General features: G+C 50.4%; 2 protein-coding genes across 14 annotated transcripts; one reads left to right on the top strand and one right to left on the bottom strand.

The window, feature by feature from the left end:
- Positions 1-3,720: 3,720 nt before the first annotated feature.
- On the top strand, positions 3,721-50,961 carry ADCY7 (adenylate cyclase 7). 11 transcript variants are annotated; one of them, XM_032424371.1, is made up of 28 exons: positions 15,408-15,456; positions 18,978-19,663; positions 19,872-19,971; positions 26,101-26,535; positions 27,697-27,900; positions 28,958-29,119; positions 29,871-30,020; positions 30,351-30,499; positions 31,296-31,407; positions 33,447-33,574; positions 33,750-33,908; positions 34,142-34,274; positions 37,410-37,601; positions 37,738-37,772; positions 38,269-38,352; positions 38,640-38,712; positions 39,981-40,078; positions 40,844-40,928; positions 41,243-41,368; positions 42,210-42,296; positions 43,332-43,525; positions 44,294-44,384; positions 44,755-44,910; positions 45,385-45,531; positions 46,963-47,067; positions 47,252-47,366; positions 47,954-48,078; positions 48,284-50,961. In XM_032424371.1, exons 4-28 carry the CDS (start codon positions 26,365-26,367, stop codon positions 48,428-48,430), a joined length of 3,228 nt encoding a protein of 1,075 aa, XP_032280262.1. In that variant the 5' UTR covers positions 15,408-15,456; positions 18,978-19,663; positions 19,872-19,971; positions 26,101-26,364; the 3' UTR covers positions 48,431-50,961. The 11 variants fall into 11 exon arrangements, 10 of the variants coding, with proteins under 10 accessions (XP_032280264.1, XP_032280269.1, XP_032280267.1 ...); XM_032424372.1 differs by lacking the exon at positions 15,408-15,456 and having other exon boundaries at positions 17,908-19,157; positions 19,586-19,663; XM_032424374.1 differs by lacking the exon at positions 15,408-15,456 and having other exon boundaries at positions 17,908-19,157; positions 19,590-19,663.
- Positions 50,962-51,466: 505 nt separating this feature from the next.
- Positions 51,467-86,788, bottom strand: BRD7 (bromodomain containing 7). 3 transcript variants are annotated; one of them, XM_032424333.1, is made up of 17 exons: positions 86,610-86,788; positions 85,933-86,141; positions 74,808-74,937; positions 74,413-74,470; positions 71,715-71,859; positions 68,261-68,371; positions 63,310-63,494; positions 61,981-62,104; positions 61,280-61,355; positions 59,083-59,190; positions 58,582-58,717; positions 58,012-58,123; positions 55,965-56,021; positions 53,797-53,911; positions 53,146-53,289; positions 52,481-52,624; positions 51,467-52,156 (listed from the first exon to the last, which is right to left on the bottom strand). In XM_032424333.1, the coding sequence occupies exons 1-17, from the start codon at positions 86,656-86,658 to the stop codon at positions 52,101-52,103; spliced, it is 1,959 nt and encodes a 652-aa protein (XP_032280224.1). In that variant the 5' UTR covers positions 86,659-86,788; the 3' UTR covers positions 51,467-52,100. The 3 variants fall into 3 exon arrangements, with proteins under 3 accessions (XP_032280224.1, XP_032280225.1, XP_032280226.1); XM_032424334.1 differs by having other exon boundaries at positions 51,920-52,156; positions 53,797-53,908; positions 86,610-86,787; XM_032424335.1 differs by lacking the exon at positions 68,261-68,371 and having other exon boundaries at positions 51,927-52,156.
- Positions 86,789-140,791: the final 54,003 nt, after the last annotated feature.

Here is a 140,791-nt window from a genome sequence, read left to right on the forward strand (position 1 = left end):
TTTTCCTCTGTACCTGGGCACACAGGCACGGCCGATGGGGCAGAGGGGCTTATGCTAACTCTGTGACTGACTCCAGCAAGGGAGCCTTGAGTGGCCAGCCTCAGCAGGGGGCACAGAGACGAGGTAGACATGCTCCCTGCCCTCCTGAGCCCACTAGCCCACGGGGGAGACTAAGTGCACCTTGACCCCAAACACCTCTGTAGGGAGAGCCTCACACAGCAGGGCAGGCCCGTCCTGCACCCGGGACACTGGAGAAGGACGGACAGGGAGAGGTCTTCATTGGGACATCTTCGGGGGAGTCTGGTGATCGATCTTTTTCTTCTTCATTCATGCTTGTTGTATTTTCAAAATTGTCTCAAAGGAAGAAAAGCAAAACTCTGAAAAACTTTCAAGAGAACTTCTGCCTCTGAAACTCGGACCGGGGTTTGTGGGTCTGGTCTGGGGACAGATGTAAACTTCTGAATTTAATCGGGTGTCCAAGGAGAAGGTCCCAGGATTTTGAAATATTTCAGCACAGATTAGCCTTAAAGCCAACAGAACAGCCTGGAACTCAAGCAGAAGACAACATCCTAATTGGTCTGTTGCAGACCTTCCTGGTATCTGGTGTGAGTCCGAGGGGAGCTGTGACTCATGACCAGTCCAGCGGCTGGAGAGACTTGTCATGGGGGCTGGCTGGCAGGGGGATGGGGGCCGGGGGTGACGGTAGCCTCCAGGCCCTGAGCCACACCCGTTTAGGAACCAAAGAGAGTGGTTTCCTAAGCTGATGCTTGGCCTGGGTTAGAACTGGGGAGAGGGGCCCCCAGCCCAGAGAGCAGTTGATGACTCCACATCCCGGAGGGTCCTCACTGAGGAAGCCAAGTACGTGGGATCAGCCCACAGACTCCCTCTCCTCTCTGAGTAGCACAGGCTGCACGACCCCTCGAGTCCTGCGTCTTTTCTGCTCCCTGCACAGAGAACTCCATTCCTACCTCCCAGCCCTCGTGTTTGCTGTTCCTTCTTCCTGTAAACTCTTCCCTCCCATGCAACCCCATCAGGTGTCTTAGAAAGTGCTCTGCCCCCCTCTTGGACAGCTGACCTCAGGGGTCGCATTCGGTGCTGGTGGACTGTGGGTCAGGGACCTGGCCTGGGGGCCCTTTTGACCTCAGGCTTTGGTTCTGGGGCTTTGGACATGGACACTTCGTCTGCGTTTTGGACATGGACACTTGAGCCTGAATTGTCACTTTAAGAGGGGGGTAAAAGGCAGGCAGGAGCCGTGGTTCCCTCCCACCCTCAGCCCTCCACCGCCCTCTCTGTCTCCCAGCTTATTATAGAGGGGGCTAAATGGAGCCCTGCGGGCTGGGGTGGTGGGCATTGGGCCAGGGCCATTGCCAGGTGCACGGAGCTGGCAGCAGGAGGCCACTCCTTCAGCTAATGACCACCTGCTGAGTGAGGTGGCTGGGAGTAGTCTGGCTGTTTGCAGAGGGAGCCACGGTTTCCAGCTATTAACAACAAAGGCTATTATTTGCAAGGTCTTACGCCTGGCAGACAAGAACACAGCCTCTGGAGGGGGCCTCTTGGGCTTGAGTCTCAGCTCAACATTTCCTAGCTGTGTGACTTATGGCAAGTGCTTCAACCTCTCTGAGCTTGTTACTCATCTATGAAATGGAGGCAGTAAGAATACTTATCTCAAAGGCCGAGGAACGGTTCCAGATTAACGTTGACCAAGGGGACAGGACAAACCAAACTCAGTATGTGAACCCAGGCTGGAAAAAAAACATCGTGTACAGGACATTATTGGGCCAGTTGACGAGATTGAATATGCACTGTAGATAAAAGCATTGTATCAATGTTAAATGACCTGATAACTATTTGTAGGGGTCCTTGTCCTTAGGAAACATGCACTGAAGTATTTAGGGGTAGAGGGGCACAGTGTAAGCAATCTCCTTTCAAATATTGCAGAGAGACCCATATATAGACAGACCTTAAAGTGAGGCCAAACAGCACAAATAAGCAAATCTGCATAAAAAGTGTAGGGGAATTCTTTGTGTTTTTCTTGTAACTTTTCTAGAAGTTTGAAATTATTTCAAAATACAAAGTTAAAAAAAAATGCCTACTGGTCGGAATGAAAGGACGTTCATTCACGTTACTTAGAATGGTGCCTGGCATTCACTGTGTTCACTGTTGCTTTTTATTATCATTAGTCGGGGCAAAGTGTAGCTTATTGTCACAGTAACTTGTGTTATTTTTTCCACTTTATAGATGACACACTTGAAGTCCAGAGAGGTTGCTCCGGGTCACACAGCAGTAAGCCAGAGCACTGATAGGAGAACAGCTTACAGTTTCTTTTGGATTCATTGCCAGAATCTGAAACTATGAGATTCTACACGAAAACCCAGATTTCCAGCTATATGCCCTGTCATACCCCAGTCCTCCCTCAGTCCTGCCCGCAGCCCTAAGCAGTGCGCCTGGCTCTTCCAAAGGGATGCAGAATGGCTGACCGCCTCCCCCCACCCCTGGCCCCGTGACTAGAGTGTTGGAGTAGCTCACAGAAGGGTCCCCAGGTTGCAGTCTTCATCTGGCTTTGGTGTGTGCAGGGAGGTAGTCAGTTATCCCCTCTGAGCCTCTGGGTCTTCCTCTGTAAAATGGGGTTATACCCCCTTCCTGAAGGGCGATCAGAAGGACTCAAGGGCTCAGCATGTCAGCCTTGAGCAGGGTGGACTTCTGCCTGTGTGGCCATGAGGACTGTTCATCCCAGTGTCTGGCCTCGGGTACCCCTGGGTCCCCACCAGCCTGGGTGCGGGGTCAGGAGCTACCAGAGAGCAAAGGTCAGAAATGGGCCTGGTTGTCCACAGGGGCGTGGGGGAGGGCAAGGCTGGGCAGACACTGTTTCCATGGCTTTGTGGGTGTGCCTTACGGTCCCCATCTCACAGAGGAGGGAACAGGCTCCACGGGGATGGCGGGAGGAGTGCACTTGGGGGGTCTCCCCCACAGATGGGGAAACTGAGGCTCAGAGAAGCGATGTGAACTTTAGAGGCTGCTTCTGCTTCCTCGGCCAAGGCTCTCATTATGGTCCCAGGAGAAGGACAAAGGCAGCTCATAGCTTCCTTTTAAGTGGCTTGAATTTTTTATGTTAATTACAGAAAAAAAATCACATTTATTATTGAAAAATCAGAAAACTCAAGCAACAAAGTGAGGACAAAAATCAGAATCTGTACTCTTCGAAGTAACCCATTAATATACGGGTGTATATCCCTCCAGAGGGCTTTTTTTTTTTTTTTTTTTAAAGGATAAGAAAACAAATTGCTCACGACAAATGTTTTTCTTGTCCTCTAAGGGCAGTTCCCCCAGCCCAGCGTGTCCCCCACGCTTTGGGAGTGCGTCGTCGGGGATCTCAGACACACCAGGCTGGCCCGGCCTCCGGGGCGCGAGCAGCCCTGGCAGATTTCTTGGTCCCCTATTGCTGGACATGTAGGTTGTTGCTGGTATTTTTGCGGTTGGAGCGTTCCTCTGAGGAGCGGGCAGCAAAGAGTTTGCACACACTGGGGATTCTTTGTGTAGTGTAAATTAGGAGGGGGGTACCCCCCCACCCCACCCCTGCCAATGCAGGTTTGCGGTAGGCGTCTGGGGCCGCGGAGGGCGCTCCGCTCCCGGGGAAGGGGAAACTGCTTTGTGGTCAGTGGATGAGACAGGGAGGGGCTCCCACGAGGGCTTTGCAGGGAGAGGGGTTAATTGTCGCACCCTGGCTGGTCGTGGAAGCCTTGCAGCTCCTGTGCTGGCAGTGGGTGGAGGCCGAGGCCACGGAGGAGGAGTGCCTCTGCCCGGTGAGTGGGTGATGGGGGAGCCTGGGACCCTGCAGGTCCCCCGTGCTTCCTGCACAGGGGCCTGGGGTTCAGGTTGGGAGCTCATCCCGCGTGGTCTGGGGGCTAGGCCCGGAGCAGGATCGAGTCTGGTTTTGTGGTTTTGTCGTTAGGTTCTAGCTCTGGGACCCGGGGTGAGTGGCCTTCCCTCCCAGGGCGGCACATTTCCCATCGGTGGGCAGGGGCTTACCACGACCCCTTCACTGCTGAGACTTGAACAAGACGAGGTGCCAGAGTTCTTCCAGGGACCGGCTCTCAGCTTCACTAGGGAAGGATTACAGGGATACGGGGGAGGGCAGACGAACTTGACTGCAGCTGTGTACCCATCCCTTAGCGGCCACCCTGGAGTCCTCCCTCCTCCCGCACGCTTTCCCCTCCTGACTGATCGCTTCGTCTGGACAAATTGTAGTATATATTACTGCAAGATAAGGACTAACCCCCCCAGGATTATTACCACACCTGAACCCTAACCATGTTCTCTCTGATTGTAGCTGTCCATGCAGAGTTCAAATTTCCAATCGTTCCATACACATCAAATATGTATCTATTTTAGTTTTTTTTTAAAAATGTGGGTCCAAATAATGAGATTGCATGACAGGATTGATAGTCATCCACTCTCTCCCTGGTGCCATGGTTTTTTTGTTTTTAGAGATTTTATTTATTTGAAAGAGCGAGAGAGCACAAGTTGGGGGGATGGCAGAGGGAGAGGGAGAAGCAGGCTCCCTGCTGAGCAGGGAGCCTGATGTGGGACTCGATCCCAGGACCCTGGGATCATGACCTGAGCCCAAAGCAGACACTTGACTGGCTGAGCCCCCCAGGTGCCCCATTTTGGGGGTTTTTGGAAGCCAGATCCCTTTTCCTACAGTAGAGCCTGCTATCATGTGTAACACATTCCTTACCCCCGTGAACCGCCTATGAATCGGGAGGGGTATCTGGAGGCTTGATCTCATTCAGTTTCGTTTGCACGGGCGCATGCTGGAGACGGAGACAGGCTTGCGGGCTCCTACTGGGAGGTTCACGTTGTCTGCTCGCACCTCTTGTGTGATGCCTGAGGCCGCCGATGCTCAGTGGCTTTAATGTCGTAGCATTTTTAATTATACACGCTTCCATTTTCACCTGTACAAGTGGTGCTGAGTTTGGCACTGTGGGAGAACTTTGTCTCAGGACGTTGTTTTTTCTGATTCTTGTTTTTTTCTTCATGGTAGTTTTACCTGGTGTCTCTTAATAACACGGGTAGTTAATTTTTTTTAGAGAAAACTGGAAAATAGTCATAAATAAGAAGATAGGTATGAAAATAAAACCATTAAATTCTGCCAACTTGGTAACTCCTAAGATTTGGGTACATCCTTCTAGATTCTTTTTTTTTTTTTTTTTAAGATTTTTTATTTATTTGAGAGAGAGCACGAGCAGGGGAAGGGGCAGAAGGAGAGGGAGAAGCAGACTCTCTGCTTAGTGTGGAGCCCGTCCTGGGGCTCCATCCCAGGCCCCTGGGATCATGACCTGAGCCAGAAGCAGATGCTTAACCAACTGAGCCACTCAGGCGGCCCTAGATTTTCACACATCTGTGATATTGTTAAATGAAAGAGAGCTGGCTCTGCGCACACAGGTCTGTGGCTGCCATTTTCATGGCGTGGCATCATGGGGGTGACCCCCTTCCTCAGCTCTGTGGGGCGGAGCGTGGCCTTCCTCCCTGCCCCTCAGCCGTTCACACGGCAGCTGGGTGTGGGGAAGGACAGGCGGCTGCTGGTGCGGCCCAGCTGCCAAGTTTTTCAAAGGAAATGAGGACTTTTGGTTGGCAGGGCAGTAGCTTTCACATCTGTTCTTTTAGGATGCTCTGCTGTTACTCAACACCCTGTGACCCTGGCTGCCCCCTTCCTCCTCCAAAGTCCCGTCTCCTGGGCCTGGCAGAGGCCCGGGCCGTCCGGGTCATGGGAGCCAGCCCCCTGCCCTCCGGGGCGCCGGGGTACCACCCACATGATGCAGGGCTGGTCCTCTCCCCTTGTTCTGGCTTTGGACCTGCGACAGGCGGCAGATTTCTGCAGAGCTGGGGCCGTGCAGAGGAGCCGAGTTTAATAGCTAAGATGCTGTTTACTTAGCACATGTGTTTATTTGGAGTGGCTTTGAGGCTCGCCCCAAGCCGCCCCTTAGGACCACCACCGATCAGGAGTTAGGAGGCCCTCATTCCATCCTGTCACTTGTAACCCATTGCCTGACCTCAGCCAGCCCCTTCTCTGGAATCCCGTTTTCTGCCTGTGGAGTGAAGGAGGGAGCCAGAGCGTGTCCGTATGTCCCCAGGCTGGGAAAGCAGGGGATCCCGGCACACCCCCGAGCCCACAGCCAGGAGGAGATGGAGGCAGAGGGGCCGGAGGTGAGCTGGTGCGTTGGAATACACCCAACCCCCGCCCAGTGTGAAAAATCAGCCCAGGAGGAAGGTGAGTGACAGGGCCCCCTCCGCCGGGGTCTCGCTGCAGCCGTCCTGACCACGACGAGCCTGGAAGGGCTGGGACCAGCGGACCGGACGCCAGCGCTGAGGCGAGAGTCTGAGCGCAGGTCCGTGAGGCGGAAATGTCACCGAGGGCCCCTGGACGGCCTGGTGTGGGGGTGGGGGGGTCTCCCGAAGAGAAGAGGCGATCCTGGCTCCCTCTGGAGCAGGCCAGGGCCGCGGTGGCGAGAGGGAGTCCAGCTGCCAGGGACCGGGGCTGCGGGCGCTGCTCCCGGGGACGCCGGGGACACAGGGGACACAGGGCCCGCGGCTCCCTGGCACGGGGCTGCCTGAGTGTCCTCACAGCGTGCGGGCCAGGTGGAAGCCACGTGTCTCTCAGGTTATGCCACACAGTGTGCCTTCTGCCTATTTTTGGGTGGCCCAGGTGGCGTGGGAGGGGCATGAATACCCAGGGTGGCCGGAGGTCATTTGCAGGCTGACTCCCGCAGTGGTAAAGGTGGCGCTGGTCGCTTGTAGCTCACGTCCCACCAGGCTGTTGCCGACGTAGTTCCAACCAAAGTCCCGGAATTGGATCTCCCCGGACCACTTTGAGTCCCACGCCCACTCCTCAGTGGACCGCGGTCACAGGCGCACCCCTGGAGGGCTGGTTCCCCATAGGAACAGCGAGCCGTTGCCAGAGTGGAGATGGGCGCTGCAGAAGGAGGGTAGAGCACTGTAAACGCCCTGTGGAGAGGCCTGTGGCGCTCTGCGGCCCAGAGGCGGTAGTGATGGGACATCGGGGAAGGCTTCCTGGAGGAGCGGGCCTTTATACTTGTCTCGGCAGGATGGGCAGCGTTTTGACCATTCCTGGTGGCAGAAGGGTCTGAGTCAAGGTGTGGAAGAGTGAGGCATGGGATGTGGACTCAGGGATGGGCTGGGATCCCTTTCTTTCCCGGGCTGGGAATATATGGACATGCTTGGGCCCAGTCCTTCATTTAACAGGCAGGAAACTGGGTTTCCAGAGGGAGAAGGGACTGGTTGAGGTCATGCAGCTTGTTCTGAGTTATAGGATGGAACGAGGGCCTCTGACTCCTAATCAGGGAGGATGGAAACATGAGTGGTGGGGGTCAGGACTTGACTCAGCCACGGAGGGCCTTTGACCCGGGCAGTCATGCAGTAGAACCAGGATCTGGGGTTTGGAACTGAGAGAACCCACCCGGTCTGGCCTCCCTTGTCTTCTGCTTTCACTGAGCACTTACTCCATGCCTTACACACGTTTCTCACCTAAGCCTCCCCGCCTTCCAAGGACCTGGGTGACTTTATAGATGGGCTCCCGGGCTGGCAGGATCACACAGCTTGGCCAAAGGTTGCTCCGTGGGGTTCTGACTCTAGGGCTCATAAGCCTGTTCCTTCCTCATCCATGGGACGAGGGGCTGGGCTGGCAAATCACCAGCCTGATTGCTCAGACCCCTCTCAGGGCTCCTCTGGGGCTGCGGTGAGCCCCTTGACTTTAGGGGAAGGGAAAGATGAGGTGACTGAGGTACAAATGGTGTTTCCCTGCTCACACCCCCTCCGGGAAACCTGCCTGGGGTCCCAAAGGCGCTGTGCTGTGGGATTTCTTCCCGAGGGGAAAGGCTTGACATCTGTTGGCTCAGGGCTCGGCGTTATTTGTCCTTTGGTCGCCTGACAGCCCTGTCTGCCTTGTTTTCGCTGCGCTTCTATTCCTTCTTGCCCACTGTTTCAGGGCCTTGCCACTTTCTCAGCCTGTGGCTCCCAGGCGGGTGAGGTCTCTCTGCCTGGAGCTCTGGTCCACGTATCTCGTCTCCGTGGGTGACTCTCCCAGACCTTTGTGCAGACCTTGGTGGGCACATCTTAACCTGGGAGCTTGGCCAACGGGGGTTGTCGTCCAAGTCCCGTTTGTGTCCCTAGCACCAGAGAGGGGTCCTGGCCATGGGGAGGAGGGTATAGTGGGATTTGGAGTAGCCTGTCCTCAGGGAAGCCTTTCTTTGGTCCACGATGGTCATGGGGTGAGTGGTTGAGAGCACAGGCCGCAGAATCAGCTGGACCTGAGTTTGAATCCTGCCTGGCTCTGCCTTTTCTTAGCTGTGTGTGCTTGGGCAAGTGAGTGGCCTCTCTGAGCCTCAGCTTCCTGTTCTGCAGAAGCGGCAGGATAGCAGGACCTTCCTCATGGGGCCGATGGGCAGTTGTATGAGGCTGTGCACGATGCTAGCCCGGTGTCCGAATGCTGATCATAAGGCTCGTCAGCCTGTGTGCACAGGCCCTCCCTGCCAGGACCTTGAAGTCTGTGTGAGGGCTGGGGGGCCAGGTGCCCAGTGGCCAGGGCTGGGGGTGCAGCAGGTCAGGAGGGAAGAGCCTGGCCACGGCCTCCTCTGAGGACGGAGCTGAGACAGAGGCCTGGGAAAGGCAGGAGTGGCAGCTGGGAAAACTGGGCTCTGTTCTCCACTTTGCTACCAAACAGTAGGTTTTGCTGTCAGGGTAAGAGGTAGAAAGTGATCGCAGGACCCCAGGTCACATGTTGGAACAGGCTCCCTGAGGACCAGGAGTGCCTTGCCCCTCTATCTTGGGAGGCCTCCGCTCCCTGCTTCCAGGCCCTTCCTAGCCTGCTGCCTCACCACTGAGCACCACATGATCCCAATGGGGAAACTGAGGGCTGGCAAAGCAGAAGGGGCTTGCTTCCTGGCCTCCTAGGGCTCAGGGCTGCTGGGGTTCTCTGGGGGCGCGAGCTGCTTGGAATAGCAACTCCAGGCAGGGGCCTTGGCTTGGGGGCAGCTGCGAAATGGAGGGACAGCAGATGAGGCTGGAAGCCTTTGACCTCACAGAGCTGGCTGAAGCCCCCTGACCACGTGGGTGGGGAAACCGAGGCTCAGGGCCTGCCCGTCAGTGGGGGAGCCAGGATGGGGCCCGGTGCCGGGCTGCTCTCGCCTTCAGTGCTCATCAAAGACGCATTTACTCCTGGCCTCCAACCGTCTTCTTGGGGCTTCTAACGGAGGTTTGGGTGCTTGTTTTATTTTCACTTTTTGAAAGTCGTTCCAGCTTCAAGCTTCCAATTTCCATGAAGTCACTGGAGCCGGGAGCCTGGCCTGATGCCTCTCCCCACTTCTGTTGAGGGCCCCGCTGCAGCTGGGAGAGCCCCCCCACCCTCCCCCTCAAGCCCGGAGGCGCCTAGCTCAGGGCTCGGCCTTAGCTTTTGTGCAGCGGCCGCCGTGGAACAGGAAGCTGTGGGTCCCAGATGTGACTCGCTCTCGGTAGGTAGCCGGCGAGGGAGGCTTCCCATGCGTGCGCCCGGACGCCGGCCGAGGAGGGGCAGGCGTGGGCCGGGCTGCCCCCGAGGGGGCCTGGACGAGAGCCAGGTAAAGGGCCGGGGGTGGGGAGGGGGGGCCGGGGCACCCTGTGTCCCGGCAGCCTGGGCCGAGGCGGGGCACGGGCCGGGCCTCCCCCACCGGCCGGGGGTGGACAGGGTCTGGGCTGCGGGAGGCGGGGCGCCTCCCGGACAGAGGACCTGGACAGCTGGTCCCAGGCTTTGCCCAGCCTGACGAGGGGGTGCGGTCATTTCTGTGGCGGGGTGCTCACTGGGCGTGTTCCACCTGGAATTCCGTCAGCCCTGGACTCTTCAGATGTCCACTTTTCGTGGTTGTAATTTTACATTTACGAGTACATTCTTCTCGACGGTAACAATTAGCGAGGGAAGGGCAATCGAACTTTGTTTGTTACGTTAAAAAGAAAAATAAACCAAAAAACAAACTCTGAAAGTGACACATGCCCAAGAGACAGAACCGAGATGCCTCAGGAAAATGGAATCATCTTCCTTTCCCTCCAGCCCTCCCAACCCGAGGCCCCCAGGGACCAACGTGGACCAGTGGGAGTAGGTCCTTCTGGAACATTCTATGGACTCATCCAGACCCAGGCACACAGAGCGAAGCAGGTGCCTCATTTCTGTGTCACCACCCGGGGTTCAGGACAGCTGGCTCCAGGCGCTTCCTCTCTGGCCAGCCCTTGGGGGAGGGGAGCCGCAGGGGTGAGGAAAGCAGAGGGCTGGGCTGGGCCTTGGTGCAGCAGGGCCCCCGGCCCCCTGAGGCCCGGCCAGGCGGCCAGAGTCTGGGTGGCTGGAGTCCAGGCTGGCTCTGCTTGGATGGCTGTGTGGCCATGGGCTGTCAGCCGCATACGTGCGGGTGGACAACCCGAGGGTGGCCCACGTGAGAGGGACTAGGCCAGCCTTTCTCAGACGGGGCTCTGGGGGGGGGGGGTGTGTTTTAGCCCATATGTAGATGAGCATGTTTAAAATTTGCTAGGTGTTTATTTTAATGTATTTAAGAAAAACGAACCTGTAATTAGGACCTTGGGTCTGTGAGTTCATGATGTCTCCTTGCCTGGGACGGGGCGAACGAAGATAACTGAAACGAGAAGTGAGCAGACCTAAGAGGAAGTGTAGAGGGACCAGCTCGCCGGAAGTGCAGGCGTCTGTGGGGACCGAGTCGGGGACCGTCTGTTCTGGGAGGGTCTGTTTCTAACCAAGCTACGGGTCTCCCCACCTCCAGAGGAGGCCTTCTGGGGTTTTCCTGTGGCTTCTGATGTGAGGTGCAGAGGAAGGGAGGCTCTCAGATTGTTCCAGATTCGGGGCCCTCAGAAGGGAAGGTGTGAACTTTGTGGGGGCAGAGTCTCTTGTAGAGTTTGAGTGCAAAGCAGCGGCTGTTTACTGGCAGCCGGTTCTGGGGGTTGGTGCAGGGGTGGTCTCGAAGGGCCCCTTTGCCGGGAGTGGGTCTCGAGAGAAGGAGACTTCCTGCGAGTCCTCTAGGAATGGGCGTCGGTGCAGGGAGGGGTGAGGCCGTGAGTGGTGGGATGGGGCAGGAGGAGGGCCTCTAACCAGGCCAAAGGTGCTTTTTCAAGAGGAGATAAAGGTCAGACTTGTTGTTGTGGGGACAGGTACCCCCCTTTACAGTTTATAACTCATGGTTTAACCCATTTCCTGCTCCTCTCACCCCCACCCTGTGCGGTACGTACCCTCCCCGTCCCCCACCAGTTTGCAGAGGAGAAGACAGAGGCCCAGCAGGATACTTTCTCATCCTGGGTCACACAGCGAGTCAGCCCCCGGGGTGGTCCAGGTGCACACACTACCTGTCATGGAGAGCCGCCATGTCTGAGGCCCCAAGTGGGGTCAGGACGTGGTGCCTCCTTTTTGGAGAGGCTGGGTGGGGCAAAGCTGAGCCGGGGCTCTGGGTGGCTCTGAAGGGTGAGTAGGGGGTGATCCTTACCACGTGGAAGGAGGAATCGGGTTCCCCTGAGTGGGTCCCCCACCCCATGGGCCTGGCCTGACCCTTGTCTGCACGCACTGCAGGGGGCGCTGGGGCTGGGGCAGGGCTATCCTGTGGCTGTCCCGCGCTGGGACATGTGCTGGGGTCCTGCTTCAGCTGGGCCGTGGGTGATCTGACCCTCTGGATTTTCCCTGACTTGCCCTCCTATCCTCCTGGTGATCGTTGAGAGGTGGCCGGTGGCCCATCCCTCAGCGTCCCTCGCCTGTCTCCTGTCCTGGAGAAAGAGCGTGGGGGGCACATTCGCACTGAGCTGACGACCACTTTCCATCCTCCAGCGCCCAGACAGAGGCCAGAGCTTTCTCCAGCCGGGACCCTTCTGGGGCCGCCGAGGGAGCAGGCAGAGTGGGTCCCACGGGACGCCTGAGTCCGAGTGGCTGGTTCTAGCCTTCCATGGGGTCCGGTCTCAGCGATGGGAGGGAAGGGGGTGGTGGGCCCATCGGGCAGTTAGTGTGTTTGAACAGGCCTGCGTAGCTACAAACGGGGAGTTAGTTCGGCTCAGTGAATGAGACTGCCAGAGAGGCAGGGGTCTTCTGGAGGTCGTTGGGTCCTGCCCCCCAGCCCCACTCTGCCTGCTTCCAGCAGCATGAGAGGTGAGCTAGGTTATCTGAGCCAGTTTCTGGCATCTGTACAATGGGTCGCTCATGGCTAAGGCCTAAACAGGGTGACACGTTGTATCTGGTGCTGCAGAGCCACGACTCGAGGGGAGGGATGATTGCTGCCTGTCCTGCTTCAGGTGGGAGGGTGAACGTGGTGGGGGAGGGAACCAGGGAGGTCAGGATGGGCAGGGCCGGGGGACGGCTGACTGCTAGCTCACATCTGTGAAGTGGCCGTGCCCAGGCAGGTGGCCGGGAAAGCCACGTATGCCTGGAAAACTCCTCCCAGTTGTCTGAGACCAGCGCACCCAGGTCTTAAGTCTCCTCGGGGGTGGCTGGAGCCCCGCTCCCCTGCCAGGTGGCCCTCCAGCTCTGCCCCCGCCCCAGCTTGCAGAGTCTCCACCCACCCACTAGGGCTCCTCCCACCCCCAGCCCCCAGGGAGGGTGGCGGGGTGTCCACCTGACGGCCATGGGCATCTGGCTCGACCTGCCGCTGCCCCCCGATCTCACAGATAGCCACATCAGGCCTGGGGTGTTGCCCAATCCTGGGTGCTGACCTGGGCCGGAGCACCTTCCTTTCCCGAATTTCCCCTGTAAGCCCTCTAGGTGTTGGGGTGGGGACGAGTCTTGGGTCAGAGGTGGGCTCAGATCCTCTTTTGTGACATTTCTCCCATGGCACTGGATCGTCTCTTCTCCTGACACCTGCTGATCCCATCAGTGGGTCTATTTCTCAGGCGCCATCTGAGCACCAGCCAAGTGCTGGGCGGGGAGGAGGAACCCCGAGCCGACCCTGCTGTCCACATGGGGTGGGATGGCTGACTGGGGCCTTGGAGAAGGGGCCGGCGGGCTTCCTGGGCTCCTCTGGCACACAAGCTGGACCAGTTCTCCTGTCTGGTGTCACGTTTGAACCCCTTCTTCTGGCTTCTGGGGGCCTCTGGCCATGCCCCCCACCCAGTGCACTCGGCCAGCCCCCCGACTCTGTCAGCACCCTGCCTGCCTCGCTCCTGCCCTTTGCTCAAGCAGCCCCTCTGCTTGCTGCTTCCCTAGCTCACACCCCATCCTGGCTCGGGTCACCCATTTGAGGGCTCCTCCTCCAGGGGTCCTCAAGCTCGGGAGAAAAGGGGGCTCGAGTGGTCTGCTCCGGAGTCCGTCACTTGGCAGCCTCCCCCCCTCCCCAGGCTCTGTGGTGATCCCTTTCTGGGTGCTGGTGCCGGGGGACACCGGGGGCACCCTCCTTTCTCCTCCCCGCTATGCCCCTGTCTGTACCCCTCCCCACATTGACCACTGGAGGGAATGACCTGTGAGTGTCCCAAGGGAAAAGAAACAAATTGAGCTCTTTGCTGCGGGTACCCTGATTGGCAGACATGTACGTGGCCCCCAAGGCTTACCTCCTCCTGCTTCCTCCTGCGCCAGGATGGAGGTGATGGGGGCGGGAGAGCTCATGACCCAGGGAGGAGCTCGTGCCCGCCGGGGTCCGCAGCACAGCAGGCTTGGCTTTCAGGGAAGGCGAGGCTGTGCGCGTAGTGGGCGGTGCCACCCCCAGGACCCAGACTACGCTGGTGGGGACCTCTTTGTCTTCCGGGATCCAGGCCCTTGTAATGGCTCCTGGTGTCACTGGCCGGCTGAGCGGGGCGAGGCCTGGGAGCTCAGGGCACAGCCCCTCTCTGCACAGATGGGGAAACTGAGCCCCACAGGGCTCCACAGCTTTGGGACAGTGCACGTTTTCCTGCTTAGAGCTGTGTGGGAGGCACAGTCTCCCCTGGTCTCACTAAGTGGTGGGGATGTGGAGGAGGGGCCACCGCCGCCTCCGGGCCTCAGTCTCCCCACCTCTGCAATGGCCGGGCTGACTCCACTCCTGCACAGCTTCCCGGCCTCCCACACCTGTCTCCCTCGGCCCCCCACCTGGCCGGGGAAGAGGAGCCCTTTGAAGTCAGCTGGAGGTGCTGCTTTAATGGGGGACCCAGGCTGATGGGGAAGCGTCCAGACTCCCTGGAGCCGCTGCCCAGGCCCCCCGGGGACGGAGAGCCTGAGTGTCCGCGGTGCCTGGGCCAGCGACCAGCACTTCTGTACCCCCGGCTTTCTGGGCCGGGAGCGAGGGAGGGGCTGCCTTTGGGGGGCCGTCGGGAAGTCAGGCTGAGACCCCTGGCACTTAAAGGGTGTCCGCCAGTGCCCGTTGATATCCAGGTTTCTCCGGCTGCCCGCCCCTTGTGTGTGGAGCCAGCTGGGGTGACCCCCGTGATGGCACTCCCTGCGTCCTGGCCTCTGCGTGAAGCCGCTCGTACCTTCACCAGCCCATTGTTGGAGTGAGGAGACAGGCCCGGAGAGGTCACACGGCTCCTCCGACGTGTGGTCCCCGAGGCTTTCCTGCCTTCCGGACTCTCAGCCTGAGTGCTCCCTTGCCCACCTTTGCGTTTCTCTTCCTCATGGGGCTCACTTCTTGCATGTGTCTCCTCTCCCCCGCCAACATGAGCTCCCCAGGGGACCTCTCCGGGGGACCTTGCTAACTGTGGCCTCAGCCTGTCACCCGGTGCAGGGTGTGGGCAGGAGCCCAGTGAGCACAGGTAGGATGGAGAGCAGGGCCCCGAGGGGGAGCCTGCTCTCCTGTGGTTGAAACAACACAGCACGGTTGGCCCCCAAAACTGTGGGAAACTTCTGGATTTACAAGGAGGTTTTATAAGCCATGAGGTCACTTCACTGCTGGACTGGGCCAGAGGGCCGGGGACATTTTCATCCCCATTGCTCAGGTGACCTGTCAGAGCTCATGCAGGCGGGAGCAGGGACACCAGGGTTGTGCCCAGCCGCTGAATGCCCGTTCGGTGCCCGCTGTATTTGTCTCAGTCCATGGAGCTTCTTGGGTTTTAAGTGTCCCCTCTGCGGCAGCCAACGGTTGGATTTTGGAAGCTGGGCAGTGTGTAGCCAGACGTCAGCCTTGGGGGTGGGGTGGTGGTGTCGCGTAGCCCGGCAGTGACAGGCCGGGTGCCCTGCGTCTCGATGGGCCGTGTAGGCACTGGGGAGGCAGAGGCAGGCACCGAATCCCGATTAGGAGGGGACTGGGCAGGCCTCCTGGGGGAGGTGGCAGCTGAGCCTGGCTCTGAAGGGTTGGGCAGGAGTTTGCTAGGCAGAGGGGTTTCGGGGCTGGGGAGGTAGGCAGTGCTTTTCAGCGGCCAGAGCCTGGAGTCAAAAGGGTGGGGCTCGTTTGGGGAACCGAAATAAGTCCAATCATGCACTCACAAAGAAGCCTCTGGAAGCCCCGGAGGAGTTCTTTTGGCCAGGGGGTGAGCAGGACTGGGCTTGGTGTTCTTGGGGTCCCAGCCAGGTGCGAGAAGCCCTGGCAGGCTACCCCACGGGGAGGCTTGTGTTTGGGGGTGCATGACGCTCTATCACTGAGGCTTCCTGTGCCCCGCTGGAGCCTGGCTCTGGAAGGCAGGAGTTTGTGGAAGGAAGGAGGAAGTGACCAGGAGTAGGGGCCTTAGCTGTAGGGAGGGCCTCCTGAGCCCCTGTCTGGGTGCAGCTCCAGAGGCCGGGCTGTGGTTTGGGGGGGGTGGGGGGAGGTCGGCTAGAACTGCTTCCCCGGCAGAAGGGCTCTTCCGGGCTCTGGGCTGGGCTTCACCAGGCAGTCCCCCTGCCCATCCCGTGCCCTCTTGGCCTCACTCAGGTTCTCAGGAAGCCTTGAGGAAGTGGGCTCTCAGCACCTTGGATTAGGGCTGGGCACTCTGGTGGCTGGTCTGTGGGGGGTGGTCTGTGCACTAGGCGGTGACTTCAGGGGGCCAAAACCAGACAGTGAGGTTGTGCTGGGCTTCATGGATGGTCGGGGGCAGCCATGGCCCCTAGCATGGCCTGCTGAGATCTGGGCGGGGGTGTCTTCCCATCATGTTTTCCCACTGACCTCTCCGTGGCTGGCTCGTTTGCTCTTCTGAGCGCAAAGGGACCAGAGCGGGCGAGAGGCTGAGCTCGGACTATAGCTTGGGTCTCCTGACATTCAGCCCAGGCCTGTGTCCCCTGCATTGCTTTGTCTCTGGCAGGGGGGAAGTTGAGGCAGGTGGGCTACTTCCGTGAATTGCCCGAGAGAGGCTGGAAGTGCAACAGGAGGGTCTTTTCCTGGTTGGTATTTAGAGCCCTTTCTGCTTGCTTATCCCCAGGGCAGATCGCTTCCCCAACTGAAAACTGCCTGAGGGCAGCGGCTGTATTGTAACCCAGGCCTTCCCTCCCATCCTCACCTCATCCCTTCCCTCCCATCCTCACCTCATCCCTTCCCTGGAGGCTGAGCTTAGGGCTGCTCCCCTGGCCTGCAAACAGGTGCACTGGCTTGTCCTCCACTGTGCGTCCATCCAGCCCAACTCAGGGGCAGGTGGAGGTGGGAGAGTGGGCCCACCCGCCCCCACCCCTTTCCTCCGGTTGGGTTCAGAGTTTGCAGAACCTGTCCTGAGGGCAGGCGTTATGCTTTCTCCTCTCGGAACAGGCCTGCGGGGCTTGCAGTGAGGTCCTGACACTGTCTGGGATGCCAGATGGCAGTTCCCTCTGTGCCCAGCGTCTCCCCACCTCCCCCTGAGCCCAGGATGGGCGGACGGCCTCTCCTGCGAGGCCCAGCTGGGTATCCCATGGGGGTGTCAGCCCCTGGTGCTGCTCAGAGCCCCCGATAGCAGTTGTTAGGTGTGACTACTTTTAGGCCGGGCCACTCCCAGGGCAGAGTGGGGGGTCAGGGCTCACGACAGGGTCGGGGTGGCGGGGAAGGGGCGGGTTCCCTGCCTACTCCCTCCCAGACCTCTCGGCCCTTCCTGTCAGCTTGCTACTTGTCATCTCGGCTTGGGTGCGCTGTGCCAGGCGCAGCCTCGGCGCCCCACCTGCGTTACCCCCTAGAATCCTCTCAAAGCCCCGTGTGGTCAGGACGTTATTCTCCCTTTTTTCAAATGAGGGAACTGAGGCACAGAGAGGGTAAGTAACTTTCTCAGGGTTGTGCAGCTGAGACGGGATGGGCCTGAGATGTATGGTGTGTGTGTGTGTTTGTTTTTTTTTAAAAACAGGTTCTATTTTTTATGTATTTACATACATATATATATGTTCACACACACATACCCACCTCACTAAACATGCCAGGAACACGTCTTTCCATGTTATATGTCACCTTGACTATCAATTACCTTCTATTGCCCTTGAATTTTTCCAGTAGAGTCTTTATTTTTTAGTTCATTTTTTTTTAAAGTTTATGTCTTTTAGTAATCTCTACTCCCCAACATGGGGCTCAAACTCATGACCCCAAGATCAAGAGTCACAACTAAATAAACTAAAAACCCCAAGTTTTTAGATTATTTTAAAAAAGATTTATTTATTCACTTTATTTAAAAAAATTTTTTTTAAACATTTTATTTATTTATTTGACAGAGAGAGAGGGAACACAAGCAGGGGGAGTGGAAGAGAGAGAAGCAGGCTTCCTGCCAAGCTGGGAGCCCGATGTGGGGCTCGATCCCAGGACCCTGGGATCATGACCTGAGCCAAAGGCAGATGCTTAACGACTGAGCCAACCAGGCGCCCCTATTTATTCATTTTAAAGAGAGAGAGAGCATGCATGTGCAGCAGGGAGGGGCAGAGGGAGAAGGAGAGAGAAGCTCTAAGCTCAGCTCAGAGCCCAACACAGGGTTTGATCCCACGACCCTGAGTGTAGAGCCTGATGTGGAGCTCGATCCCACAATGCTGAGATCATGACCTGAGCCGAAATCAAGAGTCGGACGCTCAACCAACTGAGCCCCATTTAAGAACTTTTTAATTGTACCAGCTACATTATGGCAATAGAAACAAACTGAAGATTCATTCACTCCGTCAAAGCAGTTTTGGTTAGCCCGTGTCCTGGTTCAGGCATTACCTATTCCAGGCATTACTGTTGCCATGTGGATTTTTCACACAATACCCCGGAACAGCAGAGTTCAACCTGCCGCACCCTTTTTGACACCTGCATAGTATTCCATAGTAAGGATCTATTGTGATTTATTTCACCAGCTCTTAATGGGTAGATACATTCTCTTCTTTTGCTATTGTAAATAATGCTGCAATGAATAATCTTGTACATGTGTCATTTTACATATGTGAAAGTGTTTGTAAGAGAGATTACTTGAAGGAGATTTGCTACATCAAAGGTTTGTGCATGAGTGATTTTGTTACATCTGATTAAATTGCCCTCCCCAGAGGTTATGCTGAATCATACTCCCGCCAAGGCTAAGTGTGAATGCCTGTTTTGCCGCCGCCTATAAATGCTCTGTAAATACTTTGATCTTTGCCAATCGTAGAGGTAAAAATGATTTTCCGTAGTAGTTTTAATTTGCACTTCTCTTATTATAGGTGAGGTCAGCTTCCTTCTAAATGTTTAACAGCCATTTGTGTTGCCTTTATGTGCACTTTCTGTCCATACCTTCTCCCATTTTTCTATTGGGTTATTGGTCTTTTCCTTTTTGATCTGTGGAAGCTTTTTACATATGGGGGAGATTAGCTCCATATGATAAGAGTTGTAAATATTTCCCTCATTTCTTATTTTTTATCTTTTGATTTTGCTCTTAATAGCTTTTACGATGCAGTAGATTCTTTAAGATGTAATTGAGTTGATCAGTCTTTTCCCTGTGGCTTTTAGGTTTTGTGTTAGGTTAGCGAGGACTTAGCCGCTGCAGCATGATAGAAGAATGCTTTCATGGTTTCTTGCTCACTCATCTTGGTGTAAATGATGAATCCAGCTTGCTCTCTCTCCTCTGGGTTTTGCTGCTTCTTTGAACAGATTGCTAGCAGAGTAGTTACATCCTTCTTGCTCCTGCAGGTCAGTGGTTACTCTGGGTTATATCTGCCTGTGGGTGTGTGAAATAGATCTCTTCGCCCACCTCCCAACCCCATGCGTGCCTCCTCACCATTGGATCTACTGTCTGGCTGGGGCCCTGGGCAAAGCATGACGTCAGTGGGAAGACCAGTGTCCTGCCATCCTGGGTGGGACTAGCACCAGGTGAGGTCCCTGAAGGCTAGCTGGACTACCCCTTTCTGTCCTTCCTTACCAAGGGGAGAGAGATCAGAAATGTGTTGAGTGTGGGCATGAAAGTGTTTTCATTTTAAAGGGAGAATGTAGTGAGGGGAATACTTAAAGGAATGAATCACTAATGGTGGAATTTCAGGCAAGAGCCAGTTACTTAGCTAGTTAATAAGCACCATTGCCTGGACACCTACTGTGTGCAGACACCCAGCGGGGGGGTGGGGGCACAGAGACCTCTGCCCTCTGGGAACTTGCGCCTGGAGCGTAGTTTCTTCTTGGCATCTGGCCTGGTGCCTGGTACATAGAAGGTTCTGGTGCACAGCCGTTAAAGGAATGAAGGCATGGATCTCTCTCAAGATGAATGCGTGCGTGCATGAATGAATGAATGGACAAATTTTCCCCAGGCAGCCACTAACCATCATTGGAATTGGCACAGGAGATAGAGAAGTGGGCTTATTATCCCTGGCAGCTGAGCCCTGGAGGTAAGGGGTAAACGAGGTATTTGCATTTTAAAGGAGGGACGGACTAGGCTAAGGCTGAATCCCAAGAAGTGGAAGGGAGGGTGTCAGGTACAAAGAATAATCCGTACCCCACCCTTAGAATTAGCCCTCTGGGGCCAGGTGACAACACCCAGGCTGCCCCCTTCAGCTTGTTGTTCTTTTCATTTTATGATTCACACTCCACGCCCAGCCCAGCGCCGGCAGCCGAGGTCTGACAGAACCATTCCTTTGCGAGAAGGAAAACCCGAGGCCCAGATGGGGCAAAGGACTTGCCCAGGGTTATCGAGCAGGTTGGTGGCAGAGCCGGGATTGGAACATAGGTGCTGGACCCCAAGACTGATGGGGAGCCTCTGGTCCGGTGTAGCGTCAGCCGGGGGTCCTGGGAGAGCATGGCGGGAAGTGGGGCTGGCTGGGGAGCTCACGTCATTAGGGGACTTTGACCTTTGCCCCTGCCTAGTGGCCTTGAGGGCTGTCACCAGGAGGTGGTGAGATGAAATAGAGGGTTCTTGGGCGGGAGGGGGGTGGGGGGGGGTGTCCTGCCTGCTTCATGCTTCTGTCTCTCCCGTTTGGGCCCCATGGTTGGGCTTCCTGAGCTCTGGAAACCGCGCCTCCTTTCTGGGCTCATCTGCTATTTTGTCCCGCCAACAGCCTGTTGGCCGCCATGACCCGCACCTCACTCGTCCTGGGACGTGGGTAGCAGCACCCCTGTTTGCTGATGAGGAGGACTGAGGCCCAGAGTGTGAGTGCTGGGAGCAGAGCCGGGTTTTTTACCCGCACCTCCTCCGGCCCGGCAGGCTCCCCGGGGGAGGCGGTGCGCTGCCCCAGGGGCATCCTGTTCTTCGGAGGGAGACCCTTTCCCCACGTTGGCACCTCCTTCTGCCCTAGTGGCCTCTCCCTCCTTCCGGAGCCGCCCTGCTTGCTTTCCCCTGCCTCTTCTGCCTGGTTCGGGATTCCAGCTGGTTGGCTCATCTGTGTGTCCATCCGTCCATCCGTCTCTCCTTCCGTCTGTTCCACAAGCAATTGCCAGGGCTCAGCTACAGGACACAGACACAGATCCTTCCACAGCCGTTGGGTGCGGCAGGTGCTGGGATGTGTGACACACGGGACCAGGGACCAGGGTGTGGGCAGGCCTCCCCAGCTGGGGACGGACCGGCGTGGGGACGGAGGTCGGGCCCGAGGCTGCGGGGCTCTGGGGACCGGAGAGGCGGGTGTGAAGGGCAGTAAGACTGAAAGCCCTCGGTCCTGCCAGGTTTCTTGGGTGCTCGTCTGGGCCAGGACTGGGCTGAGCAGGGCAGCCTCGGGCTCTCCTTCGCAAAACTGCGGGTCTCCTCAGGGAGCGGGGAGGAGACCCCCTCAGCCGACAAAGGTCTGCTTGCGACCCAGCCCATGGAGGGAGCCAGCTGCGGGGCCAGCCCAGGCGGCCGAGACTAGTGGGTGCTGGGCTGCAGGAGCATGGTCCCCAGGCGGGCTTGGGGTGGGGCCTCTCCTCAGGCCTGCCTGCCCCTCCTGCACACCCCAAAGCCCCACTTCCTCTTTTTGAGGCCACTGGGGCCCCAGGCCCCGTGCAGCTCCGGAGCCTGCCGGGCTGGGCCGGAGGAAGCCAGGCTGGGATTCCTGCCAGTGCCGCTTGGGTGAGGAAGTGGGTGCTTCCTCCGTGTCTGGGAAAGCTGGGGGTGGTCTAGAGCTCCCCACGGGGGTGGGAGCGCTGGGGTGCTGCTGGATCAGCCACTTCTGCTGGGGAAGGGTTTCCTGAGCACCCCCAAGGGCCTGGTCCTGCCCTCATAATTTGAGGTCCCAGCTCCCTATTTCCAGCAGCTCTCTGGCTGAGGAACCCAGACCCCGCCAGTCAGTGTTTGGCAAGGAGACCACAGTCCTGAGTTGCAGGGAAGGGGGTGGGGTGTGTGTGTGTGTGTGTGTGTGTAGCTCAGAGGGCTGCCTGGAGGAGGTGGTGCTTCTGGATCTTGCTGGCTCAGAGCAGGCTTCCTGACGTGGCTGTCTGACCTTGCTTCTGGGAGGCAGAGGGAGGTACCTTGATGGAGTCCTCTTTGCTTCTCACCCTCTATCCTAGGCCTTGAGAGGGGAGGGCAGAGAGGGGTTGGCATTTGGAGATGTTATGGCCTCTGTGGATGTCAGCACCGTGAGGGTGTTGAGCAGGACGTGAGGGGGTGACCTGTGTTCACATCCTGGCTCTCTTTTGCTGGCTGTGTGACCTCAGGAAAATGACTGAACCTCTCAGTGTCCCCACATCCATAAAAGGGAAGCAGTGGTCTTACTCCCCTGCAGGGCCGGTGTGCGGAGTTAGAGCCCCATGGGCACGCGGTAAGCACCCACTAGATTCTGTTCACGGCATCGTCTGCCCCGGGCTGGCGCGGGACATGGGCTGCAGGAGTGCAGAGCCCACCAGGAGTGATTCCCTTGGCCTCCATTTCTACCTGAGCATGCCGCTGGGCTCCCTAATTCCTCCTGCAGGGGGGAATCTCTGGAGGCCACTGGAGAAGATGTGGGGAGTCCCCTTGCCCCCGCCTCCTGCTGCCCCAGGTCCTGTGCAGGATGGCTGGCCCTGGGCTGTGGAGTTTGGGACGAGGTGACAGAAGTATGAGCGAGGGGGGTTCCCCTCCTTGGCCCAGCCCCCTTCCAGGTGGCCTTAGCCAGGACCAGCCTTGTCTGCAGGGACGTACTCTCACCTCTGAGCTAAGTGGGACTCTGTCCTCTGCCCCTGGACCCTGACCCTGGACTCTGTCCCCTGACCCTCAATGAGGGCTTCCTGGATATGGTAAACTGGGGCGACGTGGACCTTGGCACTGTTGATTGCAAGTGACAGAAACTCACACTGGCTTCAGCCAAAAGAGGCATGATTGCTCGGTGCGATTGAATTATCTGGAGGTTGCTTGAACTTCAGGCAGAGCTGGATCCAGGCGTTCAGGGGGGTATTTTCGAGCCCGTGTCTCTCCAGTTTCCCGTGTTGGCTCATTCTCCGTGGGCTGTCTCTTACGGTGGCTTCAAGCAGCTGCCTGCCGCCATGGGTCAGCAGGAGAAGACAGTGCCACTTCGCTGTGGCTCAGCAGAAGTCCCAAAGAGGCTTCTCACTGAGAGGATTTTGGTCACACGACCGTCCCTAAACCAGTCACTGGGGCTTGAGAGGGACAGTGGTGATGAGCCAGCCTGGGTCACGCGGTTCCTGACCCAGGGGACCGACAGTGGGAGAGAAAGTCCCAGCAGAAGTAGAAGTAACGTCCCCCTCCCAGCTGGGCCCTTGGGGGTTCCCCTCCTCTGTAAAACGGGGCTGCTTGCCCTGCTCCCCCACCAGCGTGATCGTGAGGTGTGAATGACAGTGAGTGACCCCTGGGCTCCACTGCCTCCAGGTGAAGGGGCCTCGACTGTCCCAAGTGCATATCTCTGCTGTCGGTGTCTTGGGACTTCAGACTTCCGGTGGGGTGGGGGTGAGGGAGTGACAGGGAGGTAGGGCTTCGCTTGACCTGAGGTGGGACTTACAGCCAGGAGGAGTGCCCACTCACGGAGAAGACTGCCCTGAGAGGTGATGAGCTCCCCGTCACTGAAGTGGGCAAGCCGAGGCTGCGGGGTCATTTGTTGGACACGTGGTGAAGGAGTTCCTTCATCCGGGGCCTTCATCTATGGCCTCCCTGCTCTCTGCCACCTGCCCTGAGTCCCAGCCCTCCCAGTCGCCAGTGGTGTCAGCGGCCAGTCAAGGAACCGGTGATTGGACAGAGGGGCCTCGAAGCCTGCCCTGGCAGGGGGGGTCCGTGTCTGGTTTTGGGGGGGTTGCTGCTAGGGAGGCGCGGGCCTGTGGAGATGCCGCGGGGGGCTCGCAGACCATCTCTCCAGGAGCGACAAATGCATCTTTCCTCCCAGCCCCCAGCCCTGCCCTGCTGTCCCAGGAGCGGGACCACGTCCCCGCACGGGCCGAGGTCCCCGTGCCCAGGGCTGTCTATTGTCCACGTTCTCTCCCGCCTGCCGTTGCCCAGGAAGTGGCCTAATTAGATCCCCGAGAGCAGTGTTTACCAGTGTTTACAAGGTACCCACGGGCCCCCGGGAACCTTCCAACTGCTCCTTCTCTCTGCACGCCTGCCTCAGCCTGGCTGCGTGTGCCTGGAGGGGCAGGTCAGTTCTGGGGTGTCCTGGCCACCCCCAGCTCTGGTCTGGGGGCTTTGCCTGGGGTGGGGGAGAGAGCCCCTGGGGGGGTAGTTGTTGTCGTCCTGGGCCCTTGGTGTTTGAGGTTTCTGGGCCTGGCAGTCGGGTCCCGGCGCCCCGGAGTTTGGCAGCAGGCCGGAGGGCCAGGCCGTGCTGTGTGGACTTGTGGCAAGTGGTTCCGTCCCCGGGAGCTGCCCCTGCTAGCGGGAGCTCCCTGGGGAAGCCTCTCTCGGTTCAGCGAGAGCGCAAGGCCGGCCAGGAGCCCGGGTTTGGGAGCTGGCGGACCCGGGTGTGGAGCCCAGCACTGCCCCCAAGCAGCTCCGGCTGTGTGCTCTTCGGCGAGCCGCGCGGCCTCTCTGGGCTCAGCTCTGCACCTGTAAACTGGCTGTTCTGAAGATGAGAGCGGATACGTGTGTGTGGGCGCCTGGCGTGATGGCGTTGATGGTAAAGAGCTGGTTTTGGGGGTGCCCCTGCGCTGGGGGCTTCTCAGGGCAGGGAGCCGCTCTCGTTTTGTAAACCCTACAACCCAGGGCTAGGCGTATGTGGTTAGTAGTCAAAACGTGCCTCGTGTGGAATCGAGACTGGTTAGTTCAGAGTCAGAGGTCGCAGATGAGTGGCCGCACAACTCACGTTTTTGAATCGGCTGCCGGCATTGGTTAAGTTGGTGCTTCCTGTCGAAACCAGCTCTGCAGTTGTCCAGGCTTCGGGCACTTGGGTAGCCCTGGGCCCAGCCCCCGCAGAGCTGCCGGCCTTCCACAGGTGCCAAGGCTTGTGGACACCTGCCGGGCCCAGAGCCGCGGGGGCATCCAGGACCTCCGGCAAATGGCCTCTCCCCCCGAGCCCCCAGTATGGGGTTTTTCCAATTCGTTCCTGGAATTTGTGGCATAGGAGCTCCCGGAGGGATCCGTGCCCGAGGTGGCTTGTGGATCTAAGGTGGGCGCTCACTGGGGGGCCTCACTCGGACTCTGGGACTCTGGGTACCCTGCTCTTCTGCCTCTGGGCGCTCCGGACTGCCTTTCCTTCACAGCTTTTGCCGGTGGCCGTTCGTGCCCGTCGTGACCGCCCTGGGCCTTCCCACCTCTTACGGCCTCCCTGCCCTCTGCCACCTGCCCTGTCCCTGTTCCAGGCTCTGAGGCAGGCCTGGAGGATGTTGGGGGCCTGGGCTCCTGCCCCCAGACCTCAGTCACTGCACGTAGGGATTGTACATTTTCCAGTAACTTTCTCTTTGTGGGGACGGGAGCTCCATGTGGAGAGAGAGCTGGCCTGGTGCACAGGCACGATGACAGGCCTTTTGGAATAAATGAATGAGCAGATGGATGAACGGTGCTGGGGAAAGGGGGAGCGCGTGTGGGCTGAGCACTGCAAGCCTGGCCCCCGCGCCCAGCTTGTCACACGCGGTCCGCTCTGCTTCCCTCTCTGAGGTTCGGGGTCCATTTCTACGAGGTGGAGCTTGCAAACTTCTTATGTTCTGGTCAGTGGAAATTTTAAAAAACGCATTTCCAAAATGCAGTCTTACGAGGAAGCTTAACAGAACACGAATGCAAGGGCGATGCTCTGGGTGTCCTGGGCGTGAGGGTCTGAGGTACAAACCTCACCAGAGAGCCCCAGTCACTGAGAGAGTGTGACCTTTGCGCAAGGACCATCGGAACAGGAGAAAGCCTGCAAACAGACCCCATGCGCACGGTCACCTGACTTACCACAGAGGTGGCTTCACTGAACTTCTTGAGGAAGGAATGGTGGCTTTGCCGGAAGCCACTGGGGTAGTTAGAGACCCACGTGGAAGGCAGGCGCGAAGGCTGATCCCTGCCTCACGCCGTACACAGAGACTCCCTGGGATGGATCAGAGATCTCTTTGTGAAAGCAACACCATCTAACCTGCAGAGCAGTGCTATCCGGTAGAAGGTTCTGGATGATAGAAATGCTCTTAACTCTGCTGCCCGATACAAGAACCTGGAGCCGTGTGTGGCTTCTGAGCCCTTGACATGAATGGGACCAGTGTGACTGCTGGTCTGAATTTTAATTTTCACTTCTAATCCAGTTAAGTGTAACTTCCCACAGTCACGTGTGGCTACTGTCGGGGACAGCGCAGTTCTAGGAAACCCAGCGGACGAGCTTGGAGGGCAAGGCTTCAAATAGGACCTAAAAGTTTGGTTTGGGTTCGGGTTGGTAGATAAGACCCAGATAAGGCCTGCCCTGCTCTCCCCTGCCGCCCGTCCTTCCCTCACTCGGCCCGTCCAGGTCAAACCTGGACCTGCTTTGTGTCTCCGCAGAGCTGAGGACCCCACGCGTCTGGTCGGCCCAGCCTAGGTGCAGAGGAAGAGAGTGGCGGTGCCGTGAGCAGGCCTGGCCGTGGAGGAGCGGCGTGGGCCCCGCGCTGCCCATGGGGCTGCAGGCCCCCAGGGGCCCTCCCCAGGCCTGCCTGCCAGGCTCCCCGCGGCCAGAGGCCTAGGCCGGCTGGCTGTCGACAGACGGATGCGCCCCGGGCCGCGGGCTCTCCCGAGTGGGCTGCCAGGCCGGGGTGCCGTGGGGGGACAATGCCGGCCAAGGGGCGCTATTTCCTCAACGAGGGCACAGAGGGCCCGGACCAGACGGCGCTCTACGAGAAGTACCGCCTCACCAGCCAGCATGGGCCACTGCTGCTCACGCTCCTCCTGGTGGCCATCACCGCCTGCGTCACCCTCATCGTCATCACCTTCGTCTGCGGGGTGAGTGGGGTGGCCCGCGGGCGGCTGGGCGCTCGGCTCTGCTGCTCGGTGCTCGCAGGGCCGCTCTCTGCCCGCCGACCGCGCCTGTCGGGGCCTCTGGGGTGCGCTTAGGCCCCGGGAGGCAGGTTTCTCGAATTCATTTTCAAGTCTGGGGTGGTTTTAGAGATTACATTAATTTGGCCCAGGTAATGACCCTCCCTTTTCTCCAAAACAAACTCGGATTCTGCTGAAGACCGAGGGCAGGGGTGGCTCCCATTCCCGGTGCTCCTCCTCCCAGAGCCGGGCTGTGGCCCCGGGGGCCTTCTCAACCCTGCTCTCCAGGCGGGTGCCACCAACATCATCCGTGACCTCGGCCCACCACGGCCACTGCCTCGGTGTGGCTGCTGAGTGCCGGACACGTGGCGAGTATGACGGAGGAGCTGGATTTTTAAGTCACATAAGATTAATCTTGAATAGGCACACGTGGCTAGTAGCTACTCTGTGGGAGAGCAGAGTTCTAGAAGACCTCCGAGACGCCCGGGAATTAGCAGGGTGAGGTGTGTGGAGTGGCCGGCACCCAGTAGGGCCTCTGTCCGTGCTGCCTGGATCTGCGTGCCTGTAAAGCGCAGGACATTCGTTCCAGCAAATGGTTCCAGAGTGCCTACTGTGTGCTGGCCCCCAGATCAGCCTCTGTGCCCACGGAGCTTCGGGGTCCAGGGGGAGACCCCGCTGACCCAGCTGTGACTCGCCTGTCCTGGTCGCCACCTCCCAGTGTCACTCCTCTGTACCTTTGCTCCAGCTTGTCCCCTTGTGTGGGATGCCTTGGGTCAGCGTCTCCTCCTTTCCCCAGCCGAGCTCCTGTGCTGTCCCCCTCTGGGCACGCACAGAGCACCCTGCGAGCAGAGGAGGCCCAATGGGGAGGGCTCGGAGTGGTAGCATCTCAGGGCTGCGTGGTGACTGGGGGAAGGTGGCGGTGAAGGCCTTAGCCATGACAGCACACAGCCTGAAGGGAAGGCAGAGCACGGTGCTCAGAGGGAGCACAAACACCAGCCGCGCGGAGGAGAGCGCAGGTGACATTGCTCAGGGCAGGCTGGACAGGCGAGCCTGGCAGGCTTCCTGGAGGGGACGGCGCATCTCACTGGGGAAAGCTATGGCATTTCCGTGTATGTGTGCCCTGCCCAGGACCCCTCCAGACACCAGGCTGTCCTGGGGATGGCCTTCTTCACGCTTGCCGTGTTTGTGGCTCTCTACGTGCTGGTGTATGTTGAGTGCCTCGTCCGGCGGTGGCTCAGGGCCTTGGCACTGCTCATCTGGGTCTGCCTCATGATGCTGGGCTACACGCTGGTGTTCGACTCGTGGATGAAGGCGGCCCCTATCTGGGCACAGGTAAACCCTGGCGTCCCCGGGGGGGCTGGATGCCACCAGCCAGCTGTGCGCCCAGCAACTCCTGCCCTCGCTGGGCATCAGGTCCCTTCTGGAGACAGGGCCTGCATCTGGTGTGCTGGCCTGGGGCCTTCCTCCTCCTACGGGCTGTGGTTCTGCAACAGAAGGCGGGCCCTGGGCTGATTTTGTCCCCTCCGCTCCCTGAGCTGAGGAGCTGGATGAACTGGGAGGAGCGTCCCTGTGGATGTCTGGCTGGAGCATCGTAGGGGGAGCTCATTTGGTTGGAAATGACACAACTCCAACTCAGAGACAAAAAGGCACAAATTGGCCCATGTGCCAGGAGAGGCTGGGGGGCCAGTCCTGGGGCTCTGGCAGGACGGCCAGGTCCCGATTGCCCTCTGTTCTGTTTTCCTCTGTGTCATTTCATTCCCAGAAGGCCGTCCCAGGTCGGGCACGGATGCTGCCCAGGCTCCAGGCAGCCCCCCCACCAGCTTGTCCCGCCGCCCCTGCAGCTGAAAGAGAGACCCTTTTCTTAACCAGCTTGAGTCACACTGGCCTGGCTGGTCACTGTCGCCTCTGGTGGGCTGGGGTGGGCTGAGGCACAGGGAAGCCAGGCAGACTGGGGGCGGTGGGTGGGGCTGCGTGGCTGGAGGCGGCAGGTGAGTGGGCGGCCCCAGCCGTCCAGTAGAGGGAGAGCCTCAGCAGTGGGCGCCAGGCGGGCACGCCCTGGGTCCCGGGGGCCTGGAGTCTCACTCCTGGGGAGGCTTGGCCTTGGCCTCAGATCATAAATCAGCTCGTAGGAAATGATGGATAGTGTTGGCTGGGTCTGATCCAGACACTTTGGCTTTTTCTTGTTCCATTGTGTGTTTGTCACTGTCCCTCCCCACATGGGAAAGGAGGGGGCCGCCCTGGGGGCAGGGGGCTCAGGATTCAGGTTTCTGGGGCCATCCCCAGAAGACAAGCGGCTGTGGGGGCCCCCATGTCAGTTCTGTCTGGGGCTGTGTCCTGGGGTGGGGGCAGTGTGGCCAGTTCCCGAGCCTCCCCGACGCCCTGCCCCCAGGTGCCCTTCCTCCTGTTCATCGTCTTCGTGGTGTACACGCTGCTGCCCTTCAGCATGCAGGGGGCCATCGTGGCAGGGGTGATCTCCAGCATCTCCCACCTCCTGGTGCTTGGAACCCTGAAGGGGGCCTTCACGAAGCCCAGCATCCAGGTGGGACTGCAGGTGAGGTGCGCACAGGGGTCTGGGGGTGGGGCAGGCGAAGGCCCCTGGGCAGGGGCTGTGGTTTGGGCCTGAGGATGGCGGAGATGGGTGTAGGTGAGTTGGTCCTGAGGCCTCAGCACCTCCCAGTGGGTAGGGAAGCCGGCCCCCAGGGCGGGGCATGCCCTGCAGCCTTTCTCGGTTAGCGTGTGGTGCCCAGATGCTCCGGCCCTCCTCCCTGGGTCCAGCGCACCGCTGTGAGGGTGAGTCTGCCCTGCAGAACCCCGTCCCGACAGGGCTGGGAGTATCCCTGGGCACCCCGTCTTGTCTCTGCATTGAGTGAGTGAGACATGCACAATTCGTGGTGGTCCGCAGAGGGGGTTTCCTCCGACCTGGCCTTGCAGCGGTTCTGGAAAATAGAACCCAGAGCTCTGGGCACTCATCGGGGCACCATGCCTTCTGTGACTGTCCTCGAGGTCCCCCCCTTGGGCTCTGGGCTCTGTGATGTGATGCACTTCTGCTTCCCTGGTCTCTGGGGCCCTAGCTCTCTGGCTGCAGAGAAGGGCCTGAGACCTGGTCTTAGAGTCACAGTGACTCTAGGGGACCAGCGCCCATCTGGGCTCCCGTTTCCCTGCCTGCCTACGAAGGGTGCCGGCCCGAGCGGGCGGGAGGTCAGAGAATGGGGATGGGGTGCCACCACCAGCCCACCAAGGGCGCTGGTACCCCGGGGCGCAGGCCAGGCTGAATGCTGAGCCCACGCTTGCCTCGCCCCCAGCTGCTGGCCAATGCAGTCATCTTCCTGTGCGGGAACCTCACGGGCGCCTTCCACAAGCACCAGATGCAGGACGCCTCCCGAGAGCTCTTCACCTACACCGTGAAGTGCATCCAGATCCGGCGTAAGCTGCGCATCGAAAAGCGCCAGCAGGTGTGGACGCCGCTTCCCCCTGGAGCCCGAGCCTGGCCCTGCCCGGCCCTCCCGGGCCCCACGCCCTGCGTCCTTTCTCTTTGCACGTCAGATGCTCACTGAACAGCGTGTGCCTGGGGCGCAGGGTGGACGCCCGTGCCGGCCTCACTGCAGGGGCTGCTGGGGACACGGGAGGCCGGGGGCAGGGCTGGCTTGGGGGCAGGACGCAGGCCGGCGGGGGTGGAGGGGGCCGTGGGCAGAGCAGGCAAGGCCACAGGGCAAACGGAGGCCAGGTCGCCGAGCCTGGGGCCTGACGTCCCCCTGCCTGTCCCCCGCCTCCCCGGGGCCCAGGAGAACCTGCTGCTGTCCGTGCTGCCGGCCCACATCTCCATGGGCATGAAGCTCGCCATCATCGAGCGGCTCAAGGAGCGCGGGGACCGCCGCTACATGCCCGACAACAACTTTCACAGCCTGTACGTCAAGCGGCACCAGAACGTCAGGTGGGTGGCCGGCTGGGCCTGTGCGCGGGGTCCCCCGGGGGCTGGCCTCAGTCTCCCCATTTGTTTCCCCGGGGGGTGGGATCAGATCACATTGGTGTCGGGGGAGATCCGGTAGCCCCCTACAGTTGTACAACTCTGTGCCTAAGTAGCACTTCGGGGAAGAAAGGGGTCCTTTCAGGTGATTCTCAAGGGGGCACAGGCCCCCCAAAAGAGGTGACGTCTCCCAGTCTTTGGCGGATTCGAAGGGGCTACAGCATCTTACTCGAAGGCACCAGCCTCAGTGAACCAAAGGGGTGGGTGCCGTGAGCTGGTTGGTCCGGAGCTCACGGACTCTGGAGCTGGGAGATCTGGCGCACGCTGCCGCTCTGGTTTCCAGCAGGCCTCAGCCCGAGCCTCGGTTTGCTCATCTGTGGGATGGGAGTCCTCCTAGGGTAGTGTGCGTGTAGAGTGTCGGGCATGGAGCTCAGCCCTGGGGAGCGTGGGGCCACATCTCGCCACGGGGTTTAGTTCTGAAGGCGTGAGCAGGGAGAAGGACGTTCTGAGGTGCCCCAATGCTGCGGTCTGCGGTGATGGGGGGCCTGGGGGTGGCAGTTCTCAAGGGCCCTGCAACTCCGGGCTGCCGCCTTTTGCCTTTAATGCCAAGCCTCTGGAACGTTCATTCATCCTTACGGCCCTGGGCTTCTGTCCCATCCCTCTGGAGGCTGAGGAGTGGCCGGGGCGACTGGGATCAGGGCCGGCGGGTGCTCAGGGGCTACCAGGGGCCTGGCGCTGACCCCCCACCCCCCCGCCCCCCCAGCATCCTCTATGCTGACATCGTGGGCTTCACGCGGCTGGCCAGCGACTGCTCCCCCAAAGAGCTGGTGGTGGTGCTGAACGAACTCTTCGGCAAGTTTGACCAGATCGCCAAGGTGAGCCCGCAGGCCTTTGTGCTGGCCCCTTGCCCCCCGGGGGTGGCCTGTGCCCAGTGCTGTGCCGAGATGGGCATGCAGAGGCCCGGCTGAACTTCGGCACTCAGTCGGCAACCGCTTGTGAGCGTTCCACAGTGGCGGTGGGGTTGCGGGGTGGCCACGGCGGCCAGGACCCTGTCCCCAGAGAGTGAGGCCGGTGGGAGACCGCCAGTACGTGCGGGGACACGCACAGGGGCTCAGGGGGCGCTCAGGAAGGCTGCCTGGGGGAGGAGATGCCTCCATCTCAGTGCTGGGCCTCGCCCCCAGTCTGCCTCCTGACGAGATCTCTGGTGAACCATGCGCACACATTAAAGTTTGAGAAACCTAGAAAGAGACGCTGAAGAGGAAAAGGAGCAGTTCTGGGCAGAGGGAAGAGCGTGTGCAAAAGGCTGGAGGAGAAAGAAGCCTCTGGGGGCCCTTGGAATGGACGTGGCCCAGTGTGACTGGGTGGAGTATGAGGGGATCGAGGTGCCAGGGGCAGACGTGCAAGGATTTAGGGCTGAGGTGAGGAGGACTTGACCTGAGGACACTGGGGAACGTGGCAGGTGCTGAGCAGGGGAGGCTATGGGGTGAGGAGGGGCTCCCAGGTACAGCTGAGCAGGGAGAGGTCTGGAGATGGGCAGGGCAGGGCTGATCTCACTGTTGGTCTTCCTGGGTGGCATGGAGCCCGGGGGTGGGGGTGGGGGTCATGGGTGTGTGTGCGTACATGTGTGCATGCGTGCACTCATTCATTAACTCATCAAATGGTCCTTAGACCTGCCACGTGGCAGCCTTGAGCTCCTGTGGCCTTGGGCCTGCCCTCCGATTGCCCCCGGCCTGTATGCTCTGAGCTTTGAAGAGGGGGTGTAGGGGGCTGGGGGGCCTGGGGAGCACCTGGCCCAGCTTCCAGTGAAGACAGACTTAGCGGTGGCCACTAAGCAGAGACCCGAGTGTTAAGATTTAAGGCCGTGGCCATCTGCGCTGGCTGCACGTTCGAATCCCGTCGAGAGCGTCAGTAAAAGCCAGCCTGTGCCCACGCCTGGGCGAGTTCCGAAGCGTCCCCTGGGCGCCTCCACGGGCGGAGAATCAATGGTCTGGGCCTTGGTGGGAAGCAAGTTCGGGCCCCACACTAGGAACTCGTGGTCAGAGCTGCTCTGTTCTAGGAGCCTCACCAGGAGCGGCCTCCCTCTTAGGGGAAGACCACCGCAGGGCGGTGACCAAACTTCAGGCCAGGGGTGCCCCGGAGCACTGTCCCTCAGGGTATTGCGGACCGAGTGATTCGGAGGGCCTGTCTAGTCTGGAGCCTTCCTTCAGGAGCCTCCTTCCTTCATGACATCCCTTGAACAAGCAGGTGGGGGTTCCCAGTAGCTGGGCCATATGTGGGCTAGGGGCCTGGGCTTCTGGTCACACATGGCCCTTTCCCTGCCACACAGCCCAGGGACCTGCCCTTGTCCTCTTGGATGCAGCTCTCCCTCTGTGGCAGGTGCAGGAGGCAGGCCGTTTGTACAGATGGGGAGAGGGAGGCCTTCCAGCTGCCTGCTAAGGCCCCCGTGAGGGCTGCAGCTGGGCCCGGGGAGCTTGGGGAGTGGGCCTGGAGCCGGCATGTAGCCCCTTCTTCAGAGTCTCTAAATCCCCACCCCACCTTGGCCAAGAGCTGACAGAGGGCCTAGTGGTTGCAGTAGTACCTCAGATGGAATCTCAGACAGCCTGCTGGGCCCCCCATCTCCTCAGGGGCATTTTCCTATGTGGCCCCAGCCTCAGCATTCACTTCCATCTTTCTGTCCTCTCCCCACTCCCCGGACCCTGCTGGTTTGCATCCCTGGCCGCCTAGCCATCTCTCGGGTTACCTTGACACCTGCTGGCCCCTTGGCTTGTGGCACCTGCCACCTGTCTTCATGTCCTCTACTCCCTCCACCTCAGCCGCACGGGCTGCTTTGCTGGGTACTCAAACAGCTTTCCGCCTGCCGGGCCTTTGCACATGCTGCGTCTTTCATCTGCCTGGAATGCTCTCCTCCCTGCAGGCCAATGAGTGTATGCGGATCAAGATCCTGGGGGACTGCTACTACTGCGTGTCGGGTCTGCCCGTATCCCTGCCCACCCATGCCCGGAACTGCGTGAAGATGGGGCTGGACATGTGTGAGGCCATTAAGTAGGTACCCTGGGCAGGCCCGGGCACTGGGTCCTGTCCCCATCATGGACCCCTCCTGCTTCCCAGGGCATGGTAGGGAATGCACTGTACCCACTTTGCAGATGAGGAACCCGAGGCTTGCCTGGGTCCCTCCGCAGCCCTGGCTGGGATGGGGTGACGGGACTGCTCTGCCCAGGCAGGTGCGAGAGGCCACAGGCGTGGACATCAGCATGCGTGTGGGCATACACTCAGGGAACGTGCTGTGTGGGGTCATTGGGCTGCGCAAATGGCAATACGACGTGTGGTCCCACGATGTGTCCCTGGCCAACAGGATGGAGGCGGCTGGAGTCCCTGGGTGAGGTTCAGCAGGACCGTGGCTGGGTCAGAGGCCATGGGCCAGCTCTGGGCTGGGCGGGCGGAGGGGGTAGGGGGTTGGTCAGAGTGGGGTCAGAGATGGAAGCGATGACCTCGCGTTGGGGGAGCCAGGCTGGGCTCTGGCCTGCTTGGCCCTGCGTGCTGTGCAACCTCTGGGTGGGTGCCGGCCTTCTCTGGGCCCTGCAGCTCTGACTCGGGGCTGGTTTCCCCCAGCCGGGTGCACATCACAGAGGCGACGCTGAACCACCTGGACAAGGCGTATGAGGTGGAGGACGGGCACGGGCAGCAGCGGGACCCCTACCTGAAAGAGATGAACATCCGCACCTACCTGGTCATCGACCCCCGGGTACGAGGGCTCAGAAGCAGTGGGCAGGGTGGGCGGGGCTGGCTGAGGAGACCCTCTGGGCCGGGACTGTGCTGGCGAGTGGGGTCCACACCCTGGGGGAAGACCCCCGTGGAGGGAGAGTTTTTTTCCCTTCCAGGCCATGGAGAGGTGGGGAAGAGGCCCGCCCGGGGTGGGAGTGAGCTCCCTGTCACTGAGTGTGTTCTAGGCTCCACACAGCTTCTCTGGGCCTCAGTGAACTTGCAACAACTACAATGCCTACCTCAGGAGGAGAAAGAGCTCGTGTGAGCGAGCCGCTCACCACAAACTGGGCACCTCATAAACATTCTAGAAATGATAGTCACTGCTAGTTTATTTTCCAGGGGTTTGTCACTCATTTCCCGGATTTTGAGAGGACACATTTGTAAGACATGCTTTGGATAAGACTCAGGACAGCAAGGAATGGCCAGGGGGCCGCCGGGCAGGAGCCTCGGTGTGTCGTGGGTTCTGCCCCCGTGGGTGGCCGCCCCGCAGGCTGATGCTTCTACCTGCTTGGAGGCCCCGCTTTCGTCAGGACGCCGAGGCGGAGGCAGCTGCTGGGCCGCTCCGAGGCAGTGGGCCCTGGCCTGCCCCGCGCCCACACAGACCCTGCTTTCCTGCCACGGGAGGCCAGCTCGTCTGGCGGCCTCGCTGAATCATCCTTGGGGCTTGCTCAAGAATGTCGGCCACAGGACGGGCTCTTTCCAGCTCCCTCTGTCTCTGGCCCTGGCTGTCCTCAGAGCTGGCCCGACTGCCAGTCTCGCGGAGTGGGGGGGAAGCGGAGGGCCAGCCTGCGAGCCTCCTGGGCCCCGTGATGTTCCCCAGGGACGGGAACCGCTCAGCAACCTCCCCTCCCCGGCCGTGGGCCCTGGGTGCTGAGTTAGCATCTGGGGAAACCCTTCCTGGGCACCTCGGGGCTGCTTCCACCCCACAGTCATGGAATACAACCCAGTCCCTCACCCCGTACCCTGCAGCTCTGGGCCCTGCCCTCTTCTCTGACCGCCCCCCCTTTTCCCCCTGAGCGCCCTTCACCCCAGCCCCTGCCCTCCACTGCCAGGCTCTTTGTGCCGCAGGACGCTTGTCACTGCTGCTGTCTCTGCCCGCAGCTCTCTCGGCTTGCTTGCAAGTGCTCCTGTTGGTTTATCCTCTTTGCTTGTCTGCTGTCACTGTGAGCTCCACATGGGCAGGCTCAGGGCAGGGGGAGCGGCCTGTCCAGGCTGCCATCCCCGCGCCTAGAGCAGCGCCTGGCGATGGAGCCGGGGCTCAGAGAGCGTGTGCCCAGAAGCAGAGCCCCGTCCTGCAAGGTGGTGGCAGGGACAGCTCTAAGCCCTCCCCTCAGCAAGGCCGCTGCGGGACTCGCAGGCAAGCTTCAATTTCAGACAAACGACGAAGTTTTTAGCATGTGTCTGTTTTGTGCAGGATCTAACTGGGCATCCTACAGTTTTTCCAGCAACCCTACCTTCCCCATCTTTGTTGAATTTCATTTATTCACGTAGTTGAACATTCAAAAAGCACGAAGGGGGTGTTGCGGGCCGTTGTCCTCACACCCTTGCCTGCGGCCGGCGTCCCCGCTGAAGGGGACAGCGTGGCGAGTCTCCCTTCCACAGAGATGCCGATGCACACTAGGAGTCGAGGGACTGTCCCGCGCCCTTGCCAAGCCGAGGGTGGTGTGCCCCGCACCCGCTTGGTACCTTGCTTTCTTCACCTGATGACGGAGCTGGGAGACGTGCCCTTATGTGTGCGCACAGGCCGCCGCACGCTCAGGGGTGCCTCCTGCTATCGATGTGGCCGGCCTTCCCCAACTTTGGCCTCTGCAGGTTGTCCAGAGGTGGCAGGTGGCCGGTGGGGGTCACCTGCGGGCTGGTGACAGTTGCAGGTGCCCTCCCGGGGCCCGCTTCAGAACAGGTGCCTTTATACTCAGAGCTGATGGATCTTTAGTGCACATTTATTTCTCAGGAAGCCCCAGTGAGTGAGAAGTGCTAGCGACCCCAAACTTGAGCGGCTGGGGGCTGCGGGGGCAGAGTTGCCGACCTGTAAAGGGGAGACGGAGAATGGGACCTCCCCCGACTCCAGGGCAGGTGGCTCTCGGCGCGGCACAGCCGGATTCCAGCTGGTCCCACTGGCGAGGCAGACAGGCGCATCTCAGGGCTTAAAAATGTTTCTATCCCGAAAGGAGGCTAGAAGTTTCTAGGAAAGTTGCTGCCTGTGGCTTAGCGAGTGTCTGTGGCCGTAGATGCTGGTCCTTGTGGGTGTTTGCAGAGACCCAAGGGGACAGGGGGTAGGGGGACTTGGAGATGGTTCAAGCTTGTCTCTGGCGGCCTTGGCACTGTTTCTCTTCTCTCTCCCTTTTACAGTCCTGCCCGTCCTCCCCAGCAGGGGACGGTCCCCTGCTCTTAGGGGGGTGGGGGGCAGGGGGCCACGGAGGAGGCCGGCCGGGCTGACACCCTCTCCCTGACCCGGCCACAGCAGGCACATGGCACTTAACGCTCCCTGCCGTGGAGTGGGGGCCGTAGGAGTGGAAGGGCCTGGAACGCTGCCCAGGGGGTGGGGCTGGCCCCTCGGTGGGCCGTCTCTCCGGCTCTCTGGGTTCCTGGCCCGCACTCCTCTTCCTCCAGCTGCTCCCTCCTGGAAGGACATGTGCCGGCCACATGTGGGTGGGCTGGGTAGGATGCTTGTGGCTTTCCTGGGTACTGTCTCCCCGGGGTGTCCCCACGGGGAGAGGCCAGTGGGCTTTCAGGCCCCAAGGGAGACAGTGGTGCCACAGAGCGTCACGGGGCCGGCAGGGTCTTAGGGCTTAGGACTTCGGCCCGATCTTTCCCTGGGGAGGCAGAGAAGGGTCTGAGGGGCTGTGCACAGTTGTGTGTGATCCCCAATCTCCTGGCCGCCTGGGAAGGACAGGGCCCGAGCTGGGACCTCCTATGCAGCCCAGCCAAGGAGTGCACTGGGCCATAGCCGGTCCCCGAGGGGCTTGCAGACCCAGCAGCGTTTCTGCCATTCTCTTTTTCCCCAGCCTGGCCAGCACTCGGGGCAGTGTGGCATTTCAGGGGGAGTGGGTTGGGGGCAGGGACCCTTCCTGGGCTGAGGGGGTTGGGGACAGGCCGTGTCTGTGTCTGCCTACAGAGCCGGCAGCCGCCCCCGCCCAGCCAGCACCTCCCCAAGCCCAAGGGGGACGCGGCCCTAAAGATGCGGGCATCCGTGCGCATGACCCGCTACCTCGAGTCCTGGGGGGCCGCGCGGCCCTTTGCTCACCTCAACCACCGTGAGAGCGTGAGCAGCGGCGAGACCCCCGTCCCCAGCGGGCGGAGGCCCAAGGTAGGACGCTGCCTCCCAGACTGCTCGGCACCTGCCCCGTGTGTCCGAGGGTGCGGGAGATGAGAGACCCAGTCCAGGGACAGACTTCGGGGGCCCCTCAGTGCAGAATAACTGTCCCCTCTCCTTTCCTTTCCAGACCATTCCCCTGCGGCGCCACCGGACCCCTGACAGGTACGTGCACCATCCCCTCCTCTCCGTCAACTGTGGCCTGCCTTCCTGACCAAGTCCTGCCCCACCCCAGTCACCCCCCTAGTGTCCGCCCCCTCCAGGCAGCCTACCCTGACCATCCTCTGTCCAGGAGGGCAGCTCGGAGGGGCTGTGGCTTGGAATGAGAACTTGACAGTAATGGAGTGCCTGTGGTGTCCCCCCCCGGGGCCGGGTCAGTGGTTGGCGTGAGGGAAGCCTGCGGGTGGAGGGGAAGAGGCCTTAGAGGTCCTCTGCTGCCGCCTGGGCTGCTGGCCACCTGGGCCGGCTGCTGGATGCCGGGCCTCCACTTGCCCTCTCTGGGCCTCAGTGGGACCCTCCTGTTCCTCGGCCACCCCGCACGAGGCTCTGGGGCCTCCTGCAGGCGTCTGGGCGCCCAGACGGGGGGGCTGCCTCGTGCTCACTCCTGTCTCGGGGCGGGCGGGTGTGGTCCTGGGGTGATGCGCTTCGGTTCCTGTTGCAGGAGCGCGTCCCCCAAGGGGCGGTCGGAGGACGACTCGTACGACGAGGAGATGCTGTCAGCCATCGAGGGGCTGAGCTCCACGAGGTGGGACCCCGAGGCCTCTGTTTGCCCTGTCCCCCCCCCCGGATGGGGGTTCCCCATACAGCCAGGCCCACCTTGTGCCCGCATGCCTGGTGGCCCAGCTCCGGCTGCGTCTGTGGTGGTTCCTTTGCCTCCCTGGTGCTGCCTCCTGAGGGTGGACTTCTGCCCCCCATCTCCCTGCTCCCCAGAGTGGGGCCCCCTTCCACCCCCCTCCCCCATCTCCTCCCGAGGGCGGGCCCCCCTATTCCCCCAGGCCCTGTGTCTCACGGCCTGCGCCTGCCACCCCTCAGGCCCTGCTGCTCCAAGTCCGATGACTTCTACACCTTCGGGTCCATCTTCCTGGAGAAGGACTTCGAGCGAGAGGTGAGGAACGGGGGCTCCAGGCCTGGGGTGGGGCGGCCACCGCTCCGACGTCTGTTCAGGGAGGGTGGTGGGCAATCACCCCGGCGGGCCATGGGGGTGGGTGGGGGCCCAGTCCCGCCTTGCTTGGACTGTCTTCCTGTTGGCCTCACTCCTGTACCTGACTTGTGCCCTGTTAGGGATTCTCCCACTTGGGTTTGGGAGACCTTTGCTCCCCTCATATGCTAGGACCTCAGCGGGTAAGGGCCAGCGCACGCCTTAGCCTGGTTCTCCCTTCTGGCTGCTACAACTACGTGCTTTTATGCCGTTCTACAGCTGTTTACTTATTTATTGAGCGCCTACTGTGTTCTGGCCATGTCCCCGGCACACATGTATGTCCTTGAAACCTCACACGGCCGGACAAGGTGGCCGTTGTTACCCGTTGCACAGGCTTCTGGCTTCTGGTGTGGCCCGTGAGGGTGGCCCCAGGCCACGGGGCTCTGGTGCTGGGGCTTCTTTCCCCTCTCAGCCTCAAGATTGCTGGTGGTGGTGGGGTCTTTCTCTGGCTGGGGCTTCCTGAGTCGGGGCTCCCTCGGTGAGGAGCTTGGGGTCTGAGGGAAACCTGCCTGGCAGGCCTGCCAGCAGCTGTGTGACCCTGGGCAGGCTGCCGGACTCTCTGAGCCCCGGTTTGCTCACGTGCAGCAGGAGCCCCTGTGGCGAGATCATGAGATTGTGCCTGGTGTAGGGGTGCGAGCGGCACGGGGTCCCCCCGCCCACTAGCTAGGGGCTCAGGCCCGGCCTTACTCCTGGGTTTGGGGGGAGGACAGACCCACCGCCAGCCCCAGAGCTCAGACTTGGTTCCCGTCCCCAAGCTTGGGGCCATAGGCTTCTCAGCGACCTGGGAAATAGAGTCAGAGACCTAGGTGGGGTGGGGGAGGGGAAGGGATCAGCTCTAAACGTCAGGGAACAGAATGAAGGTCATTTGGTCATGATGATGTCCCATCATCACCTGGAACTGAAGGAGTATGTGAGGTTTGTTTTAAAGATTTATTTATTTGTTTTAGAGAGAGAGAGAGAGAGAGCGCACACATGCACGAGGGGGGGAGGGGCAGGGGGGAGGGAGAAGCGGGCTCCCCGCTGAGTGGGACCCTGAGATCATGACCTGAGTCCAACGCTTAACCGACTGAGCCACCCAGGTCCCCAGGGTGTGGGTGTGAGTTTTGATTAACTTGAGCCGGGGTGGGCCGGGAAGGGGCGGAGCAAGCGGCCCTGACCGTCCCCGTCGCCCCCAGTACCGCCTGGCGCCCATCCCCCGGGCGCGCCACTACTTCGCCTGCGCCAGCCTCGTCTTCGTCTGCATCCTGCTGGTCCAGGCCCTGCTCATGCCCAGGTCAGTTGGGGTGGGCGGGATGCGCGGGCCCGGGGCCTGGCAGAGCCCCCAGAAAAGCTGCGTGTGCTGCCCGACCGGCAGGAGGAGCCTGGAGTCCCAGAGACTGGACCAGGGGCTGTGGCCCACACCTGGGCTCCCCAGTGCTTACTTTTGTTTCCATCGAATGTGCTCGTCCTGTCAAGCCGCAGGCCTTCCCAGTCCCCTGAGACCTGTGTGGCCCTGTGGGCATGTGGCCTGAGGCGACCGCTGTCCCAGAAGGCAGACTCCCAGAACCGTAGCCACCTCCAGCTCCCTCTTAGATGTGGGAAACTGAGGCTCAGAGGGCTTCGTGCCCTATCCGGGTGCATGGCCCCTGTTGGCGGGGGATGGACGGGGCGGGGGGGAGGTCACAGGGAAGGAGTGAGGGCAGCTACGTGGTGGGTTCTGGAAGGGGGTGAGGCCAGAGGATCCACTAGGATTGGGGTTTAGGATGTGCTTCCTAAAGACAAACTAGGCAGAAGCCCTTCCGTCTGGTACTTCGGGGCGGCCGTGGGTCTGAAGGCTGCGTGCCCACCCGTTTCTCAGATACGTGGCCCCGGCCTCGTGCATGAGTGGGGCAGCTGGACCACGGTGCTCAGAGATCCCCTTTGCTGAGTGTAGATGGCAGTTTGGGGGGGCAGGAGGCGGCTGGGAGCCTGAGAATTGGGGTGCTGGGGGTTGGGGAGCATGCCTGCGGCTTGGCCCTGGGCCGACGGTCCCCCAGACCTAGGGTTTTCTGCTCTCCAGGATGGCGGCTCTGGGTGTGTCCTTCGGGCTGGTGGCCTGCGTGCTGGCGCTGGTGTTGGGCCTGTGCTTTGCCCACGAGTTCTTGGTGAGTGGGAGCCCTTGACCGGGCACCTGGCCCTGCGCCGCCGGCCCTCCGCGCCCCTCCTGCCCGGGCGACAGTTTGCAGAGCACTTCTCCCAGTAATGCCACCTTCCCGGGCTGCCGGGGGCCCCCAAGCGGCTGCGGCTGTCCCCGGCCCTGAGGGTGGGAGCGTCCCCTCTGTCTGTGCACCCGTGCGTCCTGAGCTCTGGGCCTGAGCTCTAGTGGAGCTCTCGGGAGCCCTCACGTCCGCTGGGCCCTTGGGCCGAGGGGTCCTTGTCCCCGTGCTGGCGCCGGCCCCCTGACCCCGTGCCTTCACAGAGGTGCTGCCCGGCCCGGGGGATGTTGCAGGCCATCTCCGAGAGCGTGGAGACCCAGCCCCTGCTGCGCCTGTCCCTGGCCGTCCTGACTATTGGCAGCCTGCTCAGCATCGCCATCGTCAACCTGGTGGGTTCTGGGGGGTGGGTGGGCATGGCGGGCCCTGGCGAGGAGCCCTCCTGCCTGTGCGTGCTTCCTGGGGGGACGGGGGAGCCAGTCCTAGACCCTGGGCACCTTCAGGTTCTCGAATCCCACAGTCTCCTGCCCGAGAGCTGCATCTGGTGTAGCTCTCTGCAGGGCCCTGTGGGCGGGCTCCGCGAGGCCCCTGAGATGGGCCTGGGCTCATTCCCCTTCGCTTTTCACACGAGGACCTGGGGCCCCCAGAGAGCTTACGTGGCCAGCCCCACAAGGACAGGATGTCTTGAACCACCAGTCTTCTTGGCATCTCCTACCTTCTTCATCCTCATCCTTCTACCTGGGGAGGCCCTGGCTTACTCTCTCTGAGACTCCGTTTCCTCGCTAGGGCGAGTGGCCCTGGGCACAGGCTGGGGAGGACACTTGAGCCCCTGCTTCTCAGGCCTGGCTCGCGTGCTCAGTGCTGCGGACAGCACGTGTCCCTGCTGGTCCTCCCAGCTCTGACCTCTGGAGCCAGGGGCTCTCCGTGTCCCTGAGACCCTGTGACCACTACACTCAGGGTCTCCTGGGGAGAAGGGGGCTCACTGACTATGCTGATCCCAGCTTCTCCCCTGCCTCCCCCAGCCCCGAATCAGCCTCTGATGCTTTGGCGATGGTGCACGTGGGGCTTCATTTTACACTCTCCTCCTCCCCGGACCTCTCCCCTGTGGGAAGCGGATGCCTGTGGCCGGGAGTCGGGGCACCGCGGCTCTGGGCGTGCCTGGAGCTTGGCCTGGCAGGTCCTAGAGTCCCAGGTGCCTGGGCCACCCCTCACAGTGACCTGTCTTCTCTGTAGCCGCTGATGCCTTTCTCGGCCCCGGGGCTGCCTGCGGGCAACCAGACGAGCCCGAGGCCTGGGAGCAACACGTGCGGGCTCCTCCCGGTGAGTGCAGCCGGGCCCTGGCCCAGACCGCTGGGCCCCGCGTGCCCCCGCTGGGCCCTGCTCCTGCGCAGTGCCCCGCCTGAGTGCCGGAGGCCACGGGGTGCGGGGGAGCGGAGTCCAGCCCCTCCCAGGAGATGGAGAGAGCAAGGCCCAGCCGGGGCCGAGGTGGCCTCTGGTCCTGGAGGACACAGGGCCTTCGGGGCCGGTGCTGCTTCATCCAAGGCGCGAGGAGGGGCCCCGAGAGGTTGACTGGTTGGCCTCATGGGTGGTGGAGCCATGACTGGCCTCAGGCAGGCCGACAGCAGAAGCCAGGTCTGGGGAGCCCCGATGCGCGGCAGCGGAGGGTGGGGGACTTCCGCAGGCCATGGTGAATTTTGAGCTGGTCTCTGAAGGACAGAAAGGTTCTGGGACAGGGAGAAAAGCTGAGGCACGCAATGGGAGCCCGCAGGGCTTCAGGCGGTGGTGTCGTGGGGAGGTGCGGGGACAGCTGAGACACGGAGCCGGAGGTAGGTTTGATCTAGATCGGGGGTGGGGGCGGAGCCTGAGCGCCAGGATAGAGAGCTTGGTCTCTCTTCTGGGGGCAGCGGGGAGCCACAGCATGATCTTGAGTGTAGATGAACATGGGCAGCGATGCCCTTTGGGAAGGGCAAGCTCGGGGCAGAACTGGAGGCGGGGAGGCTGTTCAGGGGTGTGCGTACTGCTGCCCTCACCTTTGTCACATCCACAGGCCACTGCAGTTGTAGTTACTTTTTTTCCCCTCCCTTCAGTGAGTTCACCTGCCATAAGTAGAAGTAAAAACAGAGTAAAAACAATGCGATGCTCAGAAGTTCTAGACTGTGTGGTCTGCTCTTTGCTAAGAAGGGAGGTCATCAAGGCTGAGAGCAGTGTTGCAGATGCGCTGGCCCTTCACGCCCCCCCCCTGCCCCGGCGCTGGAAAGGGGCTTGGAGTCGGGGTGCCAGCGCTAGAGGTTCCCCGTCCTGGTTACCTGGGTCCAGGAGCTGCCTCATGGTGACCGACGCCCCCCATCACCCCAGTATTACACCTGTAGCTGCATCCTGGCCTTTGTCGCTTGCTCGGTCTTCCTGCGGATGAGCCTGGAGCTAAAGGTCGTGCTCTTGACCGTGGCCTTGGTGGCCTACCTGGTGCTCTTCAACATCTCCCCGTGCTGGCAGTCGGACTGCTGTGGCCATGTTGTGGACAACCTCACCGAGACCAACAGTACCCTCAGGTGGGGCCCGAAGCACCCTGTCCCCCTGCCCGTCTCGAGTGTGGTCCGTGGGGTGTAATGTTGAACCGTGCTGTGCTGGCCTTCACGGTGCCGTTGGCCTGGACACCTGGGGGCTGGGCTGGCAGGTGGCACGGTCTCCATTTTACAGGAGGGGACGTGATGGTCCCAGGTCCGTACACTCAGAGCTGGAGTGTCACTCATCTGCAGGTTCTCTGGGGGACATCCCGAGAACCACGGAGGCTTCCTGGATCCTCCTGTCTACGCCATTCTTGGGGTGTGGGGGGGGAGGCTTCGGCTCTAGCCCGGTCCCCCTCCTTGAGCCGTGTCCCGGATCTCCAGAGTTCTGGAAACAACAGTTGTCTCTGGTCTGTCCCTGGACTGGTGGCTGAGCCCTGTGGTGTGGGAAGGGATGGTGTGTGTGTGCTTCTGGGGGCTCTCGGCCCGATGGGTTGAGGAGAGGGGCCTGGCTCCCCTTGAATTTGGGGACCCAGAACAAAATCTGCTCCCCTGGGCCTGCTGAGAGCTGCAGTCCCTGAATTGGAGGAGTGCTTGGCTGTCCCCTCACCTGCCTGGAGTGCTTTTCCTTCAGACGTCACTTCAGTGAGGCCTCCCCCACCTCCCAGTCAGACCATCTTCTCTTGTCACCCCAAAGTCACTTGTTTCGTGTCTGTGCCCTGAGGATGTGAGCTGAGGGCAGCCGTCTGTCCCGGGCTCGCGTCTGAGGGCCGGGCACGAGCGACTCTGGCCTTTCCCCTTCGTGTCCCGCAGCTCCCCGTTCTGTGTGTGGAAGGACGCGAAGGCGATGACCAATTTCTACCTGGTTCTGTTCTACGTCACCCTCCTCATGCTCTCCAGACAGGTAGGGCCCCATGCTCAGCGGCGGGGATGGGGTGGGGGGGGACACAACCGGGCCGGGGCGTCTGCAGATTTGGGGCTGCATGGGAGACAGCGCCCAGTACGGAAACCCTGGTCCCCGGGTCCTCGCCTCCCCGCATCCCCTCCGCTCAGGACACCAGTGACATTTGGTCACGTGGGTCACTTGGGAGAACGGAGTCCCGGCTGACTGGCATTCTGAGGCCACGGGGAGGTGGCCGTTGAGCTGGGGACATTAGCCGGGGACACAGGGTGGAAGCACTGAGGGGCTGGCTCAGCAGGCCCCGGGGCAACACGTGTGTCCTCGTGTCCCCGCTCACGGCGGCCAGGACATCGATGTTGCCCGCTGTCCGCAGATTGACTACTACTGCCGCTTGGACTGTTTGTGGAAGAAGAAGTTCAAGAAGGAACACGAAGAGTTTGAAACCATGGAGAATGTGAACCGCCTTCTTCTGGAGAATGTCTTGCCAGCCCACGTGGCCGCTCACTTCATTGGTGACAAGTTAAATGAGGTGTGGTGCCAGCGGGCGCTGCGTGGCCCCGGGTAGGGAGAGACGGAGGGTACCTGGGGCCCGCACTTCCGGGGGCCGTGGGGCCGCCCGGGGGCTGGTGGGCACCGGCTGCATGTCCAGGCCTCTGTGGTCCGGACGGTCTGCGCGGATGAAAACGTGCGTGGTCCACGGGTTCCGTGCCGCAGCATTTTACGCAAGAGGACCCAGGCCCCCTGTGACCTTGGCCCGCTCCACGGGGCTCTCAGCGTCAGCCCCGGGACCCAGGGTAGCGCCGAGTCAGAACCACCCTGAGCCCGCCCCAACCAGTGCACTCAGATGGGAGTCTCAGGCGTTAAGGCAGGCTGAGCGACACTCGCGTTGCGCCCCCCGCCCCTGAAAGTTTCGTGGGACGGCCGAGGGGCCGCGTCCCTGTGCTTGCTTGTCCCCCGGCACGGCCGGCTGGCGCAAGGTCGTCTTCTGCCCGCCCCCATCCAGGACTGGTACCATCAGTCCTACGACTGCGTGTGTGTCATGTTCGCGTCCGTGCCGGACTTCAAAGTCTTCTACACAGAGTGCGACGTCAACAAGGAGGGGCTGGAGTGTCTGCGCCTGCTGAACGAGATCATCGCCGACTTCGACGAGGTTCGGGCAGGGTGCGGGCCGTGGGCACGGGCCCCCCAGATCGGGAGAGGGACGCATGCGCCTTTCCCTGCGTTTCTCTCAGTAAGCGCTTTGTTACCTTCTCTGCGAGGGGCAGCCAGCTCAGGTCAGATGAGGGTCCTTGAAGAAGGCAGCGGTGCCCTTACCTGTGGTTTGCTGGCCGCGTGAGCAGGTGACCCCCCTCCCGACACATGGCCAGGAAGTCGGTAGTGGCCGAATGCCGTGTCCAGCGTCCCTGTCATGTGCCTCGCTTCATCTCATCACCAGGAGGAGGAGGAGGAACGAACGCAGTACAGGAAGAGTTTTTGAGAGAGGGACCCTTCACGTAATTTTATCAGGGCGCGTGGTTCTGTTGTTAACCTTTCACCGTGCCTGATTTCTTTTTTTTTTTTTTTTTTTAAAGATTTTATTTATTCATTTGAGAGAGCGAGAATGAGAGAGGGAGAGAGAGCACATGAGAGGGGGGAGGGTCAGAGAGAGAAGCAGACTCCCCGCTGAGCAGGGAGCCCGATGCGGGACTCGATCCCGGGACTCCAGGATCATGACCTGAGCCGAAGGCAGTCGCCCAACCAACTGAGCCACCCAGGTGCCCTGTGCCTGATTTCTAACTAAACCTCATCACAGGCGAGTTCGTGGGCGAGAGAGCATACGTTGTGGAGGGCTCGGGACCCTGCGGTGCCAGGCAGCCACTGGGGTCTGGGAGTGTTGGTAAGGGGGGCTGCTGTAGTTTGATTCCCAGCCAAGCCCACGCTACCAACTCTTCCAGAAGAAGTCCGTTGGTTTGGACTTCATTTTTTTTTTTTTTTAAGATTTATTTGATAGAGACAGCGAGAGAGGGAACACAAGCAGGGGGAGTGGGAGAGAGAGAAGCAGGCTTCCTGCTCAGGGAGCCCGATGTGGGGCTCGATCCCTGGGATCGTGACCTCAGCCGAAGGCCAACGACTGAGCCACCCGGGCACCCCTTAATTTTTTTTTTAAGGATTTACTTACAGCACACAAGCAGGGGGCAGGGGCACAGGGAGAGAGAGACAGAGAATCTTAAGCAGGCTCTATGCTCAGCACGGAGCCCCATGTGGGGCTCGATCCCAGGACCCTGAGATCATGACCTGAGCTGAAACCACGGGTCAGATGCTTAACTGAGCCACCCACGCGCCCCTTGGATTTCGTTCTTAGCTGCGAACATTCGACATTCCTGGGTAGATCCTGTTGGGCTGTGCTTGCTCCTTAAGAACGAGAGTCCTGACGCAAACGGGAGGACCGGGCAGCAGGGACAGAACCAGAGGCCTCGTCCGTGCGTGGACTCGGCTGTCCACTCACAAGGGAAGGCCGAACGTGAGAAATGTCGGCATTAGGAGCAGTGGCGGGAGGGACCCCACCCCTTCTCAGACCTCGGGGTGTCCCTTTGTCCCGCAGCTGCTTCTAAAGCCCAAGTTCAGCAGCGTGGAGAAGATCAAGACCATCGGCAGCACATACATGGCAGCCGCAGGGCTCAGCAGCCCCTCAGGGACTGAGAACCAGGTACTGAGCTGGTGGCCTCACGTCCCAGTCCCCCACTAGGGGGATTCAGCAGGTCCCAGGCCCGTCCTATGAGGGAGGGGCAGAGGACCTCGCGGCCCAGCCTCCTGGCTGCCTGACACCCAGTGCAGGCGGGAAGTCGGGGCAGGGGACCCGCGGCCCCCGTGCGCAGCGCTCTGTCCCGCAGGACCTGGAGCGGCAGCACGCGCACATTGGCATCATGGTGGACTTCAGCATCGCCCTGATGAGCAAGCTGGACGGCATCAACCGGCATTCTTTCAACTCCTTCCGCCTCCGAGTTGGTGAGGGCCCAGAGAGCGGGGCCGGGCTCGGGGAGGGCGGCTGGGCCCGTGCCTCCTGGCAAGCGCACGCTCAGGCCTGACGGTGCACTTCACTGTCTAGCGGGAAAGCCTTGAGAACGCCCTCTCGGCCTTGCAACGCTGGCGACAGGGCAATTACTCTTCCTTGGCATTCTGTTTATAAAGTTAGCTTTGGAAGTTGTGAGTAGATAAGAACAGAACCCTACAGAAAACGGAGAACCCCAAAATCACCTTCTGTAAACCTTACAACATTCTGAGAACAAAGCCAAGTTACTGACCTAACCACCCCGTGTTAGCTGCAGGGCTGGTGCTCACAGCCCGTTTGTTCTTGGTTGGGAGATGAGCAGATATTAGAAAAGTGCTAACCGCAGCCCAACTTCTGGAGCAAGCAGCCGGAAGAGGGCTGCCCGGGGTGCCTCTCGCGCACCCCAAATGAGCACTCCTGTCACAGGCTTGGGAAGTCCCCTCTAGCCATTTCAGCTGTTGGTCGATGTTTTCTGTGGCTGCTGCTAAGGGCAGAGCCTGAGGCTTGGCCTCCCTGACCCGCCAACCACAAATGTTCCCTCCAGGCATAAACCACGGGCCCGTGATTGCTGGAGTGATTGGGGCACGAAAGCCTCAGTATGACATCTGGGGAAACACGGTCAACGTTGCCAGCCGGATGGAGAGCACTGGAGAACTTGGCAAGATCCAGGTACAACCCAGCTGGGGAACCTATGACCACAGGGGGAGGAACTTCCCAGAGGCGCAGGGACCTGGGCATCGGTCAACAATGTGACTCCAGCCCTGACGTGCCTGAGGGACACCAGACATGTGTGCTGCTTGGGGCTGGTTTCTGCCTGACCCCCCACAGCAGGTGTTCTTCCTGCTTCCCAAGACTGTTGGCCTTTTCTTTTCAGGTTACTGAAGAGACCTGCACCATCCTCCAGGGACTAGGTTATTCTTGCGAGTGCCGGGGACTGATCAACGTCAAAGGCAAAGGCGAGCTGAGGACTTACTTTGTCTGTACAGACACCGCCAAGTTCCAAGGACTGGGACTCAACTGAGGGCTTCTGGCAGGTGCAGAACATGCTGGAAGCGGAGGCAAGCCACGGGGAGCACTCAGCCCCACGCCAGTCACAAAGGCATTCCGAGGGTTTGGCCGTCACTACCCCGGCAGATGGCTATGCGGAGCTTCCTCGGATTTGTGCTAGAGGATTCCTGGGAACGTGCATCAGACCCTCGCCTGAGGCGACCACGGAGCCTTGCCGTCCACAGGCAGCCAGGACCTCTGTGCCGTCCGAGTCTGCACCACAGCCTCTAGACAGCGTGGACAGGCTCACTCATGAGGTCCGGATGCTCAGTCCCCTAGGGGCTGTGGCGATCTCAGAGCATGAGCCGTACATACCCTGCCTGGCCTGCGAGCTGCACACGCGGGCCTGGTCTTTTCTAGGTACAGAACTAGGACAAGTCGTCCAGGACGGGCTGGGTACTCCTTTCTGCGCCAGCGGATCAGCCACAGGATTCTGCATTGCTCACACAGGCATTTCGGTAAATAGAGCTGATAGGGCTGTTTTCAATCTGTGGTTTCACGCAGCAGGGAGGAAAAACCACAGCGGGCACCTGCTACCTCTTGTCATCTCTAGCGTGTGTCTGTTTTAAATGGCTATACTATTGGTGGAGGTTTTATCCTTTTTAATGAGTTCTTAGATGCTAGACAAAGTCTCTTCCCTCCAGCGTACTCTTTTTAACTACTGACACGGAAGGAGAACCTACCGTCCAGCGTCCGGGGGTTGGGCCTGGAGTGTGGCTCACGGCAAGAAGGCAGGCGGTGGCGTGGCCCAGGAAATGAGGCACCACCTCCTAGCCCCTCCCCGACTGCTCCCCCGTGTGTGGGGCTCTCCCCTGCAGTCTTCCGCTAAATCTTCGCTTCTGTGGTGGAAAGGAATGGAATCTGTGCAGACAGGACGCAGGCAACCTGTAGCACTTCTTTCCTTTTCTTTAGTCCTCACACCTAACTTGAAGAGCTTCAAAACGAAAAGCTTCTGCTCCACATGAGCGTGCAAAGAGGTTCCCGTATGTGGGAAGCCAGCCCGCTCAGAAATGCTGGGCTGGTCTTGCTCTGAACCGCATGAATCAAGGCGAGTGCGAAATGCCAGGTCTGCGAGATGCGTCTCACAGCGCTTCAATTCTCAAAGACTCAGAAGTTGGCTTGAGTTGTGTTTCCAGGTGAGAAGGAACCAAACTGCCCATTCCTTTTTCTGGATCAGCTTTGCTGCCTCATCAGCAGTGTGCGCCCGGGGTTTCTCACACAGCTGCATTTCACTGCAGAGCAGGGATTCCCAGCTCGGGGTCCTCCGGGAACCCCCAGCCATTACAGGAAATCTTGCATATGGGAAGCTTCAAAAGCGGACACAGGGTTGCAGCCAAGGGCAGGGAGGACTGAAGCTGAACCCACTGTCTGCTCGGGCCATGTCTGCGGCTTATCAGCCTGAGAAGGGGCTTATCTCGTTTGCCCAGAGGAGCCGGATGCGCCAGCGGCTGAGGCTTGCGTGTCACTGGGAGAGAGATGAATGAATTACAGGAACTTGCTGTACAAAGGAATTTTACGGCAAAAATGCTGTTAAGGGGTAACCTCCCTTAACTGCTTTTCTGCACCAACTTTTCATATAAAGGGCTGGTTTCGGGTGAGTACTACACTGCGACCTGGACACTTAAATCGGCAGTGACCAGGGCCGCTCAGCAGGGCTCTCCTCGGAGGTCAGGAAGGTTCTGTCACGGATACGATACCGGACACACCTAGGCATGCTGGGTCTCTCTGAGGTGGGCCTACTTCTACTCTTGCAATATTAAATTACTTTTTTCCTCCAGCAACAGAAATCCAGTCCTCTCTTTTTATTTCCAATTCAAGCATGGTGCTCCGATAAGCACATTTTTGGAAGTTTTGAGTTTCTGATGTGCCGACTATCGTGTGGAACGGACCCTAAAAGGCACCTGCAGTCACGTTTGCTCAGTGTGCTTTCCAGGGGCTGGGCCCTTTCCTCACAGGTGTCATTCTGTTTGTTTTATGACAGGACAAGTATCTTTTCTAACACTGACCTTTCCTAGGGGTCACGGGCAGGCGTGAAGGGGGCCTCCCCGACTCTAGTGAAAGTCACACCTGAAGTTTTCTGGTTTACGCATTAAGAAAATTAAGATCATTAACCACTGTATACATGGTGTATATAATACGTCGTGTCCAAAAACAGGTTTTGAGAAGGTACATCCGAATAACTAGGAATAACTCTGTATACTGAATATTTATAGATCTGTAACATTTGTTTCAAAATGTTATACTTCATTTTTATAAAGTACCAGTGTTTCTACTTTGTTTAGCCTTTCATATATTCAGTCAGCGATTTGGAAAAACAATGTCCTGAAGTGTTTTGAATTTCAGTTTTCTTGGTCTGTTTAAGAAAATCACTGCCTGAATTATAATCGAAAGATTAAAATTAATTATTAAACTCTAAAAAAACTTGATAAAATACATAACTAAACAATTTTGAAGTTCTTTTGGCATACGATTTTTAGTAGGTTTTTAAGACTGGGTTGTCTTGGAGAATCAGTTTTCCTTCACCCCACTTGTTCTTGCTAAATCTTCGTTTTTAAAGTCAGGAAAATAAAAACGCTTCCACCCGGGGGGGGGGGGGGGGGGGGAGATGAAGGGGGGTTCTTACAAAGCAGGGTTCCCTGAAGCAGGCTGCCGCGTGGTGCCTGGTTATGGAAGAGAACCTCATGTCTCCTGGTCTCCTACTCCGTTATCATCTGCTCAAGCAGCCGACCTTTGTATTTCAGATAAAAGTAGAGGACTCTCAGTTCAGGGGACACGCTGAGGCACAGGTGGCCCGAGAGAAACAGTAAACAGAAACGTAAACTTTCCTTTAAGCTCTGTGATTCCCTAAGTGACCCTCTCAAAAATGGAAAAAAATAAACCAAACAGGACCACCAGACAGGTTAGTACTATGAAACTCCTGGTGTGATGTTGGGGGGTTGGGGGAGAGAGAGGGTGGCATGGGGAGGTACGTCACCTCATCCTTCTACAGGAGGACATCATTCCCATCAGGTATGCAGGGGACATACACTTAAAGTAATTTTAGAATCTACTAGTATTTGTTTTCATGGTATAACGATGGAAAAATCTCACTGGATGGGGATTTTAGAGAAGCGTCTGAGCTCCGATCCCGTGTGTGCCCTAAGGAAGTAGCGCTGTCATTCCGACCCACTGTGCCCAGGCCCACTCCAGATGGCAAGAGGTCAGAGTCCGTCCTAGTCCTTCCTCACGAGGACCTTCTTTGAATAAATCATCTAAGGGGAAATCTGTGAGTCAGAACTCTTTGGTTTAATTTCTTTAACGAGGAGTTCTGACAAATGTGGTAAAATGAGGGAGTTCAATTATTTGGGGGCCTTGCTGCTTTAACGAAGGGTCCTGAAAAGGCTGTTTTATTTCCTAAGTGTTTCTCTACCACCTCAGCCCTGGGGAAAGGTCAAGAGTGACTCAGCTGACAGCACAACACAGCTCATAGTCCCAGGCTCAGCTTTATTACCTAATACAAGTCCAATCTCTGGAACATTAAAATTAATTGTTCCAAAGTTTAATTAAAAACACAATTTACAAATATTTTATATCTTCTGAAAAGCATTTCCAAGTTAAGAATGAAAAAAATATGTACAGAATATATAATGAAATACCAGTGAGCTTCAAATCCCATTGGGTCCACACTCGGCAACATCAGTCTTTTTCGGTTCTTCAAAATCTGAAAGGAAAAGTTACGGCCTCATTCAGCACTTTTTCCCTTTTAATTAAAAGGTAAAGGTATCATCCAGAAGAATAAGTGCTGAGAGCCCTTCTTTACCAAGGTTAAAGACTAGATATACTACCAGGGTATCATTGTAGGGTTTTTTTTGCAAATGTGTCAAATCTTTATTTCCTTTACGTCTTGTCTAAAGAATTAATAAAAAGTTTATACAGTATCAACACGCAGAGACAAAAATCTTTCCAATATTACTCGAGGGGAGAGGACTGATGTTCCTTTTACTCTAAACAGTCCTCCGTCCTCCCAGACACACAGGGCACATACCTTCCGTTAAATCTACAAAGTTGTTTTCCACGATGGGGGAGGGGACGGAAATCCCCATTGCTTTTCGAACTCCATATGTGCTGACAATGTCGCCTGGAGTGACTTGCTGCGCAAGTTCTTTCAGATTGTTGGTTACCTGTTCAGCTAGGGAGAAGAAAAGAAAAACAGTTTTAGGTGTTAAAACGTGGTTCCTTTACATGATAATAAACAAAAATCAAAAGACCAATAGGAAGTTGACCCTGGAACAACAGGGGTTGGAGCTGTGCTGGTCCACAGATAGAGATTTTTTTTTTTTTTTGTGGATAAATACAGGACTGTAAACCTATTCTCTTCATCTTTAACATTTTCTTTTCTTTAGCTTTACTGTAAGAAACAGTATGTAATACATGCGATGTACAAAATACGTGTTAGTTGACTGTAGGTAAGGCTTCCAGTCAACAGAAGGCTATTACAGTAAAGTTTGAGGGGAGTCAAAAATTACACGTGGATTTTCAACTGCAAGGGACGGGGGAGGAGGGAGGTCAGTTGGCACCCCCAACCCCCACATTGTTCAAAAAAGAAACCATCCATGGTTCACTTCAGCTCTGCTGACAGTGGTATCACTTCTCAGAAGGTTCTCCCTTTAAGTATTCCCCGGTTCTCCTCTTACCGGAGGCGTAACATACCGAGATGCATTTCCCTGTAAGAGGGACCCAAGAGACAGATCATGTTGGGAGGGGGTCTGGTGCTCAGACGCTCGTTCTGGGCTTCCTGGAGCTCTCGGAGCAATCTGGTGGTCTCATCAAGTTTCCTCTGGAACATTTCAGCTTCTGTGTGGTATGAAGAAAAACACACTAATACATAAATAAAATCTTTAAAAAAAAAAGGGGGGGGGGCGCCTGGGTGGCTCAGTTGTTAAGCGTCTGCCTTCGGCTCAGGTCATGATCCCAGGGTCCTGGGATGGAGCCCCGCATCGGGCTCTCTGCTCAGCAGGAAGCCTGCTTCTCCCTCTCCCACTCCCCCTGCTTATGTTCTCTCTCTCGCTGTGTCTCTGTCAAATAAATAAATAAAATCTTTAAAAAAAAAAAAAAAAGAAAAACACACTAAAGAAAACACGAACACACTTGTGTTTGATCTTGTGCAGTAAAGTGAGTCCTATGCTCTGGGGTTTTGCTATTTATTGGCTAGTCTTCTCTCCTCAATGAAATTAATACCAGAGACATGCTTCACTCTTCACAGAAGCACGGCCAGCCAAGATCTTGCTGTGGTGAACGGCTATGTCAATCTGGACTAATGTGACATTAAATTGTGACTGCCCGGGTCATGAAGTGACACACCTTCAGAGTCAAAAACTTCAACAGGAGCACCAAAACTTGTTACTGCTTTCAGTGCTGTGAGCCGGTCCTGATTACTGGAATCTAAACGCCCTGCTGGCTCTATTTCGGTAATCTGCTTTAAAAAAAACAAAAAAACAAAAAAAAAGGAATTATTTGGGCTTGCTAGAATGAGAAATCATTAAGATGGTTTGTGTTTACAGGCCAAGTTATTCCACCTATTTACTTTGGAGTTACAATTTTGATACCTACAAAACCGTCTTCCCAGAATACTTGCAAAGTGCCATTCCCCAGTCCGGGCCAAACACCATCCACAAACGCATACTTTCCGTTCCTGAAATGATGTGTCTTACAAAACACCCATCCTTTGCTCCATCTGGCAGCCACTCTAAAGATGAAAGGAACGAGCGCCTTGGTACTGCCTACGCCACGAAGAGCTTCTGACTGACTGGGACGATGCCTCCTGTTTCCAAGGCTCACAGGCCATGCTTTGGCCCCCAGTGCGGATGCTTGCACTCCCACAGCAGAGCTCGAGCATGAGATACTTCCTGGGTCACCTCCCGGCCCCAAAGCCAGGCTGTCAGTATTACATGGGAGAAACAAAATCCTAAAATGGGTGGAGTTGTATTTTTGGAATGACAAGACTCAGAGTTTCCATAACCTCAACACTGCTTTTGAGGAAGAGATGAGCCCAGATGATAAGCCACCAGAAATTAATGGTTCCATTTAGACGCTCGGCATTGCATTCCAGATATTTATGTGAACCCCCGATCTCTCTACCTACTTATGGCTAAGAGTGTGTGGGGAGAAACTCTCGGTATATACTTATGGCTTGCCATCTGCGGGACCCCCACCACCCTACTTTTTACCCAGCCTCCTTTCCCATTCTCAAGATTTCTTGCGTTCCTGCCCCCTCACTAAGCACATGACCTTGCTGGAACCTCATTCCTTGCAAACATGGTTCTGTGGGTACCATTCCCACCTACATCTATCCTTCCTTGAGCTCATCTTCAAGTTCTCCTTCCCCTGAGTTACTGGGCTCACATCCATCTGCCCTCACGTCCCTGCTTCCTCCACTCATTTAGCTCTCTGCCACCTACCTTTGTCCCCATCATTTTGCTGACCCCGCTCTGATGAAGGTTACAAATGACAGCCTCCACTCTCCTCTCGCTGGGCTCCTTCCTGCATGTCCTTCTTTTCGTGGTTTTTCTACCTCACCTACTGGGCTTCTCCAAGGTTCTGTCCTTCAACCTTTACCCAGTGTTCTCTCTGGACAATCTCGTCCACTTGAATGACTATAGTGAAACTCTCCCTTTCCACCAACAACTTCCAGACCTGCACACCTGCAACCCAGATCTGGGAATCCCCCGCCGCCCCAACAACGTCCCCAATCACCCCTGTGCGGGACGCCGAGTACAGCTTCTCTCCCTGCTGGAGGGGAGCTCCTTTCCCCACACTTTGATGGGAGCTCACGATGCCATGAGGTACCTCACGCACCAGGTCCTGTGGACCTGACTTCTACTGTACTTGTCTTTACTGTGTTGCCACGCTCGTCAGTGTTTTGCTCAGACAAGCCCCAGAGCTCTTTGGGTCCCCTCCTCCAGCCCCTCTCCCCTCGTTTCCTCAGAGCTTCCTGTCTTCTGGGATAAAACCTCAGCTTCTCGGCACTGCCTGTAACCTCTCTGTCGTCAGGGCCTCACCTGTGCAGGCCTCCCCACCTCCCCTCCTCTGCTCAGGCACCCCGCGCTCACACGCCGACTGCGCTCTCTGCACACGGGCCCCTTCCGCCCACGTCCGCTTCTGTCACTATCCATGCAGTTTCAGCCCCCTTCCCACCGCCTGCTGGGAGAATGTCTCTTCACCTTTCCAGGCCCAGCTGGCCCAGCACGCACTCTGTGAGGGCCGCCTCAGCCATGCAGAGCAGCTGGCCTCTGCAACCCGCACTCCTACAACATGTGCAGCATTTACGCCGTGCGGTCCCCGGGGCTGGCCCCCAGGCTCCCATGCTCGTGTGCTGCCCTAGCTGCTGCCCCGCCCCCCACACGCAGAGAGTGCTTTAATTTACGGAGATACGCAATAAATAATGCTCTTTTAAAACAAAGCTTTATCACTTAGGCCTTTTAGCTTATCCTCCATTTAAATATTTTTTATGAAGAATAAAATATAATCACCTCCATTTCTTTTGCTGGGTCAAGGGTCCTAGTCTGGCCTTCATCTTCGGGTGATAGCTAGAAGTATAAAGACAAACAGCTTTTTATTAAAAGATATATTAAAGACGTAAATATCAAGGAAAATAAAAAAAATATTAAGAGCTTCAAGGCAAGGAATAAGAATATGGATTACTGGAATTTTTTTAAACCTAAAACAAGTTAGATATAATGTTACCTTTTTTTTTTTTTTTTAAAGATTTTATTCATTTGACAGTGCGAGAGAAATAGTGAGAGCAGGAACACAAGCAGGGACAGTGGGAGAGAGAAGCAGGCTTCCTGCCGAGCAGGGAGCCCGATGCGGGGCTTGATCCCAGAACCCTGGGATCATGACCTGAAGTGAAGGCAGACGCTTAACGACTGAGCCACCCAGGTGCCCCAATAAGTGGCATTTTGAGAGTATTTGTGAGTCAAGAGTACCTATTACTGGTAACTTCAAGAATGATCTGTGTCTGAGCAAAAAGCTATACATATATATATGAAGGTACCTGGTAAATAGCAGAGAAGTGCCTACTAAATGGAGTTGGTTTTCTTTTTCTTTTTTTTTTTTTTTTTTAAGATTTTTATTTATTTATTTGAGAGAGAGAATGAGACAGAGAGGGAGAGCATGAGAGGGGGAAGGATCAGAGGGAGAAGCAGACTCCCTGCTCAGCAGGGAGTCCGATGCGGGACTCGATCCCGGGACTCCAGGATCATGACCTGAGCCGAAGGCAGTCGCTCAACCAATTGAGCCACCCAGGCGCCCCATGGAGTTGGTTTTCAACAACAGGTAAATCTATGGCAAGGAGAAAATAGGAGGCACTCTAGGGACTAATTTGCATTAAGAGAGCAATATTCTCGGATAGCAGAGGATTACCGTAAAATATTCAAATGCTGTGGAGAATGTGAAAGCTTCCCATAATCCTAGCCGTCAGAGATCACGCATACCTAAACAACAGGCAAATGTGTCGTGCCCGAAAATCAATAATGATGTGATTTTTTTTTGAAAGGTTGTATTATGATTTTTTAACCAATTCCCAATTTTTTTATATTATAAACAATGTATCCTTACATATAACTTTTTTTAATTTTCTAAGATATAGTCTGAGAACTGCTGGATCAATGGACAGAGAAACTTTAGATCTGAAATCTACTTACTGCCCTACCAACCAAATGAAAGCTATTCAATTTTAGCTCAAGACTATTAATTCAGATTGTTGGGAGGGTCAGAGGAAAAATATTTCTGAACAGATGAGAAGTGGCATGTTTTTTAGGCCACATGAGGAAAGCCGTTCCTGCACGAAGCCTGCATGTACAGCAATTCTCACTGAACGTGAGGTGCTGACTCAGCACTGCTGAGAGTCACCCCAGGGACTGGCAGCCACGTGCGGCAGAGGACAAGGTGGCAGCAGCCACAGCCCTCAGGAAGAGCTAGGACCCCCAGAGACACAGGGTTCTTCTAACTATGGTGACAAGGACATTCTGGAGCTCGACTCTCTTCTACTTATCAGGAGGAACATTTTCTGGTTCTAATCTTGGAGCCGAGGGTGTGAATTATTCCAGATGATGAACTATGTCCGACTGGACTGGAGACAGGTTACAAGTGTTAATAACAGAGCAAAGCGGAAGCTTCTTTTTTCCTTGTGGCCCCACCACTGTGTTGTTACTGAGTAATAAAGAAAAGAACATTCTCTATCATTTTAGTCAATTCAGTTCCAAGCCAGTGAGCGAGACTTCCTTTTTTGTTAGGGTACACAGCACCAGCTGACTTCTGAGTCGTCAACCCCATTCTGATTCCTACATTCCCAAGATCGGGAGATAATGACAGTCTCCTGGCCCTCACAGACCCTGGTAGCTGACTTACCCGTTTCCGTTCATTGTCCTCCACCCATGGTCCCCACCCAGGCCGGCCTGGCTTTTCAGGGGAATGCAGCTCAGCTGTCACCCTGGTGACTCCCATGGTTTCATAACACCGAGTGACTAATGCTAAGAGCCAATAATAAATTACCCATTTCTTTAGCAGCCTTCTTACCGTCTCCAACTCTTGCAGGGTTCTAGAATGGCCTCCTTTTGTTAAAACATCCAGTAAACTGTCTGCCATCACATAGGGATAATCCTGGCACGTGGCCAAAAACTCATGGATGCTGAAAGAGAGTGTGTTGGGAAAGTCACTTCCATATAAATCACCTCCGTCGGCTGAAATCTTCCTATCCCAGCCAACTGTTTCTGTCAGACACGCCTTAATTTACACGCCACGGTGTAAAATCTTCCATCTAGGTACAACACCCTATTTATATATTTACCTTTATCATCTTGAGCGAACTAAACAATATCAAGAACTCAGAGACATGAAATGCTCCTGGGGAAACCTTCCAAGAGAAGTAAGACTCTCTCAATGACGGAGGCTCCAGGGCTCAGTCCTGGACTTGCTCCTGCCCTTCACTTCCTCCCTAAGGTGACCTTATTCACCTCAGGACTTACATGTGGACTAAGAGTCTCCAGGTTACACCTCCAGTTCGGACCACACCCCTTGGATATACACAGATCTATCAGTGTTTCAGAAAAACGTGGCATTCTGGATACTGAAGAATTGGTCACTCACCTGAAATCACTGCGAAGATCAGAGTCTTCCCCATAGGCTGAATAGATCAGATCCGAATCGTCCTTGCTGATATTTGCAAATGTGGAGTCATAATGCGGAGCGTAGGAACTGTAGGGTCCGTAGTTCAAGTATAACACTGTGGACAGAAAGCAAATACTGTTCTGTCACTCGCGTGTCAATCTAATTTCTGTTTTATTAAAGATCATTCCCTTCTAATTTTATTACCTCACTGACTGGTATAACAAATCCAAGGTAGCTATTTTCCCTCCCGGATCCTTGGGAAGTCACAACTCAAGTGACTTTTTCCCCACAAAGGAGAGACAGAGGAAAGAAAGCACAAAACTCATTTTGAATACTAGTAGCTGATTTTTCAGTTTCTTCCGAAGTTAATAAAACAGCTGATTCATGTTGCAAAACTACCACCAAAAGAGTTAAAGAAATGGTAATTATGCTTTTCTCCCCGCCAAATGCTTGAGCGAGGAGAGAAACATGAAGCCTTACCTGGAGTGACTTTGTTCCTTTTGTCTTCCTTGAACCCCTGCAAAGTATTCACTCCAGACTGAAGCCTTCCAGTTGTCATTCCCAGTCTCACAGGGCAGTAGCCTGGTTCTGAAACAAGAGCAGGCCTGGTGTGGGAGATGCACGTGATAAGGAGCCCGGGGGGCGCTCTGTGGGCTGTCTGCACGCACACTGCTTCATGCCGTCTATGTGACTCTGTCCAGGAGCCTGGGTGGCCCTTCGTACACCCATCTTTCACCTACGAAAATCTCAGCAAGGGAGGAATGTAGCCAAGACCTGAACCTGGTCCTTTTCATTATGCTCTACTGCTTCTTGTAATTCTTTATAATCACGTTGCATTTCGCTTAAAAAAAAATTAAGGATTTAAAGGTTGAAACTTTATTTTGATAGGAGTAAACCAGTAGAAAAGGTTAGCAAAAGACTAAGGAAAAACACCTGATTCAAGACAAGAACTCATAATCTACTCAGGAAAGACTGGTATCTACGAGGCATGCTATTCCACCCTGGAACAGAGGCTGCAGCCACAGGTGACCACGGTGATAAACCGAAAGCACTAGTGAGGAAGGTGGCACACCTAAATTGGGCCTTCTCTCCCTTTCAGCAAGCAGTCTGGAATTTGGCAGGAAGAAGGAGCTGAGAAGCAACAGGGGCAAAGCCTGCACCTTAGACCAGGATGCTGGCTCCTTGGGGGCTGCTGCCATGTGCGGAGCCAGCTGGGCCTGGGCCACGCTGACCCTGCCTCCAGCAGCCGGAAATGCATGGCAGCAGAGCAAGGGCAGACAGACCGCTAGACACACAGAAAGGGGCAGATCTTAAGGTGTCCCCTAAATCGTTAGTTGCATCCCCTTCCCACCAAATTTCCACCATAGCTATACTAGAGAGCACAATGTTCTCAGTCTGGCGGCACTTCCTTTGATCCAAGACCATATAAACTTCTACTATGCAAAGTTCGCATAAAAGCAAAAAGTGAGGTTTTTTTCTCCCCCCCCCCCCCCCCGACAGCACCAGTTCCTCTTCTTCTAAGTGAAGGAACTCCGCCGGCGTTTCGAGAGCGGAGTGCGATACGCGAAGACACTGAGAGGCTCCCCGGTTAGCCCTCAAATGCATCCAGCTCTTCCCAGCTGCTTCGATGTCTCTTACCCCCAGCCCCTCACCCTCACTCACTTTTTTGGGACCAACCTAAGCATCACTTTGCTAAGGAATAAGGAAGCCTTCTCTGGCCCCCAGACACTAGACGGGTCCTTTCTGTTGTGTCCTGTCACAGCTGCCCTCTTCACGGCAGACGAGCGGCAGCTCTTCACGCAGTGACCGGCGTTCATGCCTCCACGCCCCACCCCGCAGACAAGATGGGAAGGGACGCGTGCCTCCCGTTGTCTCCTACGACACACCGCGTGCCACTTCCAGCCCCCAGGCCCTGCCCGCAGCAGAACGGTAAGTCCTGGAGACTGTTCCCCGAAGTGTCATCATTCGTCTCCGTATGCCCAATGCTTGCTCTTCTAACGGCAGCAGGAAAATGGGTATTTACAAAATAACATTCTCACCTTTGCTTACCCTGACACATGACTCCCTCCCCCTCAGATGAATGACAAAAAGTTCTTTTTCTTACATCAAATTTCAAACTGGAATCCCTATACTATCGCCCTTAAAATACCATCTGAGAAAATAAAAATATGACCGGGGTTTCTAAAGTCATGCTTCCCAACCTTTACCAACTTCCTACCAGCCGCAGTGGAAGACGTGGTGTCGTCATGCGTGTTATCCCATGACTACTAAGGTACTACAGGGCATATATATTTGCTCTAGTCACTGGAATTTAAAAAGCCAAATTTATTATGTTATAATAAGAGGGTTTTGAGATACCTCCTGAAATAACTGAGCATACACACATAGTCTCTTAGAGCCAGAGCTATAAATTATGTCATTTTTTGGCTTTAATGGTGGGTCTGGTATTCCAAGGACTTTGTATTTTAAAGAACAGTGGATCTCCATAGTACCTGCTTTAAGATGAGGTAAAGCCGGGCTAGCTATTAGCACAAATTACACAATGTCTAGCCAAGTTCTTTGGGGATGACGATACAGTCGGATTGCTCAGTATCAGGCTTGCTGTTTTAAAATGTCACCCGGGCTACTGCTTGTTGCCAAACAGCAAGTTCATGCACATTCTGATCTGTGAACTTACCTCCTACAATGGGATCCACAGGATGGAGAAGCCCCAATGTTGTTGTTCCATCTGGTTTTCTCCTTTCAAATTCACACTGCAATGACCCAAAGTATTCAAATGTGGTAAACTGTTTTATATTTACCACATTCATATGCAAGTACGTGTACATATATATATCTCTCTCTCACACTAGAAAGCCTTAAATTTAGCCAAACCAATATTATGAGTTACTAGTGTTACACTTGGATACTGACTTTCCCACCTCGCTCCATACACACAGGGGCTAATGGGCTGCAGAAATGAAGGTTAGGGAAACCTCAGGCTGGTAAAGAGCTGTGCAGGACCTTCGGGGCCCTCCGCTCTGCCCACCCTATTAAAAAAGGAAGATACTGGAGACCAGGGGAGGGGAGTGACCTGTCGAAAGTCACGTATTAATCCATTTGGTTTTAAAACCAATGTGCTAAACAATGATTTCAAGAGACCAGAGTATAAATGTTCATTTTCCAAGTTTAGAACACATTAACATCACTAAAATCCAGTAACAGAGGAAAAGATTCATTATGTACTTTACAAATTATTATAATTTTCTTCTCTGGGTGTTGTACTGAACAGCTCTTTGGCAGGTATGGTATGGGTTAAAAGTGCACAAGCAATCTGAAAACTGCAAGCCCCAGACAACCAGACAGTAGGTAGTGAAAAGAAAGAAAAAGCCCCGTCACCTGGCTATTAACAAGCCGCCTGGTCAGCTTTCCTCCGGATTCCTTAACGATGCGGTCAATCTGCTCCTGCTCTCTTTCTAAACTATTGCTCTTACATTTATCTTCAAGCATATCTTTGTCTTTCCTGAAAACATACATTAATACTAAGTTAAAAAAAAAAAAAAAGGTAAGTTTGAAAACATTAAAATGAATTCCAAACAGGAGCACAACTCAACCGGAGGCATTTGCCCTACGGTCGCCAAGTACAGCTTTGTTCCTCGGGGGCCTGGGAGAGCCCGGAGCACGCTCATAGCCAGGCCAGCCCAACAGCCTGCTTAGCTCTCGCCTTTGTGTGTCCAGCGCTATTTGTCTTGAGCATTTTTCTCAATACAGTCACACAAATGGACTCTACCTCAAACATATTTTGAAGGGGGAGGGACACATCATTTTCTTTTTAAAGTCCAGTTTCTAAATTTAAAATGAAATACATTTGGGGGCACCTGGGTGGCTCAGTCGTTACACATCTGCCTTTGGCTCAGGTCATGATCCCAGGGTCCTGGGATCAAGCCCCACATCGGGCTCCCTGCTCAGTGGGAGGCCTGCTTCTCCCTCTCCCCCTGTTTGTGTTCCCTCTGTCACTGTCTGTCAAATAAATAAAATCTTAAAAAAAAAAAAAAATACATTTGAATTGTACAAATCTTAGAAATACAATAAATATATGTCACAAGTTTACTCTCTTTGCCTTACACCAGCAGAAATCCAGCCTACTCACTAGAACCCTCTTCCAGAGTTGACAGTGAGATGCGGGGCCTCAGGGCTGCTAGTGAGTCAGTGGTGTGAGCGGGTGGCCACAGCTGCGTCCGGCCATGCCTGGGGCTGCCGGGGGGGCGGGGGGGGGGGGACCAGTACTGAGTTATCGCTCCTACCAGGTGATGTCTGGTGGAAAACACGCACACACCTCAGCAACAGCCCATCTGTTTAGGAAGTAGCTTCACCTGTGAATTTACGGTTTCAACCCCTTTATGGAATGAGGTAAGAAATACAGATTTTTTCTTAAACAGAGTTCTATTTCAATAAATTTCACTAATAGTAAGTCCCTAAAGATAATTTATTGGTTAACTACTTTCATAAGAATACACATTCAGAACCGTTTTCTGAACTATGTTTAAACAATTCCATATAATGCTTTGTAGGAGAAGACGGGGATCATTATCACCGAAATGGACTTTCATGCCAAAAACCAACCAACCACGGGTAGACCTCTTCTCAAGGCAGGCACTGAACCAGGATTTTTCCCCCTTACTGGTCTGAAAAAGATAGTTTAACTTAAATATTCCAAAGATTTTTTACTTTTTGTTTTCTTTATTGGGACTCTTGAAGGCTTGCGCTTCAGTATCTCCAGAGTCTTCCCTTTCTCTTGGCCAGCAGCCGCTGTCCTCCCCACTCTGCGAGGTGTCTGTTCTATCTTTCTGCTTTCGACTTTTTTGCAAGTCTGCCATGAATTCTATGCTCTGCTTCAGGCTCTGAATTCTCTCCTAAAAATATTCAAGAATAGTCTCATTGCATATTTGTCATTAATTTTTAAAGTGATGCATTTCTTTCTCACAATATGAGTTTGCACTTACTCTGTCATTAACTAGGGAAGAAAAGCAATTAAATGTAATTATACCAAGAGAGTATATTTGGGAACCAGGGCAATACAGTCTATTCCTTCAATTCAGATAATTTCCAACATAAGAGAATGCTTTTTAACTTGACTACATCATCAAAACGTTCATAGAGGAGAAAGCATGAATAAATACTAAGTATTCTTTGCAATACTAACTTTAAAAAGGAGAATTTAGTTTAATAGCATGTTTAAATTTTGTATTTAACAGAATGGCTTATCTTTTGAAATTTAAGAATTATCAGGTATTTCAAAAGCTAGAGGATGTGAACATGTGAAGTACCCTTATACTCTGGTATCCTAGGATAACCACTGAGGACGCTGGCATTTTTCTCTGTGTGAAAACAACATGCTTCCAGGAGAATAAAAGGTTGCTAGCACAGTTTCTTTCCCAGAAAGCATAATGTTCTTACCAAAAAAGTCTTGTTTCTATTTTGTGAAACACGTACTTAATTTTCCACTGCATTGATATGCTGTGAAATTTTCTTTGTGGTGAAGGGCTTGAGGTTTCTGAAGGCACATTTGTTTCTAGTGACTTCTGCTTTTTAACTCTGAGCACTGTCACTGGATAAAATATGGAGTGCAGTCTCCTTAGGGCTGCATGGCAACGCCAGGGAAGACTTTTGCAGAATAATAGAAACTGAGAACTGGAAAGGACCAGAGGTCATTCAAATAAGAACAACATAGCCCAGAAATGCTAAATGCCTCACCTAAGGTCATAGAACCAGTGATGAAGGCCAGGGCTCTGGGGTCCCATGAGGGGCCCTGTCTCATCACACTGCTGAATTAGCAATGCAGACCGTGAGAGCCTCCAGAACGCGGACCTGCTATTTTTACTGAACTTTTATTTTAAGGTAGTCTTATTAAAACTATCCAAGTAATATATTTCATTGTAGACAAAGATTTGGGTAGAGGAGAAAATACAAACCTTGTTTATCATTATGCCAGTATTTCTCTAAGCATTACACATATTAGCTAATTAGAATTATACTGAATTATTTGGTAACATGAATTTTTTTCATTAATAAATTACAATCATTTTCCCTCCATATCATTAAATACTCTTTAAAATGTTTTTAGTGTGTAGTATTTTATCCTGTGTACCATGGTCTAATTAATATTCCCCTATTAGACATTTAGATTATTTCAAGTTTCCACTATTACAAATGAAAGTCTCATGAACGTCACTATAACTAAATCTCTTCAAGAATCTCTCTTTAGGATAAATTCCCAAAAGTGATACTGTATGTTATCTATACTGAAAAAAAAAAAAAAAATTCCTAGAAGTGGAAACACTAGGTCATCAGGCTTTTGATATTTACTGCCAAACTGCTCTCCAGAGAAGTTTTATCAATGTATATATCAGTGTTCGAAAGTTTCTCTGAATCCTTATCAAACTGAGTAGTATTTAAAAAAATTTGCCGAGGGCGCCTGGGTGGCTCAGTTGGTTAAGCGACTGCCTTCGGCTCAGGTCATGATCCTGGAGTCCCTGGATCGAGTCCCGCATCGGGCTCCCTGCTCGGCGGGGAGTCTGCTTCTCCCTCTGACCCTCCCCCTTCTCATGTACTCACTCTCTCTCATTCTCAAATAAATAAATAAAATCTTTAAAAAAAAAAAAAAAAAAAAAAATTTGCCGATTTTAAAAAAATGTCTTATTTTAATACATACTTAAAAAATATTAGTGAGTATGATTATCTCTGGAACTTTTTATCGGCCATTTGTGTTTTCCCTTGTGTACGTCACTTAGGTAATTCCTTACCCAGCTCTATCTCTAGTACCTAAATCAGAAGCTCGCACACTGCAAGTATAAATGGTGTTAAATGAATGGGCTTAGATCATGAAGTTCTCAGTTATCTTTTTATTTCCACTCTAGAATTTTATAAAATAGAACCTACATTAAAAACATTTTGAAGTTTTTAGAAACGTAACACACACAAAATTAAAAGAATTAGAGAAATCTTCTAAATTTCAACACAAATCATTGGAAAAAGCTGAGTTTCATTTTACTTTGAAAGTCTTTTTTTTTTTTAAATAATTAAGATGTCTCCAAATCAGCATACTATTTATCAGTCCTCAATTTTACAACATTAAATGGCTGAAAGGGCTGGACTCTGCCACAGCTACCACGCGGGTGCTTACACATGCATCAGGCACGGCCGCCTGGCTCCACAAGCTAAGGTCTACTGAGGCGGAGCAAGGGCGCACAGCCTGCCAAGGTCACTCAGCGTCTGGAGGGCACAGCCAGGACTCGAACCTTGATTCTAAAGCCACTATGCTACAAACAGTAGTTTGTACTATTTTGTTTGTAGTATAATGCAGCATTCTAGTATTTATCTAGGAGATCAAAAAAGTTATTCGACTATATCCATTCTTTATAAAAATGTCTACTAATAGCCACTATTTGTGTGTAAATGAAAAAAATGATAAATGACTGCTCTACAATCTTTACACTGAACATTCAAAACCAGTGATCTTTTAAAAAGACACCATTCATGGAAGGGTGTGCTGGGCTCCCTTGGGAGTACCACTATCAGAAGAGTTAACTCAAGAAGATCTAAATTTAAACATTTAAAAAATCACTGTTGTAAGGATCCCTCCCATTTAGGGTGGAGAGAACAGTCAACAGGAAGCTATAACACAGGATGGGTAGGGCTCCTCAACAGGAAGATATCTGAAAAAAAGGAAGACAACAGAGAGAGAAAAGGGAAAGTGGAGAAGAAAGTTTATTTTCTGTACTTCCAGCCATCCCACCCCCAGTAAAATTCAAGAGATACTGGAATCTTTTGCATGTTATATTAACTACATTATTTGAAAAAAAAGAAGGGCGCCTGGGTGGCTCAGTCGTTAAGCGTCTGCCTTCGGCTCAGGTCATGATCCCAGAGTCCTGGGATCGAGTCCCACATCGGGCTCCCTGCTCGGCGGGAAGCCTGCTTCTCCCTCTCCCACTCCCCCTGCTTGTGTTCCTGCTCTTGCTCTCTCTCTCTCTGTCAAATAAATAAATAAAATCTTTAAAAAAAAAGAAAAAAAAGAAAAAAAAGAAAATAATGGTAAATCAAAGTTGATAAATTTACTTGGGATACTGCAAATTCAACTTTCTCCCAAAAATTTAATGTACATATTTTGGAGTGACTAAAGACTACATTTGCGAGATGCACTTTTATTTCAAATGTAGTAACAAGCATTTGCAGATTTTTACACCTGGAATATGGTGTGGGTCTGGATTCTGAGTCTTCCTGCAAAGAGTGGGATAAACATTTTATAGTCCCCTTTCCTTTGTAGATTTTGCCAAAGATGGGTACCTGGTTTACATTATAGTTTCTTATGTCTATAGGAAAGGGTAGGAACTGACGCTGTCTGTCTGAATATTAGGAATGCAAGAATACTCATCAACCCAAATGTTTTTCTTTGCCCAGTTAAATGGATCTGAGAATCTCTTAGAGCCAAGCACACACTCAGACATCTGCACACCAAGACAATTCTTTAAAACTGTGATACAGATGGTCACTGTAACAAGTGGGAAACCATGTGCATCTACACATGACTCATTCTTACTCTCCTATAACTCCTCTGAGTCTGGGTCCAAGCTCTTCATTCTGATTTCTTTCTCATTCTTCCTGTCTTATACCCCCACTTGTCTCTTCTTCGAAAAATCCCTCTCCTGCCTTGCTCTCCTTTCTCGTAGTCTCCTGCCTACTTAGCTCTTAATGAGAGTCAGCACCCTAACGCTGGCAATTATCTTGGGAGACTGCACTTTAAACCTTCTTTAAACCACTTTAAACCATGTCTTCTCCAGACATGAGAACACCGAGGCCCAGCATGGCTCATGTCCTGCCCGAGGTCCACAAATTGGAGCAAAGAGCTAAAACCAGAACTCCGACTTCCTGCCAGGATCACCTCCGTTAATTTCCCATCCTACTCAGAGCCATGAGTAAAACCTCAAAAGACACGACTTATCTTGTGAGCTCTCCTTTTCTCCCAGCAGGTGCACAGCGAGCCCCTCAATTCCCCCCCACCCCATCAGCGGTTGTTCTGAGACAGCACGTGTTCTTTTCTGCCACTAACCTCTCTTCTGAATAAACTGTCATGTTTATGCCGTCTCATGAAGCTTGATGATGAAGTGTCCCGCCCACCTCAGCCACATTACTATGGCACCAGTTCTGGCCCTTCCAGGAGGAGTGCTCCTGCAGGGAGGTGGCAAAGAGCAGGGTACTGCTCACTGACATTTTCTTTGTCCTGGAAGGAGTTCCTGTGCTTCACCATCAGAGTCCATCCTTCAAAGGGAAGTAGAGAGCTTTCCCCCCAACAGGCCTCATAATTCATCTCACCAATCTTATCCTGGAATTCAGGGTGATGTTTCTTTCACAGCAAATATAAATCCATCTGGTGACTAACCAATTCAACAGCCTCTAAATAAATAATTAGTAGCCAATGACAATACTTATTTGTATCAATTCCAAATGAGAATTTCGTGTTTTAATTTTCTTTGTATGAAAACTTTTTTCATTTAATATTTCCTACTTTAATATAATCCGCCTATAAAACTAGTACTGTACTGGATCTCTATCACTCTAACCAAAAAACAAAGGTATACAGATTTTGTAACAGTTACTATTTATGACAAAGAATTTCCTTTACCTGGCTAAGAATTTTCATCCCTGAGTGCAATAGCTTCTTTGCAGCTTTATAATAAATGGTCTCGGGTTTGTTGTAAATCATAGCATTAGTACACATTAGTTTGAAGTTATCCTGCAGAGAGAATATTAAGGAGAAAAATGCATTTAAAACAAAACAAAGCACCTTCTTGTCCCTGTTTGATGAAATCATACAGGTCCTCGAAAAATTAAAAAAGATAAAACAAAAACCCTATCCTTTTATTTCACTGTTTACTAAACACCATTAAAGCAATTTAGTGTGTTTTAAGACTCACTAACAAAAGCAGTACTGCTAAGTTAATTTAAATTTTGTACTACATTCCTTTCCAAATTCTTACATTTTTTATAATGAACAACATAAACCCTTAGATCCCAAGATGAAATTTTTAAATGGATTTCTTCACTATAATCTTACTGTACACAAAAAGAACTGGAAGAAAATACTTCTATTTAATAGAATAATATTTAAACTTTTTTTTTTTTTTAGAGAGAGAGAAAGCGAGCGAGAGTGGGTGGGGGGATAGATTAGGGGAATGGACAGAGGAGAGGGAGAGAAAATCTGAAGCAGGCTCCTCACCCAGCGCAGAGCCTGGCTTGATCTCATGACCCCATGATCATGACCTGAGCCAAAATCAAGGGTTGGACCTTTGACTGAGCCACCCAGGCGGCCCTAGAATAACCTTAACTGAGTTCACGTAATTAAAAAATATTACTCCTAGTTTTAAAACAAACATCTTAAGTTTCCATTTATGAATTAAATAATTTCAAATCTTGATGAAAACTGTGACAGGGCTAAATTATCACAATATTTTTTAGGAAATTCAAATTAACTAAGCAAAAATGTTAAAATATTTACACTAATTTTAAGTGTTTGGATACTATCATAAGCTAAACGTAATTTGCAGAATGCTGCAAAATCATGCCAATGTGAAATAAACCATACAACCTCAAAGAGTTGGAACATGCAACCAGAGTAGCCAAATTATCAAAACTGTACTTTTGGGTTAAATTTCAAAGTACCTATGTATGCTGGAGAGCTCAATTCCACTGCATAGTTTCATGGTTAAGTAATTTTTTACACTGTATAAACGTGGCAGTGATTATGCCACGACCTGAGTTAAAATGGTAAAAATCCAACAAAAAAAAATTCCCCCTAAACAAATTCCTCTTCCATATCCAAAACAAATATTCAAACCCCACTATTTAATAAAAAGTGATGACAGCTTAGGACACTTAAATGGAACAATAGGCAGACTTAGTATTACCTGAAAGCATATGAGAAGACAGACTCAGGGGTCACAAGAAGTCTGGTATTAAACTTAAAGTGGATGAAGTACATGTGGATCCTTATCCCTGGTCAAGTCTCTAATCAATAAGAATGTGCTAGGTCCGGGATCTTTCAGAACGTGATGAAGGCCATGCATCCACTCCTCAAGCATATATACATACACCAAGTTGAACACAAACTTTTTAATGTCATTTTAGCAGGTTCCCCTTAAAGGCTCATCTGTGGTTTCCATCCAGAGGACCCCAGGTTAAGGGCCCTTGCTATAGATTTTCTGAAGAGCTTCCATTCCATTAAGAATTATTAAATATGTACTTTGGGAAATAGAGGCAAGAGAGGGAGGACATCAGATGACTATTACTTATACCGAGGGACCACTGGTCTCTAGCTGGCAAGAGAGTACTGGATTATTCCACTGATCTGATCTGTTAAGACAATTTTTAGATTTCATGAATCTTAACTGTCATGTGCTAGGCTTTATTGGACTTTGGGGGTAATGGCACTTGGTCACTCAAAAAGCTAAATGACCTTTCTGTATACTTTTCAAGTAATTAAAAAAAAAACCTCAACAGCCTAATGAGCTGAATAAGCTAATTAATATTACATCAGGCTATTGATTTTTCCCCAAAGGAAACATAGTAATGTAGAAAACTCCAAAAAGTGAAAGTATTAGTTTATTTCAATTACAACAAATCTTAATTATCATTTGTGCAAAAACACTTAGGGGGGCACATTTCTATTCTCTCCTGTCATCATAAGAGAAAGATCAGAGGAAAACTGTTCACAAAAAGAAAAAAAAAAACCCCTGTGAAATTTTTTTCCATTAAGCAATAAGAAGGTCAGAAATATGCTGAAATAAACCGTTCTAGCCTAATTTTCACCAGATGAGAAATTGGGAAAGTTTCCATTTCTCTGAATACAAGAGAATGTAATTCAGGTTTCCAGAGTAAGTAGAATGCTACCTATGCATTCAAATGAATAGTAAAGATAGAATTAAATGCTGGTTTTATTCATAAATCTCAACTGATCGATATGTGGATTTAAAAAAAAAGGTAAAAATCTGTAACTGATTAGGGTCTAGTACTTAGACAGGTCAGGTGAATACTATAGCGTTCATGTAGAAAAAATAAAGGCAAAATAGGTATTATCTAAACCAGTTAAGTTTGGGTGGTTTGATACAGAGAAAAATTAAAACAAAACAAAACAAAACACATTGTTCCTTTCTTTGAAGGTCAAAATGAAAAGTATACTGCTGAAATCAACATATACCACAACTACTTAAAGATGGAAAAACTTCCACTGTAACATCAGGCACACACATCACCCCCTCATGCCTTATGGGTTCTTCACTTTTAAGTTTTTGTTTTTGTTTTTAAAGATTTTATTTATTTATTTGAGAGAGAGAGAATGAAAGACAGAGAGCATGAGAGGGAGGAGGGTCAGAGGGAGAAGCAGACTCCTTGCTGAGCAGGGAGCCCGATGCGGAACTCGATCCTGGGACTCCAGGATCATGACCTGAGCCGAAGGTAGTCGCTTAACCAACTGAGCCACCCAGGCGCCCCTTCACTTTTAAGTTTTTAATTTCATTCCTCTCTTTTGAAGAAAATATGCTCAACAAATATAGCTGAATTGAGTTCAGGAAGCAACTGACTTTCATCAAATAGAAGTGTAATTAAACTTTTGTCTACTATTTCTGGACAAGACTTATCCTCTATTGGAGAGACATGCTACACCTTAGCTGTCTAGAAATAGAAAAGGAAACTACTCCGTTGCAACTTTAAGTATTAATTTTATCTGTACTGGTCTGAAATGAAAAATGAGACAGAGTGTAGAACATATGAAATTCAAATTTTTCTAAAACACCCCCAAATAATAAAAGACAGCAGATGGATTTGTCCAGTTTTCTATCACGTGACATTGGTGCTCAAAAATGTTTTCTGAGACAGAAAAATACAAAAATTTTGGATATTAAAATAAACTTAATTCTTTACAAAATAATAGGTCAATGAGAAAATTTCCTATTATCAGATATGCAGATTTCTACCAAGATTGTGTATATACAGAATCCAAGAGTTCAACTCTCAACTGAATAATTATGTTATTTTGTATTATAGGTCAATTTTCCAATCACAACATAAATAACTATAGTTACCTTTAGTTCTTCTATGGACTGGTAATCATTGTTCTTAATCTTTTCTTTCATGGTACTAAAATCCATTGGGTGCTTAATGATCATGGAGTAGCCGGGAGCAATAAAATCAGTCACAGGAAATGAAAAGAAAGCACTTGGGTCTTTTCTGTGAAGATATGAAAAAGGCAATTTTATTTCTACTACAAACAAATCTACTGGTCTAGGAGCAGAAGTCACAGGAAACATTTCAGTGTAGAAAGAATCTGTAGTATACTAACATGCTCTTCACTGCAAGTTGAAAGAATGATTTTATTTTTTTAAAGATTTTATTTATTTGACAGAGAGAGAGAGGGAGAGTGAGCACATGCAGGAAGAGTGGGAGAGGGAGAAGCAGGCTCCCCACTGAGCAGGGAGCCCAATGTGGGGCTCGATCCCAGGACCCTGGGATCATGACCTGAGCCAAAGGCAGACGCTTAACTGACTGAGCCACCCAGGTGCCCCTGAAGGAATGATTTTAAAGACGCATAATAACAAGGTTACACAGAATTCACGTGAGTATCTAGATTTTCTTAATCGATGGACCCGACTTTAGTGTGTATGGAGAGTACTCAAAAAACTGACATTAAAAAGGTCCTCATACTACCGCCAAACTTAAGAACCAGTGCTTTCTATTGTAGGCCCTCAATTCTGGCTGTGCAATTCTGCTTTAAAAAAAATTCCAGTTGTGGGGGGTGGGGAGGAGGAGGCTCACCCTAGGCTCACTACATCAGAATCTCCTGGGAAGGAGGGTTCGTCCAGGCACCGGTACTTGTAGGGTTGAGTACTGGTACTGCAGTATTTGGCATTGGTAATTCTAGTACTGACAGGGTTGAAAAACATAGCATATGATTAGGTCATTAGATTGATTTTTCCTCTGGAAATTTGGCAAACCGAAGTTTCTTACTCCAAATTATCCTAACAATAAAAATGATTTAAAACGTAGTAGTAGGAGCAACTTTTACAATGTATTTACCACATGCAGCCCTATGGTAGGTGCCTGATGTATTTTATATCTAATCCTTACAAAAGCCATCAAGGTGGTGGCAGCCTCACTTAGAGAGATGAGGGAACTGGGGCTCAGAGGTCAAATCTTTTGTTCTAGGTCATAAATCTGATAGAAGAGCTGGAATCTAAACTCAGCTATCTGTTCTTCCTTACAGGATACCTACGTGGTGAGACTAGAAAAAAAAAAATAAGCAAAAATACCCAGTGTGTCCATAGTAGTTACTATGAATAACAACACTGATCATCTCTGGAGGACTTCTTCAGAGCAAATTATCTAACACCCCCCCCCCCCCCGAATCAGTCATTTTAACAGAACCCTAATCAACTATACCGTTCATCAGCATTTGGGCTGAGCCTCAAGGATGATGAATCACTAAAGACCATTCAAAAAATGTGGCTCTGGGTTCTAATTCCCAAAACGTTCTGAGAAATGTCAATATCCTTGAACTAAGAGGACCTTTTTTTTTTTTAAGATTTTATTTATTTGAGAGAGACAGACAGAGAGAGAGATGGCACAAGCAGGGGGAGAGGCAGAGGGAGAGGGAGAAGCAGACTCCCTGCTGAGCGGAGAGACCGATGCAGGGCTCGATCCCAGGACTCTGAGATCATGACCTGAGCTGAACGCAGATGCTTAACCGACTGAGCCACCCAGGCGCCCCTAAGAGAGACCTTGTTAAGTGGATTTCTTTTAAGTTGACATCCTTAAGCTATATCCTGGTCTTAAGTTACAAAAAATAAAACTTCAAAGGCAGCCAAAACACTTTATAATCATACATTCTAATAGAGTCAGAACACCTACCACTTACCTGTTCATATTTGGGGACATGTAATGAATGACTTATTCAAGGGCAAAGACTTGAGATGTAATTTTCTCAATTATCCTGTAACACCAAAAAGGGAGGGAGGCCACTAACTTCTCATCTTAACTGCAAAGCTGACAGGTGCTGAATACAGAGAGCACAAGAGGCTTTAACTTACAAAATGATTTGTAATCTGTTCTGGGGTTGACACAGAAGGACAACACAGTGAGAAGAAAGTTCACCATAAGAATGCAAGCCCTCCACCCATGAATCCTCTGCAAATAATGTCTCTGAGCTGAAAATTCAAATTCTGAGTAGAGACAGGTATCAAAAATATGTATTTTAATAAAGATGGAGTTACTCTTTTCCCCTTTCTGAACTTAACATTGGTTTAATCTAGATACTGTAATCTTTAGAACAAATTTTTGCATGTAAGAGAGGGTCACAAATCCTCTTTACTTTGTTTCTTTTCCCAGACTTAATAATTACTGAATATTCACAGCACAATAAAGCACTGAACAAATATATAGAAGGTATTTTCATCTATTAGCAAAGTGAAAATAGCTGTATTGTTTATTCCTGCTTTAAAGCTTTAACATCAGAAGTTACTTTAAAGAGAAATTTGCCATTAAGAGTATTATGTAACACTCTTCAAGTTGCCAGTTAAAACAAACCAAAGGAGAACATTTAAAAGTCAGCTTCTTAAAGTACTTTCTACTGCCAGGCAAAATATTTATCATCCACTTTAAAATCAAGTACATTTGGATTTAGGCCACAAAATGTGGCTTTAAATAATCAAAAATAGAGAAGTGGTTTGGATCCTATATTTCCCATTTTAATTTCCAAGTTATAAAAATGTTGGAAAAAACATTTACCTCTGTAATTGTCTCATCAGTTGATTCAAAGCTTCTTGAAGGGGTGTCTGTTCTACTTCTAAAGCAAAGGAGAAAGGGAAAATGTTTTCAAAAGGAAGATTCTAGAGAGTATTGTTTAGCTTATTTTCTTTCTCTATGAGTTACTTCATACCCATCATTAAATATCATACAAAAACTCCATTTCTCTTATAAATATACTGAAGTATGAGAATATCAATTCAAAACTGAAGCTACTTTCAAGCTCTTATGCAGTAACAGAAAAAAGAAAATTAAAAAAAAAATTAAACAGCTTTTAAAATTTAACTTAAAAACTAAAAACCCACTTTCCCTGGCTACAATCCTTAAAGTAATTTCAGCCTCCTCATTCAGGGACGTTAATTCAGAGTTATTCCAACCTTCTTGTTTGGCTAAAGAGCTTGTGAGAGGCTTCTCAGGAGGCAAGTCTAATCTTACAGGGGTCGCGCACTGGAGGTCTTTTTCTGCCTCATTCTCCACACGGTCCCGATCTCGCTTCTTTTTATCCTCCTAAATGGAACAAAGGGAAATAATTTAGAAATACTTCAGAATTAATACCTTTAAAACAAATAACACTCATTTCACTGAAAAAAACCCCAAAACAAAAAACCAAGACATCACTCAGAAGATTCTAAATAATGAAATCTTAATGTATTTTCCTGCCATCTACTGGAAAAGGAGTGAACAACAGTTCATAAACGGGTGAGGGAGTATTGCTTCTGTATCCCAAAAATAACCAAATAGAAAAATACTACTATTCACAAAAGCAAGATAACATACCTAGGAATAAATCTAATAAAAGATCCCAATACCCTTTGGGAAAAATTTGAAACATTACTGAAAGGTCATTGTGGAAGACCTGAATAAAGGAGATATACCATGTTCATGAACTGAAAGACAATCAATTCTCTCCCAAGTAATCTATAAGTAAAATGCAATTTCAGCGAAAATTGTAAGACAGAATTTTTCATGAAATCTGACAAGCCAATCATAATTTATCTCGAAGAATGAATCATGAAGAATAATCCACAGTTTTGAAAAAAATCACAGTAAGATGTGTCTTGTCAGATAGTATTTGTATAAAGTGATAATAATTAAGACAATGTGGATCTGACACAGGGACAAACAGACCAACATACAGAGTCCAGAAACAGACTTGTGCACATAGAAAAGTCTTGTTATATCAGGGGTGGCATTATAAATCAATGACAAAAGGGCAGTGCTGGGATAACTGGTTATCTACATGAAAAAGAAAATAAAATTAGATCTCTACGTCGTATCATACACAAAAGGAAATTCCAGATAGATTAAAGACTTAAATGTACAAAGCAAAGCTTTAAAACTTCAGATGAATATAAAGAATCTTTATGAACCAAGAGTAGGGAAAGATCTTCTTACCCATAAGCAAAGCCAAAAGACTAGCTATGGACTGAGATAAAGTACTTGAAACACAAAAAACTCATATAAAGTATTACCAAAAGTTAAGTAAACAGCATTTATTCAGGTAAAATTCAGGTAAAAAGGAAAGTGGGTAGAAAATGGGTAAAGGACATCACAGGTAATTCCTAGAAGAAACCTAAAATGTCAAAAAACATGAAAATTAGCTCAAGCTCCCGAGAACTCTGGGTATTGTAAATTTAAAACCTAGAAGGCATTTCATATCTGATTGGCAAAAATTAAAATGTCTGAAAATGTCAAATTCTGATGAAAATGTAGAGAAATTGGGCTCTCATACCTTATGGATGGGTGAGTAAATAGGTATAACCACTAGGAGAACAATTAACAATATCTAGTAAGGCTGACGATGCCTTTACCCTACTTCTCAGCTCTTCTACTCCTGGGCATACACCCTAGAGAAACTTCCTTTCACACAGTATACATGAAAGACAGGTGTAAGAATATTTATTGCCACACTCTGAAATAGTAAAATATTATGAACAATCTAATGTCTACCAAAAAGAAAATGGATTAATAAATTATGCATATTTACACAGCAGGTAGAATAAGCTGAAGTTACACTGTATCAAAATGTATAATGTTTAGAAACAATTTCTAGAGACAAAAGTTGAGATTAAGTGTTATCAGTTGTGTAATGTAGTATACACACACAAATGTGTAAGTGTATATTGTTCACAGATCTATGCAGAAGTAGTAAAATTACAAAAACAAGTATGCAAGTGATGCACATGAAACTCATGATAATGGTTCGCTCTAGGGCAAGAGAGAGAGGAATGGGATTCTGGAAGAAAAGGCTTCATCTTGATGTATACTCTAATTTTTTTTAATTTTTTATTGTTATGTTAATCACCATACATTACATCATTAGTTTTTGATGTAGTGTTCCATGATACATTGTTTGTGCATAACACCCAGGATACTCTAATTTCTTAAACAAAAACCACAACAAAAATTAAAAAAACCCCAAACCAAAAAATCAAGCAAAAGGTACAATGTTGAGATCTGCTAAAACTGGGTGGTTGGTATCCAGGTGGCAGTTTTATCACTGTTTTATTTTAAATTAAATTTGTAATAAAATTGTCCAAAAATGTCTATTTTATGCCTTTGAGAATCAAGATTCTCAACAGGATCTTATCAACTCCAAAACTATTTTCTTGGCTTACGTCCTCATTTATTATCCTAGTATCTAGAGCAGTCAGTGGTTCTCAAAGTGTGCTCCTTGACCAGCACCATCAGCTGGGAAATTGCTAGAAGTGTAAATTCTGAGTTCCCATTATAGTTTTCAAGCTTCAGTGCGCATCAGAATCACCTGAAGAGTTTGCTGAAACATTAATATCTTGGCCCTGTCTCCAGAATCACCCATCTCATGCCTAAGGTAGAGCCTATGAGTATTACCAACAAGTTTCCAGGCCATAAGGGTGTTGCTGCTGCAGGAATCACACTTTGAGTATCACTGATACAGAGCTTCCCTTCTAAGGGTCCAAAGCATCGAATACAGAATATATGACTGGGTTAAAAGCTCCAGAGAAAAATGCTGTAAACTGTACTCATCGTGCACTTGATCTCAGTTACCATCAAGTTGATTGGTGTCTGTTTTTTATGGCTTTGTGACAGATTCTGGAGCAGCAAATTTTGACTTTGGAAAGTTTTGTATCTTTTGCCCAGAAAACCTGGCATGAATTTTTTGTAGGCTGGCAGGTTTCCATCTGTTCAATGGAAAGAGACCCCCTAGAGACACAGATTCCTTCTTGTTAAATGTAAATTGTGGAGTGAGGACAGCTTGGAAGGCAATAAGCACTCTTCTAGGTGGAAAGAACTAGGGCCATAGTGCCAGGCATCTAGAGCAGGGGTTGGCAAACTTTACTGGTAAATGGTCAGATAGTATATAATTTAGTTTTGTGGCCCATAAGGTCTGTCACAACTACTAACCTTTGCTGTTGTGGCATGAAAGCAGCCATAGACAATACATAAATGAATGGGTGTGGCTGTGTTCCAATAAAAGTTTATAAAACTAGGTGGCACTGGCCATGGTTTGCTGATGGTCTATGGGCTCAAGTTCTAGCCCCAGCTTCATCCTTAACACACTCTGTGACCTTCTTAGGCAACTCATTTATCATCAGGCCTCTTCGTCATCCACAAGATAGAGATTTAACTGATTTTATTTATCCTAGAAAGTCAATGAGATGGTGAAATGAGGTCAAGTAATAGAAAAGTTGCAAAAGTACCAAAGGAAGGTACTACCTGACAATTTTATCTTGTCAGCCTGGTCTACAGTAACCACCTTATTTTCGGTATGACAAGAGTATAATGTAGCCTTCTGGGCTAGGGTCCAAAAGAGAAAGAGAATATAAAAAACCTATACTTGGAAACTACCCTAAACTGGAGATATTGTAATGTGTTACCGCTAGATGAGGAATTAGAAGACCTGGAGTCTAGTTTACCAGAATGTGACCTTGAACAAGTTACCCCACTTATTCACTCTCAGTTTCACCTACAAAACAAGAGGTTTTGATCTCTACAGTTCCCTTTCCACTTAAAATTCTGATTTCAACCTTATTTTCTTCATGATTCAGAATATAGTATAGAATCTTACTGCGAATGTCCCTTACTAAAGGTCACACAGATACGTAAAACCAAGAGTTAACACAGTTATGCTCAATAGTTAGTGCATTTTGCCAATTACATATAGAGAATGAAACAAAAATACTACAGCCATTTAACTTCAGGTAGCCAAGGAAGAAGGGTTTACAGTTACAGTTTATAAATGGGCTCAGATTCTGGCTTTGCCACTTATTAGCTATCAGATTATAGATAAACTATATAATTCTGGGGGGACTAATTTTCTTATCTTTAAAATACACAATAGAGGTGCCTGGGTGGCTCAGTTAAGTGGTCTGCCTCTGGCTCAGGTTATGATTTCAGGGTCCTAGAATCGAGCCAAGCCTCGCTTCAGGCTCTCTGCCCTGCGGGAAGTCTGCTTCTCCCTCTGCCCCTCCCCTGGCTTGTGCTCTCTCTCTCAAATAAATAAAATCTTAAAAAAAAAAAAAAAATACACACAATAGTACCTCAGAAGATTGTTTTGAGGATGAAATAAGATCGTGTATGTGAAATTTCAGTGAAGTACTTACTCACGGTGTCCACTTATTCATTCACGCATTCAACAAATAAATGAGGTTCTACTGTGTGGATACACACTGGTGGATAAAACACACACAGCCCTGCCCTTAGGCAGCTGAGAGTGTAACAAGGGAGACACACATTAAACAACTCATTAAAAAAACCCAAACAGATTTCATGGGGAGAATAACTGTTGGGTGAATCTAATTTAGACTGGACAAGTGTGGGAAGGCTTCTATAAGGAAGTAATATCTGAGCTGAGATCTGAAGGATAGAATTTAGCCAGGCTTGGGGGGGGGGGGGGGGGGGGGGGGTGGGTGGAAAGAGCATTCCAGACAGAGGAAGTATCCTCTGTGCAAGAAGGTCGAGGCAGCAGAGACAAACCATGGCTATTTCTGTTAACTACAAACACACTGGACTTAATTTTTTCACAGCTCAATGGCAAGTTATTAATTTGTGAATGACACTTTGGAAGCAAATCTCTGTTCATATTATAACACTCATTGCACTGTATCATAAACACATCTGCCTCTTTCACTGCAGTTCCTCATGGGTAGGGTCCCAGGATGGCCTCAGGAGGAAATCACAGAGTGGGAGGATTTTCTGCCATGAGATCCTGGGTGTGGCAGATGTCACACCAAACAAATCAATGAATTGTTTTGACAGAATTTTCATTCTGCTTAATTACAGTCATTCATTTCTTCTCTCTAGTTATGAGCTATCTCATCCTCTATGCCTCCGTTAGCTCAGCAATACAATGAGATACTAACAGTACCTATCCCATAGAGCTATCTGTAAGAAGACAGTAAACGTACTGGCATACAACAAACACTCAAATGTTAGTTTTGAGTATGTTATCCCCCTTGGAATCTAGTTTAGTGCTTTAATAAAATAGGTGCTTATTGGAATTTATTCTATGTGAATAACAGCTTAAAATTTTCATTAAAAGTTTTAACCTCAGCTTTATAAATAACATCCTATGTTAATGCTTATGATTTAAAATTTTTAAAAAGTCTCTCATTTTTTCCTGATAAGATCTCTAGCAAAGGAACTAGTCTAACTTCTTTGAGCATCTAAACCTGAAGCTGGCTTGCAAGGCTGTTAAGACAGAATGTGGGTTAGGATTATGTTTTTCGGGAGTACAGGTCTGAGTTTCAATAAAGGAATTTAGAGCTGTCACCTGAGCTCTTTCGTTAGAAAACCTTCTAGGTAGTTCTCCTTACACCCAGCCTCTGCTCTTCAATAGCTGCTAGATGCTGCTAACAGATTAACATTACTAAGGCTCAACTTTTATCATTCTTCCACTCAGAAAGTCTCTGACTGCTTAGGGTCAACATATTTAAGTTCAAACTTCTTCCTCTGACATCTCACCTGCCGTTCAGGTCTCTTCCTTTACCACCCCCCTTCCTTTATTCTGTGCTTAAAAAGGAAACTCCTTTCTGTCCCCTATACACACCCTCAACTTGCCCAGCTCCACGCTACCGTTCTCAGTCCTCTGCTGGTGTGCAGCGTCCTAACCTCCGAATCTCTCTGCGGCACTGTGGTGTTCTCTTCAGGCACCAGCTTCTAAATCAGTATGCAGGTGAAAACTGGGTCGTCAGATTACCTTTGAAAATCCCTGCGGTAGCCAATGAAGTACAACACTCATGGCTGTACACACAGGATCCTTTACATTTAATCGTACAAGATGAAAAGAACCTATGTTACAAATATAGCTCAGAGTATACAGCTGATCCCATGTTGCTTGAACCATGCAGTATAACATCACTATGTTCTGACTTCTGAAGACCGGCTCAAATGCGGCCTCCTGAGCAAAGTCTTCTGTGATCCCCCTCAGCCAGCCCCAGGGCCTCTCCAGAGCCTCCGAGCTAGAACTCTTTGCCTGTTAGGGCACTGATTTTAACCTCCCACGTACTGCGAAGGGGGTGGAGGGCAGTGTCCACTCTAACAACTCTTTTATGTTAATGACCTCTTGAGGGCAGGATTGGAGTTCTTGTTCTGGCACTGACTGTGTGACTTTGAGCAAGTTACTAACCTTTCTGAGCCTTAGTTTTCTCATCTGTAAAAGAGAAGATAGTATGATCTGGCACTTCTACTTTTGGATATATACCCAAAAGAACTGAAAGCAGGTTCTTGAAGAAATACTTCTATACTCATGTTAACAGCAGCATTATTTATAATAGCCAAGAGGTAGAAGCAAACCAAATGTCTACTGATGATGAATGGATAAACAAAACGCGGTATATTCATACAACCCAATATTATTCAGCCTTAAAAAGGAGGGAAATTCTAACACCTGCCACAACATGGATGAACCTCCAGGAAAGTATACTAAGTAAAACAAGCCAGTCACAAAAAGAGAAATGCGGTGTGATTCCACTTCTATGAGACACCTAGAGTAGTCAAACTCATAGACATAGAAAGCAGAACGGTGGTTACCAGGAGCTGGAGGGTGGGGGATATGGGGAGTTGTTTAATGGGCATGAAAAAGTTCTGGAAATTGTACAACAATGTAAGTATACTCAACACTACTGAACTGGACGCTTAAAAATAGTTAAGATGGTAAAGTTTATGCTACATGTATTTTACCACAATTAAAAAAAAAAGAGAGATAGTAATACCGGCTTCATAGGATTACGGTAAAGAGTAAGGGGAGATAACATACATAAAGCAGTAAGTGCAGAACCCAGCATGTAATATGTATATGTTCTGTGTCAAGTGTTTATGTAGTTTTTTAGTAATCGTGTGTGTGTGTGTGCGTGCGTGCGCGCATGGTTGTTATTTCACTTAAAATGATTTTGTAAACACTTCTGTGGTTTTTATAAATCACCACGTTATCAATGTAATGGCCAACACAGAATTTTACTTATTGCCCCTCAGTTTTACTTCACTGTCCTCTTGTGCCTATATTATTAGACCAAATGATGTGAGCATTTTTTATCAGCTGCTATTTTGTTATGTGATGTGGAAATAAATAACTTGAAAATGTAAAGCTGGATCTTTAGGAAAGGGTGATGTTATACATAATAAGAATTATGCCAGCACACAAATTCTTTGCCAATCACTCAGCATTCGAATGCTCAGGGCAAAAAAAAAAAAAGCCAATACACTTTCACAGGGATGGTGTCTAAATTATGGCCTGATTAAAACAAAGGGATATATATAGGACTCGTAATGCTCTGGTTGGTATTAAATGCCACCACTCTACATAGAGAAATACAAACAGATACTAATGTATCTATTTGGGCATTTTAAAGTAATATAACCAGGCCTCCCTACTCAAGAGAAGAATATCACTTAACTCAAACACTTTTGAAAAATTACAGGGTCTTAATGTTGCATGTGTGTGTGCTTCCCTAAAACTTTATCTTCCGCAAGTAACAGATCCTTGATTTTTATTAGGGTACGAGGCCTCCACCCCCTTCCCCAACTAAAAGACATTTCCCAGCCTCCCTAGCAGCTAGTATGGCCATGTGGTTAAGTAAGTTCTGGGTAATGAAATATAAGCAGAAGTTACAAACGCCTTTCAGAAAAACGCTTTAAAAGGGAAAGAGCATGCTTTATCTTTTCCCTGCATCCTTCTTCCTTCCTGCCACATGGAACTGACAGAAGCATCACCCGTCCTGTAGAACCACACATCCCCCAGCCACTCCCAGGCCCAAGGATGTCACGCAGCTGATTCTCCCCAAGAAGAGACCCGAGGCAATTGCTGTTCCTAAAACTCCCTGGAGATCCAGAACATAGCTCACAGTGGGGTGTCCTTCTGAAGCCTCCCTACCTAGACAACACTAGCAAAACAATGCCCTCTCCCCATCCCCAGTCTGGCCTGCAAAAAAGGGATAACCCAAACAGCCTCTACCAATGACACCCCAGAGAATGTCCCCTGGTCCTGGCCCTGAGTCCTGGGGAAATGGGACCTTGCACAAATTCCCTTCACTTCTCCGAGTTTCCATTTTACCTTTTATAAAATGGAAACTAACCTACCTGTCCTATTCTGCAGGGTGTTCTGTCCAAGTAAGACTATGAATGCAAAAGCATCTTAATTTACAATGGAATCAAAATATAATGAAGTCTAATGACATTTAGAGCCACAGTCAAGAAAGATCAGAGTGCCTGGAACGGAGGGGGAGAATTCTAGGAACTTATCTTGAAGATATCCTTATAAAATTTACAGAGATTTGTGTTCATGAGACTCGCTGCAGCTTTATTTGTAACATTTAGACGTAATATTGCATAAAATAAAATATGGTACGTCAATATAACCAAATACTATGTAGTTAATAAAAAGAATGAGGAAAGTGATAAAAGAAATGAAGAGCACAAGCATATCAGCTGGCATTATGGTGCCAGGACTAAAATCAGAAGTGGTTAAAAGGGGTGACCTCAACTCCCAGTTAAATGAGATGAACAAAGTACAGAAGAGATGACAGGGATGAAAGCCGCCCACACACCTGGGAGATGAGAGGGAAGTGGAGGCGCGTGCAGATCACAGACAGCAAGCTACCGCCTCCATCCAGAAGTGGACACCTAGGAGAAGAGTTCACGCCCCGGAAACCTGGAAAAGCTCAAACCTGGAGCCACCAGGAACCAGAGAGTCTCCAGACTGCATACCAGTCAGGAGTGGGGAGAGATGCTGGACTGAAAGCAGAGCAGTGGGTGGGAGGACCTTCAGTCTCCTACCCCTGTTGGCCCCCGAAATACCAGCAGTCAGGTAAACTCCTTGTTCCAGGAGGGATTTTTCTCTGGAGAACAGACATTTGGGGGTTCCACCAAAATGATCAGGTCTCTGTTTAGTGACTCTACAGCTGACAAACTGTCTAGACACAAAGTATTTCATTGGGCTTTTGTGCTGCACATTGAAATTCAGACGAGAAAGGCTCAACAGATAACTAAGGGATGCTGTTAATGTAAAAAGAGGAGACCAAGAAAATAAACGGAAGAACTTGAGTGGAAATAGAGACAAAGCAGGGAGCAAAAGAAAACGGGGGTAAAAAAAAAAAGCAAAAAGCCCATCAACTAATATCCTCAGAGAAAAACAAGAACAGGGTGCTATCAAAACAAGGACAATGAGAAAAGATGCTTTCAAAATTCTAGGAGACAGTAATTTTCAATCCGGAATTCCACACTGAGTGAAACCATCAATCTACAGGAGTGGACTGTATGAGGGTAGAATAAAGATGTTCAATCTCATAAGGACTTACGAAAACTACCTCCTATGAATGCTTTTTTAGAAAGTTCCTAGAGTTAAGATTCCACCAGAAAAAGGGAGTAAATCAAGAAGACACAGGATCCAGGAAAGAGGCAAAGGAGGGTCCCAGAAGGCCTAGAGAACAACTAATACAGACTAGAGCAGGAGGGCACGGAAGGCTACAAGATGGATGTCTCAAGAAAAGGGGAACTGTTTGGCCATGTGAAAAAAGAAATCAAATGGGTTTTATAAATCTGTCAGAGTTTGGGAAGAACTGGTACATGATAATCAAACCAATGAAAGCAAATAACAAGGGATCAAGACCAAATCTGTATTTATTATACTTGCCACCAGTGAACAGTAATTGAACAGTGAATACTGATTTAACCAACTGTGATGTATCTATACTGGGAGAACGGATCAAGGGAAACTGGGGGCAGGAAGCAGCATTAGAACACTTAATTTAAATTCTCATCTTCTTTAACAGACCAGTAAAAGATGTAAACTGATAAATCAGGAAATACCAACATAAACCTACATTTAAAAAAGGAGACAAATATCCAATGAAAAAACTATAAAGTTTGGGAAGTAAAACTCTAGGATGGGGCAGGAGACTGCTTTTGTGTTAAAAGCCTTGAAGTAGTCTTGACTTTTAAAAACGTTCATTAAACTACTTTACAAATAAAAATAATTGAAAAAAACCCCAAAAAACTGGTTACCTCTAGACAGAGAGACTGTGTGAGGGACTAGGGTGAGGAAAATTTATTGCCCTCCTTTTGTTCACTTCTGTATTGCTTGAATTTCTTAAATCGTATGCATACAGTGGCTTTTATAACTTAGGAAAAGAAAACATTAAGTAGTTCTATATATTGTCACAGTCTAGCCAAAGGCAATTAAAAACTGAGGCAAAAAATAACAGATTTAAGAAATTCTAAAGAGTCTCTAAGCTTTAGTGACTTACGAGGTGTTTAATCCCATGGAACAGAACATTGCTGTTAATATATAAACGTAAGAAAAATTACAAAGCTAACTTATGGAAATCTATTTTCAAGACCCAGTAATTGATTCAGTAAGTCGCTCAGTGACAGGTTAAATCTGGTGCAGTCTAGAACAATTCCAATATGTATATGATCATCCATGAAAGTTAATTATTATTTTGACCAGCCTGTGAACCAAGACAGCAGCTACTTTCCCCCCCTTTTCCTATTAACTGCAAATGGTTAAGACAATGCTTATTTTTATCACTGGTATCATATCCCTTAAAGGTCTCTGATCGAATTTTCTCTTCAACAGGCTCAAGCTTTAAGATCAAAGCTGCTCATTATATATCTGGCATTACAGTATTCATTTACGTCAGAACAAAATCTGAACCCCAACAGATCCCTATCACTTCTGAACTGACGATTTTTGACAAAGCTCCAACACTGAGGCTTTTTTGAGCATGACTTTTACCTTTCCTGGGTGGAGAAAGTACTCTGACACAGCTCCTGAAATTCAGGACTTAGCTGCTCGCTCACTTGCTGTGAGTTTAACTAAGAGTATAATTACAATCGAGAGTTGCTGAAACTCACAGATGATTCATGTTTCTGTGCTGCCCTGCTCCTCCTCAAAACAAGGCAGATTTTACAGGCGTTTTAGCGTCTCGCTAGACACAAAGAGAATAAAGTTAGGCTGGCAGCGGGCGGCGGGAACTCTTGAAAGTGGTGCGACCAGCAACGCTGAAGCCACGCAACGACATTTACCTTTACTCGTCTCCGTTTTCTCCCCTTTTCTTCCCCTGGAACCTGCTTCTCTCCTTTCTTTCGCTTTTTCCGCTTTCTGTCCTTGTGTTTGTCATGATCGTTTTTGTCTTCGAAGAGGCTTGAGTCGTGCCCCGAGCTGCCCGTGGAGAGCTCGGTGACTTCGTTCCCTCCCACTTTGAGGACCAGCTTCAAGGGCTTCTCTACATACTCTTAAACAAAAGGAGAGAGCCTCGATTACGCGCGGGACGCGCCGGGCAGCGCCCCCAATGCAGAGGCAGCGTGGCCAGCGGGAGAAGGCGGCGCCACGGCCGCGGCGGCTGTGGGCACGCAGTGGGCGCCCCGCGAAGCACCTGTTGACTGACGGACACTCGCCCGGAGGGTGCCCCGAACGCGGCGGGCCTCTGGGGACCGTCTCAAACCTCCCGGCAAGAGCCCCGCCGGGGGCCAGCGGTCTGGGGTTCGAATGCGGCCCCCGCCTGGGGGTCTGCGCGGCCTCCGGCGGGCCGCGCCCCCTTCGCGGGTCCCCGCCTGCCCGTGGGAGGTGCGGCCCCCGGCCCTCCTCGGGAGCTCCAGGGTGGTCTCGAAGGAGCGAGGACCCGCCTCCCTCCCCACCCCACCCCCACCCCAGCCCAGAGCCGCCGCGGGCTCGCCGCCCCCCACCGCAGCCCACTCCTCACCCTCGTAGAGGTGTTTCTCCGACTTGTGCTTCTTGTGCTTCTTGCCCATATCCGACCGGGCCCCGGTGCCCGCCCCCCGCGCCAGGCCCAGGCCGTGCGGCGCCGCTTCCGGTCCGGGCCAGGCAAGCGGAGGGCGGGAGCGGGGCCCGCGAGACCCCGCGCCGCGAGGCAGGGGGGCGGCGTGCGCCGGGCGGCGCGAGGCCCTTCACGAGAAGACGGCGCGCGAGACCCGGCCGTAGCCCGAGAGCGGCGGCGGGGCAGCGAGCGGCCGGCGCGGAGGCGGGAGAGAGGGCCCGCCGCGCGCGCAGGGTGAGGCCGGCTGCCCGTGGCGGCCCCTGGCGGCTGGAGGTGGCGCTGCAGGCCGCGGGCCGGGGGCGGAGTCCGGGCCGGGGGCGGGGTCCACTGCTCAGAATCTCTCTTGCCTCTCTTCTCTCTCCTCTCTCTCTCCCTTGCTCTCCTTTTTCTCTTTCTTTCCCTCTTCTCCACTCTCTTCCTCCCTTCCCTCTCTGTCTTTCTTCCCTCCTTCCTTTCTTTCCTTTTCTCTCTCTCTGTTGGTCTGATTGTCTGTCTGGCTCTCCTTCCCTCCCGCTCTGTCTCTGTCTCTCCTTCCCTTCCTCTCTCTGTCTCTGTCTCATTGTCTGTCTCTCTGTTTGTCTGTCTCTCCCTCCCTCTCTCTTCCTCTGTTTCTGTCTGTCTGCCAGTCTTTCCGTCTCTCCCTCCCTCCCTTCCTCTCTGTTCCTTTCTCTTTCCTCCCTCCCTTCCTTCCTCCCTCCTCTCTCTCTTTCTTTCTCTCCTCTCTTCCTCTCCTCTCTTTCTCTCTTCCCTCCCTCTTCCTACCACTCTTCTTTTTCTTTCTATCATCCTTCCCCCTTCCCTGACTCCTCGTTTATATCCCTCTTCCCCTTGTTTCTGTCTTCCCTTTGACATTATTTATTGAACCCTGTACTGGATGCCAGATCCAGCAAATCCAGCACATTGGTAACTAGAAGGATTCTAATCTTAAAAACAAAATAAAACAAAAAACCCTTATGTGCTGACATGTAAAACTGTAACTAAACTGTAACTAAAACAACATCAAAAAATATGAAACCGACTGCTATTTGGTAAGATCCATATATGGAAATAAATGTTGACATCTGGATAAAAAGGCTGCAGTAGAGAGCTGAAGCGGATTGTTTTAGTTTTATGCTTCTCTCTTGTTTGAAATTTTTTTTCATGTGCATGTTAAATTTTTAAAAGCTTTTGTTTATCTACTTATTCATTTAGAGAGTAGGAACAGGGGCAGAGGGAGAGGGAGAATCTTAAGCAGGCTCCATGCTCAGTGCAGAGCCCAAATTGGGGCTCCATCTCAGGACCCTGAGATCATGATCTGAGCTGAAATCAAGAGTCAGATGCTTAACTGACTGAGACACCCAGGTGCCCCAATGTTAATTTTTTTAAAAAAATGAAAAGAGAGATACAATTTAGAAATTAACTTGAAAAGAAATGATGAAAATGTATCTATGAGAGCTATACCAACTGAGAGTCCAGACTAACACCATTGCTCTTAGATGGACATCTACTCCTTGATGCTGTTTTAAGCTTTTCTCATCCACTCTTATCCTCAGGTGCTGAGCCCTACTGGAGAGATGTTATTTACATTCCTGTTCATTGGCATTTACCCAAATATAGTGTTAAGATGTATTTAATATAACACATCCAGGGATGTTGGCTACAGGGAAACAATATAATGTTGATATTTTTCCACATGACAACTTCCTAAGCTAGGAAGAACAGAAACATTCTTTTTTTTTTAAATTTAATTGAATTTTATTATGTTATATTAGTCACCATACAATACATCATCAGTTTTTGATGTAGTGATTCACGATTCATTGTTTTCATATAACACCCAGGCACAGAAACATTCTTACTCCCATTTTGCAGGTGGAGAAATTGAGGCCCAGAGAAGTGAAGTAAGTTGCCAGTTAGTGGTAGAGCCTGGACTCAAATGCAGGTTTTTCTGAATTTGAATCACAAGCTCTTTTTACATGTGAATATGGTGAAGATGTCTTGACTGTCTCTACTTTTAACCTTATAAAGCCCTGTGTATTTTCAAATAAGCCCATAATCACAGCCTTCTCTCAAGAAAGGATGTTAGTCATTTATACTTTAGTAAGAATTTGGACCTCTGGACCACATCTCCCAGGAAGATTTGTAGCTTTAGCTTGAATTCCAACCATAAAATTGTAGACTTGTAGTTCAGGACCCTGTGGTTGGAGTGTGACAGAAACCCAATTTGAATTATTTCAAGAAAAATAAAAAGATTCTAAATGAGAAGATTTTCTTTCTTTTTTTAAAAATATTTTCTTTATTTGACAGAGAGAGCACAAGCAGAGGGAGAGGGAGAAGCAGGCTCCCCACTGAGCAGGGAGCCCGATGCAGGACTCGATCCCAGGACCCTGAGATCATGACCTGAGCTGAAGGCAACTGCTTAACAGACTGAGCCACCCAGGCATCCCAAAATAAGAAGATTTTCAAGTCAAGCTTGAAGATGGGAACCAGAGATCTGATGCTGGCTGGTCTCTCTCTCTCTCTCTTTTTTTGTTTTGTCTCTGTGTACATTGGGCTCCATCTTTTCCTTTTTTCCCCCCTATATGGCTGAAAACATGGTTACCATAGCTGCTTCCTGATTAACTGGGACAATAGTCTCTTCCCTGTCAGGTTCACCCAGGAAGAAATGCCAGAGAAGGGCTGATTAGCTTGGATTGGGTCATATATTTTATGGACCGGGGAATGGGAGATTGATCCAGCTTGGGTACCAAGTCCACCCCCATGGCCAAGAGGAGTTAGAGTCTGTGACGGCCAGGCCCCATCAGACCCTCGTGGTTAGCCAGGGAAGATAAGGTTTCTCGAACAAAAGGAGCTGCTTTTTCATGAAGGCTAGAAGTTGTTGCCTCCCTGTAACAAGCCTCTCTGGCATCCACGAGGTGGAGTCAGAGTGGGGGAAGAGGTGTTGTGTTGGGGAAGAAAACTCCAGTTGCTTTGAGATCAAGCCACCATTGCCCACTAAGTATAGGGCAAAGCTTGGCTCAGCTTCTCAGTCATTGGCTATAATCTTTTTCTTTAAGGGGGACTGCGATGTCAACTCTCTCTTGAGGGTCTGGCCTCTGCTGTGATCTGAGTTTACCTCTTTGCTTCCCATCACCTGCTGTGCTTCCCCAGAGAAGGGGCTGGTCTCATTCCCTTCATTCCCATAGCAGCACAGTGACCACTACTCTCTGCAAATGCCCTCCAGAGCTAGCTCAGTCTGTGTGTGTGTGTGTGTGTGTGTGTGTGTGTGTATGTGTCTTTTCTCTGACCAGCCTGGGATGGAGGAAAAGGGTCTAGTTAACTCATTCACATTATGGAGTGAGTAGTTGCCCTCCTCCCCTCAACAGAGATACTACACAGGTCCCAAAGTGTTCGCAGCAGTGAAAAATGATTAAGAGCCTGAAGCAGAAAACACCTCACAGAAGTTCCTGGGAGATAGAATCCCTGACTTATCCACTTTTTAAATTCCCGGCTCCAGGACAGAGCCTGGTACATAAAAGGCACCAGAAAATGGTAGCTGAACAGAATTTTGCTGTGTAGTGTAGACTCTAAAGTGATCCCTGGAGACTCCTGCCTCTCGGTATTTATGCGCTCCAACTGAGTGTGGAAGGACCTGGAGACTTGTTTCTAGCCAGTAGGATATGGCAAGGGTGATGAGATGTCACTTCTGTGATTCAGGTACTTAAGACGGTGACTTTTGTCTTGCTAGCCAACTGCATTGCCTTCTTGACTCACATGCTTCGAGGAAGCAGGGTGCTATATTGGAGAGGTTCACCTGCAAGAAATTGAGGGCAGCCTCCAGCCAGCAACCGGCAAGAACTGAGGCTGTCAGTCCAGTAGCCCCTGAGCCATTGACCCTGCCAACAGCTACCTGAGCTTCCAAGTGAATTCTTCCTCAGTGGAGCGTTCGGATGAGACCTCAACCTTGCCTCACACCTTGACGGCAGTGTTCAAGGGACCCTGAAGCAGAAGACCCAGGTAAGCTGTGGTCACACTCCTAACCCACAGAAACTGTGAGATAATAAAATGTGTGTTCACTTAAACCATTACGTTTTGGGGGAATTTGTTACACAGCCATAAATATAGCATATTACAAGTATTATCTCAAACAGGGAAGTTTCTGAGCCTGCTGCATATCTCAGTAAGGACTAAGGTGACAGCAAATGAACCATTGTCTGTGCAGGGTACTTGGCTGGAGTGTTGCACATACTACCTATCCTCTTTTATCCTTTTCCTGGCCTGGTGAGAGGAACACTCTTGTCTCTGCCCCACAGGTGGAGGAAACTGGGGCCTGAAGAAGTCAAGTGGCTTTTCTAAGTTCACACAGCTTGCCTGTCTGGGATCTGAATCCATGTCTGCCTACCTCCCAACCCTACATTCTGACCAGTAGGCCACACGGCTCTTCGAAAAGAGGGCCAAGAACCTCCGAAGTTTCTTCCTACATGTTTGGAATAGCATCAGATGGCAACAAATTCCACAAGAGGATTCGTATGCTCATATAAACAGGTAGGAATGGATGTTTGTGCACCCAGAGGATCAGAAGATAAGTCAAAGCATGGAAATAGTTGTCATTTGCTGTTTATGGATTTCTGGGGTCCCAGGAGGCTAACTGAACAAAGAGAACCTGGGCAATGACAGACGACTGCTGCACGTGAGGGAAGACCGCTATCCTGGTAGAGCTGCGGGTTTCGTGACCCCTGGGCAGGGGGGTGCTTCTGACCTGGGCTGTGAGGGGACGCCTCTTGGCAGGAGCTAGTTGTTTCCCATAAGGCGATGAGGTCTTCTCTCTCTCGTGCATCCTTATTGGCTGAAGAGGAAGAGGACAGTCTCTGGGGAGAGGACGAGGCTGACTCTGTACCTTGCTCAGTCCCACCCAGCCCCTGCCTAAATCTGGGGGCCTCTGCCACTTCCCTTGTCGTCACAGAATGGGTGCCTCCTCTTTCCAAGGTGGACTGACCTGATGTGTTTCACCAGGTCCCTAGAACACAGCCCCCAGAGCTCTGGGGATGAGTGTTAGAGCACTAACACCTGTTGACCATCTGCCGTGCATGCACCGCCAGCCGGACCCTGGCTCAGTGTCCTCCCTGCAGCCCCCAGAGGAGGATAGGTTATGTCCCTGTCACGGAGGCTGGAGCTGTGGCAATGTCAGGACCAGACAGGAGCCACAACAGCCAGAGGGTGGGAGTCAGAATTGGAAGCCAGGCCTCCCAACCCCTGGACCAGAGTAACCCTACAGCTCTGGAGAGGGACAGACTGGCTCACCTTGAGCTCACAGTTGGCAGCTGTGTGACCTTGGGCACATCGCTTCACCCCTCTGAACCTCAGTTGTCAGTCTTGGAACAAGGACAAGAGAATCAGGTCTGTCACTTCATAAGGTGGTTGTAAGGATGAAAGAAGATAATGTGGTCAAAATGCCAAGTGTAAGACTGGAGTGCTTAATAAATGCTAGCTGCTAATATTAATTTTTAAATATTTTGCGATCCTTTAAAAACATACTCGAGGTAATGTCATTTCCCTGATCAAAAGTGTTTCATGGCTCCTCATCTCACTCAGAGTCAAAGCTGAATCCTTGCCTTGGCTGTCAGGCCCGATCTGGCCCCCATTATCTCTCCAGCCCCATGTCCTTCCCTCATCCCTGAGGCTGGCCACACTGTCCTCCAGCCAGCAACCGGCAAGAACTGAGGCTGCCAGTCCAGCAGTCCACTTGCTTCTGCCTCACAAGCCCGCTTCTGCTTCAGGACCTCAGCCTCTGCTCTTCCCTGTGCCTGGAGCACTCTCCTCTCAGCTCTTGGCCTGGATCCTGCCCTTGTGGCATCCTGGTCGCCCAGCTGACTGCCTCAGAGAAGCTTCTGGACCAGTGATCCACAGCAGCACCTCCTGACTCCTCACCCCACGTGGCTCAGCTTCTCTTCATGACCCACATGGCCACCAGCGTCATGTTACATATCTGCTACATGTCTGTGTGCATGTTAGTCAACTGTCTCCCCCTCAGGACTCCCAGCTCCCTGAGGACAGGAATGGGGCCCACGTCACTCACGGTGGTGTCCCGTGTACCTACCACAGAGCCGGGCTCAGTGCAGGCCCTCAAGAACTATTTGTCTGATGAATGAGTGAATAATTATGCTGTTTTATGATGATGATTCCCTCCCACTTTCTTCCCTGAGGGTCTTTTGGCTGGGGACAGGAGGTAACTGGTGGCCTCCCAGGGAGTCTGAGGAGGAGGAGGAGGAGAGAGGCAGTGAGGAAGGCTGGCCACTGGGGGGGGTGGCATTCCCAGGAAATGGCCTCTGCTCAGCTCTGTCGGGGCCAGGCCTGTCTGCAGAGGACTTGTTGCCCAGCGAGTGTGAGGCCGTGGCAGGCCAGGCCCTTAGCAGCCCCCTTGCTCTGAGGTGTGCCAGGCTCCCACCCCAGCCGGGCCTTTGGAACTTGGTGCCCCTATGGAGAGGGAGCTCTGGGACACAGCTGATGTCCTGGACGCCTGACCCTGGAGTAGAGTGTGGCCTCCCTTGGTTAGGCAGCTCTGGGACATCCAGAGGAGACTCTTCACAGGCCTGACAGAAGAAAGCGGCTTACTGGGAACCGACACCATGATCCTGTCAGGCTGAAAGCCCCGAGTATCAGGGGCCTCTGAGACCCCCCCAACGGCTGTGTTCCTCAAAGCCCCCTCATGCCGCTGTAGGCCAGGCGAGGAACTCCCAGGGCCAGTTGTCCACGTGCTCCTTACTTCTCTCGTCTTCCTTTATGTGGACCTCAGCCTTCTCTGGGGAATGGGCAGAACCAGCCCTGGGCGCCTGCGTGGTTGCATGAGGATCAGGGCCAGTGAGGGGTGAAAAGGCTTCTGGCACAATGAAAGCCTTCCTGAGTGTGGAAGACCAGAAAGGGGGTGGGGGGCGGGAAGAGCTGTTTCTCTTGGATACTCTGGGGGGCGCCCTGCCCTCCGTCCTGGGGGGAAGGGGAGAGAGGAGGCATCTCCCCAAGCCCAGGCCCCCACAGCTGCAGCAGGTGGCCCAGCTGGGCTGTAGGGGCAGGCGGCCGGGCTGGCACCAGCCCATTAATGGGTGCGGAGGGCCCCGAGGGGGCGAGGCTGGCTCACTGGGCAGCTCTTTGGGGGTGCAGTGGCCTGAGGTGATTCCCTGTGACAGGCTGTCAACAGGGCAGCTCGCAGGGCTGCTCACGATCACAGGTGCTGCTTCCCCAGCTGTCTGCCTCTGAGTGAACAAAAGGCAGGCCGCGGATGGCAGCCGTCCATGTGGGGAGCTTGTGCTCCCCTCCCCTCGTGGCCTCGGAGCTGGTTGCGGGAGGGCAGTGAGTCCAAGCGATGGTGCCCATTGCTGACAACCGCGAAAGTTCTTTGGACTCAGATTCTGCCAGGACAGGGAGAAACTTTTTTTAAAAAAGATTTTATGGGGGGTGGGAGGATGGGTTAGCCTGGTGATGGGTATTGGGGAGGGCACATTCTGCATGGGAGCACTGGGTGTTATGCACAAACAATGAATCATGGAACACTATATCTAAAACTAATGATGTAATGTATTAACATAACAATAAAAAAATTAAAAAAAAAGATTTTATTTATTTGACAGAGAGAGACACAGCAAGAGAGGGAACACAAGCAGGGGGAGTGGGAGAGGGAGAAGCAGGCTCCCCACCGAGCAGGGAGCCTGATGTGGGGCTCGATCCCAGGACCCTGGGATCGTGACCTGAGCCGAAGGCAGACGCTTAACGAATGAGCCACCCAGGCGCCCCTTGGACGGGGAGAAACTTGGAACGCCTGATCAAATAGGAAAGAGACAGCATGAGCACCTTCCTCCCTCCCTGCCCCCTGCCTCTCTTCATCCTATTTTCTTGACTGCCTACTATTGTGCCAAGGGCTGGAACACAGTGAAGGCAAAATAGACCTGGTCCTGTCCGCATGAAATTCACAGTCACGCACTTAACGGGTGATTGCACACACACATGTAGTTGACCCTTAAGCAACTTGGGTTTGAGTCCACAGATCCACTATGTGCAGTTTTTTTCCATACAGTGTAGTACTGTAAAAGTATTTTCTCTTCACTATGATTTTCTCAATAACGTTCCTTCTTCTAACTTACTTTGTTCTGACGCACACATATAAATACACCTATAAATATGTGCTAATCAGTTGTTTATGTTATTGCTAAGGCTTCTCATCAATGGCAGGCCATTAGTAGTTATGTTTTGGGGGGACCCAAAAGTTGTACGCAGGTTTTTGACTGCATGGGGAGTCAGCACCCCTAATTCCAGAGTGGTTCAAGAATCAGCTGTATTTAACCATGGTTGTACTAAGTGTTAGGAAGGAACACAACAGAGGGGTGATACGTTATGCTGTTATGATAAGACTCTGACACAGCCTAGGGGTTCAGGGCTCCCCACTGAGGAAGCCACCCGGGGAGGCATCTTAGGTTGGGTGCCCTAGAAGCTGGTGGGGCAATCTGTTGATGGGAGTCTGTTTGGGGCAATAGGAAACAGCAGGAAGGGAGTGCGAGTCGGAGGGTAGGGCAGGGCAGAAGCCGAGGGAGGTTGGGGCCCCTGCCTAGCTCAATCACACGGAGGTGCAGGTAGGTGGGTGTGGGGCGGGAAGGGCTCCGCAGAACAGTTCACTGGAGGAGAGGGGCCAGCCTCTGGTAGCCGGGGTCAGGCGGAGAGGTCAGCGCAGTGGTTTTCCTGACCCCCACAGAGCCACTCTAGTCTATGCAGGGCAAATCCTCTGAAGAAGATGGTGGCGGTGGGCCCTCAGCAGGCAACACTGACACCTGCAGGAGGTGGCATGTCCCGGGGACAGGTGAGCTGGGCGGGGCATCAGCAGCATCCACTAGCTGGGCGGAGGGATCAGCATATGCAAAGGCAGGAAAACATTTGGTGCATTCAAGGAAGGGAGAAGGCCAGTTCTGGAGCAAGAAAATCGAGGGGACACTGGGGGCAGTGCCCAGAGATAAGGCTGGGCTGGGCAGAACCTCAGGAGGCATGGCAGAGGTGTTTGATTTTATTCCGGGGTGCCACAGAAGGCAGTGGATGTGGGCACATGAGCAGGTTTGCATTTTGTCAAGAGTGCTTTGGCTTCTGAATAGAGAAGGAATTGTGGGTTTAGCAGACAGGGCAGGGAGAGCAGCTAGGAGTTGACGTTGGACTTCACAGTGGGGGTGAGGGTGGTGGCAGCTTGGATTATGTGCAGGCAAGGGGCTGGTGCAGAGGGATAATTTGAGAGTCACTTAGGAGGAAGACTCTAAAGATGCCTGTGAATGAGCAGGAAGCTGGTGCCTGTGTCTGGGGCTCAGAGGAGAGGCTAGGTCTGTCTGAAAAGAGATTTTTGGTCTAGAGCTGTCTTTGGAACCCCAGGAGTGAATCAGACCACCCAGAAGGAGAGAACAGAATGACCAGAAGAGATAGAGCCTTGAGGACTTTGAATATCAAGGTCAGTGGAGGATGAGGAAGCAGGAAAGGAGATAGAAGAGCAGCCTGGGGCAGGAGAAAGGCCCCGCCGGGAGGATGCTAGCGTCAGAGCCGGCCGAGGGCATGTGCAGGAGGGAGGGGCCTCAGGCTGCAGGGAGTCTGCAAGCTCTGCAGGGGTCCGTTCAGGGCTGGAAAGGGTGGCTCAAACAAGTAGAATCATGCAGGCAAGAACGCTGAGGTGGGGATGCTGGGGGAGACAGCAGCTCAGAAATGGTCGTGCAGGCTTGGGACATGGTCCACTATCACTCCTGGAAACCCTGCTCTGGGAACAGAGAGTCGCTGTGTGCTGTGGCTGTGGGTTGGCTCTGTGCCACCCAGATCTCTAAGTTCCTGGCGCTGCAAAAACCAGCTGTGGGACCTGGGACACCCGTTCTGCTTGCTATTCGCGGCCGCAGAAAGAGGACTAGGCTGCTTCCTTTTAAACTTGGTTGGTTCTGGGGAGCTACTTCTGATGTTCTGTCGGTGTCTGATCAAGTTTTATTTTAAATGTGTGTGTATATTTTAGGTTTTTCTGGATTTAGCTATTTAATTTTAAGCTTATTTATTTCTTAATTTGTATTCATATGTTATAGATAAAGGTGGGCATAAGGAAGACATTTTAAATTGCTTATAATCCCACCACTTTCTGTAACGTTTTGGAATATGTCATTCCAGATATTTTCCGACCTGTTTTTCAAATTAGAGTTTGGTAGTGATTCTCATCTCCTTGCCTCGGGAGATATATTCACGATGCTCCATTATTGCCTATTCTAGAGCCTCGCTACTCAAAGTGTGGTCCATGGACTAGCTGCATGGCGGTACCCTGGAGCTTGGGAGAAATGCAGAATCTCTGGCTCCATCTCAGAACTATGGAATCAGAACCTACATTTTTAACATGATCCGTGGTGATTCATATATATGTATTGAACTTTGAAAAACACTGTTGGAGAACATTGGTTTATACCTAGGCTTTATTTTCTTGGACAAGAAACAGGAAGCCTCTAGGTTAGAACAATTAGACACCAAAGGAGAGCTTTGACAAAGTCAGATATACACCTGTGTCCGTGTTTTGACTCAAAAGCTCAATGGGGGGGCACCTGGGTGGCTCAGTCAGTTGAGCCTCTGACTTTTGTTTTCGGCTCAGGTCGTGATCTCAGAGTCATGAGATGGAGCCCCACATCAGGCTCGGCACTCAGCAGGAAGTCTGCTTGGGATCTCTCTCCCTCTCCCTCTGCCCCGCCCCCTGCTCACATTCTCTCTAAATAAATAAATAAATAAATAAAATCTAAAAAATAAAGGCAGTTCAATAGTGTGAAAAGATCTGCAGATTCGAGGAACTTTTTCACTTATCCCAATTATTAAAAGTTTTTAACTATAAAAAAACTGTGATGAAATCCCCCCATATGCAATTATATATTATATGTATTTTATATAACCATTTTTTAAAAGATAATTTTTAAGGGAAGTTTTAGTAGGTTCACAGAAAATGAGGGTAAGGTACAGAGATTTCCTGTATACACTATGCCCTGACACATACATAGTCTTCTCCATTATTACTATCCCCAACCGAAGTGTGCATCTGTTACAACTGATGAACCTACATTGACACATCATAATTACCCAAAGTTTGTAGTTGACATTAGGGTTCACTCTGGGTGCTCTATATTCTGTGGGTTTAGATAAGTATAATAACATGTGCCCATTATTATATTATACGGAATATTTTTACTGCCCTAAAGACTTCTGTGCTCCATCTATTCTGCTCTCCCTAACCACCCCCCTGACCCCTGGCAACCACTGGTCTTTTTACTGTCTCCATAGTTTTGCCTTTTCCAAGATGTCATACGGTTGGAGTCATATAGCATATAGCCTTTCCAGATTGGCTTCTTTCACTTAGTAACATGCATTTAAGATGCCTTCACATCTTTTCATGGCCTGCTAACTAATTTCTTTTTAGCACTGAATAATACTCCATTGTCTGGATCACCACAGTATATTTATCCATTTCCCTCCTGAAGAACATCTTGGTTGCTTCCAAGCTTGCATAAACATGTATAAAGTTACTATAAACATCCGTGTACAAGTTTTTGTGTGGACATAAGTTTTCAACTCATTTGGATAAATACCAAGAAGCCCGATTGCTAGATTGGATGGCAAGAATATGTTTATTTATTTATTTATTTATTTAAAAAAATATTTTATTTATTCATTTGAGACACAGAGATACAGAGAGAGAGAGAGAGCATGAGCGGGGGGAGAGGCAGAGGGAGAGGGAGAAGCAGGCTCCCTGCTGAGTCAGGAGCCCGATGTGGGGCTCGATCCCAGACCCTGGGACCATGACCTGAGCCGAAGGCAGACGCTTAACCATCTGAGCCACCCAGGTGCCCCAAGAGTGTGTTTAATTTTGTAAGAAGCTGCCAAACCATCTTCAAAGTAGCCATACTAATTTGCGTTCCTACCAGTGATGAATGAGAGTTCCTGTTGCTCCACATCCTCACCAGCATTTGGTGGTGTTGTGTCCTGCTTTTTGACCATTCAGATAGGTGTGTAGTGGTACTTGACTATTGTTTTAGTTTGCATTTCCCTGACGACATATGATATGGAGCCTCTTTTCATATGTTTATTTGCCATCCATATGTCTTCTTTGGTGAGGTGTCTGCTAAGGTCTTTGGTCCATTTCTAAATCAGCTTGTTTGTTTTCTTATTGTTGAATTTTAAGAGTTTTTTGGTATATTTTGAATAACAGTCCTTTATCAGATATGTCTTTAGGAAATATTCTCCCAGTTGGTAGCTCATCTTCTCATTCTCTTTACTGTGATTCACAGATCAGAAGTTTTTAATTTTAATGAGGTCCAGCTTTTCAATTATTTCTCTCATGAATTTATATGCCTTTTGTATTGTATCTAAAAAGTCATTGCCATACCCAAGGGCGTCTAGATTTTTTTTCCCATGTTATCTTCCAAGAGTTTTATACTTTTGCATTTTACATTTATGTCTGTGAGTTAATTTTTGAGAAGGGTGTAAGGTCTGTATTCTGATTCATTTTTTTTTACATGTAGATGTTCAGTTGTTCCAACACCACTTGTTGAAAATATTATATTTTTTCCATTATATTTATTTTATTCCTTTGTCAAAGATCTGTTAACTATATTTATGTAGATCTATTTCTAGGCTGTCTATTCTGCTCCATTGACCTATTTGTCTATTTTTTTTTTTTTTTGCCAGTACCACACTGTCTTAATTACTCTAGTTTTATAGTAAGTTTTGAAGTTGAGTAGTGTCAGTCCTCCAAATTTTTTCTCCTCCAGTATTGTTTTGGCTATTCTGGGTCTTTTGCTTCTCCATATAAGCTTTAGAATCAGTTTGTCTATATCTGCAAAATAACTTTCTGGGACTTTGATTTGGATTGCATTGAATCTGTAGATCAAATTGGGAAGAACTAACATCATGACAATATTGGTTCCTATCAGTGACCATGGAACATCTCTGCTTATTTAGTTCTTTGAGTCCTTTCATCAGAGTTTTGTAGTTTTCCTCATGTAGATCTTGTACATATTTTGTTAGATTTATACCTAAGCATTTTATTTTTGGGGATGCTAATATAAATGGTATTGTGCTTTTAATTTCAAATTCCCCTTGTTCATTGATGGTTTATAGGAAAATAATTGGCTTTTGTATATTAACCTTGTATACTGTAACCTTGCTATAATCACTTATTATTCCAGTTTTTTTGGGGGGGGTTGTTGTTGATTCTTTCAGATTTTCTACATAGATGATCATGTACTTTGCGAACAAAGACAATTTCTTTCTTCCCAATCTGTATTTTTTTTAAAGATTTTATTTATTTATTTGACAGAGAGAGAGAGCACAAGCAGGGGGAGTGGCAGGCAGAGGGAGAGGGAGAAGCAGACTCCCCACTGAGTGGGGAGCCCCATGTGGGACTTAATCCTAGGACCCTGGAATCGTGACCTAAGGTGAAGGCAAACACTTAACGACTGAGCCACCCAGGTGCCCCCAATCTGTATTTTCTTTTCTTGTCTTACTGCATTGGTAGAACTTCCAGCATGATGTTGAAAAGGAGTGATGTGAAGGGACATCCTTGCCTTGTACCTGGTCTTAGAGGGAATGCTTTGAGTTTCTCACCACTAAGAATGCTGTTAGCTAGCTGTAGGTTTTCTGGTACGTACTCTTTATCAAGATGAAGAAGTTTTCCTCTATTCCTACTTTCCTGAGAGGTTTGTTTGTTTTTTTTTATCATGAATGGATGTTGAATTTTGTCAAGTGCTTTTCTGCTTCTACTGATATGGTCATGTTATTTTTGCTCTTTAGCCCACTGATGCAATGAACTACATTAAGTGATTTTTAATTTTTTTATTAAGATTATTTATTTATTTGACCGAGAAAGGGAGAGAGAGAGAGAGAGAGAGAGAGGGAGAGTACAAGCAGGGGGAGTGGCAGGCAGAGGGAGAGGGAGAAGCAGGCTCCTCTCGGAGCAGGGAGCCCGATGCGGGGCTCAATCCCAGGACCCTGAGATCATGACCTGAGCTGAAGGCAGCTGCTTAACCAACTGAGCCACCCAGGCACCCTGTGATTTTTGATTGTTAAACTAGCCTTGTAACCTTGGATAAATTCCACCAAATTATAGAGTATAATTCTTTTATACATAATTGTATTTGATTTGCTAATATTTTGTTGAGGATTTTTGTATCTATGTTTATGAGAAATATTGGTCTGTAATTTTCTTTTCTTGTAATGTCTTTGGTTTTGGTATTAAAGTAATGCTGGCCTCATAGAATGAGTTAAGAAGTAGACCCTTTCCTTCTGTCCTCTGAAAGAGATTATAGAGAATTCATATAATTTTTTTCTTAAATGTTTGGTAGGTTTCACCAGTGAACCCATCTGGGACTGGGACTTTCTCTTTTGGAAGGTTATTATTTATTTATTTATTTTCTTTAATAGAAAAGGGCCTTTTCAGATTGTCTATTTCTTCTTGTTCGCTTTTGGCAAATTGTGTCTTTCAAGGAATTTGTCCATTTCATCTAGGTATCAAATTTGTGGGGTTAGAGTGGTTCACAGTATTCCTTTATTGCCCTTTTAATGTCCATAGGATCTGTAGTGATGTCCTCTTTTTCATTTTTGATATTAGTAATTTTTGTCCTTGCTCTTTTTTCCTTAGCTTAGCTAGAGGTTTGTTGATTTTATTGATCTTTTTCAACAAATTAACTTTTGTTTTCATTGATTTTCTTTATTGATTTCCTATATAACCAATTTTTATACCTGGAAACAAATACATCAAAATTTGGGTCTTCATTGATTTTAAAAAGTAAATGTTAAACTTTTAACTGAAAAGATAAAACGCATTTGCACTAACAAGATACTGCTTTTGTTTCTTTTATACAGGAGTTCTGCTTATGACTTCTTTTGAAATGAGAAGTTGCTAAAGATCTTTGAAAACCACTCAATGATATGATCTCCAGGGGCCCTTCCATGGCTCTCTGATTCAGTTAGATAAAATACTGTTGTGATCAGATGTTTTTTAAAATATCTTTCTCTTAGTAAACCATATAAAGTCATACAGATTAGTCAAGTTTGGGTGTGCAGTTAGATAAAGTCATCTGGAATACAATACAGGGCAAGAGCACAGCACTAGAATTCAGGATGCCTGGTTCTCACTCTTGTATTGTTCAGCCTCCATGTGATAGTCAGAATACTTTTGTTTGGCAGTATCTGAAAGCCACCTCTGATGAGACTGAACTTCAGGTAATGCTACATCCAGGATTTCAAATGATGTCACGAGATTCAGGCTCTCTCTATCTTTTGGCTCTGCTTCCTCTGCACTTGTCCTATTTTGAGACATGCTCTAATGGCCTCCAATAGCTCCAGGCTGACATCCTCATAGATCTATTTCAGAGAAAAGAGAATGGTTCTTTCCCCGGTGTTCTAGCAAAAAGTCATGGGGTTATTTGATCAAGCCAATTTAGATCTCATGGCCACTCTGAACCAATCACCATGAAAGGGTGGGGTGGGGGTGGGGTTGGCTATGATAGTGGTAGAATTCAATGACAAGCCAATTCTTATCTAGCCCTGGAGCTTGAGTAGAGGGCTGGTGCCACCTAAACCATGTGGCCTAAGTTGAGGTCCCCAAGAAATGGTAAGATGCTGTTACCATAGGATTGGAGAATGAATGCTGGGTAGGCAAAGCAATTCAGTAGAAACAAAAACAGTTTCTAAACTCAGCTCTCTACCTGCCTTAAGGGGACTTCAGTTATGAGGGCCAATAAGAGAAGGATGTGTACAACAAGGGGGGACTAGTAACTGTTGTGAGATGGATGGAGCCCAAAGGCACATTGCTGTGTAAACTTGGCCGGCAGGCAATACCTGGTTGAATAAAAACACACGGTATTTAACAAACAGAACAGGCTTCACAAAACGTGAACTCTTGCCCCTTATGAGACTGCTCACCAATAAAGAGCTGGCAGAGAGACTCTTTCTGACTAATCACATTCTGGTTGGCCTGGTTGACTCTTGCCCTGCTCATCCAAGAGGCAAATGTGCCCATTTGCTTGGGGAAATACCACCAGAGAAGCTCTTTCTGCTTCTTTCTCTGCTGTGATCTTGTCTTTCAGAGGCCAGTAGGGATCAGACTTGGAACTGCTGACATTGTTAGCCCCAGGGGAAAATTTGTGAGGCTCAGCCAGATCTATTTATGTCAAATTTTACAATGTCATTGAGTTATTCACACTTGGAAACTGCTGATACTTAATTGTAATTGTTTAACGCTACATGTAGGTGATTTGGAAGGCACTGATTGATGAATGGCCAGCTCTTTCTGGTTCCTGAGGCAGAAAAAGGAAAAACAAAAGTTTCCCCTTTTTTTTCAGGAGGGAAAAGCTTGGAGTGGTGGATGCAGCCTTCTCCTTCATCCCTGCCTGTTCAGCTTTCGCTTGGGGTAAAGTCCCCTCCTCAAAGCCTTTCTAGATGCCCCCATTAGGAGGAAATAGCCACTCATCTGTGTGCCCTTGACATTGACTTACCAAGATCCGCCATGTCTTCCAGCTTCCACTCTGCCCCACCCTCAATCCACTCTCCCCACGACAACCAGAGGGACTCTTACGAACATAGATGAGTTTAGACTGTTCTGTTGCCCTGTTCACAACCCTTTGGTGGTCTCCCTTCACACTCAGATAAAACCTGAGCTTTTGTCCTGGCCCCAGGCCCTCCTCTCTGACTCATCTTGCACCATGATTCACTTTGACTCATTACACTCCAGAAATAATTTTCCTAATTTTAGTCCTTTGAACATGCCATACTCTTTTATCATGCAGGACCTCCATACAGGCTGTTTGTTCCCTTACTCTGGAATGCTCTTCCCACACTCTTCATATGGTTGGCTCCTTTTCATCTTTTACCACCTCAGAAAGGTAACTCCCTAAACCCTGCTTAAATGAGTCTCCTTTTAGTTTCTTTCATAGCACTTTATACTTTTCCTTTTTCCTTTAAACATGACATTTACAATGACATATTTGTTTATCATCAATCTCCCCATTAGACTGAGAGCTTCATGAAGGCAAGAGCTGTGTCTATTTTTCTTTTTGTTCACTGCTAAATCTGCACCTGGCACTTAGCATGTACATACACATTTTTTATTAGAGGGTTGAAGTTCTCGCTTATGGTAGGCAAGACTTACTTCTGTGTTCTTCTTTCTGGCCAAGACTGATTTCTTCTCCCAAGAGGGGACTAGGGGTAAGGGGTTGTGTCACTCTTACCTCTGGCTCCCTCAAAGAACTTAGCATGGTGTTTAGCCCACAATAGTGGCTCAGTGGGGGTTGCTGAATGAATTCACATTACATGTACTCTTCCTCTCTCTCCTAACTGAACGGTCAGCCATTCCTGGAAGACCTGCAGTACAAGACTTCAGAGTTGCCAAGCTATGGCAAATCTAAAACTCTCTTCTGCTGCTGTGTTGTGGTCCCTGAATTTCTACCACAACAGAGCCAGGACAGGCTCTAAGAATTATCTTCCAAGATGCAGCATATCTGGACAGCCCTTGAGTCCATGCTATCACTTCCAGAGATATTCATTAAGCAAATAGTGATTGTGTTAGGTCTGTGGGGGTCTCAGACGAGAACAAGACACAGCCCCTGACCTCAGGAGGCTCAGAGTTTAGTAGAACAGTTGCGTAAGTTGGCCCTTTCTAGCCCTATGGCCTTGGACCCATTACTTCTCCAAAGCTTCGGTTTCCTCATCTATAAAATGGGATAAAAAATGTACCAATATCATTGCTGATATGAATTATCATATTGATGATATGATTGATATTATGATTGATATTATGATATGATTGATATTATGATTGAATCATCATACTGATGATATAAGTTGATGCATGGAAAGTGCTGAGGACAGGGTAGGGCTCAATAAGGCTTGGCTGTAAGGATAGCAGTAGGTATCTGCTATGCTCAGGTTGGGACAGGCAGGAATCACCTACCTGCAGCCCTCTGACCACCTTCTGTTTACCATCATCTCTATGCAAGGCTGCCCCCTGGTGGTAATTATGCAGAATGACCACCCGGCCTGGGCTCCTGCCTGTTCTACCTCGATCCCGCCAGCCATCCCAGTTTTGGCCTTTTGCTCGTCGGGTCCGTGATATTTCCCAGACCTACCCTTTTGCTAGGTTCCCACGGCTGCCCTTCCTGGTCAACAGGGTTCTCAGGTTGCCTAGAGCTAAGAGACAAGTCAGGACAGAGGCAGAGAGAAGCTTCAGTATTCAGTGGTTGTTCAAGCCCATCTGGTACCAACTTCTCTCTTTTTCAGAGAACAGTACCCTTAGTTCCCTCTGGCGAGCCTCCTCCCCAGACCCAAGCCTGCCAATGAGGGTATCACATCTGCCAAGACCAGTGACTGGTTCAGGAGTGGGCATGTGACCTAAACCGGCCAATGGCAGTATCACAGCTGCCCGGGCCAGTGATTGGCTCAGGGGTAGACATGTGACTGGGGCCTGGCCAATGAGAATATCACAGCCCCTGATGTAGTGATTGGTGCAGGGGTGGACACGTGACCGAGGCTTGACTTGGGTGGGATGTCTTGATGAAAAGGTTTCTTCTGGGGTTGATAAGCTGGTAGTATGTCAGCCTAGAGCTTTGGGCCTGAGAATAAAGGCAAAGTGGAAAAAAACAGAACCTAGAGGAAGTATCCTGGTGACGGTACTGGAGTTCCTGGATGATCAGCGTCTTACACTTTTCAATCCAGTGGGAAAATAAATTCCCTCTTTGAGTTTGGCTACTTTGAACTGGATTTCTGTTAGTTGCACGTCAGAGTACACACCCACGCCCACGCCCGCACACACTTCACTCAGTACTTACTGAGCACTGCCTCTGCTCTGGGAACTGAGCACTTGGTGGAACTGAGCATACAGAGGTGACTTGGACTCATAAAGCCAGCCCTGCTTCTCAGCCAGTGGCCATTTTGGCCTTTATTGAGGAAACGGCCACATAAGCCACTGTACAATAATTCTAGTTTAAGATGTTCTAAGGGGCCAGGGCCTTGCTCCTCAGAAATAGAATCTTTGGCAGGGACCCAGGTTTGACAAGCGCTCACCACAGCAAGACCCTTGAAGGGAGCCAGCAGTGAGTGGGAAATTGTACCGTGTGCCCGTGGTCACGAAGGAAGACTGCCTTACCTGGAAGGGAAGAGAGTTCCTGGGACTGGAAATATCTCAAGCTTGGGCGTGTGGGTGGGTGGGAGCAGAGGGAAGGTGCTGGTTGGGCTCCCTGTCAGTTTTGAGGAGGAAGGAGGGAGAGATGGGGGTCTCCATTTTGTAAAAAGAAGAATCAGGAGTCAAAGAAGCTTGCCAGGAGGCTTGGTAGTGTCATGGCTCTGCCACCAGAAAGACCTGGGGTTGACTTCCACTTTGACCAGTTAGTAGCTTAGTGACCTTGGGCAAGTCACTTGACCTCTCTGAGTACAGTTTCATGGAATGGAAAACAACAATGATATTACCCTCAATGGTTTGTAGTGAACAGTGAGATGATGTCTATGAAAAACCCTTTATAAACTAAACTATAAAAATATAACCATAATGCATCAATTCTAAGGTGGGTTTTTTTTTTTTTTTTTTTTTTTTAACATTTCCCATTTCTGAAATTGGGATGAATTGCAATCTATGGTACAACATAATTTAGTTGGTGGCTTTTAGTTTTTCTTGGTGGTTCATAAAATAAATGTGTGTTGCAATCAGTGGTGTCTCGTGAACAGATTTGATGGAATCATAGTTGAAATAGTAATCAATGTCATTGCCTCCCCCACGGCTACCTTTGCCCGTGAACTCTCAGAGAATGGAAGCGACACCTTTTCACGTGTGCCTCCTTTCAGCCTGGCACAATGTCTGGCAAAGTCAGTGCTCCATCAGCGATGTACACTCTGATAAGGGCAAGTGGCCAGCTAAAAGGTTTGGCTGGAAGGACTTTGGACAAGCCAAAGGCGACCATCTCCCCTTCCAATTCATTTGGCAGCGTGGTGGGCATGAGGAGTGGTCACTGGTGTGTTTTTTCTTGGTGCCCAGCATCTGTTCACCTTATTTCTGAGAGATGCTGCAGTTCACCGTCATTCATTTAGATGGGGTACAGAGGGAATGCCGCCTTTCCATCCCCTTATGCCACCACCCCACCATCTCCGCACTTCAGACTAATTCGGTTAGCATTGGGCATGCCTCTGGTCTCAGTGATAGGTCCAGGGACAAACATGATCCAGTCAGAACCTTGGAGATACCATGAGATCTTTGCTGGTGTAGCGGCCCCTGTCTGTGTCCCTTTGGCCTTTGCCATATCCGTGAACACTGGCTGAGATTCCAAATGCCAGTCCCGGACTCTGCCTGAGGGCTCTCTCGGGCTGCTGGAGTCCTCTGTGTTCATGCATGCAGCAGGCCAGAGGGTCAGGGGGTCGGCGCCACCAAGGAGCCAGGGCTGGGACCAAGTGAGGCAAGTGAAGTGCCTACGGTGCAAGATGTGAGGAGTCCTAGACCCTATCCTGGAGCAGCCCTCAACCAGCGCTGACGGAGGCTGGGGGATAAATGTCCTGATTCTCTTTGGGGTGCATGCCTGACCCTGTCTGTCACAGCTCCCTGGCGAGATCAGAGATAACTGGGCTCCATAACACAGCCTTTATTGGCTTCATTCCCTTCCCTGGTTCACATCCCCCGTTCCCTACCAGTGTTTCTTGTGATCACGTCCCAGTAAACCACTCGTCCTCAAATCTTTGTCTCAGTGTTTGCTTCAGGTAGGAGCCCAAACCAAGACACGAGGACTCCTCCTGTTGGCTGTGGTTAAGGGAAGATGCAGCTCTAGGAGCTGCTAGCAGCTGTCTTGCTAGCCGTGAGGGGCAAACCCTCCAAGAATGAGCTGACGGAGAGGAGAGAGAGCTGAGAGATGGCAGGCGATGTGATTTTAATGAAGTTTTGCTCTAAGAATCACATACCACAGTTCAGACACTTTATGAAATGCCCCATTAGATCTCTCTGTGCAATCCTATTTTTTTCTCCTACAGCCACACGACAGAATTAGTCCCCTTTGGGATTCACCATTCTGGAAGTCGTTCAGACGTGGGCGGGGAATTGTAAAGAAAAAGCAGAAAGGAGTGCGTGCATGTTGGTGGGGTGGGATGTGGTGTGCATGTGTGGCGTGTGTTTGCGTGTTTGTGCTTCTTGGCCGGACTCATCTCATAGGCTCCGAAGTCAGGAGATGTACTACAGCCTTGTCTACCGGGAGATCACGTGGGAACCCCTCCTCCCCGTCTCTCATCTCTTTCTGTCTTGCAGGAACTTTGTGTGTCTCTCTCATCTCTACTGTTCTCAGTCATCCATCTTTTTCTCCTCCTCTCTGCCTCCTTCCTCTGCTCTATGCGGCCAAATGTGATCATCAATCCGCGCGACCTGACAGCTTGACCCCCAGTTCAAATGCTCCGCCGAGAACCTGACAAGCTCTGCTCGTCTGCCAATAGATAAGCTTCCCTCGAGCCATGTCCTACCGCTTGTCCAATCAGCTGTGGCCATGGTGCTGGGGGGCGGGGCCTTGGGGAGAGCGGCCAATGAAATATCCTCTGCAGCTCCACCCCTTACAGGTGCGTGCTCCGGAAGCCTCGGGACAGCGGCTGGGAGGGAAGATAATGATAAGACCCAATAGTGACAGAGCATTTCTTTTCTTTTCTTTCTCTCTCTTTTTAAAGATTTTATTTATTTGACAGAGAGAGACACGGGGAGAGAGGGAACACAAGCAGGGGGAGTGGGAGAGGGAGAAGCAGGCTTCCCGTTGAGCAAGGAGCCTGATGCGGGGCTCGATCCCAGGACCCTGGGATCATGACCCCAGCCGAAGGCAGACGCTTAACGACTGAGCCACCCAGGCGCCCCGAGAGGGAGCATTTCTTTAAGTCAGGCAAAGCAGGCATGAGACACCTATTACCTCTTTTATAATAAAATTTTATTGCAGTATAACAGGTGCACAAATCTTAAGTGTACAGCTCAATACATGTATTACTTCTTTTCGTTCTGACGCTAAACTCAAGATAAGGCTGTGGTTACTATCATCTCCGATGCTCAGGCATGAAAAGAGGCTCCGTGAGGTCCATGGACTCACCTACGGAGTGGATCTAGGATTTGAATCCAGGCAGTTCAACCTGAGCATCTGAGTGCAGAACCACGAGCATACCGCTCGTGTCACAGGTCACCTTCAGGGATGGGCATAACGCGTGGTCCCGGGCAGTGGCGGGGACACAAACCAGGTGACGTGAACTTCCAAAGGGCGGGCGTAGGGTGCTAGATGGAGGAACTCCAGGCTGCCTCCCCGCTCTTGGCCGTCCTTCCCCCTGCCCTTCTGGTCACTTGGTACCTTCTTTTGCTTTTCTCGGGCAGCGCATGCGCAGCTGGAGACAGCCTCTGGGAACCACCAGCGGCTTTATGATGTGCAGATGGTGTTTCCGCTGAGCCCCTCGCTTTTTATGTCGGTGGCCTCTGGGAGCCGGGCCAGCGCAGATGTCCCTGATCGTGAGAAAGCCTCCCTTGGCAAGGCTGGCCAAGATGCCAGCGACGGGGGCCTCAGGCCAGCTCTGGCTTGGATTCTTTGATGAGGGGGCTTGGCTCGATGCTTGCAAGGTGATGATTCTGTCATTTGTGTCCAGCCCTGTGGATTAGGATGGTGTGTCTGCAGAACCAGGAATATCACTTCTGAGTCTACAGACAAACAGAGATACTGCACAGCTAGTTTTTCAAAGGGACTGTACATTGATCTCTTTTTTTCCATATATGTTGTTTTATCTGACTCTCAAGCTATCTAAGGGCACAGACTGTCTCTCCCATCAGAGGAGGTGCCCTCCTGGGACAGGAACAACCCCCCCACCCCCCCACCGCCGTCAATGATAGACTGGGCCAAGATCAAGAGCCATGTGTCTCCTCCATCAGACTGGGAATTCCACAATCAGAGATAAATGTGTCTCCCCCAGCAAACTAAGAGCCACCAGTACCAGGGAAAATGTGACTCTGCTATCTGTTCTCAGACTGGAAGTTCCCCACATCAGGAAATTATGACTCTCCCATCAAATTGGGAGTTTCCAAGGTTGAGAACTATGTCTGTCTCTTCCAACAGGCTGAAAACTCCCCAGGGATGAGATGAGTGTCTTCCCATTAGACCAGGAGTTCCCTGAGAGTGGGAGGATGGCACCTCCTCATTTCTTTTCTCCTGGAGTGTTTGACAAGGCTCTGCCTGCAGAAGACACCTGCCGCAGAAGAGAGGTCTGCTGACCACCCTGGGGGGGAGGGCAACTCCCAGCCTGAACTCAGCAGACCTGCCTTTGGCCCAACCACGTGGGAAGGGTGAGGACAGTGTCATCCGAAGTGGGTACTGCAGACACAAGGGTGAGGAAGACCAGCTGTGAGATGCATGGGCACAGGATGGCGTCCATCTTGTGACCTGAGGTAGAACCCGGCCTCTGGCTAGGGGGCTTGTTTCTCTAGAGAAGCTCGGTGATGATGACTGAATGAGTAAGTGAATGAATGGGTGAATGAATGAATGAGGGAGTGAATGAAGACTTGGTTCCTGCCCTTGAGAAGCTCACACTCTATGAGGGAAGGAATGAAACTCACTTCTTTTTTTTTTTTTTTTAAGATTTTATTTATTTACTTGAGAGAGAGAGAATGAGAGAGAGCACATGAGAGGGGGGAGGGTCAGAGGGAGAAGCAGACTCCCTGATGAGCAGGGAGCCCGACGCGGGACTCGATCCAGGGACTCCAGGATCATGACCTGAGCCGAAGGCAGTCGCTCAACCAACTGAGCCACCCAGGCGCCCCGAAACTCACTTCTTTTTCGTGCCTCTATGTGTTGGACACGATTTTCGGCTCTTCCACGTGTATCACCTTATCAATCCCTCAGAACAACCCTGGAGTATAAGTTCTATGTTCTTTACTTTATAAATGAGGAAATTGGGGCACAGAGAGGAAAAGTGACCTGTTCAAGGTCTCACAGCTGGTGAAAAGACAGCTGGGATTTGAACTGAGAGCCTTTGATTTCCAGATGTGTGTCCTCTTCCTGGAAAAATTATTGCCATTTAATGTCAGAGTTTCCCGAGACAGAGGTGGATGAAGCGGCACATGAACTGAGGGAGAGGGAAGCTCAGAAAGGCTTCAAGGAAGGAGCGATGTTGGGGAAGGGTTTTGAAGCATGAGTAGGAGTTCGCCAGGTAGAGAAAGGAGGGACTACTCTGGAAGACTCCCTTCAGGGTTTGGTGGGCAGGGTGCCCACTCCCACAGGTGCTTATCTGTGGCCCTGCCTCTCCAGGAGCTGGACTTCCTCCCTCTCTACGGGAAGACATACAGATGGAAGGCTAATCTCATGTTGGCACCTCACTGCCAAGGTGGCAGGAAATCTCTGCTGTGAGCCTCCCACCCTGGCGCCAACTGTGGTCTTCGGAGGAAGGAAGGGTGGTTGGGGCCAGCTGTGATGGAAAGGAAACTGAGAAGTTTCTTCTTTGGTTCCCCTGAAAGGGGCAGGCGGTGCATGAGGAGCTAGGACCCTGATCCTGAATCTGGCTAGAGGGAAGAGGCAGAGGAAGATGAGAGTAGGTGAATCGTCCCCCAGGCCTGTGACCAGTGGCCATCTCTCTCCGGTTTAGAAAGCAGATGGTGGGGGCGCCTGGGTGGCTCAGTTGTTGGGCGTCTGCCTTCGGCTCAGGTCATGATCCCAGGGTCCTGGGATCGAGCCCTGCATCGGGCTACCTGCTCAGCGGGAAGCCTGCTTCTCCCTCTCCCACTCCCCCTGCTTGTGTTCCCTCTCTCACTGTGTCTCTGTCTGTCAAATAAATAAATAAAATCTTAAAAAAAAAAAAGAAAGAAAGCAGATGGTGATTTATCGAATGCACTGTGAATGCGACCATCCCTTAGATTTCTGGGTCTGGTGTTTGCGACATTCTCCTGGGTGGGAATGTAGAGTAGGTTTTCAACAGATACTTGGTTGCTGATCGATGGTCGGACTTTGTGAACTCATCATTTTGCTAAGACTGGCTAGAATGAAGTTGAGCTCTTAGTTGAGCTCATTGGGGTCTGATGGGAATCACAGATTCAAGGAGGTCAGAAAGAGGGAGCAGGCCCTGTTGACCTGTGGCTTTTAAATTGTAGGTGTGTTTTAATCAGCAGAACCTTAAAAAAAGCCTGGAGATTTTACCTGAAGTCCAATGTGTGTAACAGATGAAAGGCTGGTTTGGAGGGAGGCGGGGGACCCGGACGAGTACCTGCTCAGCTCCCTCTTGACCTCTCCTTGGCCCCCTCAGGAATGTTCATGGAAACCCCAATCCTCCCCAGCACCTGAATATCTCTGGTGCATTCCGACTCCTGAACTTCACCACGAGGACAGCTGAGGCACGGACAGGGAAGCCGTTTGCCTGAGGTCATGTCAGTAGTAGGTGTGCGGGGTGGGGTCCCCCGGATTCCTGCACTGAGACTCAGTTTGTGGGGTGTGTCTCTTCAGTTGTGTTGCTGGCTCTGCAACCAGGCTCTCATGTGGGCCAGAGGAGCGCCGTGACCCAAAGCTTTTGGCTCTGGGCACTGCTCCCGCCCAGGGCCCATGCGGGTAGACTCGGTCTGTTTTGCAGGAGGGCAAACTGAGGTCCGGTGCAGACCAGGCTCCGGGTTACACGGGGGTCAGGTGGGCTGTTAAGGCGGGACCAGGTCAGAGCCACTTTTGGTTCTGTCCCTCCAGGATCTTTGCTTGTCCCAGGCTCAGTCAGCCAAAGGAGATCCTCCCAGTGGCCCCTGGCGGGCGGCCGGAAGCCGTGAGAAGCGGGTTCTGATATGGAAGCTGCCAGGGCGTTACTAACGGGCTGTCGCTTGCAATTAGGGCAGTGGCCTTTCATCTCCCTGCCACTCCCCTCCTGCTCAGGACACCCTCATGTCAGCTTCCCGGCCTGACTCCGTCTGGCCGCTGTCAGGCGCCCCTCCTGAGATGGGACACCGGGCAGGGGCCAGGGCCCGGCTCTGGATCCGACTGTGGAGTTTCCCGGGGCCCACCTCCAGCGGCCGTGGGCCCGGCCCTCAGCCCCACAGGAGCTGCCAGGGCCCCTGTCTCCGAGCCTCGGCCTGGCAGCCTCCGTCGGCTCCAGTGAGGCCTGCCCAGGATGACCTAGGTGTTCTGGTGACTTCTGAGGGCCTGGCACGAAGAGATAAGGCCCAAATCAACAAATCTGCCATTGCGGCTTTGAAGAGCCAGTCTCCATCACTTTATTTTGTCTTTCTGTCAGGTTTGCCAGATGGCTTGGGTCTTTCTGAGGCCCTGTACCGAGGGGGCGCAGAGAGAACTGGTACAGCTTCAAAGCTCCTTTTTAATCTTTAGCAACATCACAGCGGCTGGGAAACTGCCTGGGTTCCCACAAGTCTCTCCCACAAAAGAGGCGCGGCCGAGGCTCTAATGAAAGCCACATAAAGGGATGGCTGGAATCAGAAACAGAGGCGAGAGAGCAGTCGCTAGTCTTTCTTGTAGCTGTTTCAAAAGAAATTCTAAGACAAATTATGGCTTTGGGTGTTTTTCTAAAAGGACTGACAGAGAGAGGAGCCGGGGGAGGATGCTTTGACCCCTCAGCACCCTTCCCCTCGCATAAAAAGCACAGGAGACTGAACAAAAGGCCGAAATACAACAATAAACTTGCGGCGTGTGCACGTGGGGATGAAAGCCTCGCTGGCATAATTATGGGCGAGGGTGCGCCGGAGCGGGCGGGGGGCTTTACCTTGCCGCCAGCACTATTAATGATGAGGCCCCCTCCTCTCCCCTCTCTGGAAGGGGCGCCTTTGGTTTTCGGAGACGGGTGGGGGGCGCTGCGCCACGCGGCTGACATCTGGCGCGGCTGCGGTTCTGGGATGCGGTGCTCCCCGGCGCCCTCCCTGGCTGCCAACGCCCAGGCACCCATTAGCAGGAGACCAGTGTGCCCACGGGTCATCCTCCCTCCCCACCTGGCCTCCTGTCAGGCCTCTCGGCTGTCTCTTGGGATCTGGGGAGGGGTTTCTGACCTGCAATTCTAGCCCCCACTGATCTTTTGCAGATCAGTCCTAGTCTATGGAATCAGGGGGTGGGGAAGCCTCTGCTGTTTGGATCATGCACTGTCTTAAAACCCCACCATCGGCCCAAAGGCCAGGCTGCCGCCCCCCCCACCCCCAACCAGGGGCCGCTGTGTTCTCCTGTAGGGGTAGGTCAGACACTCTCACTTTCTGTCTCACCTCCAGTCATCTTAGTTTACCTGGATGGTTGCTCAGCTCTTTGCAAGGCCTGGAGGCAATGGGACAGCTAAGGTTTGCTAGAAGGAGGTGGGAAATTGGACAGGCTAGGGGGCCTTCCAGGAGAGGGGCGGGGTGGAGAGTTGGGGGATGCTGAGCAGCATCCTTGTGAGAGCACCATTGACTTGGAAGGTTGGTGAGGACTGCAAAGATGGCAGACTGGGGTCTTCGGAGGGGAAGAGGTTAACCAAGGTCACACAGCTGGTTGAGGACAAAGCCAGACCCCCAGTTCGTGTTCCACAAGAGGAATCAGATATCCTGAGAGAACGGGGGTCTTGTGTGATGTGGGGTCAGAAGAGAATTCAGATCCCATGGTGGGGAGATGGACAGGCTCTGGCCTGTGCTCTGCTGCCTTCTTTGGCCCCTTCGTAGGGCTCAGTGGCCATGGACCTTGCTTTCTGGAGCCCTGGCCAGGAGGTGTTCCTGGGGCTTTCTACGCATCAGGCCCATGGCCCAAAGTAGGGTCGAGGGAGGGGCATCCCCAGTGGGCATCTGTCTTCACTCACTTCACCTCTGGAGGCTCTTGCTCTGCACCGGGGACTTGAGGAGAATTTTAACTGAAGAAATATAGCTGCAGGACTTTCCCCTGGCTGATTGACAAGGTCTTCCCACCTCCCCTTCTTGCTTTCAGCCCTGGAGAGGAGAGTTAGATGTGTTGACAGGTGGGTGCCTGTGGGAAGGGCAAGGGAGGACATGGCCCCGTCTCTGTCTCCTACTTTCTGCCTTTGCTCTCTTCCTGTGTATCTCCCACTTTCTCCTTCTGTCTGTCTGTCTGTCTCCTCCCCATTCCTCTCCAGTGCTGGCCTGGCCTGGGGCTCTGGTTTCTGCTCTTGTCACTGGAGGCTTCCATGGCCCCCTGTCTCCTGCAGGCTTCCGCTGCCTCATCTCCCAGCGGCACCAATCACTGGGGGAGGAGCTCAGGGTGCCCAGGGGTGGAGAACCCCAGCCGACGGAGGAGTCGAGGCGAGCTGGTGAGAGCTGGGTGTCATATCACGCTTTCCTCCCTTGGGGCAGAGCCAGGCAGAAGCTGCCTGCCAGGCCCCTGGGCTATTTTAATGAAGACAAATTTGGGCCGATTGGAGGTTATAACCACGTGGGCGCAGGGTTCTCTGGCTGTCCTGTATGTATGGTGCGCACTGCCCACCACCAAGCTCCCCTTGTCCAAGGCACGGTGCAGCGGGGGGGGGGGGGGGGGGCGGGGGGCATAGGTTCTGGGACTACACTCCTGAGGTTTCAATCCTGGCTCCTCAACTTCTTAGCTGGGGGACCTTGGGCAAAGCGATTTACCCGTTTGGGGCCTCACCTTTCTCACCTGTAAAATGGAACCAAGGATTGTTAGCTTCTAGGGTTGTCATGAGAAATAAGTGAGTTCATACATGGAAGTGCTTAGAATAGTGCCCGGCATGCTGGTGCTCAACAAACGTGAGCTATGCTGTTCTCCCCAGCCGGATCTCTTCAGCCATCATTGTCGGCAACAACTAAGTGGATATTCCACTTCTTGAACCAGTCCTCATGCCTGGGTATTGTGGGGCTTCTGTGGTTACGACTGTCTTTTTCTCTTTCTCCTTGTCTTCTGGCAACCAGCACTCTTTCCTGGGAGAGCCTATTCCATGTAGCTCTAAAGGGGGGGGCAAAGCCTGCCATGGCCAGTCAGAGAACCCTATTCTTCAGGCCACAGGGACCGATTGACTCTGGGAAGGTCTTAGGACAGGCCAATGTCCTCCTCAGAATTTTGCTGCCTGAAGTGTTCGGGAAGATGGTATTCCATTCTCCGAGATCCCAAGTTCTTAGGATGATGTAAGCAGGAATCACTAGAAGCCTCCTTCTCCAGCTGCATAAGAAGCTACCATAGGAGGAAATGAGGTCATCATGTCAAGAACAGTAGAATAAGACAAGAAGGGAAGGGGAGGGGTGGAGAAAGAGAGAAAGAATCCAGCCATATTGGCACCCCTGTTCTGTGTGTGCTTACTGCTGAGCCAATGACCTTTTGTAGTTAGAGAGGTTTGACATGGGTTTCTTGCAATTGAAAGAGTCCTGATCAATGGTGGGGCTGGCTTGATTATCTGGGAGGCCTGCTCTTGGGCTCACAAAACTCTACTCACAGGAGCTCAAACTCTCCTCAACAGAGAAGCCACACCATGAGAATGATGCTGAGGTGGACCCGCTGATGATGGATTGAGAGGCAGAGGAGAGACTGGGTTGGAGACTTGGAGTCAGTGTGGATTCAGCAGAATATGCACCTTCCTGGCCGTGGCGGCCCTTGAGCTGGGCTTGATTTCAGGGTCTTGGAGAAAGGGAGAGGGCAAGCATTCCAGGTGAGCTATCAGCTCAGAGGAGAGAAAACATGAGATGTATTAGAAGATCAGCAGCTAGGCTGGTTTGGCTGAAATGTCAGGTCAGTGGGGAAAGGGAAACTAGAAGCAATGAGGCTGGAAAGTTCTATCAAAGTCAGAGCAGGGTGGGTCTTGAGTTTCAGGTCTAGGAGCTTGGATTTTATGGACTGGACAATAGGGAGTCATTGAAGTTTGTTTGTTTGGTTTGGTTTGGTTTTGAGTGGAAGTTGAAAGATTCAGAGCTGTGCAGAGGATGGTTAATATGTGGAGGCTGAAGTCAGGGAGTTGGTTAGAAACTAGGTGAGAAATACTGGAAGGCTAATGTTGGATGGTAGTCTAGAATGGAGATGTATATCTCGAGAATTTGTTGTTTTTATGCTCAGCATCCACTCTCACTTCTGGTAAGAACTTCCCCATTTTCCTTGGGGAAACCTCTGCTCCCTTGAACTAGTCTTTATGGTCTGGGTGAGACTGACAGCCCCCCATCCCCCCCCGCCAGACCTAGGGCATGGCATGTGACCTTCGCCTTAGTCTGTATGGTCCAGGCATGCATGTAACCTTGGCCTAAGCCAACCCATATATCCATCCTTTGACCACAGTAAATGGTTCAACAATGGCCATGGGTTCCAATGAAAGTCAGGCCCACTCTTTTTATAGGATGAGTTAGGGAAAGGGAATTCTATTTTCCAGTGGACTTGTGGCTGAGAGGAAATGAATCTGGAGCTTCAGAGGACCCCAGGAGACAGAATGGAGTCATACAGAGGAAAGCAGAGTGACATACCGAGAGAGTAAGACCAAGTCCTGACACAAATTACTTAGCTGTTTAAAAGATGAGTCAGAGATTACCAGGTAGGGAAGAGGTGGGAAGCATTCTTGGCAGAAGAACTGGCTGGTGGCTAAAGTGAGAGAGGCCCCAGAGGGGGGTAGGTGGAATCACAGGCTCTGGTGCCAACTGGCAAATCCTTCAATCTCTCTGCCTCAGTTTGCTCATCTGAAAAGTGGCCCCAGTGATGTCTACCTTGTAAGGCTGTTATGAAAGTTATCAGCAGGACTTTTCTGCAAAGTGCCTGGCACGCAGTTGGTGCTTAAACAGTTGCTTTCCTACTGTTCTTTTTTAGTGATTTATTATTACTTTTCAAGACATGGAGGAATGGAGGCACATAGGACATGTGTGCATATTAGTCATTTTTCAGTTGCAAGTAAACGAAACCCAACTCAGACTGGCTTAAGAAAAAACAGAAGGAAATTGTTGGCTCACATATGAGTACAGTCCAAGACACTAACGGATTTCAGGCATGGCTAGATGTAGGGGCTCACATAATATCACCAGAATACTGTTTATCTCTCCATCTTTTGCTTCTGTTTTCCATGGTATAGGTTCCATTCTAGGAGTGTGCTGGAGCCAATTGTAAAACATTCAGGAATCTTGCACAGTTAAATCATTGGTAGCATGAAATTGCCCGTGGTAGGAGTATTTATATCATGGAAATTGGCAAACACTACAAATCAGGGCCTTTTTAATTTTTATTTATTTATTTTTTTTTGTGGGAAAAGAGCTAGCTCACCAGCACATGACTGCCCCATTCTCCAAAAGGCACTTCCATCTCGCGAGCAAGATGGCTGCTTGCAGCGACTGGCTGACCTCCCACCATCTCTGCAACCCAAATGGGAAGCAAGTACTTCTTCCCCAGGGATTCCAGCAAATGTCTCAGGGTTGGGTCTCCTTGGCCTGGCTTGGAGCACAGGCCCATTTATGGAATAGTGACTGGGGCCAGGGCACCAGGGCGCAGAGTATACCCATTGGCACTTGTCTTCTCTGGAGCTGGGAGTCGGGGTCAGCTCCACCTGAACCATGTGGATTGAGTGGGTGGGGATGGTTCCCTTTATTGTAACAACCGCAGAACCTGGCTGCCTAGAACGGGAAGTGTTTATTGCTCATACAGCTGTGGTTTGGCTCGAGGGTCTGGCCAGGCTGAGCCTGTGTGAGGCACGTAGCCGGGACAGCTCTCCTCCCATTCTCTGTTTTTCTCCTCCTGGGACCAGCTGATCAGACCTGAATGTCGTCCTCGGGGTGGAAACAGTGGTGTTCTTGTTTTCACAACAAGAAACAGTGATGCCCTTGCAAGGCTGAGGCTCAGACTGGGCACACCATCACTTCTGCCTCAATCTTTTCCCAAAGCCACAGGACTGAGCCCGGAGCCAAGGGGTGGGGACATAAACTTTGCCTCTTTAGTGAGATAAACCATGAAGTCCAATGGTGAAGTGTTTAGATGCAGAGAGGGGAGAAGGATCAAGACCATTGAAACAACGTAGTACCTTCTCTAAACAAAATCAGGCTGCTGTCAGTAGCAGAAAGGGAAGGATGTTGAGCGGGTATAAACAATGAATGTGAACCGATGGAGTTGGGGAGGGTGGGGATGGGTTTGGATGTGCCGTGTGTGGTGAGGAGGGGAGAGGGCCAGAGGGAGGGCTGCTGGAGGATGGAAGGCTAGAGTGTAAGGTAAGGACATGACTGGAATGGGCCTCCTGCCTCCGTGACACCCCTCATTTGAGCTAGATAACTGTTTTGGTCTGCAGACCCAGGGGAGCTGTCTTAATTTTTGTTTCCCCAGGAGCAGGTCCTGAGCGCGGGTTTGATTGTACGTTTATTTGGCAGGTAAGGCCAAGAAACAATGAGAAAAAGTGGGAAAATGAGCCAAAGTGTGCTGCTAAACTGATTCTCTGAGGTTTTGTTTTTTTTCTTTTTTGAGAGAGAGAGAGAGAGAGAGAGAGAGAGAGAGAGAATTCGAGTGGGAGGGGAAGGGCAAAGGGAGAGGGAGAGAGAGAATCCTAAGCAGGCTTCATGCTTAGCGTGGAGCCCAATGCGGGGCTCGATCTCATGACCCTGAGATCATGACCTGAGCCGAAATCAAGAGTCGGATGCTTAACCAACTGAGCCACCCAGGCGCCCCTAACCTGGTTCTCTGAAAAAAACAAAACAAAACAAAACAAAAACATTATCGTATCTGCCAATTTCATGGGGTAAGTATTCCCACCGTGGTTGATTTCAAGCTGCCAACATGACACAGCTGAATGAGCTGGGAAGAGGTGGGTAGAGTGGGCTCTCACGGGCTGGTTCGAGCTGGCTGCCGCCCACCATGGCAAGTGACACAGAGACGGAAGGTGGCTGGTGAAGGGGGCCTCATCAAGCCAGGTGTCGCTGTAAGCCACGAGGGCTCAGTACCACTGGGGACTCCAGCACTGATGTGCAGCATCTGCCTTACCCCCCTTCACAGCCAAGGGGTTGGAGTGCTCCTTCACCGACTCCCCGTCTGCCACTGGTTCAGGTTATTTCCCAGGGCGTGGTAATTCGCTAGCACTGCTGGCCAGGGCTCTGGTTGCCGAGCAAGACCCCTGGGGCTGGATGTTGCGAGTTGGGCCAGTGTGCGTGCCAGCCTTCGGGGTCCCTCACCAGCTTCTGGGCCGTTCTCCCCCCGCATACTACCCCCTCACTGAAAGAAACATTACCTGCTTCCCTCAACAGGAAATGGAGTAAACATCTTTAACTTTTCCAATGATGCCATTTTGATGTTCTCTGGATGTGGAGGTGTCTCTCTGGAATATTTTCAGATCTGTCTTTGTTGGGGGTGGGAATGGGGTCATATTATGTTTATTTCTTGCTTTTTCTCAGACCCTCTGATGTTTCTTTCTTGGGGTTGGGAAGCCTGGAGAAAATTCTCTCTATTGTGTTGTTGTTTTTAACTGCTAAAATCTATTGATTTCTTGGAAACTACTCATTTTTGGTGATTTGCTATACGGAGGAGACAGGGTGGACCAGCCCCACATGGGACAGGCTCCAAGTGTCCCAGGAGCAGCCCATAGCAGACGACCACCGGGAGATGGTGGATGAATCCTTCAGCTTTATTATCCCTCGGGTGGGACACCTCAGGCACGTCCCAGGGGTCTGGTTGGGATTGAACCCCTTTGGCCCACAGCCGTAACCTGCTCAGTAACCCACCCTGCATTGCCCACGTTCTCCCGCCTCACCTGCCCGCATCCCTACAGGTGCCTCCTGGGACCATTTCCCTGATAAGCTGCTTGTACTCACATTCTTGTCTCAGGCTCTGCTTTGGGGGAACTCAGACTGGGGCACCCTTCTTGGCTTCTGACCTAGACTATCTGGTAGCGTTAAAGTGACATCTGATGGTGTTTTTTGGTTTCCCACAGGGGCTCACCAGGGCTTCAACATCTGGTCGAAGAATCAAAGAATGTGAAAATCCAAATCCAAGGAGGCTGAAGGGGAGACGTGTGCTGGGACCTCCCAAATCTGCAGGTCCATCCCTCTGTCTCCTGGGCCCTAGACCGGGCATCCTCCTGGATGGCTCCAGCTGGACCCCCAAGCTGGAAGTGAACTTATCAGTCCCCCCCACCCCTCATACCCAGCATGCCTCCTCTCCTGTCATCCCTCACCCCGGTCTTGCCTCCCTGCAGCCCCTCCCTCCAGCCCCTGCAACTCTGGCCACGTGGCTCCCTGCTGTGAAGCCCTGGCTGTGGACTCCCCATCGCCACAAAGAGGAAATCCACACTCCTGGCCGTGACCTCACAAGGCCCCGCAGGAGCTGCTCCCCATCCGGTCTGCGGTCTCCACGCTTTGCCCTTGGAGCAGAACAGCCTTCAGGTCCCGGAATCCACATGCTCTCTCCAGCAGGCCTTAGCGTAAGCTGTTCTCTCTGTCCCAACCCTCTTCCTCCCTCTTCCCCTGGCCGGCGCTGGTTTATCCTTTAGGGTTAGCCTAAATGCCACTTCCACGGAGTGGAAGCCTCTGAATCCTGGGCCTGGGTGATGAGAGCCTGTTTTCTCATGAACCCCGGTGGATACATGGATCCCCTGAATTACACTTGGTTACTTAATCACCTCTCTCTTGGGAAAGGCATACTGTCCCCGAGCAGGCCCCATCTGATTTGTTCCTGGGCGTGTATCCCTGGCACTTAGGGCTGAAGCTGCCCCGTGAATGCCTGGCCGGTCAGGCAGGGCGTGAAAGGGTGACTTTTCTCCAGCCTGCCCCGGAAGCCTGCAGCCAGAGACCTGGGCTTCGGGCTCTCTAGGAGGAGACAGAACTTCTGCTTGGCAGCCTCTGTGTTCCCCGCGACATCTTCTTCAGGTCCTTAACGGGAAGAGAGGGGAGAGAGAGGTGGAGAGGAGGAGGCAGGGCAGAGAAGAAAGCAAGCCCTAATCCGTGGCCCAGAAGGAATGAACATTTCCAACCTTGCTACTTCTCTCATCTAAGTAGGTCACACGGAAGAACTCGGAGTCCCTGTCAAAGTTTCAGGCAAAAACAATAACTTGGTTTTGACCTTGCTCTCTTCAAAAAGCAAGTTGCTGCTGAGCTGCAACATCAAAAAGAATAAATAATTGTTTTTCTTTTTTGTTGTTATGATATGGATCATCTGAGCGGTTAGTGGTAAGCAAGCGGCTTTGATTCGACTCTGGCTCCCCAGCGCTCCAGCCGCTATATGTCAGCAGGCTCCTGTTTCCACCCCAGGATAGCAGAATCCCTTGATTAAATTCATATTTGTTTTAATCTTTCCCTGTGTCTGATCTCGAGCTCAAAGATGGTCAGGAGAAAAAGCCGGCTGCCCCGCTGCGGCCACGGGGAGGGCCCGTGTCAGGCCCCACGCTGTTTGTTCTGTCCGCCGCGATAAGACAGCCAGCCCGCGGCGCCCGATCGGGCCCACGGTGCCCACCCCGCTTCCCGCACCGCCGGCGGCTGCCGGGACAGCCCACTGAGCCTCGGGGCCGCAGGAGCAGGCCGAGGAGGGCGGGGGGACCGGCAGCCGGCAGCCTCGGCTCAGACCCCGGTGCTGGACGGGGCGGGCGGGGAGGGGGGTGCCAGGAGTCTCTCTACAAACTTTAAAGCCGGAAACATTCTGGATCTGGGGTGCACGGAGTGGAGTTTATCACCCTGGCCGGTTCATAGCGGGCTGCTATCATTTGTCCGTGTTTGAACCTCCCCGCCTTCAGCTCTCCCCCCCCCCCAACTCCGACGGCTTGGAGGCAGCCCTCCTAAGGGCTGGGTAAACATCCTCAAATACACATTGTTGCTTTGTATGTGGGTGTGCGTTTCTTTTTTTTATTGTGGTAAAATACACATAACACAAAGCTTACCTTTTAAAATGTATGTGATATTACTATCCAGAGAGATGCTGTGTTCTGTACAGTGCAGGGGTCAAGAGTATTAGGCTCCGGACTCAAACTGCCTGAGCTCAAAATCCCAGCTCTGCCACTTGCTAGCGGTTACTTAGCCCTTGGGTGCCTCAGTGTCTCCATCTGTGAAATGGGATGGTATATTCATTCCTGCTTCGTAGAGCTAGCCGTCCAGAGGATTAAATTAGATCATACTTACGAAGCACTCAGAATGCTGGCTAAATTCTGAATGCTCAAAAAATGCTAGCTATTTTCATTATTCTGTTTTTCACTGGTGATTTTCTCTCACGTAGCCCTGTGTTTTTGAGAATCACCCATGGCTGTACGTACATCTGCTTCCTTGCTTTAAACTGTATTCCGGGGGCACCTGGGGGGCTCAGTTGGTGAAATGTCCGACTCTTCATTTTGGCTGGGGTCATGATCTCAGGGTTGTAAGATCAAACCCACATTGGACTCCACACTCAGTCGGGAGTCTGAGTGAGATTCTCTCTCTCCCTCTCCCTCTGCCCCTACCCCTGCTCACGATCTCTCTATCTCTCTCTCTCTCAAATAAATAAATAAATCTTTAAACTGTATTCCATAGTGAGCATTGCCCACTATTTTTTGATTACTTACTTGGCAATGAAGCAATGAGTTCTGTCCCTCGCAGACCAGTAGAGGATTTCTGCCCGCAAGAGTGGGGTCACTGGGTCCTAGGTCGAGAGTCGGCAAGCTTTTCATAAAGGTGACACAGTAAGTATCTTTGGCTTTGTGAGCCATACACTTTCTGTTGCAAGTATTCAACTCTGCTGTGATAGCACTAAAATAGCCATGGGCTATATGTTACTGGGTGTGGGTGGCTGTGTTGTCATAAAACTTTATTTATAAAAACGGGGAGGCGGCAGGTCGTAAGAATGCCCAATACCACCAGTTGCTCCCTGACTGGCTCCTCCAAGCAGCGCCCATGCGTTCCCGTCTCCCCATGCCCTCCTAACAGGATTCTCCAAGTCACTGATTTGGAGGGCAGAGAGGAGCCAAGAGGGCCCATCCGTCCACCCTCATCTTCTTTTTTTTTTTTTTTTTTTTTTAAAGATTTTATTTATTTATTTGACAGAGAGAGAGACTGAGAGAGTGGGAACACAAGCAGGGGGAGTGGGAGAGGGAGAAGCAGGCTTCCCGCTGAGCAGGGAGCCCCATGCGGGGCTCGATCCCAGGACCCTGGGATCATGACCTGAGCCGAAGGCAGATGCTTAACAACTGAGCCACCCAGGCGCCCCCACCCTCATCTTCTGACTGCCTCTCTTGCCCTCGACCTCTGGTTATGACTTTCTTTCATTGTGAGGTTGGGCCGTTTGCATCTTTTGGTGGAGACATTCCGCTGTGAAATTTAAGTTAATGTGTTCTTGGGACATCTGAACCCTTGTCACTCCATGTATTGTGTGCCAGGCGCTGTGCTAAGCTCTTTACATGTATTAGCCCCTTTCAACCTCCCAACAGCCTTGTGAAATAGATACGAGTAGAATTTCCTTTTCCAGATTTTGGAAATTCAGCCTGAGGTCACATGACTAGAACAAGGTGGAACCAGTACATGAAAGCACATCTGTTTAATGTCAAGTCCAATTCCATTCTAGTCCCTCTCAAGTGGGCTCTGGGAGGAGGACGGGACCTGGCAGAGGAGGTCTAGGAAGCTCGGGGGGTGGGAGCACGTTGGGAAAGAAGGGGAAGAAGCTGATAACAAACTTGACCCTTGTATGCCCAGGACGGGTGGGGGCGTCTCTGGCTAGGAGTCTACTCGGGTGGTTTGGATACTCATGCTCACAGTGGAAAACTCTGTGGAGTCAGCAGCTCAGGACCCAGGTCTGTGCCAGGGGAAGGACTTGGATCAGAAAGGGCAGAGGCTCAGGCACCTGTACTAAGTGTGCCTGACCTGAATCCTGCAGGAGGGAGGGCTGTGTCTGGACTAGCTCTGATCCCCACTGTGGTCAGTGTTATGCCTGCATTTACTTGGCAAAGCAAATACTGCTTGAACATGAATTAATTGAAAGCGATATTTTCCAGACAGTCTTTATTGACATAATCACACACATATAGAAAAGTATGCAAATCCTGCGTACGATGCATTTTTACAAAATGAACATACCCCTCAGTGCCCAGATCAAGAAACAGAACTTCACCAGAACCACAGAAGCTCCTCTCATGTCCCCTCCCCGATGCCTCACCTCCCACAGGCAACCCCTCTTCTGGCTTCTAACAGCATAAATTAGCATTGCCGGGTTGTGAACTTGAACTTTATACAAATGGAATCATCAATGAGTATCTTTTTTTGTTTGGCTTCTTTTGTTTAACATTATGTTTGAGATTCATCCACGTTGATTGAATGTAGTTTTAGTTTGCCTGTTCTCATTCCTGGAGAAGTATTTCAGGATATATACATTATACATACATATATATAATATATATATATATACACACATATATATATAAATATGTATATATATATATAGTTCTCACTATATATGTGAGACTGTGTAGTCTATCTATCTATCTATCTATATCTATCTATCTATCTATCTATCTATCTATCCTCTATCTATCTCACAATCCATTCTACTGTTGTTGGGTATTTGGGCAGTGTCCCCTTTTTGGCTATTGCACATAATGCTGCTATTAGCATTCTTATATGTACCTTTTGGTGACCATTTACGTGACTATCTATTGGGTATATATGTAGGAGTAGAATAGTTGAGTCCTAGATGAGCTGATCTTAGCTCTGGTTAGATAGTGCTCAACAATTTATATTCCCACCCCCATGCGTGAGAGTTTTGTTTGCTCTAGACTCATGATTACATCAGGGCTTGCAAACAGCCATTGAGTTTCCAGGTGTTCTGAACATCTCTAAGCTTCAGCAGATTGTGGGTTCAAATGAGGGCTCCTACCATGTCTGGTGGGCTCTTCCTGATTGGACAGCTCCCTCCCCTTTCCGCCTTCCTCCACAGAGCTATAGGTATTAAAACAGTGCACTCATTAATTGCTGCTGCTGATGGCATTTACTGAGCTCTTGCTATGTATGCGGTACACGTACTGTTCAAGAATTAGTTGATTTACTGACCATGACAATCCTTTGAGTCAGGTACACTTAAGAGCAGCCCGTCTTACAGATGAGGAAGCGGACACGCAGAGAGGGGAAGTTACTAGTGCAAGGCTACACAACTGGTAAGTGGCAGTGCCAATGTTAAATTTAAGCCTATGAAGTCTGGCTTCAGAGCCTCTCTCCTTAAGTCTCGAGGTGCCTAGTAGCTCTCTTCCTGTGCCATCGCCTGTGGGCCACCACCTCCTCCTCCCGTGGGCCCTCTGCGAAAGGCACGTGATTATTGGTCTGCTCAGGCGGCTGCCGTCCATGTACCATTGGTGTCCGGGCCACTCTTTGGTGCTGGTCTGGACCACCCTCCTCCAGCCTCCCTTAGGGTGCCATCTGGGAGCTGCTGCTCATGTCCTGTGGGAAATGAGTAAGGGAACGGCCCCTGGACTGTGCCAGAGGGATCCCACAGCAGATCTGCATGAGCCCTGGGTGTCTTAGCTCTGCTGGCCACAATCACGGGCTCAGGTTGTTGTTGGTGGTGGTGGGGCTTGACTAAGAGTGAGCAGGACCAGAACTATTATTCTTCCCCCACTTGTAGGCTCAGGTGCCAAGTCTGGCTCATAACCATCAGACTTTTCTTTCCTTCAGGAGGATTTATATTTTAGGGGTCCCAGTTCAGTCTGGGTTCTGGTTTCATACAATACAAGCGGGCAATGGCAAACTTAAGCATGAGAGGAATGGAATGGAAGAATCCTGGGTAGCTCATAGAATCCAGAGAAGATTGGAGTCCTTTGAGGTGGAGCCCAGACTCTCCCAGGATTCCATAGGGGATGATCCTCCAAAATATGAAGGGTGTTTGGATCCTGGGGAGAAGGGTGAGACAGACAGACAGAGAGACAGACGGGGAGAGAGAGGGGGAATCTCCTGGATCCTGGCCTTCACCTGGGAAGCCCTTCAGCCCCCACCCTGACCCCGTGGAAATTAGCTGGCACCAAGAGGGTGACCAGAAAGCCTGGTGCAGGCCTCCCCTAGGCATTGCAGGATGCCCTTGGTAAGTCTGCATATGGAGCTACTTTTTTCATCAGAGTGACTTTGCTGCCAAATGAAGAGCTCAGCCCTTTTCTGACAAGGATTTGTCCAGCTGAAGTCATGGCGCCATCCAACAGTGAGGAACACACACGGGGTGAGAGCTACAGCCACACCCCTGATGAATGGAATGCTCAATTGGAAATGATTTCTGCAACAATTTCTCACCTCTTTATTTCACATTCCACTCTTAAGATAACACTTAAAATCTTTGACGGAAACAAGTCGTAAGAGACTCCTAACGATAGAGAACAAACTGAGGGTTGAGGGAGGGAGGTGGGTAGGGGATGGGAGATGGGTGATGGGTATTAATGAAGGCACTTGTAATGATGAGCACTAGGTGTTGTAAGTGATGAATCACTGAATTCTACTCCTGAAACCAAGATTGCACTGTATGTTAACTAACTAGAATTGAAATAAAAATTTGAAAAGAAAAAAAACACATTTAAAATCTTAGGTGTGGTTTTCAGGAGGAGCCAATAAAAAATTGTTTGTGTGGTTGTCACTGTAGGCTGATTCGTTCTTCTTTATGAAAACCACTTAAATACAATGTCAACATGTTATATAAAGGTGAAGAACATTGCTAAATATATAAAGAAAGTGACATTGGATTTGAAAGTATTTACAATTTAAAAATACAAAAAAAAAAAAAAATGGATTCCAGAGAGTAACCCTGAGATCAGTTTTAGAAAATTACATATATATATTAAAAAAATCACCATTGGGTGCCGCCAAAATGATCAGTGAAAATGTTCATTTTGACCAAATTCATTGTGGGCATTTCACTTAGTACCAGAGACAAATTTAGATATTTATGGCAATATTGTAAGGCCACTGGGGCAGCTGAGTTTGCCTGATAATGTTTTTGAAATAAAAAAATTTAAATATGAACAAAAACACTGACAAGTGCATTTAAAAAATGTTGCTGTTGTTGGGACGCCTGGGTGGCTCAGTCCGTTAAGCGTCTGCCTTCAGCTCAGGTCATGATCCCAGGATCCTGGGATCGGTCCCGCATTGGTCTCCCTGCTCAGCCGGGAGTCTGCTTTTCCCTCTGCCTGCCACTCCCCCTGCTTGTGGTCTCTCTCTGACAAATAAATAAATAAAATCTTAAAAAAATGTTGCTGTTGTATAGAGCAGAAATCAGGGAAACCAGAAGCTTCCCCAAATCCTGAAAACCGGTGGAAATAGCTTGCACTGTGGCCAAACTGTCCAGGAGTGGAAAAATGGACCCATGGGATACTAAACAAAAAAGAACGGAAAACTGGTGACTAATTCCGACAATTTGTTGCTTTTTTAAAAAATTAATTAATTTAATTTAATTTTAATTTTAATTTTTTTTTAATTTTATTATGTTATGTTAGTCACCATACAATACATCATTAGTTTTTGATGTGGTGATCCACGATCCATTGTTTTCGTATAACACCCAGTGCTCCACGCAGTACGTGCCCTCCTTAATACCCATCACCAGGCTAACCAATCCCCTTCCCCCCCAATTTGTTGCTTTGTGGTTCCATCTGCCAACTCGCCTGGGGTTGTGGTTACCTATCAAACAGATGAAAGATGCTGGTGGGTCTTGGGGAGACCCAGCCCCCACACAGTGCCAGTCCCTCAACTCGCTCTCCTGCTGAGCCACTCCTGGTGTCCAACTTCTGGTTCTGGATGTTCTTCAAGATTGCTTACTATGTTTGAACATTATGCTCCTGTTTCAGTGTGGCCAAATAGCCCAAGTTGAGGAGGGAAAGCTCCTCTTCATGGAACAGTACCAGCTAATAAATAAAGGAAAGAGCCAATTACAAGATGGCCATTTTGCCACCATTAAAAAAATTAATTGATTCAGGCAAGTTTCATCAATGATGTTGAAAGCATTAGGTGGAAAGTTGACCAAGACCTGGATTTTTGCACACTGTCAGGGTACTGACCCCACACTCTACCTGCAAAAGGAAATATGTAATTGCATATTGGCAAGATTTGGTTGTTGCCCCTCTACCCAGGAATTAAATTTACCTCACGCCACTAATGTAGGAACTCTGTTGTTCTGGGCTTCCTGTTGGGATATCATGATGAAGCCATAGCTTCACCTTTGAGGGATCCCTGCTAAAGATGTTGAATCTCCTCCTAACCAAACCTTTAGTGTAATTCTGGTTTATAGCGAATGTAAAGGACAAAGGAACAAATTAAATGACGCCACAAGGAAACAATCAGATAGACAAATAGAGATCGTGCAATATTCCTTAAGATAAAAGGTCTAGTGTCTTCAACAAAGTCAATGTCATGGGGAAAAAAAACAAGGCTGAGGGGGGATTGTTCTAGACTAAAAAAGACCTACGAGACACAAGTGCAAGATGTGGTCTTAAAAGACATTTTTGGAGCAGATGAGGATTTGCATACAGACTGATTATTAGATGCTGCTAGGGAATTACTGTTGATTTTGTTAGCCGAGATAATGATATTGTGGGAAAGTATCCTTATTTTTTTAAAAAGACTTTATTTATTTATTTCAGAGAGAGAAAGAGAGAGAGAGAGAGCACAAGTGGGGGGGGGCAGGCAGAAGCAGAGGGAGAAGCAGACTCCCCACTGAGCAGGAAGCCAACTGCGGGACTCGATCCCAGGACCCTGAGATCACATCCTGAGCCGAAGGCAGACGCTTAACGACTGAGCCACCCAGGTGCCCCAAGTTTCCTTATTTTTTGACAACACCTGCTGAAGTACTATTGTCATGCTGTCTGCAATTTACTTTCAAATGGTTCAGCAAAAATAAGAAATACGGAGAAGCAAATATGTTAAAGCTAGAAGGAAGTTTATGGACATCCATTTTTCTATAATACTTTTCAGTTTATTCAGACATGTCTTCAAAAGACTTGAAAATAAAAATATTCCAGTGCATATGAAAACCTTTAAACCTCCCAATAGTACGGTCGCAAACAGTGAAAATGTAGGGGCAGGGATTGATTCAGGGGAAAAAAAAGGGCTGTGCCATAAAATACGGACTTTATGGCTCCCACAGCAACTGTAACTTGAGGGAGACGTGGGTGGTGGGTCTGGATGTGGCAGGTGGTGACTGCCACAGTGCATGAGATCTCCCACGCTGGGGGCTCGCCAGCTTCTCTGGGAGCCATTGCCAGGGTTTATGATTGGGTTTACGAAATTCATTCAATACTTTGGCATCTGCGCAAGAAATACATGTGTGCCCTTGGAAAGGTGAGTGTGCCCTTGGAAAATCTTAGAATAAAACCAAATAACTAAACAGCCCACTAGATCTATAAAAATCCATATGGAGTCCACAAATTGTGTCTCACCTCTCCCGCATCCTCTTGATTTTACTGTCACCTCCCTGGAGGCTGAGGCAGACCATGGCTTGCCTTTAGATTCAGAAGCTGTGATTCTTGACCTTGGTTGCTAAGAAAGGCATGGGTGGCCTTGAACAAGTTACTTGGCCCCTGGGGCACTACATTTCTCATCAGTAAATAAAGAATGACAAAATCTGCCTTCTAGATTTTTTTGGCTTTTTTGTTTTGTTTTTTCTTTTCAGGTGGACTTCACGGGCCATAAATTAACGATTTGAAAGTGAAGAATTCAATAGCATTTAGTACATTCACAATGTTGTACAACTGTCACCACCATCTCAATGCAGAATTTTTTCATCTTCCCGACGGAAACTCTGTAGCCCTTAAACAAGGGTTCCCCATTCCCCCTGGAAACCACTAATCAGCTTTCTGTCTCTATGACTTGACTTTACCTATTCTGGATATTTCAAATAAATGGAATCACACAATAAGTGACTTTTTTTTTTTTTTGCCTACCTTCTGTAGCTTAACTTAATGTTTAATTCATAATATCGTAGCATGTATCAGTATCTTATTCCTTCTTATGGCTGAATACTATTGTATGTGCATACCACTATTTGTTTATTCATTCATCCATTGATGGACATTTGGGTTGTTTCCACCCGTTGGCTATCATAAATAGTGCTGCTATGAACATGCATGTATTTGTTTGAGTTCTTGTTTTCAATTCTTTTAGATATCCAGCTAGAAGTGAAACTGATGGATCATCAGGTGATTCTATGTTTAACTTTTTGAAGAGCTGCTAAACTGTTTTCCACAATGGCTGAACCATTTAACATCCCCACTAGCAAAGTTTGAGGGTTCCAAATTCTCCATATCCTTACCGACACTTATTATTATTATTATTTTTAAATGTAGCCATCCTAGTGGGTGTGACGTGGTTCTCTCAATGTGGTTTTGATTTGTCTTTTCCTAATGACCAGTGATTCATGTGCTTATTGGCCATTTGCGTATCTTCTTTGGAGAAATGTCTACTCAAGCCCTTTGCCCATTTTTGAATTGGGTTGCATTTCTTCTTACTGTTGAGTTGTAGGAGTTCTTCATATATTCTTGATACTAATCCCTTCTTAGATATAGGATTTGCAAATATTTTGTACCATTTTGTGTGTTGTCTTTTCATTCTCTTGATAGTGGCCTTGATGCACAAAAGTTTTAAAAGTTAGTGAAATCCAATTTATGGGTTTTTTGTTGTTGTTGTTGCTGTTGCCTGGATTTTTGGTGGTATATCTAAGACCCCATTGCCAAATATAATGTTTGTCTCCTGTGTTTACCATGGAGATTACAATTAAATCCTAAATTTATAACTGTCTAGTTTGAATTGATTCCAACTTAGCTTCCATAGGACACAAAATCTCTGTTCTATACCTCTCTGTCCCTTCCCTCTTACGCTGTTATTGCCACAAATTAGGTCTTTATGTATGTGTGCCTATTAACATAGACTCTTAATTATTGTTTTACGCATTTGTCTTTTAAATCAGGTAGGGAACAAAAAGAGGAGTCAGAAACAAAAAACACAATAACGCTGACTTTTATATTTACCTATGTAGTTATATTCACTGAGATTCCTTATTTCTTCATATGGATTCAAGTTACTGTCTAGTGTCCTTTTGTTTCAGCCTGAAGGGTTCCTGTTAAGCATTACTAAGAGAGCGGGTCTCTTAGTAACAAACTTCCTCAGCTTTTGTTTGTCTGGGAATCTCTTAATTTCTCTCTTTTCCTTTTTTGTTTGATTGACTTTTTATTTATTACGGTAACTTATGCATAACATAAAACTTACCATGCTAACCACTTTTAAGTATATGACTCATTGGCATTAACTACATGCACAGTGTTGTATAACCATCACCACTATCAATTTCCAGAACTTTTTCATCATCCCAAATAGAAAGTCTGTACCCGTCAAGCAATAACTCTCCATTCCTTCCCTCCCCTTCCCTCTGTCCAGTCCCTGGTAATCTCTATTCTCCTTTTTGTTTCTATCAATTTGCCTATCCTAGAGACCACATTTAAGTGGAATCATAGAGTATTTGTCCTTTTTTGGTCTGGCTTATTTCACTTAGCATGTTTTCAAGATTCATTCAAAATTCATTTCAAGGTTGTAGCGTGTCAGAATTTCATTCCTTTTTGGACGAATAACACTCCATTATATGTGTAGATCACATTTGGCATATTCATTCATCTGTTCATGGACACTTGGATTATTTCCATGTTTTGGCTATTGGGCATAATAATGCTATAAACATTGGTGTTACAAGTATCTGTTTGAGTCCCTACTTTCAATTCTTTGTGGTATATACCGAGAAGTGGAATTGCTGTATTGTACACTAATTCTATGTATAACTTTTGAGGAGCCACCAAACTGTTTTTCACTGCAACAGTACCATTTTACATGCCACCAGGAATGCATGAGGGTTCCAATTTGTCCATATCCTCACCAATACTTGTTATTCCCCCTTTTTTTCATTTTTGTTAATTTATATATATATTTTAAAGATTTACATATTTATTTTAGGGAGAGAGAGAGAGGGATCACTAGTGGGAGAGGCAGAGGGAGAGAGAGAGAATCTCAAGCACACTCCACACTGAGCACGGAGCCCAGCACGGGGCTCTATCTCACGACCCTGAGATCATGACCCGAGCGGAAACCAAGATGCTTAACCGACTGCACCACGCAGATGCCCCTATATATATATATATATTTATTACATATATATATTTATTTATTCATATATTTTTTTAAAGATTTTATTTATTTACCTGAGAGAGAGAGAGCAGAATGACAGAGAGTGAGCATGAGCAGAGGGGAGGGGCAGAGGGAGAGGGAGAAGCAGGCTCCCTGCTCGGGGCTTGATCCCAGGACCCTGGGATCATGACCTGAACTGAAGGCAGACGCTTAACCAACTGAGCCACCCTGGTGCCCCTTGTATATATTTTTATAATAGCCTTCCTAGTGAGTTTGAAGTGGCATTTGATTTGGATTTGCATTTCCCTAATGACTAGTGATGTTGAGCATCTTTTCATGTGCTTATTGGTCATTTGTAGATCTTTTTTGGAGAAGTGTCAATCTTTTGTCTATTTTTGAATGTGGTTATTTGTTTTCTTGTTCTTGAGTGTAGGAGTTCTTTATATATTCTTGATATTATTCTCTTCTCAGATATATGATTTGCAAATATTTTCTCCTATTTTGTGAGTTGTCTTTTTCCTCTTGGTAGTGTCTTTGATGCACACAAATTTTAATTTTTGTGAAGTCCATTTTATCTATTTTTTTCTTTTGTGGCCTGTGTGTTTAGGGTTATACTTAAGAAACCATTACCAAGTTCAAGGTCATGAAAATTTTCTCCCATGTTTCTTTCTAACAGTTTTATAGTTTTAACTCTTAAATTTGGGTCTTTGATCCATTTTGCATTAACTTTGTATGTAAGGTAAGGGTCCAACTTCATTACTTTGCATGTGGATATCCAGTTTTCCCAGCACAATTTGTTGAAAAGATTGTCCTTTCCCCATTGAATGGTCTTAGTAGCCTTGTCATAAATCAATTGACCACATATAGGTTTATTTCTGAGCCCTTTATTCTATTCCCTCGTTCTGTATGTCTATCCTATGCCAGTACCACACTATTTGGATGACTGTAGCTATAGTTAGCTTTGAAATCGGGAAGAGTGAGTCTTCCAAATTTGTAATTTTACAAGATTGTTTTGACTATTTGGGGTCCCTTGACATTCCGTATGAATTTTAGGATAGGTTTTTCTCTTTCTGCAAAATCACGGTTGGGCTTTTGATAGGGAGTGCATCAGATCTGTAGATGGCTTTGGGTAGTATTGCCATTTTAATGATATCATGTCTTCCAATCCATGAATCAATTTATTTAGGTCATCTTTATTCTTTCAGCAAGTCTCTCACTTCCTTGGTTAAATTTACATCTAGATGTTTTATTTTTTCAGTTGCTACTGTAAATGGGATTGTTTTATTACTTTCCCTTTTCAGATTGCTCTTTGCTAATGTATAAGATATAGATGATTTTTGTGTGTTAATCTTATATTCTGCAACTTCACTGAATTTATTTATTACTTCTAACAGGTGTGGTTTTTTTTTTTTTTTGGTGTGGATTCTTTAGGGTGTTCTACATTATAAGGTCATGTCATCTGTGAGTAAAGATAACTTTCTTTCTTTCTTTCCTATGTGGATGTCCTTCAATTGTTTTTCTTGACTAATTGCTCTGATTAGAACTTCTAGTACTATGTTGCAAAGAAGTAACAAAAGTGAAAAAGATAAAAGAAAGGCATCTTGTCTTGTTTCTAATTGTAGGGGAAATTCAATCTTTTACCACTGACTATGTTAGCTAAGGGTTTTTTGGCGCCTTTATCACGTTGAAGAAGTTCTGTTCTATTCCTAGTTTACTGACTGTTTTTACCAGGAAAAAATGTTGGATTTGCAAATGCCTTTTCTGTATCAATTGAGGTCAAGGTGCCAGCAAGGTAGGTTTCATTCTCTTGGCTTGTAGGTGGCTGCCTTCTCACTGTGTGCTCACATGGTCTCTTCTGTGTGCCATGTGGAGAGAGTGAGAGAGAGAGGGAGGGGGACACAACTACATTTCATAGCAGATAGGAAAATTTCAATTGTCTTACCTTCAGGTTTGCTGATTCTTTCATCAAGTATTATTGAATACATCTAGTGAGCTTTTCATTTCAGCTCCAGAATTCCTATTAGATTCCTTTTTATATTTTCTATCTTTTGTTGATATTCTCTGTTTGTTCATAATTTGTTCTTCTGGTTTCCTTTAGTTCTTTGCCCTGGTTTCCTTCAGCTCATCGAGCATATTTAAGACAGTTGATTTAAAGTCTTTATCAAGTAAGTCTAATATCTGGGCTTCCTTGGGGACAGTTTCTGGCAATACTGTTTCATCTCATGAATGGCTCATACTTTCCTGTTTCTTTGTATGGCTTGTAATTTTTTTGTTGTCACAAGTGGGCATTTTGAATATTATAATATGGTAACTCCCAAAATCAGATTCTCCCCAGTTTGCTGTTGTTGATTTTTGAGGGCTGCAGCCATCCGTTTGTTAATGACTCTTCCAAACTATTTTTTTTTTTTTTTTGCAAAGACTGTATTCCTTGTTGTATATGGTCACAGAAGTCTATGTTCCTTTATCTCAGAGGTTAGCCAGTGACCAGAGAGATTGTCTTAAATGCCTGGAAACAAAAAGAAGAAAAATACTCTCCTTCTCTTTGCAGATGGGTTCTAAGCTGGGGCACTCCTCTAATGCTAAGCCAGGCCCATACACATCTGCTTTGGCTTTCACCTCCTGCTTGTGCTGACCCCAAAGATCAGCCTAAGGTAGAAGCCTATGGTCTTATCAGATCTTTTCTGAACATGTTCTATCCCTGGGAATGCACATTGTACTCCAGATTCCCTGGTATATATAAGAGTCCTTTGAAGACCTTAGTGCCCCAAGGGTCTTCCTCTTTAGTTTCTTCCTTCCCAGACTTATGGGTCTGTCTGCGGCTTGCCTTGTCTATCCTCCCAGGTAGTGGCAGGCAAATGGCTACAGGTAGCATAATGCTTTCTACAGATTCCACATCAAAAGCCACTCCAGCCTGAGGGGTACAAAACAAAGGTCAGCCTCTGTGCTGGTCTCTCAAGGAACTGCCAGACAAATCAAAATACATGACCACAATTTTTTTGAGAACAAGATCTGCATTGCCCTCCAGCTCCAGCAAGGCACACCAGGAATGCAGGCTGCCATCCCCATGGCTGCCACTGAGCTGGAGAATGGGGGATGATAGGTAAGGTAAGCAAAAATGCTACACACTTTTTGAAATTTGGCAGCCTGTTTCTTCATTAAGAACTTCCCTAGTTGCTGTAAATTTTTCTTTTTTTTACATTCTAGTGTTCCAAAAGAATTGATTTTGTTAGTTTTTGCCAGTTTAATTGTTGTTTTTTGGATCAATTCTTAGAGCTCCTTACTCTTCTATTTCTGTGTCATCACTCAACCTCTCCCAGGTTAAAAACATTTTTTTTTTAATTATGGAAAAACTTAAGCATACACAAAAGTGAAGAGGGCATTTTCCTGGTCTTAAAAATGGTCAACTCATCTCTGCCACCAACCATTAATCAAAGACTTAATGCTGTGCTCAGAGTCCTGCCTGCATTGTCTTGTTTTCACAGTAGCTCTATGAGGTAGTTACTAATAGCTCCACACCACAGATGAGGAGATTGAAACTGGGCGGGGGTGGGGGGGGTGGTATTTTCCCAAGATCACTTCCTGAACCAGGACTAGAACTGGGATCAGAATCATGGCTCCAGATGATTCCCCAGTCGCTTTTCTGTGGAAGCCCATTGGGTACTGACAACACCCTGAGAGGCAAGTGTGAGGGACACGGCCAATGTTCATTCCAATCCACTTCTTACCTGCTTCTTGGTAGGGGGGACTGTGGCTCTAAAACTTTGTGCAGTTAGGCAGGGTCCTGTGGCAATGAAATGTGGGCAGGAGTGACACGTGTCATTATTGGGCTGAAGCATTTAATTGCTGGTGATCACCCTCCAGGCTTCTCTTTACTTGCTGCAGGGAAGTTAGCCTTGTGAAGCCTTGTTCTGAGATGCCCGTTCCAGGTTATAGATTGAGAAGCCTCTGTTACCTTGGGTCCTTGAGGAATGACTATGATAGGAGAGCACAGCTCTTCACGAACCTTCATTGTACGTGTAACATGGGCAAGAAATACACCTCTCCTGTGGCAAACTGCCAACATTTGGGGCTTATTTGTCACTATAGCATCACCTCGCCTATCCTGACGGGTCAAGCCAGGTAGGGCTATCAGCCCTGTTTTACGCATATGGAAACTAAGCCCCAGCAGCTTGCCCAACGTCAAACAACTAATGTAGTTTTAGAAATAGGGATGGAACCCACATTCCGAATCCCTTGCCTAGATTTCCACCTACTGATTTCTGGCGGCATATGTAGCTTTCTGAAAGGGGCTGACCTGACATGGAATCCTCACGGGATGCCAGCAGGATCCATTTTCTCAGAGTACCTCTCTCATGCCACAGGTCCTGTGCCTGAAATCCTACATTTTTAAAGCATTGTTTTCATTACTGTGGAGATGGGCTGTTGGTGGTGAGTGGGTGCAGCCTATTTTATTCATTTTTTATTTTTTTATTTTTATTTTTTTTAAAGATTTTATTTATTTATTTGACAGAGAGAGACACAGCGAGAGAGGGAGCACAAGTAGGGGGGGTGGAAGAGGGAGAAGCAGGCTTCCCGCGGAGCAGGGAGCCCGATGTGGGGCTCGATCCCAGGACCCTGGGATCATGACCTGAGCCGAAGGCAGACGCTTAACGACTGAGCCACCCAGGTACCCCGGGTGCAGCCTATTTTAGAGACCTCACCAATTTTTGCCATGGTTTTGGAAGATTTGGCTTTTCTGGCAATGTTTGGTGAGAACAGGGAGCCTGTGTATGGCCCAAAGTTTCTGTGCATGGTTTTAGGGAGGAGGTCCAGTTTCGAGTCCCACTTACTTTCTGTGACCTCAGGTAAGCCAATTAATCTCTTTAAGCCTCAACCTTTCTCAGATGTAAAATGAGGCCAGTAAGAAAGAGGTTGTATTAAATTAGTTAAACCATATAAAACACAACCCATGACTGAAATAGAGTAATAATGGTTGCGACAAACAGTCACTGTTCCCAGGGAAAGACTGGAAGTTTTGGAGTCAGGTGTTGGTTTGTAGGAGGCTTTAGAGCAACAGAATTTCAGGATGATCTGCTGGTGGTCTTGGACAGTGTGGATTGGGGAGGAGGGCAGAGGAAGGGGGCCCGTTGGAAAGCAGTTGAAATAATGCGAACGGGAGAAGAGGCAGGTCCAGGCCAGGATGAGGACAGTGAGCGATCGGAAAGGACAGTCGCGAGACCATTGGGGAAGGGAGAGCTGGGTGCTCGTGAAGTTGCCACGACTCCTCTCAGCATGCCCCAAGCCACCTGCACTGACTGATCGGACAGCCCAGGTCCTGCCCCGAGTTCTGCATCCCTATCCAGGGCCTCCAGACCAGACGCGGGGCTGAGCTGATGGGGCAGCTGTTTTCAGCTGGCTGAGAGCTGATGTCCACAACTTAGCAGTCGTTACTTTGCACGTTAACCCTGCCTGGCGCCACCTCCTCTCCCCGAGAGCACAGAAAGGAGAACTCCCTGGGACCATCCTAGATGCCAAGGGCAGAAGGAGTGGGCAGCTACAGCCATGCCGGGAGCTGGCTCTTCGCTTTAAAGCGAGGCCACTGGCTTCAGACTCCCCAGCCCTGGGCACGGCTGGGGTCCCCCTCCTGCTTCCAAGGGAATCAGCCCGGCTTGGTCTCTTTTTCCAAGTCAGCTGAAAAGTTTCTAATCTCTTTGCAAGGTGTCAAGTATCTTCCAGTGCCTTGAAAGGTGATTTTCTAAAAGCAGATCAAACAGCTCTGACATTTGCTGCCGAGCCATTTTAAGTCGTCCTACAGGCTTGCCGCCGGCCTCAGCATAACCTCAGATAAAGGGTGAAGCGGCATCTCTCGTCACGGACACGAGGAGCCTGCTTGTGGGAGCCACATCCTGGAGGGAAACATATTCCGTAAAAGTTAATCTGCTGCTTTGTCTTGGCCAACAGTTTATTCTTTCATGAAAGCCAGCCTCTGGCCCCCAATTGAATTCTGCACACACGTTTTTTTAATTTGCTGGAATTTGCGAAAACACATCAGTGGCCCCGCTGCTTTTGGGTTTTTATGTTTAGCAAAATAATCCCACGGCACGGCCTTCAAAGGGCTCCCAGCATCCCGCGCTCCCCAGCTCTATTTTGGCTTTCCAAAGAGGGAGCCGAAGAGCGCCCAGAGCCCGTGAGGAGTGCAGGGCCCGGGGTCACCCATCCACTGTGCCGTGAGGGGCTGCCAGCCAGGACCATCCAGAATGCGCTCGTCAACTCAGGTGCCTGCAAGGGTCAGGCAAATAAAGGAGAGGGCCAAGCGAGCTGCGGGGACGGGCGAGGAGCAATGGGGCCTGGTGGGGACTGAGGCAAACTGAAGGCTGCGAGCCCCTGTCTACATGGGGCGGCCGGCCCTAGCACGGAACGATTGCTGTGGTGGGGAATGCGGGGCTGGTGCCCTCAGAGCTTCCCATTGCCCCAAAGAAGCAAGGCATTTGGCATTTTTAACATGTGAAATCTGTCCCTTTTTAAATGTTGGCCCATATTCTCTTCAAACGCTCCGCAGGCCAAATCAAACACGTCTGCTGGCTGACTCTGCCTTGCATGGCTGCCCGTTGGCAATCTTTGATCAAGGAGGCAGAGCTAAGGAGTGGGGAGGGCAGACTCACCTTTTCTCTTTAACCTGGGAGGTCATCCAACTGCATGGCCTCGTTACACAGATGGGGAGACTGAGGTCCATCATTCAGAGAGGTCACTGATCTTTCTTCTCTGCCTGTAGCCTCTCTCCTCTGAGACTTAAGAATATTAGTCCCCAAGATATGAGACTTAAGAGGTGACACCTCCCCAGGACCTGCGTGTTAGTAGGGGGACTGCAGAGCCTTTACAGTTCAGAGAAAATCTCTTCGATGGTGGAATTTCAGACCAGGTGGCAGGATGGTGGAATTTCAGACCAGGTGGCAGGGCGGTGGGGCTGAGGGCTTTTCCAAAAGTCTCTCCAACGCCGGGTGATTTTCCATTCTGCCTTGTCCAGGTGGCTCTGGGGGAGGTCTCCCCCTGGCAATATTTGGCATAGGTTCCTGCTCTCCCACAAACCTGCTGGAGGCATAAGCTGGTGCCCAGGAGAAGCTGGGCCACTGGGATGCTGGGGCTCCCACCTGCAGGCCTAGCATGAAACTCCCAAGGTGCCTCTGGCCGCCGGCCGTCGGCTGGCATGAAAGGCAGTGCCCCCCCTCCCCGAGAGCTCAAACAGATCCGAGCAGCCAGAATTCTTCCAGGACCCGCTCTGGGCTTGGCCAGGGCAGAAGCAGTTTGCTCTGAGGAAGGGCTGGTCTTCTCGCCTCTCCGTCCTGTTGGCACGCTCAGCGAGATGTCTCTCCTGCCCCACGCTCCCAGCCATGTCCCCGTCCTGCCCCCACACCGTCTCATGCGCAGCCATCAGAATGCTGACCACCAAATTAGCCCTTTGTGATTTCATTTGGCTTTTATTGGCTCAAGCTGGATGTTGGAGATGGATCCAGATGTGAGGCCGTGGGAGCACTTGAAAGGCCAGGTAATTAGCAGCATCTGCCTCTGACTTCTTATCTTGACAGGCGGACACACAGGGCAGTGACCTGGGAGCTGGGAGGCAGTTGCCTTCGCCACATTAAATGAGGCAAAGGCCAAAGGGGAGCCTTGGTCGGCCTGGAATGCCGCCATCTGTGTGTGTGCGTGTGCGTGTGTGCATGTGCGTGTGCAAACATGTGAGTGTGAGCATCTTGAAGAATCATCCCCTCCACGCATTGCTCTCTTGCCTCCAGGCCCAGGAAGAACCATCTGCCAGTCTCTAAACACCTGGGGGTAGAATCCGCATTATTTTTAAGTTGAGGAATAATTTACATGCGATGAAAGGTATAGATTTTAAGTATACAGTTGGATGAGTTTTCACCAATGAACAAAATTCATGTAATCCATACCCAACTGAAGAGGAAGATGTAGAACATTCTCATCGCCCCAGGAAGTTCTTTATGCTCCTTCCCAGTGAATTCTCCTCTGTCCCACACACAGGCAACCACAGTTCTGATTCTATCACCACGGATTTCGTTTTTTCCTGCTCTTAAATATCATGCAAATGGAATCATGGACTATAAACATAGACTTATGGTCTTTTTGTATTTGGCTTCTTTTGCTCACCATAATGGTTTTGAGATTCACCCAAGCT

This window comes from Phoca vitulina, unplaced genomic scaffold (assembly GCF_004348235.1).
Source record: "Phoca vitulina isolate PV1807 unplaced genomic scaffold, GSC_HSeal_1.0 scaffold30, whole genome shotgun sequence".
In the NCBI taxonomy this organism is placed as follows: domain Eukaryota; kingdom Metazoa; phylum Chordata; class Mammalia; order Carnivora; family Phocidae; genus Phoca; species Phoca vitulina.

What these genes read in the sequence shown, in the direction of transcription:
- ADCY7 (XM_032424373.1), top strand. Translation starts at nt 26,365, where the DNA reads ATGCCGGCCAAGGGGCGCTATTTCCTCAACGAGGGCACAGAGGGCCCG. An exon ending in GAGGCGGCTGGAGTCCCTGG is followed by an intron (nt 33,909 to 34,141) that starts GTGAGGTTCAGC and finishes GGTTTCCCCCAG; the next exon opens with CCGGGTGCACATCACAGAGG. An exon ending in ACCTGGTCATCGACCCCCGG is followed by an intron (nt 34,275 to 37,409) that starts GTACGAGGGCTC and finishes GTCTGCCTACAG; the next exon opens with AGCCGGCAGCCGCCCCCGCC.
- BRD7 (XM_032424333.1), bottom strand. Translation starts at nt 86,658, where the DNA reads ATGGGCAAGAAGCACAAGAAGCACAAGTCGGAGAAACACCTCTACGAG. An exon ending in GAAAACGGAGACGAGTAAAG is followed by an intron (nt 74,938 to 85,932) that starts GTAAATGTCGTT and finishes TGTTCCATTTAG; the next exon opens with GAGGATAAAAAGAAGCGAGA. An exon ending in AAGGAACAAAGTCACTCCAG is followed by an intron (nt 58,718 to 59,082) that starts GTAAGGCTTCAT and finishes TTCTGTCCACAG; the next exon opens with TGTTATACTTGAACTACGGA.